This window comes from Rhipicephalus sanguineus, chromosome 1, assembly GCF_013339695.2.
Source record: "Rhipicephalus sanguineus isolate Rsan-2018 chromosome 1, BIME_Rsan_1.4, whole genome shotgun sequence".
Taxonomy (NCBI): domain Eukaryota; kingdom Metazoa; phylum Arthropoda; class Arachnida; order Ixodida; family Ixodidae; genus Rhipicephalus; species Rhipicephalus sanguineus.
Window position 1 is genome coordinate 134,101,702 of NC_051176.1, and position 131,303 is coordinate 134,233,004.

General features: G+C 45.4%; 2 protein-coding genes across 2 annotated transcripts; one reads left to right on the forward strand and one right to left on the reverse strand.

Annotated features, from left to right (window-relative positions):
* The first annotated feature begins 46,556 nt into the window (after nucleotides 1-46,556).
* Nucleotides 46,557-64,490, forward strand: LOC119398558 (troponin T, skeletal muscle). The gene is made up of 9 exons (XM_049412076.1): nucleotides 46,557-46,647; nucleotides 46,950-47,062; nucleotides 50,526-50,624; nucleotides 54,803-54,988; nucleotides 59,656-59,763; nucleotides 60,023-60,292; nucleotides 63,577-63,624; nucleotides 63,742-63,801; nucleotides 64,383-64,490. Exons 1-9 carry the CDS (start codon nucleotides 46,581-46,583, stop codon nucleotides 64,461-64,463), a joined length of 1,032 nt encoding a protein of 343 aa, XP_049268033.1. The 5' UTR covers nucleotides 46,557-46,580; the 3' UTR covers nucleotides 64,464-64,490.
* A 528-nt stretch (nucleotides 64,491-65,018) lies between these two features.
* Nucleotides 65,019-94,781, reverse strand: LOC119379320 (mediator of RNA polymerase II transcription subunit 27). Its single transcript, XM_049412103.1, has 6 exons — nucleotides 94,494-94,781; nucleotides 90,553-90,693; nucleotides 77,210-77,337; nucleotides 73,078-73,171; nucleotides 66,264-66,341; nucleotides 65,019-65,615 (listed from the first exon to the last, which is right to left on the reverse strand). The coding sequence occupies exons 1-6, from the start codon at nucleotides 94,668-94,670 to the stop codon at nucleotides 65,529-65,531; spliced, it is 705 nt and encodes a 234-aa protein (XP_049268060.1). The 5' UTR covers nucleotides 94,671-94,781; the 3' UTR covers nucleotides 65,019-65,528.
* Nucleotides 94,782-131,303: the final 36,522 nt, after the last annotated feature.

Sequence of the window (131,303 nt, forward strand, 5' to 3'; positions counted from 1 at the left end):
TCCTGTCTCTTAAGGTTACACCTATCATTTTCCTTTCCATCGCTCGCTGCGTCGTCCTCAATTTAAGTTGAACCCTCTTTGTAAGTCTCTAGGTTTCTGCTCCGTAGGTAAGTACCGGTAAGATGCAGCTGTTATATACCTTCCTCTTGAGGGATAGTGGTAGATTACCATTCATGATTTGATAATGCTTGCCGAATGAGCCCCAACCCATCCTTATTCTTCTAGTTATTTCACTCTCATGGTTCGGCTCCACGGTTACTACCTGTCCTAAGTAGACGTACTCCTTTACAACTTCCAGTGTCTCGCCACCTATCGCAAAGCGCTGTTCTCTGCCAAGATTGTTCCACATTACTTTAGTTTTATGCATATTAATTTTCAGACCTACTCTTCTACTTTCCCTATCCAGTTCAGTAACCATGAGCTGTAATTCGTCTCCCGCGTTACTCATCAATGCAATGTCATCAGCGAATCGTAGGTTACTGAGATACTCTCCATTAACTCTTATCCCTAACTCTTCCCAATCTAGGGCCCTGAAAACTTCCTGTAAACATGCGGTGAATAACATTGGAGAGATCGTGTCTCCCTGCCGTATGCCCTTCTTTATTGGGATTCTGTCGCTTTCTTTATGGAGGACTATAGTGGCTGTGGATCCGCTGTAGATTTCTTCCATTATGTTTATATAGATGTAGATTTCTTCCATTATGTTTATATTCATACTATCAATCAGGTGATAGAGAAATGCGCGGAATACAACCAACCCCTATACATAGCCTTCATAGATTACGAGAAGGCATTTGATTCGGTGGAGACATCAGCAGTCATGCAGGCACTGCGGAATCAAGGCATCGATGAAAAGTATTGACATCTCTTAAAAATGCAAACAGCGATACGTGTTTAAAAAGCAGTTTACTACCTTAGAACATTGAGGGATGTACTAGTGGAACCTGCTGCTGGTAGGGTAATAGAGAATGAGCACTGAACATTACAACAGGATGTGAAGGACCGTAAGTGGCTCACCACATTTATCAGAGCTGGGTGCGTCACCGCCAGACAAGAGGTGTGCATGTGTACTGTGTGTGTGTCCTATTCAACGTCGACAGAGTGTTACATCTGTACGACGTATGCTTGATGTGGGTGGCCAGTTACCGAGATGTGGCTTGATCACATGTAACTTATTTTGTACTTGTCGGTCCTGTAATCGGTGCCAGTAAGCCCTGAGCATTTTCCTTTAAGAGGGGCTTTAGGTCCATTACAGGGACAGCTACAGATGATGCGCCAGCATTTGCATGGGCCGATGTGGCAAGCTCGTCAGACAGTGCATTGCCCTCGATATCATGATGCCCTAGCACCCTGTATATTACAACATGCTGTTTACCGAGTATATGGTGCACAGGAGCGAGTACAGCGAGACAATGACAGGACTTTTGTCATTTTGTCATCGGCATATATCACTGCATTTCTTATTTTTCATTTCTTTAATGTGTTTTACGGCCACCAGTATTGTGTAGGCCTCTGCTGTGAATATGCTTGTGTTAGGGTGCAGAGTACTAGAGTGCAAATAGGATTGTCTGATGACTGTGTAGGACACGCCCGCATGAGACTTTGACGCATCTGTCAAAATTTCTGCACAAGGGTATTTGTGCTGCGCTTCACAGAAGCACATATGGATGTGTAGAAAGGGGGGGGGGGGTGCTTTGTGACATCTACAAAAGATAAACGAAAGAAGGGGAATTTTAAGGGCTCGTTTTTCTTTGCCAGACACAACATTAGTTAGAACTAACAGACACGAAAGCCAATGAAAGTACAGGGGATGTTATTTGTAGTAATTATGAATGTGAAGAAAGTAAAGTAGACGAAAAGATAACTTGCCGCCGGCAGGGACCGAACCTGCAACCTTCGAATAACGCATCCGATGCTCTACCACTGAGCTACGGCGGTGGTCATCCTTCCGATGTATCACAATCTATAATCAAAAGATGTATCAAGACATATATCACAATCTATAATCTGTCATTCCCACCCTGGGGCCTGTAAAGTAGGAGCCATTAAGCAGTGTTCAAGCAGCGGGACACCTGTTTCCTCAGCCAGCCCCCTCCCCAAGCTACTTTCACGTATCATGATGTACACAAATAGAAATAGAAGTAGTTTGTACTGGATACATAATTCCTGTAGACTAAATTTATGCACACTATCGAGACAAATTACATGTCAGCCTTACAAATAGCAGGGCTCGCACTGAGCCCGATGTCGTAGCAGTGTTCAGTAGTCGCTTCCTTTGTCTCGAAAGTAAATAAATAGTGCGCCGTTAGCAGGCTGAAAGACGGTGCTGTTGTGGCCTATCGTCTAATGCGGCGGGCTGCAAATCGAGAGGTCGCCCGTTCGATCCCGCGCGTCGGAAAGAATTTCTGAATTATTTTTCTTTATGGCTTTTCTATATATATACATACTTATACATATACGGTGAATGACGGCAATGGGGACGGACATTTTCCAGCCGAGACTGTCCATATAATTGCTATCCCAATAAAAAGTTAACTGCACTCGCGTCATTGCGGCAGCTGCAACCAGAAAATAGGCCTAGCCAAAACCACAAGAGCATGTGAAGTCAAATGCACGAAGGCTAGACAAATATCCATGTATACTAGCCATCATTCCCATGGCAGCTGAACCACCGCAGTGTCAGAGTTTTCTCTGGTAATTTTTGTAGGAAATTCTGTAGGGGCTAACTATGAGGCTTGCTTTTTAATGTATCATTCTGAAGGTATAGTGCATTACCAGCACTCGTAATCCCCATCACAAGCAAGTGTTTCAAACTACTCATTTCGAAATCTTGCTATGAAGTTCTGTCTGCCGCTTACAACAAAAGCAGTACACATGCGTAGCCGATTAAGTATGTGCGCTACACTGTCGTTTCCCGACATAACTTTCAATGCATACACTTGACAAAGCATCGCGTGGCTAGTACTAGAATGTAAGCTAATCTGAGAGCCATCATTCCAGTGCAACTTAAAAGAAAATCTTTCTTTACTCAGCCTTGGAAATTGAAGGTTTTTCGACATACACCGCATCATTCCTAAGGTTAAAGGGGCCGTGCAACACTTTTCTGAGTTGTAATGGAGAAGTCTCACTATTAGCGCATGGCGCTTCACAAATCACATGCCACAAAAATGTTTAGACTCCGTCAAGTACGAGTGTAGTTACAGGAATTTGTTGCACGCTTCAAGCGCTTTCTCTCTCCTCTCGTACCAGTGAGCGCACTGAAAGCTACACAGGGAGGGGAATAACAAGTGGGCAAGAAGATGCGGCCCTTCGTCAGCATGCGTCGTGACCTTGAGCACTTTCTTTCCTTTTTTTTTTCTTCGAACACGCGGCTGACTTTCAGTGTGATCGCGAGTGCACACGCGGGAATGTGGCGGCATTCCGCGGTGACCACGGTGACTATTCCACTCACAATGCTCAAATCAGAATGGACGTGACTTTGGGTATATGGCATAGCAATTTGGGTATATCACATCAGTTGTAGAGAGAAGAGGTAGCGATTTTTAGCTGCCTTTGAGAATTAATTGTAAATTCCAAGCCACGTGTTGCGCTATAATGTTTGGCTCGCGTGTTCTCGGGAGCCTCGACTACCAATTGGCAGCGTTTTCTGACCATGCTCAAAAAGTGCTGCAGGGCCCCTTTAAAGGCGGTGACCTCTCAGCTGTCGTGCTCACCTATATCTCATTTGACTGCAGCATAAATGCCACAGTCAGTTTGCGTCTCCCTCAAAATAAATAGTAAAGCCCCTTCGAAGGTGTGCCTGTAATGAAATGCAGCGCCAGTACTAAATTACTGGCACGATTTCGACTCACTGACGAACATCGTAGCGATCATCTGCGAAATGGCGCGTCTGTTTTGCATGTTGCCTCTTTGCTGGCAACAGTGTTGCAACAACCAAAGGCGTTTCCATTAAAGATAGATATTGTGCAAAAGTTCTTTTTTTTTTCACAACTATAAGCGCTTGATAACCTTAATTACGAGCTGTGATGAGATCGCAATTGCCATCAGCCCTGGATCTGGCAGACATCAAGCTCTTCCCAGTGATAGGCTACTGTCATATTTTGTTATTAGAAAAGGTAACCGCAAAAACACACGGGACAGAGTAGACAATACGACATGCTACTACTGCCACTTGTTCATTTAGTTAGATAAACAGCAAAGTTATATGAATCAGATACACGTGTGCACCGAATAAAAAGAAAAACAATTAGAGAGCGTGTGCACATGCATGTGTGTGTGTGTTCGTGCACTTTGTTTTTAATATTGATAGCACGCTATCACCTACACGTGTATTTTATCTGTGCAGGGCACAGTGATCAAAGCAGACCTACTTTGCCCCTTCCGACCCTTGCACTAGTTGGTCAAGGTATGAACTGATGTTGTAACAATTGTGCACATGCAAAAGCGCTTGAGACAATTGTGAGGAATAATGAAGCGGGCTTAGCGTGTGCTGAATACTGATTGCATGCTATCATCTATAACTACACATGTATTTTATCTACACAGGGCTAACTGACCAAAGCAGACCTACTTTGCCCCCTCCGACCCTTACTCCTGATCAAGGTATGGACTGAACTGCATGTCACATAACAATTGTGCACATGCAAAAGCAGTTGAGAAAATTATGGAGAATAATCAAGTGGGCTTAGCATGCACGCTTTGTTTTTAATACTGACTGCACGCTATCACCTACAACTGCAAGTGCATTTTATCTGCACAGAGCACACTGATCAAAGCAGGCCTACTTGCACCCTCCGACCCTTATTCTAATTGGACAAGGTATGAACTCTACTTGGACTAGGCTTGGCATGTTGTAACAAATGTACACATGCAAAAGCGCTTAAGAAAATAAGGGGAAGCATGAAGCAAACTTAAAGTATATTAATTAATTCATCTCGATGATATTTCTCTTTTACCATTTACTGCTCATGACTGGTCAATCATATCGACAGCATACGAGCAGCAAAGACTCATTCATCCACTCAAAAATACCAAAACTAAGGAGAGTTAGAAGAGAATTATTACATGCATGCTCAGTACTGTCGCATAAAAATGGAACTGTAATTGATGCATGCAGGCGAGCCTTCTGAAAGGGGTCCGTGCACGGAAGAGCCTTTGTTTCCTCCTTGGACTCCCACTGGACGTCTACAAGGTATGAATTTAAATGCACGCTTTAGAGAGAAAGAAAGAGCACCGCAGATTACCTGATTAACGTTGCATATCTTGGGAGTAAAATTACGACAATGTTCACAAAGGTTCAGCTATATATACTGCAAGCACATCATTCCCAAGGGCTATGATTTAAAACAGCAAAGGTATATGATGTCAAAGAGACAGAGGCAGCAGGGAAAAAAAAGAAAAAGAAAGAAAAAAAAGTGGCAGCATCATTGCAGCTAAAAGGAAGCTCTTTATAGGAAGGACCAAAACGCATGCACTAAATTAAGCAGGGGAAAATTCAAAGAAATTTCAATGACAAAGTGAAGGTGGCCGAAAATTCTTATCTGAGATGTACAGTTTGCAGATGAAATGAAAGTGCAAAAGGACACTGAAGTTCTATATGTGAAGGCACGTCCAGCGAAAAAGCAGCCGGAGATAACCGTCGATTTGATCAAAAATAAAAGGGATTTCATACTTAAGAAGCTCGCAACACTCTACGCACAATATCTTAAAGGGTCCTGCAACACTTTTTCAGCACGGTCAGAAAATGCTTTTGATTGGTAGTCGAGGCTCCTGAGAGCACCCAAAGCCAAACAATATAGCGCAGCATGTGGCCTGGAATTTGCAATTAATCCTCAAAGTCGGCTAGAAATCGCTCCCTCTTGACAAATGATGCCATAAGCCCAAATGAATGAGCCATAAACCCAAAGTCCTTGGTCATTGGCTGATTTGAGCATCGTCTGCTGCATAGTTACCACGGCCGCCGCGGGATGCTGCCACATGCCCGTGCACGCATGCGCGATCACACTGAAAGTAAGTCGCGTGCTCAAAGAAAAAAAAGAAAAGAAAGAGTAGGAAAACAGAGAGCTGAATTAGTTGGTAAGTATACCCATTCTAAAAGGAAGGGCGTGCAAACACGGACACAAGAAAGAAGGTATGAAGAAGGTGAAAGAAGGTATGAAGAAGGTCAAGACACCACATATATGGTGTCTTGGCTTCTTTCTTGTGTCCGTGTTTGCACGCCCTGTCTTATAAAATGAAAAGAAAGGGCACAAGGTCATCATGCGTGTTGACGAATGGATGTAGCTTCTTGTCCCCTTGTTATCTCCCCCTCCCCCTTGCGTAGCTTTCAGCGCGCTCACTGGTACGAAAGGAGAGAGAAAGCGCTCAAAGGGGCCCTGCAACACTTTCTGAGCATGGTCAGAAAACACTGCCGATCGGTAGTCGAGGCTCCCAAGAACACGCAAGCCAAACATTACAGCGCAGCACGTGGTCTGAAATTTACAATTAATTCTCAAAGTCAGCTAAAAATCGCTCCCTCTTCTCTCTACAAATGATGCCATATACCCAGGAAATAACTGTGCCATATACCCAAAGTCACTGCCATTGAATGGTTTGAGCATTTTGAGCAGAATAGTTACCGTGGTCGTCGCGGGATGCCGCTACGTGCCCACGCACTCGCTCGCAATCACACTGAAAGTCAACCAACGTTCGAAGAAAGAAAAGAAAAGAAAGTGCTCAAGGTCACGACACGTGCTGACGGAGGGCCACATCTTGCCCCCTTGTCGTGCACCTCCTTGTGTAGCTTTCAGTACGCTCACTGGCACGACAGGAGAAAGAAAGCGCTTGGAGCGTGCAACAAATCCCTGTAATTCCGCTCGTACTTGATGGATTCTAAACATTCTTGCGGCATGTGATTCATGAAGTGTCATGCGCTTATAATGAGACTATTCCATTATGACTCAGAAAAGTGTTGCAGGGCCCCTTTAAAGTGTGCAATGAATCCCTGCAACTCTGCTCGTACTTGACAGATTCTAAAAATTTTTGCGGCAGTTGATTCATGAGGCAATAAACTCCGTTAATGAAGCCATTCGATGAGTACTTAGAAGTGTGTTGAAAGGCCCCTTTACGATTTCGATTGTATCAGTGAGTTGGAACAATGCCAGTGTTATATTAATACACAATAAGGGAGACGTAAAAGACCTCAGAAATTATGCTAGACCCGTCAGCTTACTTTCAGTGCTGTACAAAGTATTAAAGAAGCTAATTCCGAACAGGGTGAGGGAAACACTTGCCTTCAATCAACCCAGAAGGCATGCTGGCTTTAGGAAATGTGTACTCTATGATGGATGACAGTCGTGTGATCAATAAGGCTTGCGCAGTCTGCTGAGTATACGAATCTCTTTGTATGACTCTCGCAGGCAATGAAAAGGCAATTGAATTAGTAGCGATACCAGTAGTTTTGGAGGCATTGGGTTGCCATGGAGCACTTTAAACATATGTGAATACCTCAGCCAACATCTGCAGAGACTCCACAACTCCCTTACTTCTACCCCCCCCCCCCCACATGAAAGAAAGCAATCTTTCCAATGTTGTTCGCTGCATGTTAACAAGATAACAATTAAGAATTATTTAAACGACTAGATTGGGAAAAAATAGGAATAAAGATTAAGGGAGATATCTCGGCAACTTGCGGTTTGAAGATGGCATTAAGCTCTTCAGCAATGATGGAGACGAACTGAACTGTAAAATAGAATTAAAGATGTAAACTGAGAAAGTGTTAAACTGGGGTTGACAATATATATGCAAAAGACAATTCTCAGTAACCAGACGAGCGAACGAGAGTTCACTATTGGCAACCGAAATGCAACATTTGCACAAGATTACATACACCTATGTCGATTAATCATGACCAAAAGTGCACAATCACTGCATTCTATGTACCAGTACTAACATATGGGGTACAAACACGGAGGATAACGAAGGAACCAAAAAAAATGTTAAGAACCCCGTAGCATAATAATAACAATAATAATATTTGGGGTTTAACGTCCCAAAACCACGATATGATTATGAGGGACGCCGTAGTGGAGGGCTGCGGAAATTTTGACCACCTGGGGTTCTTTAATGTGCACCTAAATCTAAGTACATGGGCCTCAAACATTTTTGCCTCCATCGAAAATGCAGCCGCGGCGGCCGGGATTCGATTCCGCGACCTTCGGGTCAGCAGTCGAGCGCCATAACCACTATAGCTAGACCACCGTGGCGGGGCAAGAACCACGTAGCATGCAATGGAACAGAAAATGACAGGTGTAATGAGACACGAAGACGGTAGTGGGTCAAAGAACAAACTGGAGTAGCCGATATGCTATAGTTGGCAGTCAGAGAAAGAAAAATGAACCTGTGCAGGTCCCGTAATGCACAGCACAGATATCTGATGGACAGTTAGAGTGACGCGATGGATGCCAAAGGATGAGAAACACAGCTGAGGATAGCAGAGGCTTAGACTAGGTGATGCAATTACGAAATTTGCAGGCATAAAATGATCAGCTCGCACAGGAAAGGCTAAGTTGGAGATCATTGGTAGAGGTTTTCACCCTGCATGTGCCATAAAGACAACGCCGACAATGTTGATGATGGTAATGATGGTAATGATCTTTAGCTCGATGGCCAAGAAAAAACAATGACCACAATGGAATGGCAATATTGCGTGATCTTGTCGTCGGATGAGTGTTACAGCTTTTCTCCAAGCTTTTTATTTGTTTTGCTAACCTTTATTTAGACATGCCTTTCAATATACTATACGTACTGACTTAAAAGAAGAATGTGAAGAAGCAGTAGAGTTGTTGTCCATTGTACCTAAACAATGTACAGATTTTTTTTACCACTTGCGAAGGTTCCGAATACATTTTGGACGTCTTCAAATTAAGGAACAGTTAGTATTTTGTCTTTGAATATCACACCCCTCTCAAGCTGATTTGTGCCCTTGTAGAAATGTCAAACGACCCATTATATAAGACAGCGCTTTGCTGCTTCCTCTTTAGAGCTTTGATAAAGGTTGAATACTTTATGATTTATCAGCGCCCTGAAAGCGCACTACCGAAAGGCACGGTATCCTTGTGCTCCTCTCTGCCCCGAATAAGCTTAAAGGGGCCCTGCAACACTTTTTCAACATGGTCAGAAAACGGTGCCGATTGGTAGTCGAGGCACCTGAGAACACGCGAGCCAAACATTATAGCACAACTAACGGCCTGGAATTTACAATTAATTCACAAAGTCAGCAAGAAATCGTTCCCTCTTCTCTCGACAAATGATGCTATATACCCAAATGGCCGCACCATATACCCAATTTCACAACCATTGGCTGATTCGAGCATCGTGAGCTGCATAGTTACCACGGCTGCCGCAAAAGGCCACCACGCTCGTGATCACACTGAAAGTAAGCCATGCGTTCGAAGAAGAAAGAAAAAGTGCTGAAGGTGATGGCACGCGCGTGACATAGCTTCTTTTCCCCGTGCCATCCCTCCCTGCTTAGCTTCCAGCATGCTCATCGGGACGAGAGAAGAGAGAAAGCAATTACAGCGTGCAACAAATCTCTTAACTCCGCTCGTACTTGATGGATTCTAAAAATTCTTGCGGTGGTCAATTCGTGAGGCAATAAGCTCCTTTAATAAAGCCATTCGATGGTTACTCGGAAAAGTGTTGCAGGGCCCCTTTAAAGGCTTATGCAAGAATTCGGACAATGAGCGCACACGAGAGGAATGGTGGATGTGGGTGTGTATACGCAAGTTTCACGTAAGTTTTATATATACGTAGCGAGAAGGACTAAACGAGAGAGCAATAGTGTTATTAAAAATTTAAATAAAGCATTTCACGCTCATTTTGAGGAAGTAAACTCGCATGCCCAGAGCTCAACAGCCACATTTTCAATGTTGCAAAAAATGCATGTGCGTAATGTAGTGTACGCATGACCTGTCACAAGCGTGAACAGCTTATAAACACAATGAAATAGTTAAGCGTGTTTACATGCACACATTCATGCACGCACGCACACACACAACCTTAAACTTACACATTGTGAATATGTCGCAGGAAAAGCTGCTGTACAGGGTGCTCATCATTTTTATAACAAGTTGGATGCCTTTAACCCATGGAGACATCCAGTTCCTCGACGTAAGTGTTGAAGTTTGTTCAATTTCAGTAATTTCTTTGCTAAAATGCTGAAAGCGTGCACAAATAAACTGTTTTGTGGTGTCTGTTTAAAATGCCTCGCAAGTTGCGGTGTTGCTTGTACTATATATATGCAGCTCTATGCTCATTTTGGCATTGCATTCACTGAAATGTATGTCGCTGTCCGGCAATAGCGACGCAGTGACAGCAGTGTTGCATGAATTGCGCAAATATGCACAATTTCGTTAAACTTGCAGCAGCCGAAATTGCACAATATTTTCGCCCATAAGTGCTGTTCATCAATGTCCGGTCACCTTCACTGTAATGATATGCCTGACGTGACGATGTGCCAGTGTCTGTATTCTTAAGAGTGTATAATTTTAGTGTAACAACTTTCTCTCTTTTTATGAATTCTGCCAGTAATTTATTAAAGCTGCTCAATTATATGAATTTCCCAGCAGCACTGCAGCCTATACTTCTTTAACTCATATGTGAAACAACCAGAAATATAAAAATAAGTTAAATATATTATGGGCTTTTATGCGCTATAACCACAACATGAGGCATGCCATGGCGGGGAGCTGTGCAATAATTTTGACAGCGTGCGGTTTCTTAAAGGGACACTAAAAGCAAATAACAATTTCTGTCAATGTGAAAGGCAAATCTGTGATGTCTAAAACGTCAATAGTATCAACAGTAGCGCTCTAATAATCGAGAAATTAAGGTAAATGTAGGACACGATGTGCGCCACGAGTGGACATTTTGGAAATGACCTCGATGATATCAAGAGTCCTGAGTACAATTAACCACTAGTGATCAAACTAGTTGCAATAAAAAAACAAGCTTCCGTGCATCACAAGGCGTAATAAAATGCTGCTTGTTCATTTCTGTTTGATTCATGGAGAATAGAACCTCTTGGCATTACCAAGGGGAACAAACAGTGCGAGTGGTTCAAAAGTTCTGTTTTTGCCTAGCTGCGCATTTCAGTGGTAGTTTCAGTGTCGCGTACTGTTGCGTGTGCTTGGCTCTGGCTATTTTCGCACTGTTCATACTCTACTGCTGCTGCTGGCCAAGCTAAGCTTCGTTACAGTTAACTATACAGTTTCGGAGTGGCCCATGGCTGCATCTTGGCAAGGTTGATGAACACTGTGGCGCAAGAAACCGAAGCGTTGGCGGCCGGGCAGTAAATGTGGGCAACGTTGGGCACGGCAACTGCTACGCCAGAAGGCCCATTCAGGCAGGTGATTTGAAGTGCACTAATGCCGTGCGGAGCACTAAAACATGATTTTCTTTCAAAATAGGCATTTATTTGGCATGAAACAAGCACTACGAGGTTTCTGGAATGCTATTTCAACAATCAACGTCGACTTAATATTTGCCTTTAGTGTCCCTTTAACACGTTCTCTGCGTCGTGGGTCACTGCGTGGGTCACGGCCTGTGCTTCTCCTATGTGGCTGCGAAGTTAGAAGTATGCATCTACTTGAGGATGCGATAACTTCATCCCCCTAGAACACAGAGGTACGATTCGTGTTACAAGAGGTTATAAATAGCCAGAAGAATACTTTTTTTGGTGTTCGATGGTATGACCCACCGGTGACCCACGACGCACTCAATGAAAACGTTTTCATGCTGCGTGAGGTGTCGCCCACCAATGACCCACGCTCAAGAACTAGCCGTCATGTGCTACGACCTAAGGAGGTTTGAGAATGAAACCAGTGCACATAATTTTAATGCATTCGAAATCGGACGGCAGTGTTGTTATTAAGGAGCGCAGTGGCAGCCTATTTGTCCATTGTATTGCTTGCCACCAATTCGCCGTGGTTTTTGAAGCACATTTCACTCGAATAAGTATACATGCGTTCCTCCTGCTGCTCCCAAACATTTTAGCACGACTCATGGATCATCATGCCTTTTACGGACGCAATGGAAAACACAGCACAGAGGAACCAAACGTGTGTTTGTGTTTTCCGATGCCAGACACTTTAAATCTCAGCATAGCTTTATGCAAAAAAGGCAAAAAATAGCTCTGTGTCTTTCAAATAAATGCTCCAAACGCCGGCCGCAAAGGTAGCAGCGCCGTCTCTTTGGAGCTAATGAAACAGGCACAGGCCCGTGACCCACCGATGGGTCACGGCGCACCTGGAAGATGTGCCGAGTGGCCTACGGGTGGGTCACTCCGCATCTAAAACGAGACCTCAAGAAAGCATTCTGCAGCAAACGTGTTAACACACACCTGATCTTAAGTACGTGAGTGTCACTTTTCATGATATAAACGATTACTATGAAAGGGGAATCAACAATCTTTCTTTTTGCATTGTGCTTCCATCACAATGCGGTCGCTGTGACAGGCAATTGAACCCACACCCTTGTGCTTAGTAGTGCCACACCTTAGCCACTAAGCCACCAGGGCGCATAGCCAAACTTTCAAACGCCAATCGAATCGTTTGAGCATGATCTGCAAATGTGATATGGCAATAATAGTGACAGAGCGTAATTCATCTTAGTTCACTTTATCACTCTTGATTAAGTGAACTTCTGCATTTGCAATATATGTGTATACAGAAGGAGGTCTCGTAGTTAAGAAATGAAATGAGACTGAGCTTGCCGAGAATATATTTGCTTTATTGTACTCACCGACAGCCACTTTCAGATCAGTGGGTAATGCTGCTTCCATCCTATGGATTAAAGAAAAGGTAGGAGATAGTGTCACATTACAACTTGAAGCAAGCACCCCCATCATCCGCAAAAAGTGAGAATCATCCAGGGGGATGCAGGGAGTTCTACGACACACAAGTGATCATGTAAAATGATAGGCAAGCGGAGCGCCGCAAGCCTGGCCTCAGGGCACACTCAGTAATAATAATAAAATAATAATGATGATAACAACAACAATAATAAAATAATAACATCTGTACTTTTATGTCCCAAAACCATGAAATGATTTTGAGGCATACTATGGAGAAGACCTCCAGAAATTTCAACCATCTGGTGTTCTTTAATGTGCACTCACATCGCACAGTACATGGGCCTCTAGCATTTCACCTCCATCAACATGCAAACGCTGCAGCCAGGATCAAACCTGTGAGCTTCTGGCGGGTCCCCTGCACTTATGCGGGTTCCTTTGTTCTATATCTTTATATTAAGTCTCTAAGCAAAATTCTCAATGTGCAACGCACTGAACAACCAATGGGAAAAGAGAAAGGATAGAGCAACTTCGGAGGCGGCTGCCTTGCGAACACTGAGCGTGCTTTCCTACCAATCTTTTTTTCATGACTGCAGATGACAAGTTCGCCTCCAAACTTGCTCTTTAGAACGGTGAAAGCATCCAAGTGCACGCAAAAAGCTCTAAACTGAATGTTCACGACATGGCTCCAGTGTCGCACAGCTAAAGTAACATGCGGCATCATCTGCAATTCGTGGCAACGCATTACGTATAGTGAACATAGCTAATTATGTAAATGGCAATATAGATAAACAATGAATTACACATCTATTTATAGCGATAATTTTTCATGAAAGCGGTTTGGCCAGTTTCTTATACTGCTACGGCTGAAGGACAGAAGATTAAAAAGCAGTAGAATTAAAAGTGTAATACAGCTTTCAATATGCATGAAAGCTCAGCATTTAGGTTGACTCACAATTTCATCTTTCTGCAGCGACAACACAACACTGTGGCTTTCAAGATATTTCGGAGCCCATATGTGACGATGATGAGCCGGAGAGCAATGGGATCATTGACGAAGCCCCAGCAATGGTGCGTGCAACAAAGTTGTGTGAGATGAATCTTTGCATGCAGTGGTTATGAGATTACAAGAGGAGTGCTTGTGCTTTTTTTTTTTTTCTCTTTTTTTTCCCTCCCAAATGAGGTTCATCAGAGTACCGGAGGGGATGGATTTCAATTCTTGCGTTTCACGTTACAAACCCGCAATATGACTCTGAGGCACACTGTAGTGATGGCGTCTCAGATTAGTTTGGAGACCACCTGGGGTTGTTTATGGTGCACGTGAATCTATGTATAGTGCTCGTCAAATGAAACCCGAACAGCGGCAAGCCTTCGCATGGTATAGTGCGCGCCGTCCAGTTATCACCATGGACAGGCGCGCGCGTGTATGCGCAGTGCGGTCAAAGCAGATGCGCGCCCCTGTGAATGGTAATAACTGGACGGCGCGCTCTATAGCATGCGAAGGCTTGGCGTTGTTCAGGTTTCATTTGACGAGCACTGTACATGAGCGCTTTAGTATTTTGCCCCCATCGAAATGTGGTCGGCTCGTTCGGAATCATACCCGCCACCTCAAGCTCAGCAGTACAATGCTGCTAAGCTACCACGGTGCGCAATTGATTCACTGGTGTCAGAGATACGCCCTCTACTTGTATGACTGCATAGATTAAGTAGAGCACGAGCTTGGGCTGAGTGGTATACATGTTAAAGGTAGAGTCTAACAGCATATTGTACAGAACGTAAAGAAGGAACTGTACTAAGTGCTGGCTGTTAATAAATTGTTTAATTGTGCACAGACTCATTTAGTTCATTCTGCAGATTTTTTTAGCTACGGTCAATGGTGCTCCAAGAGATAGATAAAACTGGTGGTTTGATTATTTTCCACAACAGAATTGCAGTTGCTGCAAACAAGAATCAGACCCGTGAACTCGTGCTGATCTTCAAAACAGTCATTAACCATAAAGAGTGCTAGGTTTCTCTAATATTTTTAACATCTGACGTTTAAGCGTTCTCTCTATTGAGTGGTACGCATTCTATAAAGGCGGGTGGAATCGTATGATGTCATAAGCTTTTACTAGATTTTGTAACGCTGTTGTACAAACACCGTAGATGCAAGTAACCATTGTAGCATCCTATTCACGCTTTACTGAATCAATTCGTGTGAACCGTGCGATTTCTGAACCCATCAAATGACTTCATATGTCTCATCAAGGACCACTTTAGCAATTATGATCTAGGATGCAGGTTTCATCATTTGCTTTAAAATAGCAATGCCCACTAGGGAATAAGGTGGTTCGGGCTAGTTAGCAGCATTTCAAAGCATTGAGAGCCATCGCACACTCTAGTTTGAGCGCTACAATGTAGTTTGTGCAATGACCGTAGTTCGTGTGCAAAGAATTACATCATCGATTTCGCTTGCTTTCCATTTTGATCAGAACACGCAAAACATACCTACTATACTCTAATCACTAATGGGCATTCCATTACTATTCCATTGTTGAGGAATGCTCGTTAATAATTGGAACGTCAGTAGGTCCGTTTTGCATGTTGTGATTGAGACAAAAGCAGAGTTCGAATATAATATAGTGGGTTTTATTCTTACGGCTTAATAAGAATTAAAGTAAATGCAGGAAAATGCATCGACCTCAATGCATAGGAAACGCATCTGCTCTCGCGCAAATCCTGTTGACACATTTCGGCCATATGAGGTGAATTCTGTGGTCAGTACAATACAATATTTTTCATCACTACACAAACATAGGACAACCATCAGCCATTTAAATTGCACCTATTTCTCTTTCATAAAATATAAAAGCTCAGGAACTGTTAACATGCTTCAGCGACTCAATAATAATATGGTAAGCGAACCGACTTGTCGATGACAATATAAGAGGGGGAAGAGGGGGAGAAGGGGGTGTCCTTGTCGACTAAAACTGCAAAAGAAATGGAAATTGCAGCAAATGCACTAAATATAAGGTTGATAACACTCGGTCGCTACAAGCTGTGTCTTCCAAATACCATCAGGCGATCAGAAGTTGTCGCTTATGGTGTCGTCTTTCCTTTCCATATCCGTATCATGTTTTGCATTGCAGGGATGTCACCTATAATCGAATTTTTCCCATTTCTAGCAAAAGCTTTGCCGAAAACAATTTCGCAGGGTTCCCCAAGATCAGACGAGACTGACAAGGATGTTCCCGCAGACTCTGGTTCATGTTCGGAGTCATTGGGCATGCAGACGCAAGCATGTTCATTCACTCCGAGTTTAGAAGACTGCCTCCTAAAGAACCAACAATACCAGGCTGAGCTGAATACGGCCATCGAGATGTTAGAGGAGGAGCTCGCCGAGAATCGGGAGAAGCAGGTAAAAAAAAAACGGACATCTCCACCTCGCAGTTGTGTCTTCGCATGAAAGCGACCGCACAGTGACTCGCATATGCATGCTGCAGTGCACCTTATATCTTCTTAATAAAATGGCTATACAATTTCTGCCAAGACTTCCCGCAGTGTTGGCATGCATAGGTTTATCAACTGTGTGCAACAAATTTTGGCCATGTTTACAGCTACGTAGAGCATCATCATCACGCAGGGTTAAAATGAACACCCCCACGCTGACCAGCACTGCGCACATGCTCGTTATTTCAGCTTAACACTGCACGTGCATCAGCGTTTGTATGTGTATGTACTGTGTCGTCTCACAAAAATTAACTGCAGTGCATCGTGCTACGCGTTTACATGTAGATATTCCCCGTCGGGAGCAGTGAGCACCCGGCGCGAGATCCACAAAGGCACATGCTGCAATTTCTGCAGTGCATGCTTTTGAGGAGGCCTCTCAGGTGTTCACAACAGTCTGTAAGATATAACTACAACGTCCAAGGTGCTCTTGTTGTAAAGGATCTATACCATAGAGGTTCCTTGATTACTAGAGGAAACAAGGCGCTGGTGCCTACGGCATTCGCAAGCCTAAACACCGTTGTTCTGGGTTCAAACAGCTTTGTCAATTCGTAAAATTTATCATTACAAACAAAATTAAGCGTTAAAACACAGCAATGACATGGGGATTGTGCATGTGCACAGGGTATTATTGCCTTCTGCATTTAGGAAAGTGTGAGATTACTTTGAAATTTAAACCTGTAAAGGCAGATACAGTGTAACAAATGAGCCCACAAGAACACCTATAGCTCAAAGCTGGCCAAATCCGTACACAAAGTGCGATTCCCTTGGTATATGAATGATTTTATCGATATAGCATCTTGCTATGGAGCCGACGCGCCATTGCCAAGTGAATCCTCCTACATACCACAAATCATATCCATCTCATTCACTTCGCTATCCCCACGGCAGGCGGCGAGTTTACTAAACGAGATTTTCTGCCTAACAAATTTATTTATACCTTAACCTCACAGATTCCAGAGTTTGCAACATTACGTTGGAAGGTGGCAGGGAGGTACATACGTAACAAAATCAAGTAAATGATGCACAGCACAAAGAAATGCTTACTTTGGGAAATGGGCAAATGCACACTACACTCCAAGAGGAAAAAAAAAGGAGTCCTTTCACTCCATTTTGCAATGACTCTTCTTTCAAGAGACACGTGAACTTTCTTTGGAGATCATTATACTCTCTTCAGAGAGTCGTGTGACCCAAAAAAGAGTTGACGTGCCCCTTTAAAGAAAGTCATATACAGTAGACTCTCGTTAAACGGAACCTGAAGGGACCAAGGAAATGTGTTCCGTTTAACAGGAGTTCCATTTACTGAGAGATGAACAGGAGTGCAGAATCCAAATATGAAACCAATTATATTAGATGCAGTTGTTCCGTTTAAGCAGCAGTTCCGTTTAACAGATTTCCGTTTACTGAGAGTCTACTGTACATGGCAAGTCAGGACTCGCCGAAAAGAGCAACACATACTCTTTTTTTTCTTAAAGTGTACTTTAATATTATAGACAGTGGAATAAAAACTTCAGAGAAACGAATAATAAAAAAAAACACAACAGTGGAGAATGTATGCATGTGTGTGTGTGTACGTGCGTGTGTGTTCCTGGTCACCGTGGCCGGCGGCACCTTATGTCAAACGTGTAATAATTTTATGTCTACCGGTTTTCGATAATATCGATACTTTGAGTCTGACGTACAGCTGCATTATTACTAACAATGAAAAAAAGAATGTCTTGAATAAAAAATTTCAAGTGACACAAACTGATGTGGAAATCTAGGAAGGAAACTGAAGGTGCGGGAACTACTACAATGTAATGTTAAGCATTACACTGCAGTTGCCTGCCTTCTGTTGTGTCTGTGTGTCTAAGTGCTTAGAAAAAAAAAAGTATATTTTATATCTCAATGAACTGGAGAAAGTGGTGCTATCCACATATATACAATAAAGGTGCTAGCGCGAGCAAGCGCCTTTGCAAATTTATTAACAAAATACCTTTTTTAGAATCACATACAGACTGGCCAACAGTAATAACTGACTTTAAAAAGTGTTGTCACTACGGTCTCGTTGAGTCTTTGGAGGGTAAATAGAAAAGGCTGCATGTTTATAGTACAACACTAATCCTACCGTGAACCCCGCATTATCCTATCCTTTCACTCAAACTTATGCTCGTGCGAATGAGGAGCAGAAGTGCATAAAGGACGAAAAAGATTTTTGTTCTCACACCTGTACAGTTTCTGCTGCACTGCACTGGGAGTTGGCAAGACAGAGTACATTTTCTGTCTTCGGTTTATCGGAATTGACAACTCTCTTACGCTTTAAAAGAAGCGACCATCAAATCGTTTACCACTGTATCTTCATTCTTTCGGGCCACACGTTGCCATTGCAGGCGACGATGCAGAAACACATCGCAAATTCCAAGAAGCGCCCTTGGCAACTCGCGCCTAGAAAGCGCTCCAAAGTGGTCTTCACGTACCCCTACTTCAAGGACATCAACGGGATGGTGAGCCCCCTGGTGCCAGTTCTGTTTTTCTCTTTTCTAGTGACCACGTGATTTGCAGATGCACAGCATACCGTGCAAATTCACATCACTCTACTGAATATAAGTTTCTTTCATATGAACAACGTGTCGCTTCCGATGTTGAGATAACCAACAGGCGAGACATCCATTTGGCCAAACTGGCTAAAGCGAGTCAACACATTCTTGCCATGGCATTCTTGCCTCAAGTTACCATATTTGTTTTGCTTGGGCTCCCATAGGAAGCCATATGAAGTATGTCAGGATTTTACATTGGGGAAAAGAGTGGGGAGTCGTATGTGCCTGTGTGTGTGTGAGAGAGTAAAAATTTCGATGGTGGCGGTGGGGAAAGCTGAACACCCTTAATGTACACCCTAACCCCCCTCCTTTGCTGTGCCTAAGGTAATTCTAGGCTTAGCCAAGCCATCTCAACATTCCTTCTACACTAGGAAGCGTTGGAACAAAGGAGGAGAAAAACTATTTATCCCAAGAGGGAAGGGTGCGGTGGTGGAGGGAGCAGAGGAGCCTATACCCGGTGTAGGTCTCCGCTATATCCTCTTGGCCCATCCAAGATCTGGTCCTGAACCTCAGGAACTGAGCTGCACATGGCAGCCTCCCACTGCTCCTTACTGCTAATATTAAGAGATTTAGATGGTGGGTTCTTAGTACACTCCCCGCATGACTGGGAATGGCACTTTTATGGCAGAAAATTCATAAGGGGGAGGGATATATTGCAGGGTCACTGGGTGTATAAGATGGCGGAAAGAGGGGGTAGGGTCTGTAACTGGCGCCATAATATTTCGTGGTGGCGAGTAGCTCCCAGGTGTGTCCAGGTGGGGGGGGGGGGGGGGGGGGGGGGGGGGGGGAGTATGGTGCACTGAAGGCGGTAGTGATTTGTTGATTTGTTATGTCGTGGAAGGTCAAAAGACGATTCTTCGCACTGAAGGGTGCCGTGTGGTCTAAGGCATCAGTGGCCTGCGCTCGGCCCATCATTCCTCAAGTACAGGCATGAGCAGCCTCATTGCCACACAGCCTCACATGTGTGGACGTCCATATGAGAGCAATATCTTGCGTGGGGGAATGTTTATTGAGAATTGAAAGGGCAGTTTGTGACATGTAACCTGCACTGAAGTTTCGTATGACAGCTATAGAGTCACTAATGATTATAGTGATATCAGGGATGGATAAACCTAATGTGATGGCAGCCTCTTCTGCTTCCTCCGAAGAGTTGACAGTGATGGATGCAGTTATGATCACCATGCCGTTGGAATCCACAGCAGAAAATGCATAGGACGAGGAAACGGGGTATTCTGCCGCATCAACATGGAGCACGTCATTGGCTCCTTGTCATTTTTTCTGAAGGGCTCTTGTTCTTTGTATTCGACGTTGAGTATGACAAGTGGGATGCATGTTTTTAGGAAGCCGAGGTATGTGCAATTGGTTGTGTATGTGGTGGGGAATGTTATACTTAGCATTGGGGATGGAGATGAAGTTAATGCAGGTAGAAGCTAACATGTGATGGCCTGCACTAGTGGTCGCAAGCCTAGCATATTGAGTTGTTAAATGGACTTCACTGATTTTTGATAGGGTATTTATGGCTCCTGTCTGATGGAGTCGTGCGTCAGGGGCGTTGCATGCAATTCCTAGTGAGTACTTGTAAACTCTGCAAAGAAGGATGTGATGAAGTCCTCGTATGCTGGTTTAAGCTGAAGTTAGGGGAGAGCATATGTGATTTTCCTAATCACGAAAGCCTGTATGAGACTTAAGTAGCTCCGATTCCCGGAGCCCTCCGTTCTTACCCAAGATACTTCCAATCAGTCTTAGGGTGTTTTCAACGGTAGTGCGTAAAGTGTCAAGTGTATTGTATGAAGTCGGTTGTTTTGACCTAACACACGAATGCATGAGACTCTAGGGATCAGGTCACTATTAACGCTTTCGCGACCATTGACTAATATAGTCGTCGTGAGATTTGCTAACAAAATGACCGACGACGACTACACTTGTCATCAACAAAAAATTGGTCCCACAGGAAACCAATGAAGACTATACTCGTCATACTTGTGTTTCTTGACGCTAGATGGCCACACTTGTCCATGTTGGGACGTTTGTGTTTCAGCTTTCATTTTATTGCCATTTTTCATTGTATTGCCATGTGGTGAAGCCACCTTCGAGTTATCTTTTTCTACGCAATTAGTGAAATAAAGGAACTCCATTGAATTTAAAGACTGGTACCGTTTTATTCAGAAAAATAAAGTTCTACAAATTGAGCGAAAACAATTTTCGGTAATTTTGGCACGTTTTTCTCCATTTCTTTCGGCAGCGAAAGGGTTAATGTGAACTTCGCTCATTAGACTTCCTTTGATAATGAAGGAAGTCCAATTCCTTTACTGCGCTGGAAATACAGTAAAATCTCGTTAATTCGACCCCCGTTAATTCGGAATTTCGGTTAATTCGGACGCGCCGTCTGGTCCCGTCCAAAATGTGCATTGTTCTATGGCTGAGAACTCTCATTAATTCGGACAGATTCGACCGCGCTTCGGCTAATTCGAACTTCCGACCGAGGTCGGGTCGAGACGGGGAAGCAGCAGCGGGTACCGCCACGGCCGCGGTTCGGATATAATTCGGATTCGCAGCCGAAATCTACGGCGGCGCATCTGAACAACTTCGAGATCGGATCATGGCCTCCGAGATTTAAAACGAGGTAACGAGATCGGATTATGGCCTTCGAGATTTAAAACGAGCTTTGCATCTCGGAGGCACATACACAATGAAAGGCAGTGCATCGCTACTGTCATCAGCAACAGGCAACATGGCGACGGTCCGTCCACGTTATGAACGCGATCAGCCAGCCACGAGTGGTGGATGATAAGAATAGCATAGAATATGGCATAAGGCATCGTTCCGCGATAGCACCCCTGGTGTTCCGCAACGTGCGCGGTGAAGCGTTGTGCAGGCCTGGCGTTCCGGACTTTCCGCACGCCTTTCTACGTACGAGCCGTGCAACATTTTCAACACTGACGAGACAGCGCTGACAAGACGATCATGTTTAAGGGGGACCCGTGCGTCGGCGGGAAACGGAGTAAAGAGCGGGTGACGGTTCTTCTGGCTACGAACATGACCGGCACAGAGTAGCTGCCGCTGCTGATGATAGGAAAGGCTGCGAAGCCAAGATGTTTTAAGAACATTAATATTTCAAGCCTGGCTGCGTCAGCTAGACCGCCGCTTTGCGGCACAGTGTGCGCGGACAGCCACCTTCAGGAACTTAGCAAAATTGTGATTTCCTTGCACATTGCCTCCGCGAAGCAAACCGCGATCACTGACTTCTTTAAGAAATATAAGTCTGGTGGTGGCGGAAACATTTTTCTAGTGTTTTGATCGTACTCGCGATAATTCGAACCCTCGGTTAATTCGGACATTCTCTCTGGTCCCGTGGAGTCCGAATTAACGGGGTTTTACTGTAAACATTCATTCATTCATTCATAATAATGGAGCACAACGTAGGTATAGTACACGTTGTGCTTTGCTGTGCTCACTCTCTACAACGTTAAGTTAATAGTTTGCACCCAACTGCATGGCAGAATCTTTAGGCTCCGTTGAAATGCGGGGACCCAATTCACATTTTCTTTTATATGTAGTCCAGCACCAGGACAGGCTAGAAATTATGCTTTGATGAGCTACGTCAGAAAATTTTTGTTCCCTTAAGCATGCGCCCAGGAATTGCATTAATTCAAAAAAGAAGTTATCACCTTGGAATTGTTCGTACGTAGAAGCACATAGTATTCTAGCTTATCCTAATGTTGGATCCCGACAACAGAAAAAGAGCACTTACCAAGAAGAACCTTTGAACCTTTCATTTATTTATTTGTTTGTTACTTCACACTTTACAGGGAAGTCCAAAAAGGGCAGACAAAGAAAAGAAAAAGACATTCTTGAAGTTAACTCGATTGCACTAGAGAGCTTGGGGTGAGATAGATAATGGTTAGTCACAATCATCCACTCTTCATTAAATATTTAAAGATGTCCGCTTCTTCAGCTGTAGTTTATATGCGCTTTCATGTTGAACTCCTTTTTATTACAAGGACAGCAACCAATGCGAGTTATCGGTTGTGTTTTTGGTCTTTTTTATTCTATGATACGAGGGTGTACGTTTACAGAAGGCCCGCTGCAGTCGGGGTGAGTTTGCTTGGATTTCAATCGTCGACTCCATGTAAACTCTAGGGGTCAGACGACTGCCAACAGGGGTTTGTTGAGCCCTTCGGCCGCTTAGTGAAATGTGCGTGAACACTGTCGGGTCGGTCTATATCAACCCGACTTCTGATACGCACCGCATTAAGTTATGTATACTATGTGCCTCTCTGCAAGGAAACACAGGAGCTCATTGCTTGTGCTCTGTGGCGGCCAGTTAAAGCACCAGTACATCGAAGTGTGTGTATAAAATCTTGCCAGAGTTGCTACATTGTTACACTCGAAAAAACTCGAAAAAAAACCAGGAGGCAGAAAACAGAGACTGTGCCACTTTCTCCGTTTTTTTTCCTATTTCCACATTTTTGTGGCTTTTTTCGAATGCATAAAATCTGTATAATATTCAAGTTGAACGAAAATGCAACTACATGTAACGCATGAAAGAAGACATTGGCGCAAATTTATGCTAATATTATGCGCATGACTATACCACTTATTTTAACGTACTGCCGATTGTTGAATATGGTGCTGCTCGTTGGACTTGAACCTTAACTCCTATGCAGGTCTTGCTAAAATATCGACAATCTTTAGGCTATGAGATGCATCAGTGCTACGATAGCTGCATGATTTGCATGATTTGATGAGAGCTCCTCGCCATCATCTCGTGGAATAGTCATGTGTAATGAAGTGACAGCCAATGTTAGCCACAGAGGTTAAGGCGGGCGGGAAACAATTGTGGTGCGTATACACAGGAGGCTGTCTAATCTTTTCGCATTTTGTTACCTCTAAGAGACACAAGCTCAAGTTAAGTTTTAACTTACTTGTTCTAAAGACAGATTAACTTAAATATTGCTGCAGCCATGTTACCAAACCATCCTAAGTAATACAATATAGCATATTATACAACATACCGAATCACCGCCACGCGCTTCTACAGGCGACGCCTTGGTTTAAGCAATACACCTGAGCAATGAGTAGTCCAGACGCTCTTAATTATAAACCGAGAAGCCTTCTTGCATCACATTCGCTTCACTTGCAACAAATATGTGTCGAAATGCTTCATGTTCTCAGCTGTATACGGGCTACGTGTCCATCATTGCCTACAATTAAGCTCTGATTATTGCTCTCCAGTCACAGTTTTACCTGTAAGCAACGGGAAATTGAGTTGCGCAGCTGCATATTCAAACATAGTGCCTGTTCAATGACCAGCAAGCATCGCTTACTGTGCACGCCATTTTTATTACTTTTTTTTTATCCAGCCAGCACCGCTAAATGAGGATGCAGTTTCCAGAAGAAGAAACATTCTGCAGGACCCATACCAGCGTATGCCCAAAGCATGTACGTATAGACCAGAATTTTCATCACTTGTAGGGCCAGCCAGCTCTGCCAGGGAGCGGTGGGTCAAGTGTGTGTGTGTTTGTGTGTGTGTGTGCGTGTGCGCGCGTGTGTGCATGCAGTTAGCATCTGGTCTTTCTTTACCTTATGCTTGCCATCAGTGTTGGCTCGCAATCGGCTGTTACATGCATGCACCAGCTGTTGCAGCTGCAGCATGCACACAATCCCTCCTGTGCTGGCTGCGCCGACAAGTGGTCATGAGGTGGTCATCAGTCATGAGACTGCTTATATTAGCTTACATTAAAGAAGACTGCTTAACATTAAAGACCACTCATATTAAAGAAAGAGCTAAAGCCTGCTCTTCTTCTTCTTCTTTTTTTTTTGTCATAACGAAAATAGACGTAGTGCTGCCAAATAAAAAAGGCAGCCATGTGAACAAGACCTAAGATGTCGAACAAAGGGGTAGCTGCCATGCGTGTTCACAATGCACATTTCCATGCTTTTGTCATGGGGCCCTTTAAGCATATGGTGGACATATTGAGAAATCTGCATCTTTGAGCAGCATGCTCGAAGACTGTTCTGCAGTAAACGTCACCAACCACGTGTCCTCTCATTCTGCGCTGAAGATGCTGTAGCGCACGTTATAGCATAGTAGCTTTCGCCTTCACAAAGAGAACATCCTACGACAGATGCAACATGTTTGCACGAACGTATAGTATGCCAGTCGATTACAGTAGAACCCCGCTGATACGTTTTTGAAGGGGCCGTAGGAAATAAACGTAAGAGACGGGAAGCGTAAGAGCCGAAAAACAGGAAAAACGGCAAAATATTTAGTGGTACAGAATTTTATTTCAATTCTTACGAGCAGCACGAAAATTGGCGCGCTCAGCCGCGATCTAGTCGATGGATAGAAACGCGGAGCTTAGGACGGCCTTATCCACAGAAATGTAATCAACGTATGTGATTTTTTTAACACCAACAGCTGTAGACATGAAAGAACTAAGCACACGCAATCACGACCGGCGCGGCGAGTCCAACCGCGAACCGCACGCACGACCATGCGAGCTCCAACCAGCTCGAACTCCTCCCGTTCTCCGACAAATAACGATGATGATGAGTCTACGCCAACGCGATGGCAGAAGTGAATGCCAATCTCGAAGGCCTTGCTTTCGCAAGCAATTACGTCATACACGCCATGTTTGTGCAATGCAAATCTCAGAGGCTATGCTTTTGTCAATAGTAAATGCCAATCTCGAAGGCCTTGCTTTCGCGAGCAGTTACGTCATAGACGCCATCTTTGCAATTTGAATCTCGAAGGCCATGCTTTTGTTTGCATCAATTGAAAGATTCTGTTGCTTGCGCCTCTCATGCGGCTAATATTACGGTCAAACGAGGCCAAGCTGCGTGAAAATGCACCATGGCCGCTCTCTTTGGTAGTCACTCGGTCGGCTCCGGGCGCACTTCGCGACGTATCATACGGGAACGGTCCGATAGTTACGACGTAACAGCGGGGTTCCCAATACATTGTATCCTATGGGAGCTATGCCGGGACCGGCGGAAAACGACGTAACAGCGGGGAAAACGCAGCAGTGAGGAACGTAACAGCGGGGTTCTACTGTATTTGCTTTGGTTCCTTCTGTGCAGGGTATCCTAAAGAGATAGACTGCTTTCGAACAAGCATCCGGAATAACCTCATTAAGACCATCAAGGATTCGTGTCTCCAAAGGTAACGAACTTCCTCCTGCCACCTCCATTTCCGTTTTCATTGTGCGTGCGTGTGCTTATGTGTATGCACACACACACATACAATAGGTGAGACATGTCAGTCATAAACAACAACCTGCAACTATATTTACTTTCTACTTTTCTTTGTTCCTTTCTGTCTTCCTTCAATGCAGACGCGAACATTTAATGAAGTACAAGAAAGGACGCAGCAAGCACAAGGCTCAGGAGGAAGTGAAGGAACTTGATGCGAAAGTGGCCAGCCTTAAGTAAGTTTTCTAAAGTGATCTTCACTGGAATTTAGCGAGTGCACACTACATTGCCATCAGGGGCGCAGCCAGTGCTTTACTTCAAAAGGGTCTGACCGAAATAGCCATGTGGGCTTGTGTGTTCTGCAAAACTGCAACACATTTAGGGGGCCAGGAGCTGCGCCTACGATTACCGTTGCCAATTTTCTAGCTAGCCAACACAAAATATTGAGTAGCTTCAAGCTTTGAAGTGCAATTGTGTCCTTGCACTACATAACTGCCAAACGCAAGAGATTCATTGGAGGAACTGCATGTACAAGACCATTACTTACCTTACGAACATAGACATGGCTTTAATTTTCAAGCAGATGAGATCCTTTGCTGCGCGACATTTTTTGTGCGAGGAAACTTGAAGGCTAACAGCATTAACTATGCTATCTCTACAATGGAAGTAGAAATGCAAGCCATGTAGAAAGCACATTCTTATAGTCTACCTCATTGTGCAGTTTCTATCTGAGAAACGTACTACTATAGTTTTCCAACGATGGCTACGTGCCTCGTTCTCCGAGCGACGATCAATATGCGAAATAAGGCACCAATAACGACTAACTGCACTCTTCGCAGTGAATTGAGCTTGGACCAGCTGTTGAAAATGACTGACCGCAGCATCGACTGGTTTGCCATCTCGATAGACGATGTAAGTGACTGTCTTTTTAATCTATTTGCATGTACGACGATGCCATAAGCATCGATGTACAAGCTCGTCCTCTCTTGGGTAAACACCCAAGCGCTTGGCTTCATTCCACGGAGCGCCAGTGTAGCCAGCGTGACCCCACATCAAAGTAAACCCGCAGAGGTGCAGTAGCACTTAGATGTGCAGTTTGTTTCGTCTGCTACAGTGTTCAGGTGCACCACGCATGGCTGTGTGGCCAATGCATTCCCTACCCTCACCAAAATAATCTGCATTGACAGATGAAAGCTATTGACCTCTGAAAGAGAATGACCTGGCTTCTTAAATGCTTGTGATGGCAATACGAGGTAAATATACTTCTTGCCCATCATGAATGTTTACAGCGTAGATGCACACCCTTTGGGCAAATAATGGTGAAAATGCCTGCCTTTCCACAGGGCAAAGAGATGCGAGGTTGATTTCCCACAATGCCAACATTCAAAGGGGCCCTGCAACACTTATTCAGCATGGTCAGAAAACGCTGCCGATCTGTTGTCGAGGCTCCTGAGAACATGTGAGCCACACATTATAGAGCAGCACGTGCCCTGGAATTTACATTTAATTTCTAAGGCAGCGTGAAATCGCTCGCTCTTCTCTCAACAAATGATGCCATAAACCCAAATGACCATGCCATAAACCCCAATTCACGGCCATTGGTTGATTTGAGCATCGTGAGCTACATAGTTACTGCGGCCGTTGCGGGATGGCACGACGTGCCCGTGCACTTGCTCGCGATCACACTGAAGGTAAGCCGTGCATTCAAGGAAAAAAAAGAAAATAAAGTGCTCAAGGTCATGACGTGCTAACCTCCCCCCCCCTCTTCTGCATAGCTTTCAACACGCTTGCTGGTATGAAAGGAGAGAGAAAGCATGAAAGCATATTAAAGCATGCAACAAATCCCTGTTTGACGGATTCTAAAAATTTTAGCGGCAGTGAGGCAATTCGTGAGGCAATAAATTCCTTGAATGAAGCCATTCGATGATTACTTGTAAAAGTGTTGCAGGGCCCCTTTAATCGAAGCGGAGCTTTATTCATGGCAACGCATGCTTGGTGCACTCAAACAATGCAGCAGAAGACAGAAAGCCACACCTCCAGGTATCAGTGCACTTGCGCAAGCTTCGATGTGCAGCCACAGTGGCTGCACATGATTTTCTGCGGAGCGCGGCCATGTGCTTGCATGTTCACCCGAAGACTGTAAGAACCTATACACTTGTATCTTTCGTTCATGTCACCTACAACCACATCAAACCCACCTTTATTAAAGAATAAGCAGTTCACTCAATGAATGTCTCGGTGCTTAGCAAACAAACTACCTCAAGACAACATTTCTGTTAGTCGCTTAACTGCCCCTTACCATGCCTTTGCTTGCATGAACCAGACAGAACCGTGCTGGTTTCGTGCAAACACCCATAATGTGGCACGTCTTGAGGCAAAACTGCCTGTCGTTGCTCACTGTACGCAGAACGGAGTCTACCACAGTCCGCTGCAATGTGAGCTGATGTGGAAAAACTACTTGAGTGGGGACAACAGCCCATGGACGACGGATGAGGATGCAAAACTTGCGGCACTAGTCAAGAAACTTGGTCTTCACGATTGGGACGAGGTGGCCTCTCAGATGGGCGTACGTATATACTACATCCTCCTACAAATACCCCGGTGTTGTTGCTCGTTCCAGTGCATTTTGCCACGCTAACTATACGACTAAGTTTAGGGAGACATAGCGGGTGACTGATAGAGTTTCAGACACGTATGCTCGAGGAAAAATTATAATTAATAATTGTTGAGGTTTTCCATCCTAAAATCGCTCTGTGATTATGAAAAACGCTGTAGTGGAGTGCTCCAGAAATTTCAACCACCTGGGGTTCCTTAACATGCTACTAAATTTAAGTGCATGGGCCTCAGTATTTTGCCTCGATGGAAATGCGGCCGCAGCGGCTGGGTTTTGATCCTGTGACCTTCGGGTCAGCAGTCTAGCGCCATAACCATTAGACCACAGCGGCGAGTGCTTGAGGGAAAGTGGGGTCTGCATGTGCTGCCATAATGCGGCTTAACTAGCACGGAAGCGACTCAGTGCTTCGTTAGCCTAAAATTGCTCTCATTTGTTATGGCCGCGAACAGCCTCACTATTTCTTTGTAGACTTTTGGAGCTCATTTTTTTATCGCACTGAGAACAGTTAGTCCTGGGGAGTTCTACCTGACCACTCCCCGAAATTTTTTCATTTTGTATGTGTATATATAAGTGCACATATAAAAACACACGCACGAACATACCCAGACGGTGGTTGGACTCCCCCCCCCCCCTCCCACCAAAAAAATTTCTGGCTACGGCCGACAGCAGCCCCGCACTTTGCCGTAATTTAATAGGAAACAGGCGAGGAAAAATGATACAGGGTGCACCAGCTAACTCTACCCAGAGTTAAAAAATATGCACTCTATGACCACGCGACCAAATGCATGTTGCTTACTGTTGATGGAGTGCATCACACTATTTCTTGTGTTCTGCTTAATTGCTTAATTTGGTAAGATTGATTAATTAACTTCTAAAGCAATGAAGCTAGGCGAAAATTTTCAATGAAGAAGTTGTAGATCAGTTTACAAAACGTTCGATTAGAGTTTCCTACTTTCTATCTATGAAAGGCTAGTGTTTTTCTACTGCTTGCAGATGTCTGCGAAATGCACAAAAAAATACCATGTGGCATGCCCGATTGCACGCCGTAATTGCACTGCTCCCTACGTTCCGCCTGCAAACTACAATAGCGCTTGGCCACGTGTGTTGTGGCTTAAAAGGTGACAGGGCAGCGAAGATGGTGGTGGCTGTGCAATGACGAACCTGCTGCTAGCGGCCGCACAAACGATAACTGCTGCATCTTCTTATCGTTGTCATGAACTGCGGCGAGGGAAGCAAATCAGTTGTTTGCGGAACACTAGAGAGGGCTGCAACATGGTGCAAAAGGAAAACGGGCGTGTCATGTGTTTTTGTATTTCGCGGGCATTTGCAGTAAGTGAAAACACACGAATACTTAATAGATACAAAGTTGGAAACTGTCTAATCGGGCGTTTTGCAAACCAATCTACAACTTTCTGATTGGAATTTCAGCCCAGCTTCTTTGCTTTAGAAGTTGATGAATCAATCTTACCTAATTAAGCAATTAAGCAGAACACAAAAAATAGTGGGACATACTCCATGCAATAGTGAGCATCATGCATTTGATAGCGTCGTCATACAGTATGTCGGCGTATTTTTAAACTCTGGCTAGAGTCAGCTGGGGCACCCTGTATACGCGATAAAACCAGTTATCAAAACTTATCAAATTAAGTTCTGGAGTTTTACGTGCCAAAATCACCCTATGAGGCAAGCTCTAGTAGGAGTGACTACAGAGAAACTTTGATCACATGGGGTTGTCTTGGTGCACCTAAACCTAAGTATATGGGTGTTCTTGCATTTCGCCGCCACTGAGATGCGGGGAAATTGAACTCGTACCTTCATCGATAGCGACACCTTAGCTGTTGATTTAAGTACCATATGATGGGCGTTATCAAATTTCACTCACGCTTATATGACTCGTATACGCTAGAGACTGACAGTAGGATTCTGGCGAAAATTCTGCAATCGTGCCACAACGCCGGTGGGTTAGTTCAGGACGTTTTAATACGTTACAACACAACCACTAAGAGTCTCATCGATGGCATCGCAAAATATTCAAATGTCCTTGAAAACTAAGCTCTTTGGAGCACTTTTACCAGAACGTTCCAGAGAGAGAGAGAGATGAAAGCCGGGAGGTTAACCAGATATTACCATCTGGTTTGCTCCCAGTACTGGGGTGGGGAAATAGGGGCAACAGAGAGGGTGTAGAGAGAGAGAGAGAAAAAAAAAACGCATATACACACAGGATAAAAAAAGAAGAAACCACACACACATGAAGGGCATTCTGACTACAGTCGTTCAGAAAGGCCAGTCGATCGCAAGAAGCATAGTCGGTCTTCAGCACATATGGCCCTGAAACAATTTCGATAAGTAGTTTGGTTCATCATGACATAGTTTTTTTTTTTCCCCCACCTATTTCCATTCGATTGTGGCGGGGTGTGCAGCCCCCACCAAGAGAAGGTTATCCCGGGAAATGGTATACAATGACCACGAACGAACCATAAAGATGCCCCAGTGTACTTTCTCTTTGAATCTATGCCAAATCGTAGAAAAAAAGAAACATATAATGTGCTATTCTTAATCGCAATGGTTGCCTGGCGAGTACAACGCCGGTTCCCACATAGTACGAAACTGCGTTATGTGACGTTTATACAAATGCATATAAAGAGACACAAAATGAGACGATGAATCAGCTTAGACTGATAAATTATACTTTGAGACCTCTAATGTCATTAATTTCAGCATCTAATTTCAGCATCATAAGTTTAAGAAGAGAAAATCAGTCAACGTGTCATTATTAAATTCCACGCAAAGATCTCCGCACATGTACAGTCAGTCAAAAGTTTAGAGACCACCAGGTCAGAGAAAAACTTTGAATTTGGCAGCTATTTGTGACTGTATTCGGCTGAACTGTACAGTACATGTTGTTAGTGCATTTTAGAACAGGCCATAAGTCTAAATACAAGGCTGCCTGCCGAAGCAGTGGCAACATTATGCTTCTTCTCGTGTCTCGTCGTCACTAAACTTTTGATGCTGACTGTAATACGTCAGCGTGACGTCACAAATATAAAAGCGTTTTTTTTTTCGTATTTTGGCAGCAATTGGCTCAACACAATTTCCTGAAACTTGGAATGTTAAGTCTCTGGTCCCCTCAGAAGACAGTGTACTTCATTTTGACCGTCAAAATCTGTGACGTTACTGTGAATGGCGTAGCAACTTCATGGTGGTGTCGCCGCCTGCATTTGCTTTTTGAGCGTCTTCTCGCTTACCAGGCGTCTTCTTGCAGTAAGAGTGGACTAATATGAGAAAAATCGTTTTCCTCTTTTAGTGTCACTTATGTAAAATCGACGGCGCAGTCACCTCTTGCAGAAAGCGATTCTTGCTCGCCCTTTGTCTTATTGTGTCACACTTAAAACATACACTATCGTTTCCGCCCGCAGGGAAAGCGGACAGCATTCCAGTGTGCTGAGAGGCACATGCAGAAGTCCAACAACTGCCTCAAAACTGGGTAAGACACGCAGAGCGTTATATTATCAACGGAATAAGGCACACTGCTAGCAGTGACGGCCAGTGTGCAGCAGACTGAGCGTCTTCTGCTACATTGCCATGTGTGTTATATGCAAAACATTTTTCGTTTTTATCCAATACAGATTTTTAAAATAAAAAGCTCTGCCAGTAAGGCACCTGTTGTCCTAGCACACGAACTGACAGTGAGACAGAAATGCTTTGCCGCTGCTAAAGTTATCGTAAAATAATCATTAACATAAAATTGGTACTCAGCTTCATTACTGAATTGAGGGCAATGCTTATGAGGATAAGATGTGGAGTGTCACTGTCTATGGTAACCTTACTTTTTTTATAAATCGAAAAAAATCGCACGTAATTTGACAAATTCATCCTGGTTGTGATATTTGATACAGTAAAACCGCATTAATTTGAACTCGGTTATTTTGAAATCTCTCTTAATTCGAAGGATTTCTGCAGTCCCGTATTTTGGAATGTAAATTTGAGTCAATAACTTGAAGCTGTGATAAGCATCAACTTGGTTAATTAAAAAACTTTGGGTGCCATGTGCCAATTCCCAATCCTGATTTCGCCGCAAATCTGTGGAAACGACGACCCTTAGAAGCCACAATGCAGTGTAGCGGTACTAATTGGTGACATCTAAAGCACCCCAGCCTCGCTGCAGCCAGTGGGGAAAAAAAGAAAAAAAAAGAAGAAAAACTGGTCTAGTAGTCAGCTGACATGTGCATGCAGAAAAGAAGACGTGCTTCACTGCAACACAGCGGGCAGCATGTCGCATGTTTCTCCCAGCGTCAGCACGTCATTATTTACCTATTCTTTCTGGCAAAAAGAAAAAATAATAAAGGACCGTCTGACGGAATTCGCGATGTATGCGAACCTCCGATTGGCGGTTGCTCCGGCAATCTATGTACTTGCACTGCTGGCGGAGTTGTTCTTGCCTGCAACACCTACTTCAAAAAACTCAGTTGAAACTTCAATGATAATGTTTTCCAGCCAGAACACATCGTGAATTCCGTCACACCAGCCTCTTTCTAGTAAAATAAATTCTTTATTTTACCAGAAAGAATGGGCGAATGGTCGCATCATGACGTGCTGACAACTGCGAGGAGCAAGTAACATGCTGCCTGCGTGTCACCACTGTCTTGCAGTGAAGCACCTTTTCTTTTCCGCAAGCACGCATTTTAGGTGACTACAAGACCGGGGTTTCTTTTCTTTTTTTCTTTTTTTTTTTGCGCTGGCAGCAACGAGGCCTGCCATTTCTCCGTGTTTGTGGCGAAATTGGGACCGGGTATTGCTGGATCCCATAACCCTTGGAGCTGCAAACTACCAGGCACAGCGAACGACAATCTCTGATTACTATCAGTAATTCAAATTTCCTTGCATCCCGCTTTTTGTATGTTTCGTTAATTCGAAAACCCACTTAATTCGAGATTTTTCACAGTCCCAGTGACTTTGAATTAATGGGGTTTTACTGTACTTGTTAATTTCATGCCGCATGTGCAAAAAAAAAACGCCCTTTTGATCTGTTCTGTCACTGTGCAGCGTAAAATTCAGTGGCATCCATTGCAGCATTTTCTTCTTGCAGACAGTGCGAAAGGCGAAAGTGTGCTTTGCGCCTACCCTCTAAGGAAAAAAAACAGTCATTTGACTTTTTTTTTTTGCGAGTCCTGACTTGTAAAAAAATATGCGACTCTCTTTAAAGAGACACGTGAAGTCTCTTTGGAGATCAAGATACTCTTAGTATGAATAGTAAACTTGGCACTAAATACACTACCACGCAGGAACACAATGAATATTTAAACAGGACAGGCGCTCGTCGGAGAGTTATGAGACCCAAAAGAAAGTTAACGTGTCTCTTTAAAGAGAGTCATAGACGTGGCAAGTCGGGACTCACCGAAATTAGTAACACATGCTTTCTTTTTTTCTTAAGAGTGTATTTGTATACTTTGAGAAAGAAACAGATAAGCACCACACGTCACACGCAAGTCTACTTGTGTATGTCAGACAACTAGCTCTTATTCCTTGACCGTGTCTTGCTGCGACGTGCCTTCGTTCACATTTTGTCGCCTCATAGTTACGGGGCCTTTCCATATGACGTTGGCTAGCTTTCCTGCACCGCTTTGTTTCAATATTGCCTGTATCGCGGTTTTCATATTCGGTGGTGAATATCTCAAATCATGCGCAATTTTCTTATTTATTTCAAAAAGACTGGCATGCCATAAATTGTGATGCCCTACAAGTTCCCCATAAAAATATCTCCAAATTATTGGTATAAAGTATAATTAAGGATTTTTGTTAATTAATATTTTCAAAGTAACCTTAGCAGCGCCAAAGTTCTGCCTCGCCATAGAGTTCCTCCACGAAGACGACGGATGCCTTACGGCTATAGCCATTTTATCAAATACCTGTATTAACTAAAAAAAAGCACTTTGCATATATATTTAAACATCCTTTTTATGTAACACACAAAAACACAAAACTAATACTTTATTTTTGAAGTGGGTCGGCAGAATCCTTAAATATGACTCAAATCTCCTGTTTTTTTTCTAATCGCTTCTCTGATCAAGTACCAGTACAGCAGATATGAAAAATTTGTTTTCTCCCTTCAAAGGTCATCGTGCCGCATCCCAATATGTCACGACTCTGGGTCCATTGACCAAAGGCAATGCTCCCAGGGTCGTCATACGTGACGCAGTATTCTTGAGTGCTGTAAGCCCAGGGTTTTATTTTAACGTTAACAGAATTTTCTTTAAATGTCACCAGGGGCATATGATATAACACAAATCTACTAGTTCAGCTGGATTATTAGAACTGACAGAAAATTGTACACTTACACTGAAATATTAAAGTAAAAAAGTCATAATCATCTAAATTTTAGTAATAAACTTTTTTCTCACTAATAACCTAAGCGCACATATTACAATGCACATGGTGGTAGAAAAAAAAATAAGGGAGGAGGATTATAAGTGACCGTCGTGCCGACTATCCATGGTAACGTGCGTGACCGCCCTGCATATATTGGACTCTCCCTTTCGCGGTATCCTATATATGCCAGAAATCGTGTGTGTACATAGTGGTTCTGATAATTTTTTATTGTATTATTCTTTTATTCTTTCTTGTTTTTGCATCTTTCATCTATATTAATATTATAACGAGGGTATAGCTAATTCTAACGTGGCCTAAGTTTCCATGTCTTTAATATATAAATTTTTTTAAAAATCATGCCATGATAACAGCCACGCTAGTTATAATCGTGGGATTATTTCTCGTTAAGTCAAGAGGTATAACAGACTGACTGCAATAATACCCACGCGATCGATTTATGGACAACTATGGCGCCAAGCGTGGTATTACGCAGAGAGCCAGAGCGTTAGAGTATGCATGCACATTTCTGCAGGGCATTCTCTAAAGAAGAAGACGCACAGTTACTAAAGCTACTGGAGGAACATGTCGTGGACGGGGAAATACAGTGGAATAAAGGTGAGTTATTTTATAGATAGAATGTATTTTCAGTGTCATGCAATCTCTTTGCAAGACTGCTCTAAGATGCTCGTGTGTGCTTTCATATACAGATGAAAAATTCTTGAACATGGTGTGTCGCTGGAGTGGACATTTCGACAAGCGGACTTGTCTTCTTCCACCTTCCCTTAAACTTCTGCCTTTCATATACAGGGTGTTCCAAGAAATGTGTCCGAAAATCCTCAAAAATAAGAGAAATGGGATGTTTGCTCACGGCCATCATAAGCACCTTATTTTTTTTTGTCGCGGCTGACATCTTAGAATCACTAACTACACAAATTAAGGCAGTAATTAAATAACATATAATATATATATATATATATATAACGGAAAGAGGATGACTTTTAACGGCTCGTTTTTCTGTCAGACATGATAATAATGGGCAGTATTGTCTGTTAGTTCTCATTATATATATATATATATATATATATATATATATATATATATAAAAATAAAGCACGTAGGAAAAATTGTTCTGTAAAGGACTGACGTTTCGGCCGCGAGACCGGCCTTCTCCGACGAAGACCGGTCCCGCAGCCGAAACGTCAGTCCTTTACAGAACAATTTTTCCTACGTGCTTGATTTTTTTTTAACTTTTACTTCCGGGTCCTTTGTTAGCACTTCATTATATATATATATATATATATATATATATATGTGCACATATATATATATATACACGGGGTGTCCCAGCTAACTTGTGCCAAGGAGTTAAAAAGTGCAATATTAGAGGCAGCCGAGTGAAATCAGTTGCGTATTGCTGACAGCCACCTTGCACACAACAGTCAATTTTTTGTTTTGTAATTAATTAATTTGTTAATTAGGATTATTTGACTGAATTATTTGCTAAATATTGACTTTAGGCAAGAAATGGAATTTGCAAAGTTCGAGAGCGTCTTCAAATATCTCCATTGCATTAGTATTTGCGATAAAGTCTCACATGTACCATTTTTTCCAAGCTGCAAAGAAAGCCCGCGAAATACAAAAAAAACCCACGTGACTATTGCCGCGATCGTGCTGCTCTCAGCCGTGGTTTGAGTGAACGAAATCAGCTGCGACCACGACTCGCCGGCTTAGGCCGATAAGTTGGCGGTGGTTTCTTGGCCCGCGCTCACTACAACTTGCACCGTCACGCGTGCCAACCGGCTCACGCGCTACACATACGGAAAGAAATAATGCACATTGTATACACTTTTACCTGTGTACAGCAGCTGTGCTGCTTCCCGGCATCTACTATATTTCCCACTGGGTCCACCAAGCATGCTCACAATGTAACGCGAATTCATTACTTGAAACCCTGACATCAAGGTAACAAGACTTCCGAGCGCTCTCCAGCCGTGGACATCCACTTCGCATCTTTCTGCCGCCTGTGCTGAGTGTCAGCTGCAAGTGTAACGATGTGCTCTGCAGTGTAGTGGTAACAAAAAGAAATGCTGGGTGCGTTCTGAGGGCCAAATTCAAAAATTCTTTTGTTCCTTAAAACAAAAAATGAGTTGATTAAAGTCTCATTACTTAGCAGTGAAGTTTTCTATCAAATGCCACATAACAAGGATTTTTGCTTGGATCCTATCAGTACAAAAAATACAGTAAAAAATGCGACAAACAGCATATTTTCTCTAGTTTCACTCCTAAACATTTTTGTATGAAAATACACTTTCCTGAAAACCACACAGATATTAAGATTGGTCAGGGAGAGTTTTAAAGAAAAAAATAGAGTACTTTGAAGATTTTGTTTGTTTTTGAAATTACGTAGCTGGCAATGAAACACAAAAAATCTGGAATTCTTATAATAGGACATGTAAACAGAACATCTGTAGTAGTGAGAGTGCAGTTTCGAAGGCTAACAAACAAAAATATATTTTATATACCGTATTTACTCGAATCTAGGCCGGCCCCGATTTTAAGCCGACCCCCGAAATTCCCAAGGCCCGAAAAAAGAAAAAACTTAATCATTGTACTCGAATCTAAGCCGCCCCCCCGACTTTCGCACATCATTTTTTCGAAAAAAAAAAACATCGGCTTAGATTCGAATAAATACGGTACATTTTCCTATGATGCACAGTTTAACAAAAGCAAGCAAAATTTGAGGGGGCACCACGCTAGTAAAAATTTTTTTCTAACTAAAATGTTTTGCCAGTATGATCCATATAGTACAAGGAAAAGGCACAAATTTATCAGCAAACTGCAATGTCCGAGTGCCACGGCTGGGACACTTGGCATGGAATGACTCATATATACATACTTGCCACTGCTAATGTTACCCTGAAAATACTAATTAACAAAAGCTTGTTAATGCTTTAATTATTAACTTGAGGGCATTTGCTACTTGGGAAAGTTGTAGGGCATCACAATTTTTATTAGAAATAAAAAAAATGCACGTAATTCGAGATAATGAAGAAACGCCACATCACGTGCGCGCTTCGAGGTAGCTGAGCAGGGGAAAGGAAACACTTGCTGGAGCACCAGGTGCTGCGTGAAGGGTGAGGGCATTGGCACTACGCCACGTGACGCTCGCTTTCGCAAGCCTGTGCTATCTGCGCGTTTCTTGTCTGTGCACACAATCACTTGCATTCTAACTTCACCTAGGTAATTGCTATAAAGGAAATTAATGTATAAAAAAACAATAAATTCAAAATAAAACAGACATAGGCGGTCAGGAGTATCGAACCTTTGACCCCCAGCTCTGAAGCCGAGTGTCTCACCCACTAGGCTTAAGCACCGCCTCTTAGGTATACTCGCGGACAACTTTTCTTGGCAATGAAGGGAAGGCTAGAGAGCCGAACTACGCATGTGCTACCGCTGAAGAATATAGTCCCACAATTACGTCCGTGTTTTCTGCGCGAGAATAAAAACAACAACATTGCTTTATTTTCTACGGGGTGCTGTTTGAAGAGAGGGTCAGCGCGCACCAAGGAGATATTTATATTTGTTTTGATTTATGCAGTGTCATTTCGCGTTTTTGCACCTGTGAAAACGTCGCACCTTTTACGTGCACCTCACAGTCAAAATGGCGCCTTCGTCTTCAGGTGAGCGCTCGTCACCCTCCAGCTTTCCCGACAACTCGTTGAGGGAGCTTGTGACGAATTTCACTAACAAATGGCTGTGTAAGCCTGTGACGGCCGCTCGAATAATGAAGTGGCCGTCACAGGAGGTACGGAAGGTTCACAAACCCAAACTAAATTCGAAACGCGCGCCAAACCGGACTACTTCGCGGAGCAGTACATGTGCAGTAGCTCCGCCCCCGTAGCCTTCCCTTCATTGCCAAGAAAAGTTGTCCGCGAGTATAGTAGTAGGCCTGTGCACTCCACTTTATGACATGGTACTTGGACCTAAAATTTGACGTCATCGTTTTCTTCACACGTAGCTTGGAACTGGAAATTGCGTTCCAAGTAGCATGATGTGATGTAATGAAGTGCATGGGCATGCTATCTAGAAGGCAATTGCGCACAGCCTGTAGATATCGCTCTCACCCCCACTGGGCTTAGCTGTTGCACGTGGCTGTTGCCATTGGTGGCTGTTGCTACTTCCTCGTTACCTCGTCACAAGGACATCGGTAGTATGGGTAGTATGCAGCGTTGACACAGCAGGCTGCTGCTTGCTTGCTCGAGCGTTCTATTCAACATTAATTCTTTCGCATTTGCAACTCATTAGAAATGTGAAATGTGTCCTCGAATTTTTTTTTCCATCATCAAATATCAAGACCCCGATCCAGACAATATCGAAACTGAGCACACTGACAGTGCAAAAAAGTGGCCATAGTGTCTTCATTTAAAGTTCGTCACGGGAAGTTCCGGTCTGACTAAAAGAGCGGCCACCCTTTCCTGCTTGCGGGGCGCGCGTGGTTTCGATATCACCTGCATCGGGTCCTTCCAATTCGACAGTAAATATTACAAATTACGTGCGATTTCTCAGATTTCCAAAATATGAATATGCTGTATAACGTGACACCTTACAAATTTTTCACATAAATGCTCCTGTACTTCGGACCCACTTGGTCGAAAATAAATCCGAAGTAACTCGATCAATATGATGTGCAATATCAGGTCGCGCTTTGTTTGGTACATAAAGCCCTATAAATTAAGTATTCGGATGACAAGCAGTTTACCGTTGTCCTTGAAAATAAAAGTGTACAGTAGCTGCAGTCTACGAGTACTGCTGACCATGCGGCAGAATCTTGTAGAATGACGAACATGCTTGCGAGGAAGCTAAGAAAAAAAATTATGTTGCTGTAGACGTAAACAAAACATGCCAGCAGTTAGTGCCCATTGCAAGCAGCTGTAACAGGCATCTTCGTGATGCAATAGAAGAATTACAGGTCAACTTTCCATTCTGAAATAGATTTGAGCGCAAACGGACGAGACACAAGAAGAGAAAAGGACGACACGAGCGCCGTCTTCTCTTCTTGTGTCTCGTCCGTTTGCGCTCAAATCTATTTCAGAATGAACTAACGCACCCAACAAAGGATTTTATCCAGTGTCCATTTGTGTCCTCTTGCAAGAATGTAATCCTCACAGTGGACCATCACAAACTAGCCCACTTTGTAATAGTCCAGTAGTAAAAGTGTGTGTGTGTGTGTTTTGATCTTGTTTTTCTCTCAGTACGTGCTTAAAATATGTTCCCACATGCTCACATAAGCACTTCTTAACCCAACTGAGCTTTTAGTGAAATGTCCGTATGTAATACAGTTCACTCTTTACCATCGCTACGCAGTGACAACGTCCATGCCAAGCCGCACGAGGACTCAGCTGTCTTACCGATGGGAGCGCGTGCTGAATCCAAAACTTCGCCGCGGCAGGTTTAGCCATGATGAGGACAAGGTGAGCCCATCATTGCATGGTGTTCACCAATCTGGAGATATTTTTAACTGCCAAGTTGTACAAACATTTTGAAAGCAGTGGACAAGACCGAAAACTAAATCCATGGGTCCCTTCAACAGACAGTACACCATGAGTGAGAGGGCGAAAAGTTAACTGTTAGCGTTTGGGCCTCCCAGCTAACACAAAAACCACTGCGCCGTGTAGTGTTCATTTTACGGTAACGCATTCGTTTGTCAAATTAGGAGCCTACTTGAAAAAGTAAATCGCTCACATCCTTCATTTCTGGACTGGTTTTCATATCGAGCTTCCAGAACAGCTTTGTCTGTGAGGCTTTAAAGTTCTTGTAACGGAACATGAAGAGTGGGAGAGAGAGGGCCATATGGGATTGTATAAGCCTCCCTCAATCTGGTCTATTAGAATACAACAGATCTGTTCAGTGCAGTATAAAAACGTCTCAACGGTACTTGTTGTCAAGGCAACTCTATAGTCACCCTATAGCTAGATGCGGTCACATTTGGAAGGGCTACTTCGCTCACCAAGGTGGGAAAGGTGGAGACATTTTAGTATTTACTTTCCTGTGCCAAAGGTGAGGAAGACTGGTGATGATAAAGAGGGAGGTTTAAGGTAAGTGCCAACATTTGAGAGCTGTGGACATAATGAGACTCACGTTTCGGGATGCGTTAAATGCCCTGGACGAACAATTTGTCTTATGTGCTGCCGGGACAGCTCGATAGGTTTCATCGACGATCACGACATGGGTCATGACACGAGGATCACCACATGGGACGTATGGTGAACGTGAAGAGGTATACAGAAATACGCATCTAGTGCTAATAGGGGGGGAAGCCCTTTATTATTTCTTAAAGAACAAGTCTGGCCCACAATATGATTACATAGTATATACAGTGCTTACAGCTCACGTATGCCAGTGAGCAATAGCCAGACTTGCAGAAAAGGATACTTGATGCCCATGCAATGCGGGAAGCGGTGCTAGGATCAGCTTTGGAGAGCAGGGTGGATTGCCCAACCACCTCCTGCTCCCTGGGGGTCCGCTACTGACTTAAAGGGGTCATGAACCACTTTTCCAAGTAATGATCTAATGACCTCAGTATCGGAGTTTACTGCCTCCCGAATTGATTGCCGCAAAAATTTCTCGAATCCGTCAAGAATGAGTGGAGTTACGGGGGTTTGGCGCACGCTTTCAGCGCTTTCTCTCTTTTCTCGTGCCGACGAGCGCACTGGAAGCTACATAGGGAGGGATGGCACGGTGGAAAGAAGTTATGTCAGCGCGCGTCATGAAACGCGATCGCTCTCCCGCTGTGATTCGCGTGCGCGAGTGCGGCTACCATGTACTGAGGAGTGCGGCGCTGGCAAGTGGCGGCACCCCGTGGCAAGAAGCGCATCTGATCCGAACGCCGCTCTCGATTTACGTAGGCTATCGGCCAATAAGCGTGCTATGTCTCTTGCGACGTAAACTGGCAGATCCGCGACGTCAACGTGCAGACGCCCCGCCCACCGACGAGAGTGAGAACCGGCCTCTGTTTGAAAAGAGAGTGCCTGGGGAAACGGCAACTTTGCGCTCCGCTTGTGGCCTTTACGCGGCATGCACGACTGTAATATTTGGCAGAGCAGTTCATAGCCGTGTCAGGTTTCCGCAGGATGTGTTTTTTCAACAAGCCCAAGGGGTGCTTCATGACCCCTTTAAGGTAAAAGATAATTCTACAATAATCAATCCTATATGCTACTGGAAATTAATGTAGAGCTCCGTGCCACGACATCTCAGCTAAGTTAGCTGCCATTCACGCTGAACTGCGCCTATTGAAGCATATGCTCTTTTCTTGTGTGTGGTCCACACAGATGCTGGTGATGGCGGTCGAAGCTTACGGCGAGAACTGGGTAACAATCAAGGACTTCCTGCCAGGCAGAACTCGCCACCAGTGCCGTGAGAGGCAAGTGAATCAATGCAGGACCTCTCTCCAGTGATAACATCTTGTGATGAGTTAACTACACTTTATAAAACGTGGCGTTAACCCATCCATGTGGCTTGTTTCAGGGCATCCTTCGTAATTTTAATTAATCCCAACTGAAACAGCCTTATTATAAAAACGAGACTATAAAAAGTGGAATGAAATGCTTCTGTCAGTTAAGTGCAGCAAGTCGAGTACAGCCCCCACAATCTTGTCCCTAGCTATGCTGTTGTATCCTAATGCATACACTCCATACATATGTCTTTGATACAGAGTCACAGTATAAGGAAGGGGAAACGTTTATAGACCAACGTTTCTAGAACAGCATTTTCAGGACAGTGGCTTCCTATAAACACTGTACGTTTCGTGCCATAGCATGAAATGACTGGATGTGTTTGTGCTCATAGACTAGTGAACCACCTAGAGGCAGTCTAATAATACAGCCAGCAGACAGGTTGCATATATTGAAAATGTAAAAAGGCGCAGCACCCAGAATCTGACTACTTGCAGTGAGGATGCCGTGCTTTTCACGGTCGCGAGGATCGACAGAAATCTGCCAGTATCCCGATCTGAGGTCGATAGATGAGAAGTAAGCGGACCCGTGTAGGCAGTCGAGAGCGTCGTCAATCCGCGGTAGTGGGTAGACGTCCTTGCGAGTCACTTTGTTTAAGTGACGATAGTCTACGCAGAAGCGCCAGCTGCCGTCCTTTTTCTTTACTAACACGACTGGCGACACCCATGGACTGCACGATGGTTCAATTACGTCTTTAGTGAGCATTTTGTCAACTTCACGCTGTATAACTTGGCGCTCAGCATGGGAGACGCAATACGGACGCCGTCGGATTGGGCTGGCGTCTCCAGTGTTGATGTTGTGTGTGACAAGAGCTGTCTGACCCAAGGGGCGGTCATCGAAATCGAAGATGTCGCGGTAAGATTTCAGCACGCGCCGAATATCAGCTCTCTGTGCTGGAAGGAGGTCAGGGGAAATCATCTTGCCAATGTTGTCATCGGCTGTGCTCTGTGGAGAAGAAAACCGAGCAGAGGAGGAAGAAGCATCGGCAGCGAACGCAGAAATAGTAGCAGTTTCGATAGAAGAGACATTGGCCAGAGTCATGCCATGCGAAATCAGTTGCATGCACCAGCTGAAGTTCAGTACCGGGAGGGACACTCGGTTATTCGTAACTGTCAAAAGTGTGTGTGGAACGGCAACGTTTCTGGACAGCAGGACGTCGGCAATAGGTGTTACCATGTAATCACCGTCCGGAACCGGAGGTGAAGACCGTAAGTGCACATACGTAACGGCTTGAGGCACCAGACGAACATAATCTACAGAGCACAAACGCAGTTGAGGTGGCGGGGAAGCGTCATAGTGGCATGGTAAGTCAAGCTGAAGCAAGCCGGTTCCACAGTCAGTCAGGGCGGAGTGGGCAGACAGAAAGTCCATTCCGAGGATAAGGTCATGGGAGCATTTCTCAAGCACGGCAAACAGGGCAATTGTGGAGCGGTCAGCAACACTGATACGCGCAGAGCACATCCCAAGCACGGGGAACGTCCCACCATTGGCGACTTGGACGAGGGGTATCGTGGGGGGCGTTAGAACTTTCCTAAGGCGGCGACGAAGCTCCGCATTCATCACCGATATATGAGCCCCTGTATCGACAAGAGCAATAACGAGTGTGTCGTCCACTTTAACATCAATAAGGTTACGTCTGGTCGGAAGCGTGGTCAGAGGATTTGGTGGGCACAAGGTCGATGCAGCGTCACCTCCGGGAGCTGCATCGGCTAGTTTTCCCGAGGCAGGTGGTCAGTCGGCGACGTTGGACGGCGAGATTGGGGCGAGCGAGACGATGGGCGACGCGACTGCGGTGAATGGGACTGACGGCCATGCGGGGACGGTGAGCGAGGACAATACGGCATGGCAGGGACGTCGTCGCTGGTGGCTTGAGGTGGTTTGCCGTGAGGATGGAAGCTTCCGTGGTCAGTGTTTGGGTGACGGTTGTACCCATAGGATGTTTGATGCCAATACCACGAGTTGTTGCAATGGCGGGCCACGTGACCAACACGATGACAGTTGAAGCAAATAGGACGGTCATCAGGAGTCCTCCACTTGGCGGGATCACGAGGAGGCACTGGACGGCTTTGACCTGGGCATATGGATGTGAGGGGCGACGGCGGTTCGTTGGTTGAGAAGGGACTGGAGTGTATTCCGAATTCAGGCCAGCACTGGAAAGCTGCTGACGAACGAGAGCCTGCACAAGTGGTACCATCTGGGAGCTGAGTCACAGGCACGGGAGCACGGGGAGGTAGGAGCCATAGCTTCAAGTTCGCGGCGGATGATCTTCGTCACATGCTCTGCAGTTAATGGCGCCTGGACGACTGGTACGTCGTCACACGACCACGTTGCGGCGGTGTTCGGAAGTCTAGCGAAATGGTGGGCGATACGTCGACTTTTGGCGGCCTCGAAACGCTGACATTCCTTGACGATGGCATCCACAGTGTCACAGTCCTTGCAGATGAGAAGATTGAACGCATCATCTGCAATGCCTTTGAATATGTGCCCCACTTTCTCGGTTTCGTCCATATCATTGTCTGCTTTGCGGCAAAGGGCAAGAACGTCCTGTATATACGTCAGGTACGACTCGGTCGACGTTTGTGCGCGAGTTTCCAACTCCTTCTTGGCCGCTGCCTTTCTGCCTGCAGACTTGCTGAAAAGGGCCCGCATCTTTTCCTTGCATGCGTCCCAGCTTCCAATTTCTCCTTCATGGTTCTCGAACCATACTTTCGCTGTTCCTTTGAGGTAGAACAAGATGTTCGCCAACTTAAGTGTGTCATCCCAGCGATAGTTTTTGCTTGTACGTTCGTACATCGGCAGCCATTCGTCAATATCGACATTGTCGGTGCCACAGAACGTGCCGGGATCTTTTACCTGAGGCAGGACAACGGTTGTTGTTGTTGCGGTCGCTTCAGCGGGAGCCGAACCCTCTTCTGCCATTGCGGGACAGGCCAAGCGGCGGCCACTGCGGAGTTCCGTTGTATGCGGTTGTCACCCAGCACCTCCACCAAATGTCACGGGTGAGAGTATAAAAAGAAGAAATGTATTTACAAAATATACAGACGGAGATAGAAGCAGCTGCCGCCAAGATGGAGGAACAGCAACAGCATGAGCGCTATATCATTCTTCGTCTTCATCGTCTTGTTGAAGCGTTCTTGTTCCTGATGGCATGTAACAATAGTGTTGTCTTGCACACTGCAGAGTCGCTATCAACTCCTGCTGATGCCACAAGTTCTTTCACAAGCTCAGTGACACGCTTCCCTGCAGCCTGAAACATCCCGTCTCACCACCTCGTGCACTAGCGACACTGTTGCCCAACTTGGCTATTGTTAATTCAAGCTCCATTGAACTGGTAGCCCACATGACATGACCAAAACAAGAAGTATCTAGTTTCAGGACATCTGCTTTGAAAGAACATTCAGGTTTAATCTCACTTTTGAAAAGAAGACTGGTCCGTTTGGCAATCTATGGGATTATCAAAACTCTACCACAGGACCCATAGCTCAAAGGAATCAAGCTTTTTTTTTTCTATCTCTTATTTCCAAAAAGTCCGGAATTCACACCTGCACGTCACTATCCAAAAACTATAATGTTAACCACATGCAATTCGGTCAGCCAAACGTATTTCATCATGTGGTGTAATAAGAAAACATGGCCGCACTAAAGGATAAAATACAGTTAATGATCTGAGTGTTCACAAATTAAGGCTACACAGTGTTATCGAAGAGTAGGCAGCTATCAAATACTAATGCAAAGACAGATAGACAAGCGTACACCTTAGGAAATCCTCTTTAAAAATTTCTTGATCTAGAAGCATCAGCGTTTCTGTGTACTGAGAGCAAAAGGAGTAGGCGTGGATTACTGTTAAGAGCTTGTGTAGGCAAAAGACAAATTAAGTGCAAGAAGAACATTGCCTTATAACGTTACCAAAAGAAGTCAGCAGAGAACAACCCAATACATGCCACTTAATACATGCCATTTACTCTTTTCCACTCAGATACAAGAATTCATTTGCGGGAAATGTCATGCTTGGTGAGTGGAGTCCTGCCGAAGATGTCCACTTGCTTGAGGTGATCAAGAAGCACAACACACGTACGTGAGCTATTATTTTGTTTGCATCATGTGACACTGTGTGAACATGAAAAACTAAAATAAAGAACTTGTGCATATGCCATAAATTGTGAGAAAACAGTTTACTGCTCCCGCTGGTATACATTATTCAAGTTACTGTTTATAGGGAAGCTGAGGACAACAAGCAATATGCTACTGTGTCAGTGATTCACCACCGAGGAGCAACAGGAGATGCATGCAATGAATGTGAAAATTCTGGGTAGTGTTATTTTGCAAACAGCAAAGTTCACTTCATACTATGTTTTTCTACTTTTCATTTTCAGGAAAGTGGGCTTTTATAGCAACTAAAATGACCTCACGCACTGACCACATGATAAAGGAGCGCTACCAGAGGCTCTGTAGAACCTTCGGTACAAGTGACATTGATGAACTAAAGGTGAGCACTGTGAAGGCTGACGCACTGTGGCACACTGAAACAGGCACTAAATTTACAGTGAAGTTCATGAAACCATGTCAATCAATTTGAGCTGGATTATACAGAGAAGGGCACATAACCTGTGGTCCAAGCCACAATTAGTATAATACAGTAAAAGCTCATTAATTCAAACTCGGTTAATTCAAACTTACAGTTAATTCGAACTGAAGCACAGCCCTGTGTATTTCTATGGGGGAAAACTCCCGATAATTCGAACGCGTCGGTATTCACTACGGTTAATTCGAACTGGGAGCCCCTGGTTTTCATTGCTCCTCGCAGAAGTCAGCCCAAAGTGATCCCAATGTGTTGAAAAACCAAAACCAAACCAAGTTTGCTAGAGATGCAAAACAACAAAACAGCAACATTTCTCAGCAGATGAGAATTCGGATGCTGCGCTGGAGCTCTTGGGCAAGCTGAAAACGATGCTCATGGAGTTGCAGTAGAAGAAATGGAAGCAAATTCAAATTACTGATTGCTTTTTATTTTGATTGCGTTAACTCTGCCATGTAAGTAAAGGTGTTTTGGAGCACTGCTCACATAAATGTATTTCAGTGCTTGTTTCTGTCGTATCACTGACTGATCAATTAATTATGTTCGCTGTTAGAGCTCCATGAACTATATTTAAGAAATCACCAGCCACAAACGCGTAGTGGCACCAACTTCGCAATAACGAGTCCAGAGGTGGCTTCTTTGGGTTCCGCCCGCGCCAGTTTCTTACTATAATACCTAGAGGGGAATCTGGCGCTAGTGTCTATGCGGGCTCCTTCAGCGGCGCTTGAGCCACCATGGGAATGATGGGAAGTACAGGCTTCGGATCTGCTTCGGATGGCTTTTGTTATTGAGATTCGCGATGCTTGTTTGCCAAGTGTAAACAAAGTGGTATGAAGTTATTTCCAATTAAAACTTGCTTCATTCTTTTGTACGTAAAACTTAATGCAATAAGTTTGTGCGAACATGAGATGGAAGTGAAACATGGACAAATTCAACCATCAGGGTATGCACTGCTCTACAATTGTGTTCCAGATTTGGCAACACGATATAATGAATTATTTTTTTACAACACTTGAAAACAAACACGCTTGTTTTTCCCTCGAAAGTACGCATTATTTATTTATGGAAATAACAGTACTGTATTGATTGAGAAACACTTAACATATCGTCTGCTGCGATGTCAGGTGCGTCTGTTCAAGTGACCTGGCCCCAACGCATCTCTCGTTTTGTTATGAAGTCGAGTCGCAGGAGCGTGACGGTGCATCTACTTAGCTTCGCCGTTGTTTTGCAGTCGATTGGAAAGAGCTTTGAGAAGTAGCGCTTATCAAAAAACGTGAACTCTATGCAATTTCCTGCACTGGCATGGGACACTACATCTATGCACAGTGGTGAGTGCATGATGCTTTGCTAAAACTGTCAAATACAACCTGTAAAGCTGCAAAGTCGCAGCAAACCAAGAGATGGTGATCTTCAGCCTCTTTGAACAACAAAGGCACTGCTTGAGAGCTTTGCAACGCACCCCCCTACCCACGCTGCACGAAAAACGAAACTGAAACTGTAGAAAAAGATGTGTAGACTGTTCGCTAGCTAACGCTATTCAATCCAAAGCCTATACTTCCCATCATTCCCATGGTGGCTCAACGATCGCAGCGCCAGTTTCCTCGCTAGTTATTGTATGAATCCCCATGGCCCGCGCAGAGTGGTGTGATGTCCGTTCATTCTAGCGCTCGCTCGCTAATTCGAACTCCACTTAATTCGAACAATTTTATAGTCTCTTTCGAGTTCAAATTAACGAGCTTTTACTGTACTGCCAACAAAATGTTGTCAATTTTTTAATTACCAAGTTATAAGTAGATGCGTAGATGCATATTGTATTTCAAGGTTCCTGTCTCTAAAGATCACACTTCATGAGCTTCATTTTAAAATGATGCAATCTCACGCCTTGGCGGGGGCCTGAGGGTACCCGTTTGGGTGGCTGTATGTGGTACAGTTGAATCCGACTGTATTGAACTCGGGTAAATAAAATTATCCTTTATACCGAACTATTTTTGATCACGGCAATGATTTAACGTTATTAACGTCAATCCATAGGGAAGTATATGGCTACAACGAACAAAAATAGCCGGAACACCTGATATATTGAACATCGGGCAGCGGGAATCTCCCCAAGAAGTTCACTCTCCCTCACAAACATTCGGTTTTCTCTCACGAAAGGGGACTTTTCCACATGCATTTGGGAGACTGAGCAGTGTGATTAGAAAGACGCTGCGCAAAGCGAGTAGAAGCTACCGCATATCATCACGTGCGTTACCCCATGATTCCTCGTCGTTGCATCGCCAGCCTGTCATGCGGTGTCGTTCGCTTCTCCGCTCCCTTTGTTAATGTGATGGATGCCGTAAAACAGAACCTGCTGTTTTCACAAGGCTAGCAATAATCAATAGAGTCGAACTTGGGGTAAAGAAGTCTTACGTTGCTGCTCTGCACAGCATCCCAAGAAGCAAGCTGAGTATGATATTGAAAAACAAAACTGACATTAGGGCTGACGCAGACGTGACGCTTCCGGCAACCAACGAGTACGCACAGCTGCGTATAAAGATTTTGAGGCGATATTTTATCGCTTATAACCCGCTCCTGCATATAACTCCGCATCCCCAAGTACAAACCACAGAAAAATCCAAAATTAAAAATAATAATAATAACCGCATGTTGCTGTTAAGGCGCCTTTCTTACATTATCGTAAGGCGATGCAGCGAAGCCAACTTGCACGCCGTAATTCGCGTCACAAGTACAATAATTTCATTAAGAGTTGTATATCAAATTATCCAATATATCGAACTCATTCCTGTTTTTTAAAGTTCAATATATGCGGGTTCGAATGTAATAAAAACAGCTTAACTAAGGGGAGTTACAGGGGAAGCTGGAAACAAACAAACACACTACGCATGTACGCACGCATGCACACACACACACAGCTTAGCACCAGCAATTGCATAGTACATCTAAGTCAAGGCAACATAAGCTTTGCATACCTCTGGTTAGACATTACGTCATCAGATGTTACTATACCAAAGTTGTTGCCACTGTAAAATTATGTGATCTTGATAATCATTAAATGGCAAGAAGTACTTATATGGACAAACTAGGATAGTCTTTCAGGAAGGGCTGAATGAATAACCTAGGAGGTTGCAAATGGCCAGGGGTGTTGCTCCCGACTCCCTTAAATTACGTGTATTTTCTTATTTCCCTCTTTACCACAAGTTCTAGCATACGTCAGTAGCATTTGTTCGGTATTTATGGATTAGGTAGAAGGGGTTAACACCCTACTGAGCAATCATGCTCGTAACTTTTCATCACTCCAGTGTTTCTTCATTGTTTTTATAAAGAATTCATAATGCAACTACATTACACAGTGTTTTTATGTGCCTACATGCAGACGCTGGCAGAATCCAGGAAAAAGACACGATGCAGTCCAAGACAAACCACACAGCAGCGGAGGCTGGCAATCCTCAAAGAGGTGGATGAAATGGCTAAGGTAACGTGCGCACTGAGATAAAACATTAGTATGGACTTCGGTTTGGTGAGACTGTCAAGGCAACGTGATGATGGTGTACGGTGTTTCATGGCGCAAGGGCCATGTCAAGGCAACGTAATGCTGGTTATTTCAGCACTTATTATTTAGCAGTTATTAGATGCGATGAAATTTTAGGGAACCATTTTGTCACCCGTTAGCAGTTACGGTCATTTTGTGTAACCATCACACAATTTGTCTTTATTAAAGGGGTCTTGAACTATCCCCTGGGCTTGGTGAGAACACACATCCTGGAGGAGCAGACACTGCTATGAACAGCTCAGCCAAATCTTGCAGTCATGCAGGGCAAGGAGAGTTGAGAAAAAGAGCGCGAAGTTGCCCTCTTTTCATACAGAGTACTGTTTTCACTCTCTTCAGGGCTGCCAATGCCTGTTGTTTGACATCGAACAACAGATAGCATGCTACTGGCCAATAGCCACATTCAGATCAGATGTGCTTCTTGCCACAGGGTGCTGCCACATGCTGGTGCTGACCTCCATGGTCTCCACAATATACCCACACTCAGGAATCACAATGGGAAAGTCCCATCACATTTCATCATGTGTGCCCAAGGTCATGATGCACGCTGACATAACTTCTTTCCTCCGTGCCATCCCTCCCTGTGTAGCTTCCAGCGTGCTCGTCGGGACGAGAAGAGAGCAAGCGCTTAAAGTGTGCGAAAAATCCTTGAAACACCGCTCGTTTTTGATGGACACAGGAAATTTTTGCGGCAATCGATTCATGAGGCAATAAACTCAGACACTGAGGTCATTAGATGATCACTTGGAAAAGTTATTCAGGACCCCTTTAACATTAACAGACTTGAAGAAAGACTAACAATCTACCTAAAATGCACAGAGAAGTTTCAATTGTAAGCTCAGGATATGGTGTGATGGAAATGATACTGTGTGTGTTAGACATCGCTGGCAAAAAATAACAACGCATTAGTTCACTGGGAAACTAATTATGATAACTAACCTCCCAGTTAAAAGATTTACATATTTACATATTAACACATAGTTGTATTTTGAAAAGTTTTAAAGAACTGTCATGAAAGTATAGTGTTATATCAATACACATAAAAGTGGCAAAGCAGGCTGAATTAACTGGTGTGACAGTATTCAGTCACTTGACCCAATTATGTGCGTGGAACCATGAAGCATGGCAGTCTGTCTAATCTCTCTGTGATATAAGAGCTTGATGAACAATGAAACTACTGCCACACTTTCCCCTTCCCAGTAGATAAGACCATTTTATTGTGTGGTATGGCGAAGCTTTATTTTATGCCGTTTTAAGACATCACATGTGGGTTTTGCAACAAGTCACAATTTATGGTGCCGCACGGGTAGTCACATTGCTGAACAAGTACCTCTGCACCACTTACATCAGTCCACATGGCCATTTCCAAATGCAGAAACATGGAACTGGACTATAATGACAACTTACTTGAACTTTCCGATATAAACATGCACCATGAAACATGCACCAGGGCCAAAATATCTTCGATGTGCCATGGATGTAAAAGTAGCAAGACAGAGAGAGCCCTTTATTGAAAGGCAGAAAATTTAGCCGGCATATAAAGTCGCTGACATGCTACTCTGTGTGGGGAAGAGGAGTGGGGAGAGAATGACAGGTGGAGAGAGGCATGGAAAAATAAAAAGTAAAAAATCATGGAATTCAGATGCTGAGCTTTCTAGCTCTTGAGCGGGGACGTGTGCTGGTAGAGTCCTTCATTGTGTGCATCATCCTACAATGAGGTGACGAATTTTGCTGCATGCAAGGTGAATGACTGTGACAGCAAGGTACAACTAAAGTTTCCCTACCTGACCAATACTGTCCAAATATGTAAACAGAAATTTCATTGCATGCCTCTGTTGCTTGAGGCAGTCTAAAGGGCCTAAAATACAGTCTAATACTAAAACTGTGTTTCGAAAGCATGTAATGTTCATGAGCGCACTCTCGTTGGCATAAGCGCAACACTCAAACAAAATACTATGTTCCACAGTTTCAATTGAGCCACAGTTGTTTCAGTGTGGACTTGCCATTTGACAGAAATGGTACTGTCAGCCATTTTTATAGGCAGTGCTTAGATGAAGCCGATGGTATAGAGTTTTCAGATGTCGAGAAATTCTGAATGGGAGCCTTGAATCGACATGTGGGTCGACTGAGTAAAGGAAAGCATACTGTAATGTTGGAAGGTTCCAAGGCCTCTTCTTTTCTTCAGAAGCAAGTCTTTTAGCCAGTTGCGCAGCATCAGATTTGTTAAATAAATTCGCCTATAATTTTGACATTGAAGATCTCTACATGCCACTTCATCTACTTTTTCGTTGGCCAGATTATCGCAGTGAGCCGGTATCCACTAAAATGCAATGTAGTGATTAGCGGTAACAGTCAAGTGCTTTAAGTACGCTATGTCGAAAGAAATAAGCTGATGATTTGTTTTCTTTAAGAGGTTGAACAATGTTTTTAATGCTCCCTTAGAGTCGGTGAAAATCACCCACTGGCCAGGCGTTCGGTGCAATATACAGAGGACAACTTCTTTTTTGCCATAAACTTCTGCTGCCATGGAGTATGTTCTCCGCTGCAGCTGATAAGAGAGCATTTGTCTTGTCGAGGCCACATAAAAGCCACAGGAGGAAGTCTCCCGAGTGGTTGAGGCATCAGTGTAGATATGGGTGTACTGAGCATATTTCTCAGCTAAGCAGAGGAGAGTAGTCACAAGCCACACTGCAGCAGACTAAAAGTAGTGGAGCAACAAGTATTGTATCAGTGTTCCTTATAGGGTGCTGACAGAATGTTGCCTCTAATTTAGTATTCATTATATTCAAAAGGTTCATTATATTCACTTATACATACTTCATCTTGTATAGCTTACAAACAAAACTGACAAAATTTTTGTCTCATTTTTAGTGCTTTGTTAGATATCCCTGAAATCAGTAACTATGCTACGGAGCATAATAACCCAAAAGCGCTACAAATGATTAATTACTTTGTAGCATTTAAATGCTCAAAGTTTAAAATGGGCAGAAGTGCAGTTTCGTACTTTAAAATCAATGTCTGTTGTGGCAGTCTCACGGCACCAAGCAGCAATGAAGTGTGCACACACACTATAAGTTTATTCAGCAGTCAATCCAGCAATCAAGAGTAGAGGATGTTGCCCTAACGAAAGGACCAATTTGGCAGCTTTTGGTTACATGGTGTATGACCTTTGGCATTTGTGTAATCTAATTCTCTTCTCTTGTGTCCATGTTTTCATGCATTACTTTCCTCCGCAATGAATACCTACCAACTCAACTTTCTGTCATGCTGACATTCAACCGCTGCACTGAACTTGCATGGTGGGCTGTTCAATTGTTTGATACCAATTAAGTGACCAGCATGTCTATTTTTGGCAACATGCCGAGTCTCCTTTTTTTCACTCATGAAGCCTCACTGTGCTTGGTGTGCACTTTTTGTGAATTGCATAATATCCGGAAGAAGTGTTGTGCTAATTACTTATTTGTGACAATCTTGAGAAATTGAGGCATTATACCATGATTATGAAGTTGACAGCTATGTAGAAAACCAAACAGGTGGAACACACAGGTTTAGTATCAGTATGCATTCAAAGCTAGTTTTAAATGACTGATTTTTGTAGAAATACTAAGGGAGATCATATTTACATCATTATTTCTAGTGGTTTATTAGAATAAAAAAGTACTTGTTTAAGTATGCCCGAGTTCGGGTTCTTTCTCTATTATTCTGAAATGAAATACGGACATTCATTTTTAGATCGGCACTTGTTTAAGACAGCCTCTATCCACAAACATATAACCTCACACTTAGAATTTCTCAGCTCACCTAACTAGTAATATTACTACTTCATTGTCATTTCTAGTTGTGCTAAAGCTGTTGAAACCAACAATAGACTAGGCACTGAATAATCCAGCACAACAGGTCTGTTGTTTTCAGTTAAGCTGGATTATTTTTTCACCCAAAGAGCTGGCTGATCAGACCTGCAGATGTGCAATCCTGCTGCAATTGCGAAAGTTGAAACAATACCTCTAAAGCCTACGGAACTGAAGGTGTGGCCAATCAGTGTGACCTGAACAATGTCGCTATACAAAGCAGAAACTAAGTTGTCGCATTTTTTTCTTCAACAGGACAAGGATCCGAATATGACGGCTGCTCAAAAGTGTGACTGGCTTTATGAGCACCTGTTATCACATAATTTGGTTGAAATCAACGACGACGAGATGTCCTCAGAGACTAAGAAGTCCAGAAAGAACAGAAAGCGAGCCAGAGCAAAGAGCCCAAGGCAAGCTGTTAACAAACGGAAAAAATCCATGGTAAATAGGAAAATCAACAGACATAGCTATAGTTTCAACTTTTTATAACCAAGTAATTTTTGTTGCCTTTGGTCAATGTATACACAGCAGAAAACTGACTTGTTCTTCCCAGTGATCATGCACAAAACTTGCCCATTCGAATCCCAGGTAACACAAACCGGCCTTAAAGGGATCCTGAACCACCCTTAGTGCTTAGTGAAAAAACACATGCAGTGGAAAGCAGACACTGTTGTGAACAGCTCAGCCAAACTTTGCAGTCATGTGAGGCAAGGATAGTTCACAAGAGGAGCATAAAGTTGCCACTTTCTCAAGCGCCCTCTCTTCATGCCGAGGTTCGTACTCACTCTATTCGGAGGGCTGTCATACAACAGATTTTTCGTCATGCAAGAGACTGCTGCCATTGGCTGATAGCTGACATAAGCGGCGTTTGGATCAGATGTGCTTCTTACCATGGGGTGCCGCCATGTCCTGGGCATCACGCTCAATGTGTGCTAACATCACACAGTAGCAACACCACTGTGCAACAAAATGACACAGGCAGAGAGCGATCGTGTTTCATGACACACGCTTAAGGTCATGACACTGGCTGATGTAACTGCTTTCCTCCGGGCCGTCCCTCCAGCACACTCATTGGGACGACAGAAAAGAAAAAGTACCTAAAGCTTGCGACAAATCCCTGTAACTCTGCTCGTTGTTGACGGATTCGAAAAATGTTTGCAGCGATCGATTCATGAGGCAATAAACTCCGATACTGAGGTCAATTGATGATTACTTGGAAAAGTGGTTCAGGAATCCTTTTGGGCATCTTTTTCTTAGCTTGCTCAAGTCATCAAAACATCTATAGTTCAGCCTTGCCAAGACACACATACATACCAGAAATACTATAGACCTCGAACAGTGAGCTAATGCTTCCTCCAATACTGTCTCGACAACGTCTTGGGAAGCCACTGGCAAGCTGTGCCATAATTCTCATTTAGGTTGCTTTATGTATGCTAAGCTTCATTCATGTTGAACTTGATATTCTAGACCAGGGGTCGGCAACCTTTTGAGGCGGAGGGTTAAGTTCCATGAAGTCGACATGGCGGGGGCCGCACAGGAAATTGGAGGGACGGGGTTTTGCAGGCATACGGAGAAAAAAATCGGCGAATTGCAATAGATAAAATAATCGTTATCTATAGTCAGCAGAAAAGGTGGATTATCAATAATCGTAAGACATTATCTGGTTAAGTGCGGAGACGGGTTAAAATGCCAGCTCGAAACGATTTTTCTTTGTTCCTGTCTAACCCCATTTGATGTGAAAAGTGCCATGTCGGCCTTCAGATAGGAAGTGCCAAGGGGAGGGAAGTGGTTCTGACATCGTGCTGGGGGTCGCATAATACTGCCCCGCAGGCCGCAGGTTGCCGACCCCTGTCCTAGACAATTAGAGAGCTACTCTCTTGCAGCAAAGCTATGAAAGTGGCATGTCCAACCCAAACTAATGCGCATTGGTGAGCAATGAACTTGCAAACATGTACTACTATCGTGAGCAGTATAAGCGGGGGACATGCAAGTGCATGGCAAATAGTCTCAAACCCCAATTTGATCGACACTCAGATGGCGCTGTTAAAAATAAAGTGGAAAGGGTAATGCTTTTCTATGCACTGTTGTCACTCCCGCCACGCATCTGCTTTTACAACTCGCGGAATGTACAATACAGATAACGGCTTTACGTTGAACATGTAGTGCCTGTTGTGCTCAGGCACAGCAAAGAGAAGTACTCTTCTTTTTTCATATTTCCCATTTTGCCGTATCTTGATTTTGTGTTGTGAAACGCACACACACATTCACACACACAGAAACGAGTGGATGAACAGATGAACAGTGGTATTTTGCGCAGAGCTATAGACAGCACACCACCACACTCTACTTTGTTTTCCTGCTTTATCATTGCAAGCGGCTGGTGACATGCAATCAGGTGCCATTTTGTATCAGTGCTAGTGACGCAGGAGTGGCAACGTGTGGCGGAACTGTGGTGCTCTTACCACTTTTATTTCTGTCAGCCACTGTCGCGAATCACTCATGTTGGGTGCAAAGCTATTTGCCACACACTCACGTGCTCCCGCTCATATTGCTCACAATAGTACACAGGTTCAACGAAAGTGTGCTGTGCTTGGAACACAGCTACAGCACAATTCACAACCCACATTTGTCAAATGGCACAGCTATAGCAACAAAAAATTTCATTCGTTACAAGCTTTGAAAGCTCGCCCCTGCAGGCTCAACAATTTATCTGCACCGGAAAAATATATGTGCACTGCAAATGTCTGCAATCGAAATGTGCAACTGCTAGCACCTTTTACCAGACAGTTGGATGTGCCAGAGGAAATAATTTATTACACAAATGATGGTGAATACAGAGAAATGGCCTTTAGTACTACATTTCATGTCTAGAATGCATGCCTGGCAGAGATCAAGCACAAGTCAGACTGCAGAGATCAAACTATCAATGTCTATGTCATGGCTTGATCTGTTCTGACCAGCTGCCTCAAGCTGAGTCAAGTAAGCAGTTAGCCAATTATAGCTGCCAGGAAGCCTGCACCAACACATTACACAGTGGTTGTGCACCAATGTCATACCATTACTAAAAGTTATAGAGCATAGTACCATAAAAAGGCAGTCAAACTTGCTTTGTCTTGCCAAAAGTTTCACAGAGCAACACCTTGTAGTGCTGAAACATCTTACTGATCCTTGCTAATGGCACCTGCGCCCTTGCACACGCTGAAAATACAGCAAGCTTTTAATGTATCATACACGTCTATTGAGCATTTTTCCAGCAGCTTAGAACAAGCTGACACATTTCGATCACACACAATAACCACTATGCTTTGTGTTGTTGGCATGGTCAGACTGACCAACAGGCACCCTTTATGGTACTGCAACAGTCGTTCTTTCTATATTTTTTGCCCTGTGGTATACCGCCACACAGATTTAGCACTAACCGATAGCAGAAAAGGAAAATGAAGAGCAGATTGTAACGTGAAGATGGGTGGAGACAAGTGGTCTAAGAGTGCATTTCAGAATGCTGAAACATAACGCAATGCCAATATATCAGTTGGCAAGCCAAGTGCATTGCCAGATAGGCATGTCAGCACTCTCGTAGATCCTCCTCGATAATTTTTACTGTATTGCAAATCTCAAGCCAACAATCAACAGGGCACTTCATTGTAATAACATTTTACAACATGTCGGTGACGAGACATTTTTATGGCTCTATACTATAAAACAAAATTTAATAAAAACGCTATGACAGCAAAGCACCTGTCATCATTGCACACAAACTCTACCTTGAGGGTGTCACAATTTATGGCATAGCCATTTAATATTTAGAAATCTTTTAAAAATCGCATGTAGTTTGAGACATTCACCACCGAATTTCAAGGCCACAATTCAGGTTATGTCTAAACTGAGGGTGCTTGGCGTGCATAAAAGGCTGGCCGCCTTTTATGTGCGAGCTCCATGATCACACATGGCTTCCACTAGCCCTGATTTCCACAACTAAACTTTGTTGTCAGATTTGGGGATGATCCCAAGCAAGGAAATATAATTTAATATGGAAATTAGGCAAACTTGAAGCCATGCGCAATCTTTGAGCATGTTAGGCCATCCGCTGCCATGTTGCAAGTCATATTGAGCACAACTATACCATATCAGCAACACTGAATATGTGAACAGAATCCAGCAGAAGTACACGTATCAGTCGGAACAGTTGTTTTGTGGTATACGCCTTGTTTGAAAATGTAATAATTCTTATTGCACTCTTTTGTAAGTGGCTAATAGATTTCAAAAGCGTTTTATATCTGCTGCCCTACGAAGCTATGCAGTAGCTTAGGTGGCTATGCACAAATGTGAAATATAGGATATGCAAAACCGTTGTGCTAAAACATTTGTAGGCTTTTAGTAATGTTCGGCAACCATACGCTAACTTCGAACATGTGTTACCTATATAGGGTATATGCGATTGCCAGTTCATATCTGAATAAAACATGACCCCTAAATACCTAAACGAGGCTAACACATTGCAACAGTGCTGTTATATACCTACCAATATCGAGTTGTTTCTTCATGGAGTGAGAAACCATGTATTTAGTTTTTTTTTCATCTATAGTAATATTTAGGTGGTTCACGAGAAGTTCTAATGGCTCATCAGAACTTCTCGTGAAACTTCTGATGGGGCCTGATGAAAAGCCATTTAACCACACATGAAGCCCTTAATTTTGTGTGAAACAATCAATTTTTATAAACAAATTCGTGCACCTAAAGGGCCCGTCACCAGGTCTGGTCATTGCAAACAAGCAAACACAACATATAAATAGCTTAGGTGGCAATCATGTCTGCAAGGTATGGAACAGCTGTGTCGCACAAAAGCTGTTGGAATTTAATTCCAAACGGAAGGTCGCACTCCCTCTCGTTTGAGGGAGCCACACTTCGAGCAAGAGTGCAAGTTGCATGCATGCATAAACAACAGGCACTACTAGAACGTCACTGACCATGGCATGTGTCTTCAGTTCTTCATTGAATGCAGAGTGCACAGTGCTGCTACTGGAACACGCTGCAAAGCAAAATAGAAAGAGAAGTAAAAAATGATGTCAGATTTGTCACACAAACATGATACGTTCTCTTGGTTCCAGCACGTGGAAGAACATTGGGAAAGTACACCTCCAATGGACACTAGCCGAAGCAAAGCGAGAGAGTGTCTAGCTGTTAACAATGGCTCTTTCCTCCTGGCACCATGTTATGTAAGTCCTTGCAACTCCTCCAGTAACAAACAGATATTACAACTTTTAGTTCATAAGCAAAATGTGCAATAGGGCCTTGTGAGGGAGCCCTTAATGACTGGTCAAGATCCCTTTTATGCAAAGAAAAGAGCCATATGATTAAAGTAATGCATCTCTGATGCATGTTTCTGACTGGGAGGGGCAGAAAAGTGACTTTTTCACAGATTTAACAACTTCATGCTGACAATCGTTCAATGAATGTTAACAAATTCATGTGCAGGAGGCAGCAGAAAAGGCCATCCAATCAAGTCTATGGGTAGAACATGGAGAACTCAATGATGAACAAGAAATAGAAGGTCACAATAGTGGTGATGAGCAGGAAGAAGTCGATGAGGAAACGGATGTATGGGAGGAAATGGAAGTGGAGGAAGAGGAGGTAGAAGAAACTGATGGGAAAGAGGAGGAAGTAGGGGATGAAGAGACAGATGAGGAAGAGGAGGAGGCAGAGGATGAAGACATGGAAGAGGAAAATGAAGGCTGTGAAAAAGAGGTAAGTAAAATAACTGCCTGTGTTAAATATTTCATTACCAATAATTAGGGGTGTGCGAATATTCGAAATTTCGAATATTTTTCGAATAGTGTTTGCTATTCGATTCGATTCGCACTGAAATTTTACTATTCGAACTATTCGAACTTCCCAAAGACAAATGCAGTCAACGTCCGGTTGAAAGTGACCCCTTCAGATTTTCAATATGCTTCACCTCATTACACTCGTATTGTGGCAAAGCTGCCTTTCAAGCTCCGTTACGGTCGAACTTAGCCAAGAGACAAAGTCCGGTTAGAAGTGGTTCCTAGATTTTCAATATGCTTCACCTCATCACACCCCCGTATTGCGGCAAACCTGCCTTTCAAGCTCCGTTACGGTCGAACTTAGGCAAGAGACAGTCAACGTCCGATTGGAAGTGGTCCCTAGAGTTTCAATATGCTTCACCTCCTCACACCCCCGTGTTGCGGCAAAGCTGCCTTTCAAGGTCCGTTACGATCGAACTTAGACAAGAGACAGTCAACGTCCGTTTGGAAGTGGTCCCTAGATTTTCAATATGCTTCACCTCATCACACCCCAATATTGCGGCAAAGCTGCCTTTCAAGCTCCGTTACGGTCGAACTTAGCCAAGAGACAGTCGTCGTCCGATAGGAAATGGTCCCTAAAATTTCAATATGCTTCACCTCATCACACCCCCGTACTGCAGCAAAGCTGCCTTTCAAGCTCCGCTACGGTCGCAAATGTATTAACTCAAGAAAACGCTGGTTCCAATATGGAGATGAAAGATGTGGCAGAGTTGGGGGCTCATTTAATGCTGTTTTGGACCTGAAATTTGGGCAGGAAGTCCGAAAAATCGGACGCCGAAGCTTTTTAGCATCCAAAATTTCAGATGTTCTTATATATCGACGTCTACGAGGCAGATTTGGAACTCCGGACTTGAAGGGAGCACACCCTTGTCCGCCACATCAGTTGGCCTTCCACAGCAGGTGAAAGAGGAGGAGAGGCTGAGGAAATGGCATATCTGCCTATCATGCGTAAAGTGTTGTCAGCAACACTTTGGTTGCACCAAATCATGTACATTAATACAATTCGGCCTCTACATTGCCTCGCTCTTGATACGAAAGACAACTATGAAATATGACCCCACCAGCGCTTCATCAACCTAGCGAAAAGAAACACTTTCATGTTGCTATCTCATAAGAACATACTTAGGGATTCTCTGCAACTTTTTCTGTAATTTCACTTCAAATTATTCGAAAAATGTTTGAGAAATATTCGAAAATTATTCGAAATTATTCGATTCGATTCGCACTCAATCTTTATTATTCGAAGCATCAAACTTGCTTTTTCACACATTAATCAAGCAAATTCTGACAGATGCCTAATTTTTTGTTCACAAATACATGCAGGAGAGGCAAGTGTATACAAGCATCCAAAAAATGTTACCCTTGAGACAAGAAAGTGAAAAGATCGCACATTTTATGCTTCGATGGACAAAGTTGCAGGACAGACTAAAGTTGTATTTTCACACTGTGGGATTGAGGTTGCTTGCTCTAAGCAACAGAGGGACAAAAAGCCTCGTTTTTCCTCCTATTGTTACTTATGCTCTAAAAATTGGAAGATTTATGCTGTAGTGGGCACTTCACAACTGTACTTGCACTAGGCATTCTATGATAGTCTGAAATGGCCAATTTTATGCGCACAGATGTTCCTTTCCTTGTAGCATGATTGAGGTGTCCCCCGAGAAGCGAAGCCAGGCTAGCGATAGAGAAGGTGATCTGAGCTGTGCCCGATTACGCTATTACATTCTACTCTTGAAGGTGAAGCTCAAGCGTTCTTTAAGTTTTTTGCACCCCCTACTTATTGGAGTAAAAGGTAATTCATGTTTTTGCTAATTAGGGACACATGATTATGTAACGTATCATCACTGACAGCAAGATTGCAAAGGAACCACCCTTTAATTTTAAAATGTATATTTCAAAATACTTCTTGGTTACTTAAAAGCCTTGGTAGAAACACCCATTACGTACTACATGGCTGGATGCCCTATCAAACTGTCCCGAGGTGCAAAGTCCCCTTTCAATGTTTGCAGGCCAAGGTGCAAAGTTCCACTTTCAATGTTATGTTCTTTTAAATAGCTGTTTCGCAGCTGTTGAATACTCGCACTGCATGTAATTTGAAATATCTTGATTTCACAAGGGTAGATTCACCTCTCAACAGAACAGCACACAAGAGGTCTCTGGCAGTTTCTTTATTAAAATCTTTGCACAGACTATGTATCAAATAACCATAAAAACTATGAGATGCACCAAGAGGGCTTACAATGTTACAGTTCACTCAGTTAATTCAACCTTGAAGAGGCCAACGAAGTTAGTCAGATTGTCTGGTGAGTCGAATTAAGCAAGTGGGAGAAGAAACAACAAAATACACCACTCACTCACCTGACCGTATATGTGACATAAATTATAATACATGCACCCACATTTTATGGATACAAGGTGGAAAATTAATGTCAAAATGGTATCGGAGCACCTAAGCTATGTACAAATTGAATACACTCCCCAGTTCTAAGAAAACAAAAAAAAAACAGCATATGATGATTCTGGCAATAAGAAATGAATAACCTATGATACACTCCTCGGAAATGAAACTATCCAACCTGCCTTTTTATGCACTGGAACAGCTTGGAATGGTTAAATTAAAAATAGGAAAATTGCCGTCCACCTGACTGTTACAATGAAACAAAACCCTTACAATCTCCTCAGAAAGAAAAGTTAATACAGAATTTCATTCTCGTCTAGGAGTTGAATTCAGGATCACCATTATGTTCAGGTTGATGGTAGTCTTTCCCTTAATACCTATATGACATATTTCTGCTAAATTCATTACAAGTAACTAATTTTCATTTGGTAAATCTGTGTGGAGGTAAATGATTGAAGAGTGTTTCCATTGCTTGATGTAGGAAAAGATATTAATGTGAGCAGATAACACACTTTTAATCTCTCATGCATTGAGACAAATGTGAAAGTTGAGTTTTCGTGCAACAAGGAACACAGTCTTTGCAGACTTAATTTTGAGCAACCATTTTTGTTTGACAGGCAGCAAATCTCCGATGGTACTTTCCATGACTTCATAGTGAGGTGGAAAAAAGTGAGAGTAAATAACACATCTTTAATCTCCGATGCTATGGCAGAAATGTGGATGTGGCATTAATTGCATAACAAACGACACAATCACTGCAAAATTCTTTTTGAGCAACCATTCCTTTTTTTTTACTAAAATATGTGCAGGAGCACGACCAGTGGAGGTGTGCGGTTCTAGAAGCGATAAAGAAAAAAGTGAGTAAATAACACAGTTTTAATCTCTGATGCTTTGATTAGAATATGAAAGTTGCATTCTCGTGCAACAAACAGTGCTCGCAGACACTCAACTTTTGATGAGACGTCTATGTGCAGGGGACAGAGCCAATGTACTACTGGTCGGGGGCGGTCCTCCGGAACGACGACGGGGCCTGTGTAAGTTAAACATGTTCTTATCTCTAATGCATTCAGATGTGTCCAAGTTCTGATGCATTAAAAGGATACTAAAGAGAAAGAGAAGTTCAGCTGTAACTAGTCATGCCTTGCTAGAATACCCACGGAACCACTGCTAGTGCGAGAAGAAGCTTGAGAAGCCAGAAGAGATGCAGAAGCAAAAACCGAATGCATTGCCTTTGAGCTCCTGCGCCAACCAGTGCTAATGAGTTTTCTACAGTGTGTGTTGGGGCCTAGTTAGCAATTTCTTTTACTGAAAAAGATTTCATACGTTGCATTTGAACGGAGCCATAGACTGGACATGCCAAGTTTCAAGAATGTTTACTGCACCACATGGACCTAAATATGATACTACATAGAAATCCACATCATCACATTGGCCTGCTGCTGCTGTGGTTTACTCCAAAAAAATTGGCTTTTTTATGCTTCTTTTAAACGCAATCTCGCTGCGAATTTAATGAAAATGTCATTTTTTTAGATGAGCATTTAATCAATGCTCAGTGTTTCTTTTTGGTGCCCTTTCAAACAAGTTCATACCTTAAAGTTCAATTTTCTCCATGCAGGAGCCAGGGCACATGGAAGATGATCGGCAGAGATTGCTGCTCTTTCTTCAGCAAAATGAGAAGGAACGGGGTGAAAGTTAAATATTTCGATCGAGAATAGATTCGCAAAAGTTTCTAAGTTGCCTCCTTTGTATATCACTTCTGTGTTGGCAGACACTCAGTTTAATGTATGAAAATATACATGCAAGAGAAGGCACCACAGCATGCTGGATTGCCAGATTCAGTACTTCACAGATTGAACACAGCCCACATTGTGAGTGAAATTTCACATCCAAACCTTTTAATATTTGTTCTCTAATACAGTAGTTCTCAAATGGGGGTCCGCGGACCCTAAGGGGTCCGCGAAGCCGCCTTTGGAGGCACACAATGTCCTGTGACAGCGGCCCCCTCTGATATTTGGTATACTTTACCGCATAATACATCTGCTTTGCGGCGGAGCTGACTAAAGTTTCCACCTTGTTCATTAGATGGCTGTAAAGCTTTTGTTGCAGTTTTCTACAATATATGCACGCGTGCATACTTTTTGTAGGCTTCCATATTTAAAGAGAAAACATAACTAGACACAGGTTGAATATTTTTTATTTATTTATTATATTTATTTCACAATACTGCAGGCCACATGGCCCACATGGCCCAGGCAGGAGTGGAATTACAGAGAAAGAACAATACAAAATAATTCATAACAACACTGGCAGCACAAGCAATATGTCGCTGTCGCTTGGACGATTTATAAGAAAGGAATGAAGAAAAAAAAATCACGAACAATTTATAACAACACTCGCAGCATAATAGTTTAACAGCAATATAAGAGCAATATAACAGCAATGTAACAGTTTATAACGCAGCATAACAGCAATATAAGTTTCAACGATTCAATATTCATTACGAAAAATGTTGGTCAAGGACTTCGTCAAAATTGTCTGCCTCGCAAACGAACTTAGACTGTTCCAATCCGAAACAGTGCGGGGAAAGAAACTCTGTTTGAATGCCTCCGTTTTGGCAAAAATGTGTTGTAGGGTGTGTTTGTGAGTGTTGCGCGTAGTTCTCGCTGTAGTGGTCTTTAAATAGTGGTCTTTAAATGGAATGGGACGGTGTCCAAGAGGGTACCACTGTCTTCATCAGAAGCTAGGTCAGGGAAATGCTGACCTAGCTTGGCGGCATGTTGTGCTGTAGTCGCGTGCCACACCTCCGGCATGGCACTGAGAACAGGTGCAGGTAACTGTGGAGCCACGTCTGTTGAAACAGAAGAAAATGAAATGCTGACATCATGCAATCTTGCACCTATGAAGTGTTATTCAAGTGGAAAATACACTTCATTATAACTTATGTAAACCATTAGAGGCCCAGACAGGTGACGCAAGTCTACATAGCCTGTTTCACATGAAATAAGCAAATGCTTCATTCAATGGTTAAAAGAATTGGAGAAAGGTGCTTCTATTGTATAGGATCGGCACCTCTGGTTACAATTCACAGACCTGGACAGTGTAGGCTTGGCCTACTACCATGATAAACACGAACTTCCACAGAAGTGCAAAGAATATTTCGAACAATGTGCCAAATAGAGCCAGCACATCTATACTTGGATACAGCTTAAGAAGTCCGGAAAGGCCCTGCCCAGATGGCCAAAGCGCGGCAACCGATCGCCTCCGCAACTAAAGAAATAGTCCCACTCATGCACACAGCAATATTCTCTGAAGGCGGGGTCACCAGCCGTCGCACTCATGACATCATTCTGGAGTGCGCGCCTGTTGGTGCTCGCTTGTGTGCATCCTCTGCCTTTGAGGAGGAAATGCTGCAGACTTCTAAAGTTGTATCCGACTATAGAAGGCCATCACAGCCCCTGCATACTGAACTAAACTCTAGTAGTTTCAGCCAACTCACCAAGAAAGATTTGACGGCTAAGTCGGGCAGTTGCGGAGAAAAAAAATGAAGCACTGCTGCATTGGCATATTCCGCCACCTGCAAAAAGAGCAAAAAAAAAAAAAAAAAACATCACAAAGGTGGTGATGCAAGGCACCATAGTAACCCAGCCAGCAAAAAGGCATCTATGTCAAAATTAGTCAATATAACCAGTAAAGCATGTCCATGAATGTTCCGAATACAAAAGGGGAACATTAGCCCTCTCTAAATTGATACATCTCCAATACAATAATAACAGAGCACAGGGGTGTAGCCAGAAAATTTTTTTGGAAGGGAGGGAGTCCGACCGCCTTCCTATATGTAGGTTTGTGTGTATTTGTATGTGCATGCATATATATACACATACAAAATGTTCAAATTTTAAGGGGGGGGGGGTGGACCCTCCTTCCACCTTCCTGGATACGCCGCTGAAGTACAAACAAATGCTCCACTTAAGTATGTGTGTTTCACAACACAGTTGGAACTGTTCAAGCTGCTTTCAACATCGCTATGTAAAAGACCAAAGGTTATGCCCAACACAGACATTTTTATTTTCATCTTACTGTTTGTCTGAACATTTCACCAGATTCTTTTTTTTTTTTTTTGTCTTAGTACCACTGCATGCTTATCATCCTTTTCATAATAGATCATACATATCAGCACTGTGTATAGACCAGTATGGTTTACTCTCAGACTTGGGCCCCCCACAGTGGTCCAGTGGTTATGGTGCTCGACTGCTGACTTGAAGGTGGCGGGATCGCATCCCGGCCGTGGCGGCCCATTTTCGATGGAGGCAAAAATGCTTGAGGCCCGTGCGCTTAGAGTTAAGTGCACGTTAAAGAACCCCAGGTGGTCGAAATTTCCAGAGCCTTCCACTACAGCATCCCTCATAATCATATTGTGGTTCTGAAAAGTTAAACCCCAACAATTATTATTATTATTACTCTCAGACTTGCGTTTGGAGCAACAATACGTAATCTTGGCCCCAGTTATCACCAGTCGGTGCAGCCACAACAGAGACTGTAGGTTTTGTGACGTCACAGCAGGTGGCGAGCGAACATTGGGGGCAAACATGCGATTAGGACAGGCCAGACACAGTCATAATCGTTCGTGACGCCTGATCCACAGCCCCCAGAGAAGGCTGCCCCCTATAATATATACGAAGAAGGCTGCCCACTATAATATATACGAAGCCCCTAGCCATAATTCAGAAGGGGAGGGCTGTGATAAGTAGAGGGGCAGGTGATGACACGTAATTAGCTCTTGCCTTCTCTAACAAAGCTAAAGTATAAGTGCTATGAACAGGAGAGACAAAATGGTCTGGTAGGGCTAAGTGCCATAACTACAAACATAAATGTACTGATCTTGAATAATATCATTGTTTTTCATCAATGAGAATAGAGGAAATAAATTTTTGTTCGTCACGACTACATAAAGCGAAGAGAAATCGATGCCAAGGAAAGCAAGCGGAACTATTTTTAGTCGTAAGAGTAGAAAAAGCAACTTACTGCCAGCGAGAGCCAAACCCAGACTCTACACATTACACATGCCTTGCTCTGCAAGCTGACATATGGCGACAGCTGTTCCCACGTCCATATCCTTGGGTGTTTATATATATGTGTACAAAATTTGATCCTGCAAATGTCAAAGGGCCCCTCACCAAGTTCCACTGAAAATTTCGATTAATCACTGCAAGCTGTAAGGTGCCACCTGGGAACCATTTTACTGAAATAATTTTGCAAATTAGTTTACAAATGGACATGTTAGAAAAAACTAAACTGTCCTATTTCTATGCCTCCAGAACGTCAACTTTGCCGTTAAGAGCCGACACTCTTCCCCTCTGCTTCAGCTAGCATCCAGTTGCAGTAAAGCTCCCTTGTGTTCTCTGAAGTGCCGAAGGAGTGAGCACATCACGTTGAAGCACACAATTTCCTACAGTGTCCTGCAGTGTCCTACAGTGTCGCCTGGCACATTTTCTCACACCTGATCAGTACAAGGAGTCTCTCAAGCCCCTTCAGTGCCATGTGGCTTTTGACTTCCGCTTTCTTGGTGCAATCCTGTTTGTCTATTCGGAGCGTTGGAAGCGTGGAAGCAATAAGACGACACTGCACGAACACACGGCCAACATGACAGCCCACAAGAGAGACGGGAAACGCAAGAAGACCACGAAGAGCATTTCCTACAATAATAGCGATGAGTCCCCCCCAGCACCCAGTCCATGCAAACAGGATAACTCCGGGCAACAAAAACTGATCTCGAAGTCTGTACTTTTGTTGAATGCATCAAAACCAATTTTTAGCCCCCAAACACCTCACAGAAGCCATGCTTAGATGAAAAATACAAATCTCAAAGGTCGTGTTTCTGGTGGCGGGACATAAAAATGCATCATAGATGTCACCTTCGCCACTTCTGGCAGCCAATTCCATCCTGAAGCCACTAAGTGGACCAAGCCAAGCCACGTGAAAAGTCAACATAGCCCCCTGGGCCGTCTCGGAGGGCCAGTTCGCAACGTACAATGCGGGAATAGTCCCACAGTTGCGAGGTAGTAGCAGGGTTCCCAACGCATTGGATCCTATGGGAGCTATGCTGGGGCCGGCCGAAAACGAGGTAACAGTCAGGGAAATGCAGCACCCGGGAATGTAACAGCAGTATTCTATCGTAACTTTTTAAGTGAAAAAAATTAAGTAAAAATAATGGAAATATTATTAAATAATAATTACTTATTAAATTAATTTGGACATTAATTACTTTTTATTGAAAGGTGTAAGCAAAGATTTGTTCATTGTTTTGGCCTACCATGATCATGTGCATCTCAAAATCTATGGCATTTTTTTTTCTAAAAGAGCCAAATCCGCTTTAAATGAAACTGAGAAAAACGCAGTTTTCTGCTGCTGACAATATGGTCGGGCCTGCTCCAACAATTTTTTGCCAGTGTGCTCATGTCACCAAAATAACTCAAATCTATATTTCAGCTAAAATCTATATAGCCCACTATCCTTGGTATTCAGGAGTGAAATTTGCATTTGGCTCTTATAAATTGGAACATTTCATTCGGGCTTGAATTAGCTCATAAAAGAAGTCTAAATCGCAGCGAATGAACGATATAGCAATATTTTGCAAAATATTAACACCATCCCTGTGCTTCCGTCGGTGCCGTCCTTTGTTGCAATGGCAATGACTAGACCTGTGGAGCAAGTGGCCCTTCCAGGCAAAAGGCGCACCATTCTGGACTCACGGCAGCGTTTTCTCGTTCTTGGAATCCAGTGAAGGCCTTCAAAAAATGTTTCAGCTCTTCTCCTTCTTAGCTCGTTTTATGCTGCGCCGTTTCGGATCACTTCTTCTTTTTCAAGGAATAAATCAGTGCCCAATATCTTCATTTCAACTGTCTTCTGTATCAAATAAACCATCTTGGAGAGAAAGAACAACATGATACTGTAGCTCAAAACTCGAAAAGAAACACTAAAAGGCAGAAAGAAGCAGGAAAGTCGGCCTCTTACTCTATATTCTAGTCTTGCCCTACAGCATCACGTCTTTCAGCATGAACCAACTCACCCAAGAAAAACTAGTTGTGGAACGAAAGCATGATAGGAAAGCAACTAGGACACAAATAAACAGATTGGATGCAGCCGCATCAAATCTCCTAAACAAGCATGAGTGAGTGTTCATGAGCTGATCAGAATTCATCAACCAGGAAGAAGCCAAGCAAGCAGTGCACTACGAAGTATTTCAAGATCCCCCATACAATCATGAGGAAAGGGTTCTGCTATGTGCAAGTGACACCACCAACGCAAACGGATCTATTATTGCAATAGCCACACTGACACTGGCAACCTCACTGCCTTCAGTGAGACCACCAACTTTAAAGCAAAACTGCGATAAGGAACAGTGCGAAAAAGAAAAAAAAAACGCTTCATGAATTCTGCTCCATACATGGTAGGTATTTTTGGCTGCTTACTGTTGCTGATACAATCACGTTGAAGATTGCTTAATGTAACACCAGATGCATTAGTGTCTAAGGCAGGAGGCCTTTTTAAATAATAATAACAATTGTTGGGGTTAACGTCCCAAAAGCACGATATGATTATGAGGGACGCCATAATCATATCGAATTAAACTCAGCCCCTATTTAATCAAGAATAGGAAAAACCTAACTGACCCAGCATGTATCACAACAGTGTCAGAAAGCACCACTGCAATGAAGATAGCACATGCCCACTGCAAAGAAGGGGAAATAATGCCCAGTGCACAACGTTACAATATCACCACACAAATTTAATAATTCGTTGCAAGGGGCAGTTAATAAGGCCAAAGAGGGTGAGACACAAGGTACGTGATATATGGGCGTAACATAGCTGTACACAGGCCTAAAATCAGTGTCTGTATAGTTGCATAAAATATAATGCAACAAAAACATGACAATTACAATTAAAATGTGTTATGTACAGTTCTGAGTGATTGAAGCATGATAATCGCCTCGCATGGTGGTTGGCACTTTTTTGCACTACTGCTGGTCACTTGGTGATCACATAGCGTCCAAATGCTGTCACAATGTAGGAATCGTACACCATAATTAGCCAGCTCAACGTTGCCGGCGCTCACTGGGGGCACAAGAAGTGCTGGCCGCCATGCGGGCTGACTATCGCGTTTCAATTGCTGAACGCTGTACGTAAAGATGCGCCACCAGTCGGCCATAAGCTTTTTTTTTTTAATTTTTAAACAAGGAGGCTGCAGTAGCTTGCAAGTGGCACTAATGCCTATTTAAGGTTCAGGCATGAATGGCACTCTCTAGAAATGCTCCAGTAGCTCGAGTTACTTAGGCTGCCTTGTACTGCCATACGCTTGGAGCTACATCATCCACCAAGGCTAATTAAAGAAAGAAGATGCCAGTTGGCAAGCGGACTTGTGATTCGTCACAGCCGTCTGCGGCAGCCCTGGTACCTACACTACTTAGGCAATGCACAGCTGTTGCGCGAGCTTGCACTAAGTGTGCTCTAGTCTGGATGAGCTCTGCGAGTATGTGTTACGGACCAACTTTGTATTATAGCCAGCTTGACTGACAGATATTAGCCAAACCCAGATTATGCACTTTAAAGGCACTTTCACTTAGCTCAATATTGTCCCAACTAAACGCTGGCAGGTTGACAGAGGACAATGAAGTGAGGAGCACGAGCAGCAACCACCGTTTGTGTCGCAACGCGGAAAGAACAGGACACAGGACCACGGTGCGACAAGGAAAAACGAGGTCTGTATTGACAGGTCAAAAAGGCAGACGCCTCAAAGTCGTCTTCGAATGCAATGCAACACAATGCAACGTCAACGACTCAACGCACTGACATTGCGAGAAGCAAGCGTCATGCTGCCCGCGCGTCACCGCTGTGCTGCAGTGAACCACGTCTTCTTTTCCAGAGGCACACATTTTCAGCTCACCACGAGACCGCTTCTTTTTTTTTTTCTTGTGCTGGCAGCAGCAAAGCTGGGATGCTTCACTTGTCACTCATTAGAATCGCTACATTGCATTGCCTTGTGGCTCTTAAAGGCCATCGTTTCTGTGGATTTGCAGCTAAATCGGGAATTGGCACATGGCACCCAAGGTTTCGAATTAACCGGGTTGGTACTAATCGTGCTTCAAATGATCCACTTAAATTTACATTGCAAAATAAGGGGCCACAGAAATCCTTCGAATTATGCGGGATTTCAAAATAACCGAGTTCGTATGAATGAAGTTTTACTGTATCCAATTAGATCGGTCGCTGGTGCTACGTATAATGGAACAGTGCTATGTAGAATGGAAGTGGAAAGTTGACAACTTGTTCGGCTGCGCCACTGCGATCTTCAGTGATTTGCATGTTTAAAGTCTTGTAATAAATTACACACCTGACGCAGAGAGCTTAAATCGGTCAGGAAATGACTCTTAGGACATGCTTTACTGGCTCAATGCGTTTGCACAAAATCGTCAACGTTTCAGGGCTCCCTTTAAAGGTCCAATCACGTAGCACAACTCAACCCCCAGGATCCCCTTTTTCTTCAGACACAGCTCAGCCATGCATGGCCATGCATGGCAATGCATGAAAGGGGGGTATGCTGCACACATCGGAAGCTGCCATTCGCAGTGCTGTCTTTGTGAATGCTGTCATCACAGCCCTCATCATATGAGCTTTCTTCTTTGTCAAATGGAGGAACGTAATTTTTCTCTTCTCTAAAGCCATTGTCACTTTCTGCAAAGCCAGGGTGATCGATCCCACAGTATGCATGCTGTGTGAACATCACCATGCTCAAACACAGAAAAAGAAGAGCAGCTGATGATATATTTACGACCATTTTTTTGCTTTGCATGGAGCTGCCACTTATAGGGAATGCAATGAGATAACTGCTGTAAGCAAGTGTGCCACTGGCGGTGGTCACATTTCAATGGAGGTGAAATGCTAGAGGCCCGTGTAATGTGTGATGTGAGTGTGTGTTAAAGAACACCAGATGGTAGAAATTTCCGGAACCTTCATAATCATATCATGGTATTGGCATGTAAAACCCCAGAAATTATATTACTTGAGCTCCCTATCCACAAGATGGCGCTACAGATATTACCTAAACAAAAATGCACGCAGTTTAAAACGCCTTGGCAGCTGCCTCCCAACATCAAACCGAACGAGCCACCCCATGATGGCAGCTGCTGCCCGACAGCAGACCGCAAAGGGTTAAGCTCTCTTCCACTGCTTTCACATAGAAGCACAACATAAAACTGAACTCCAAGAGAAGCACCAAAAAAATCTGTCAACAATGCCAATGCTGACATGCTCACCTTTAGAACAGCAGAATTGTCACATGGCCTGACAATCACAATTGGCATGTCAACAAATTGCCTTTGTACGCTGCTGATGAATGCATCCACATTTCTGCAAGGAACCAGTAGGATTCAATACAAACTCCGCTACCATGCATACAATTTCCACATAAAATTTGCAAGCTTTTGTGAAATTCCATGCAGTAAGATTTCATGACTATCTGCCAAGCGGCTTTACTATGAGTAAGTTTTTTTTTTTTTGAGCCTCAGAATAGGTTTACACTAGGGCTCAAAGCAGGCAGACACAGCAAAACTCACTAGAAACCTGCAAAACTTCACTGCCCAAGCAGGCAAAAAACCAGGTGGCGAGCCCAGTGAGCCCAGACAAATTTTATTTCCATGGTAAAAATGGAATGCCTTTCACCTTTACCAGATAATGTATGTAAACATACAATCACAAATTCAAGATGGTGGCAAGAATCAGCAGTGATTCCTGTCGAAGTAATCACATATAGCACCACGCTGCACAATGGATCTCACAGCCTCTAAGAAGACAATTTCCTCAAGAGACAGATATAGATGAAGATTGCCGAGGAGCCTGGGATTAGCAGAAGGCTCTATCAGTAATGGTGTTGCTCCATTCGCCTCACCAATGGCTTCTAAGCGTGGAAAACACAGCAAGGATCTAAAAAACACTGCATATTATCGGTTCCCCCAAAAAAACGTTTCCCCACATTACAGATATGTCCTGTGGTGAAGTATATGCAACACATTACAGTAAAACATATCAAGGGTGCAAAATGGCCACTGTCACATGAGACATAGGAAGTACTAATTAATTATGCATGCGCATTTCAGTGTTGGAGCACTGCCACTCCATATGTGTGCCCCTTTTTTGTGTTTGTGCCATCCATGGGGCTGTGTTCATGTTTCTCATGCGACGTGTCACCGAGATACGAGACATTCGAATTCACGTGTTTTCTACCAGTGTATACTATGAATCCTATCTGTGCGCTGCCTGCAGTGTTGTGATTCCCCATGGGGACTCAAAGCTCATCTCGAATGAGGAGTCAGGCCGTATGCAGGGGTGCAACAGCCAAAATAGGATTTGGAGCAATTTTTGGAGCAGGAAAATGTTGCTTTTGGAGCAGGAAAATCCAAATTTGGAGCAGGTTACGGGAAAAAAACTCAGTTTTGGAGCACAAAATTACAAATTTGGAGCAGCTTCACAAACAAAGTTTGCTTTTGGAACAGTAACAAAAAATATATATGCAAATTTTTCGATGTCACCACAATCATGTTTTCAGCGCATAACATGCTGAATAAGATCAATGAATTCTGCGGAAACCAGTAAGGCCTTGTGTATGCTGAATCTGCACCAAGGTTTTGCAGCAAGGTCCTTTACACCTGGCCTACACCACCGGCTGATCACGTCATTGTTGCAATCCACTTCATTCAGCACTGATGCGCTGAATTTTGTATTCCGCCCTGTTAAGAAGATCTATGAGAAGAAAGTCCATTTTAAAGAGAGGCACCATATGTATATGTATATATAGTTTAATAGGGTGTTATGTCATGCAACGTCTAGGACAAACCAGGAAAAATGTGCAATCGTCGCAAGTGCGCCCTCTCCCCTTGTCTGTGTGTGTGTGTGTCTATATATATATATATATATATATATATATATATATGTAGAGTGAGAGAGAGGAGCGAAAATCGGCATCCTTTCATTGTATGCAGCGCCTGTCGCCGAGTAGAGCCGAACCCTTGTTTGTTTCGTGCAGCGTGTCATCAACCAAGCTGACGCCGTCACTGCCGGGTCGGTCGCGTGCTCTACTGTATGACAGCTTTTCCCGAGGAGTATTCCTACCCGCTCCGGTCGTAACCGCGTGTAGGGATACGGCAAAGATTTCGTTGGGTAAACGCAGCAATGGTGAGCTGCTTTCGTTTCTGCAAGCGACACGTAATCTGTGTCTCCGCTCGGGAGGCAGCAGCCAACGGCATGTTTGGGTCCGTTGCGTAGAAAATGCGTGCAATATATTCACAGTAGTACCAAAAGCACTATGCCACACGCGCTACCGAGCAGATATAAAGATGCTGATCGCGTTAAGGTTGCCAGCGATAACTCGCACTAGCGTACTCGTTAGTACCTTCCATCAAACCTTCGCGCCAGCAAAGCGGTGACTGCACTCGCGTCGAAGTCAAAATGATTAGTAGACCAATGTCCTCATTTCCCAAAAAGCGGAAGGCCTTTTTCGGCACATTATGGTGTCGGCCTCACCGCGAGTTGAAGGGAGCAAGTACCCTGACGAACTCATTCGGCTAAGGCAGTTAAGGTTTTCGGCAGTACATTTCAGTACATTTAAAAAGACTTTGCTGTATATACAACCCAAGAATTCGTGCACGTGAGCACTACTAGTTGAACAAAGGCAGAGTCGAACCGGACTCCACCTAACAATAACGACATCCCCACTAAGATTTGCAGCAAGTGTCAAACGGCCCGTTTGCCAGTTAACTTTCCTTACGCGGTGCTTCCACATTAAATGGCCGCTGACCTTTGCTGATGTTGAATGACCTTGTAGAGCAGCGTTTGAACCAGCAGTAAAAACTTCATTTAGGCCCATCGGCCCACCAGCAAACCCGCCAGGACAGATTAACGTCATGTTTGAGTCAAGCACCACTGCATCGGACTGGATTGGATGAAGGTGCCTCTTCCAACATTAGGTCGCCAATGCAGGCTTCGTTCCGCGCTAAAACCAGGCTAAAACTAGCGCAACCGAAAAAATTTTGCGGTTACCTGGGGCGTTTTGGCGCAGCGTGGCGCAGTTTCAACAAATATCGCGGTTTCGGCGCAGCTTGGCGCAGAAAAACGAAATTGTATCAAAATGGCGCAATTGGCGCAGCTGTTGCATCCCTGCATATGCCGCCTGGAAATGCAGTTAGCTTCGAGGCATGAACTGGGATGAATCGCGAAGCAGCCAGAAGAACGACATGTAGCATTTTTTTTTAACGCAGTTTGCTTTAAATCTTAAAACTGTATCTTTTCTTTCATTATTTCCCTCACATGGCACAGTCAACTAGCTAAAACCAGTTAAATTCACGGCATTCTGCAACCACGTCATTTGCTGCTGCAATCACCATGGCCGAAGCCACAGAAGACCCAGCCCAAGCTTACTCAAAGACCACAACGGAGAACTTTTTTTTTGTCCGTAGACAGACGAGCCCTCAGCACACTCAAGAAGACGGAACTTGCCGACGAACTCAAGCTACGCCACATCTCTCACACGGGCAAAATGGACAAGCTTGTGACGAGACTCATCGAAGACAATAAACGGCAACGAGTCAGCGGCACACAGGAACCTCCAACGATGCAACGAGATAACAGCAACGAAGAGCTGGCAAGCATTCAGTCTCACTGCTGCTAATGCAAGGCTGCAAACCAAAATCGAAGCCCTCAAGAGTCAAGTTCAACTTCTGAGTATGGCCAACGAACAACCAGAGCAACGAGGCAAACCAACATCACGACATCCGTCACGAAGACGGCGAAACGAGTGAGTCACGACTGAACTCATCCGAGCATGCACATAGTGAAGCTGGCAATTCACAACAATTGAATTCAGCAACATCACTCGATTACTGTCAATGATGGCCGAATCCCAAGCGAAATCGACGGAATGTACCGCCCGAGCTCGAGACTCTATTCAAGTTCATTCGACCAACGACATTTCAGCTGCAATTCCACTATACAACGACTCAATTATATCGAACGTTCACACTTGGATAAAAGAGACCGAACGAATCGTATCACTTGCTCACTGGTCACCGTCACTCAGATTTGTCGTTACATGAACAGAAAGGAGGGACTTTGACACATGATGTGCTGTGTGTTTGAGTCTTCTCCTTTTGTCTCATTTTTTTACGCACTATGTATTCGAAATCAAAATGTACCAACTCACCCAAACTGTCACACTTCTCTTACCATGCTAAGCCAATAGCAACCACTCAATTTAGGACCTCCTCTTTCTAAAACACCACAGCATTTGCCTTCAGTGCACCTTTAGCAGCCTTGCAATATGACAATAAACAGTCAGCTGCAATGCCGTGAGATGCCAGTTCATAAATTTAAACATGAAGTACCTTAGATACTTACTGAGAAGAAAAATTGTGGCCGTTGCTATGTGGTCTTCGTAACCGTTTTGTTGGAAGCAATGACCTGTTAGATCTCTTCAGTCCATTATAATTTAAAATCGCTGATGCATGACTTGTGTGCTCATGGACCTGCAGCATAAAAGAAAAAAAACAAACAAGAACATCAAATTTAGCTTAACAATAAAAGAAAAAAAAACTACTGAAAACATTTGTTTGTGTAATTTTTATCTGCACACTTGGAAATGTAGTGTCCCGAGGTCATGCCCTGTTCAGTTTGATCAATCGTGGTAGCGGGTTCACTTTTACACAATTAAATATCTGGTTCAATGCTTCAAAAAAGAATAGTAACTCTGCTCTCTGTAAATGTATCTGAAGACACTGCAACTAGAAAATGGCTTGGAATGGAAATGTTCACAATGTATAAGTAGAGGAAGAAATGCTGCTGTTGCACTTCAAATTTGCCAATAGACTTAATATGTCTTTTGTTCTATGAAGTGTGGGAATCGCGCGCACCACCTGGCTGGTGTGATAATGCCACATGCTGCACTATAGTGGTGCGCATGGTGAACTTGTGGTCCTCAAAAGCAGCAGCCATGGCGCTGCCCAGACAGTTGGCAAAAGACCGGAGGGAAGTATGTGCGCATGCAGTGTGCGCCCGCTGAGGTGAAAGATAGTGGGCCGGTTTTGTACCTGTGAGTGTTGATATATTATTTTAACCCCTTCGCAGTCCTTTCGAAGTTTGATTGTTTCTAGTCTTATTGTTTCTCGAATGTTTCTTGTTTGAGGTGAATTGTTGACCGCATCATATCTTTGGGGCAGACGGCTGAACGAACCTCAACAAATGGCGCCCAACGTGGGGTCCGAACCCACGACCCTGAGATGCTCTACCGACTGAGCTAGCTATAGAATGCCAACTTTATACATAAACCTAATTAATATCTAAGTGGTAATGAATTAAAAATGTACACATACGTGGGCACAAAGCCTTCAAAGGCCCTCCAACACTACACAAGCCCCCATTTTTTACTTGCGGGTTGTGTAGACTGAATCATAAAGATTACTGCAGCAAGAATAGGCAGCGATAGGGGCATGCAGTCTGAAGTTATTCCGCCTAGAAAATTCAAAATATAAGAAAAAAAAATGTCCACCCTCAACTCGATTTTCACAGGGTCACATGACACTTCACTTGCCACTGTCGTTGCAAGGCGTCAGCAATGGAATGAGCCGAAAGGTCCTACATAGGGGAAGCTTGCACACCATTGTTGCCTGTTGCATCCAGCGCAGCGATCACGCCATTACCACAGTAACAAACAGCGTTGCGCTGCACCCCCTCACCCCGAAAAAAGGGTGAGACCAATATTAATGCGTCAAGGTGAAGAACATTCACTTTTTGTATGCCATAACACTCTTGAGTGCACAACACATACAAAACAAGGCTGCTCAGGAGGGCACATAAGCAAGAAGAAAAGCTTTCACATAATGAAAAACTGTGCCCATTTTTCTATCCTCGGAGGTCACAGCGTAAAATGCAGGCAGCAGCCCGACCATGTTTTCAAGTTGCAGTTTATTTTTTTCCTTTTTTTTTTTTGCAACAGCGTCTATTTAACGTTCAATGGAAAAGCACTCAAAATGAAACCCAAAAATATTCTCTTTTTTTAATGCATTGCCTTGATTTCTTATAAGATTAGATTTATCAAGTTAACCACTGACTTTTCTCCATGCGCTTTTCTCTGTCATTTCTGCCCCCAATAGCTATGGTGAGCGCCACTACGCATTGGCGTGGTCAGCAGCGATGTGATTTCATTGCGTGATTAAAATATTACATCTATGGATATCGATGCTTTGACTTATGCTAAAATAATCCCCAGCCATCAGTCTATGCAAACCACAAATGAAACATAGGTGCTTCATAAGTGTTGGAGGGACCCTTTGAAGGATATGAAGACTTTCCGCCCATTTACAATATTCGTTTTTTTAAATTAGATTATACGTGGGCGATACCTCCTTTGTAAATAAAAGAAATAGACAATCTAGATTTGTTAAAGAAACTCCCAATTTCAGATGCACACAGCTGAGACTGCATGTCCATCCTGTGTATTAAAAAAAAAAGCCAGACGCTGAAGGAATCTGTCACGCAACCAATTCCTTGGTCAACCTGCTAGTAAAGTGGAGGTTTCTATCAAAAAATCAAAAGAACTGCTCTCAGTACTTAAAGGGGCCTGCAATACTTTTTGAACATGGTCAGAAAATGCTGCTGATTGGTAGTCGAGGCGCCTGCAAGCATGCAAGCCAAATGTAACAGTGCAGCACGCGGCTGGGAATTTGCAATTAACTTTCGAAGTCGGCTAGAAATCGCTCGCTCTTCTCTTGACGAATGACGGCATAGACTCAATTTCAAATGCGTTATAAGCTAGTGAACATGGCCATTGGCAAATTTTCAGCCTCATGAGCTGCATAGTTACCGCGGCCGCCCCCACGTACCCACGCCGCGCTCTATAGTGCCTAGAATTACATGCTGTTATAGAATTACACCAGCGCGCTCATGATCAAGCTGAAAGTGAGCCGCGCATTCTAAGAAAAAAAAAAGAAGAAAAGAAAGTGCTAAGAGTTACAACGCGCACTGACATACGGACGTGGCTTCTTGCCCTCTTGTCATTCCTCCCTGTGTAGCTTTCAGTGCGCTCGCTGGGACCAAAGGAAAGAGAAAGTGCTGAGAGTGTGCAACAAATCCCTGCAACTCCGCTCTATTCTAAAAACTTTTGCAGCAGTCGATGCATGAGAATATTAACTCCAGTAGTGAGCCTATTCGAACATTACTTGGAAAAATGTTGGAAGGCACCTTTAAGGAAATGTTAGTGGAGTCTACTCATTTGTATAACATGTACCACCTCCTTGCCAAATGAAATACCTGCAGGCACTATTTTATCAAGAAAAAAACATTATTTTGCACACAACTTAAAAGGAAGGTGACAGGACAGTGTCTTGCTTTTCTTGCTCATTTGCGTGCAGAATAAGATTTTCCTCGATGAAAGGCTGTCATCAAAAAGGTCAAGTGGCTCCTGTTACTGCAAGCAATGAAATAATGAATGTGCAAAAAATTCGTGTGGAGATCAGCTAGCTGCTTGGTATCGAAGTTAAGAAGATTCACTATGAAATCATTAATTGCTCAAAAGAATACTAAACTGCTGTTGAAAAAAAAATTGGAGCCACACCCCCATGCAGCGAAACATCCCTTGTAATTACCAGCGAGTCATTTTGGAACAGTGCTATGATTGCCAAGGTGAACATGTAGGTGAATCTGCACATTTTACACTACAAGCAGTTTTCTACTACTTTAAAGGGGTCATGAAGCACCCCTTGGGCTTGTTGAAAAAACACATCCTGTGGAAAGCTGACACGGCTATGAACTGCTCTGCCAAATATTACAGTGCGAGCCGCGTAAAGGCCACAAGCGGAGCGCGAAGTTGCCGTTTCCCCAGGCACCCTCTTTTCAAACAGAGGCCGGTTCTCACTCTCATCGGTGGGCGGGGCGTCTGCACGTTGACGTCGCGGATCTGCCAGTTTACGTCGCAAGAGACATAGCATGCTTATTGGCCAATAGCCGATGTAAATCGAGAGCGGCATTCGGATCAGATGCGCTTCTTGCCACGGGGTGCCGCCACTTGCCGGCGCCGCACTCCTCAGTACATGGTAGCCGCACTCGCGCACGCGAATCACAGCGGGAGAGTGATCGCGTTTCATGACGCGCGCTGACGTAACTTCTTTCCCCCGTGCCATCCCTCCCTATGTAGCTTCCAGTGCACTTATCGGCACGAGAAAAGAGAGAAAGTACTGAGAGCGTGCGCCAAACCCCCGTAACTCCGCTCATTCTTGACGGATTCGAGAAATTTTTGCGGCAATCGATTCGGGAGGCAGTAAACTCCGATACTGAGGTCATTAGATCATTACTTGGAAAAGTGGTTCATGACCCCTTTAACATTGCGTGAATCATGACGCTGCCTTTTTGGCAAAAGAGTTCTCATAATGTAAGGCATTTGCTATTGAAGAAATGAAATTCTTGTCTAATGGTAAGTCCAAAACAAATGCTTACAACAAAGTAGTGTTGACACAGCATAAAATTGCGTAAAAAAATGAACGCTGCACACCCATTGCAGTTTCCCAATGATTCCCTTCTTGACATTCATGGTGCGAAAATATACAAAGTATCCGCACTGCATGTATTCCGTGTCACTTGGTGCAGAGTGATGAAGCACTGAGTGATACAATACTATGCTGCCTACGCATGTGAAATGAACAAAACACTTACACTGAAGCTGAGAGAACTAGTGTCAATATGTAAACTTGACCATGGGTATTACAAATTTTACTATACAATATTTACAATACTGCCTATTAGAGCATCGTATGATTAATTAAGCTGCAGCTAAGGTTTAAATAGAAGAATGCTAGACACTTTCATCACAGTACTATGCAGATGTGAAACAGTGTCCAACAACAGATGGACAAATCTGACTGAATTAGCAGAGCACAAGTGTCTTCATGCAGTGAGTGAAAAACTATACCAGCAAAGAGGTTTTGAATGCTACAGAGAGTGCTGTTTTTGTATTCTAGACAGCTGAAGAAAAGAAGACTTACCAGATATACGGTACTACCGCAGGCACTACTAGTTGCAAATTTAGAGTTGTGTGGCTGCTTACCGTTGAATATACAGGTATGCCAAGTGAAGTGGATTCATACTTGAAATGTGCATGAGAAATGACACCGGCAAAAGGACACAGGAAGAGTGCTGCTTTTGCACCACATCGTTCATTCTGTGTTCTTTTTCTATTGCCATAGGTTTTGTTGTGCATATTTCAAGTACAAATTCAACCCAGCATCCAAATAAGTCACCTTTAAAGGTTAAGTGTTCAAGTTGAGTGAGCCGCCAGGTTTATTAATGAGTGCTCACAGTCCAAATGAGCTAGCACGTCCATCCATTTCGGCAAAGTACAGTGCAGGTAGTGCACATAGCAAAATTTTACAAGATGGCTCAGAAAAATTCAGGATATTCCCGTACAGCAAGCAAAACCAACGAATCAAAACAAAATACCCTCCGACATAAAATAATCAATTCACTGGCTAAAAATTCAGCAGCCATGCAAGACAGACACTTGGCATGTGGTCCAGCTGTTCAGAATATTCAGGTGTTGAAGGTCAGTGAAGTTAGAAAATGCCCTCATCCCCAATAGGAAATTAACATGAAAGGGTGCGCTGAACGTTTCATTCTACAAATGCGAAAGCGCACACTATAATGATCAATTCCAACAATTGCAAGTATGTAGGTATACACAGTCAAAAACAGATATATTGAATATGAAGGTGATAGCCAAATAGCTAGATATGTCGGCAATTCCATATGATATAAAACCCAAAAGTATACATCAATGCACGGCATTTAGTTCGATGTGAGAGTGAGCAACTGGGCGTGTTGGTAATGCATGATTCGAATTTGTAGGCGCAAAGAAGACACGGACGAGAAGGGAGACACACACACAGGGCGCCACTGCCAACAATGTTTATTCCAAGAAAAACAGATGCTATTTATGCACACAGTGTTGTCACGTTTCATTGCTGCGCAGTCGCATTGAGATATTGCAACTCTTTCTGAGATAAAGATACGGAGGCCACACTCATGCAACGATCACCGGCTTCAATAATCTTCTGTGCCTCAATTATCAATCTATTCCACTTGTCTCGACTTTCGGCAATCACGGAACATGCGCGAAAATCTGGTACACACTTGCAATCTCTGCAATGTATAGCCAGGTGACCCTCTCTGCCATTCCTAACATTGTTGCAATGCTGCCTGAGCCTGTCGTTTAAACACTGCTCAGTTTGGCCTACGTACTTTTTGCCACAAGACAGGGGAATATCGTAGACTACGCCAACCTGGCATTCGACATATTTAGTTTCATGGTTTATGGTACAGGCTGGTGCTTTTCGGAGGCAAGGATTTGTCATTTTGCAAAGTTTAGACATTTTCAAAGGTGCAGAGAAGATCACCTTCACATCTGCTCGCTCAGCAATCTTCTTTAAGGGGGGAAGAGGCACTTTGACATGAAGCATCTTTTTATTTAAGTTAGTATGATGAAAACTTCGGTGATCATGTATTTACATGTGTAAATATCAAATATGAACTCAGTTTTTATGTAGCCCTTACGACAATTTTTTAAATTAATCATTCATTAAAATTTCGTTTAATCACCTTTTTAATAAATTGGCTACTCGGATCCTGCTGAATTAAATGTCATTGCATTCTACAGTTATCAAAGAGTGCAAAAAGCAAATTTTATGGTTCCAGCTTTCCTACAACAAAAGTTATGAAGCTTCAAAATCCGCCATTCGATTACCGAGAAAATGCATTTTTGTTATTTTCTCTCTTGTAAAAACTTACGCTTTTCTATAGTAACATATGACACTTTGTTGCACTCACTAAACATCCAGCTTTTCAGTAATACAAAAATGATCAAAATCGAGTGTACCAAAGCTGAGAAACGCTCGCGAAAAGAATGAAAGGTGGCCAAAAAATTGAAACTGAGAAAAAAGCAAAAAACAAAACTCTGTGTCTTCAAGGAGCGCTACACAAGTAAAAATGCTTTACTTTGCAAATAAATGCCTTAGAAGACACCAGGAGAGTAGCTTATCACATTTTCCAACCGAAATGGCCCCAGTGCATGTCATTTCAAGCAGTTTGTTGATTGCGGAGAAGTCGACGATGCCGTAGTTAGCCGCCGACGGGTCAGAGACCTCGCACGCTGTTGCGAGTGTGCGCGGCTTGCGCTCGCTAGCGGAAGTTGCCGATAAGCCGGAGATCTTATCTTCAGTCTTTTCCTGCTGTTGCGCACGATCGGCGCTAGTCAAGAACGTCGTGTCGATCCTTCTACCACGCTTCCTATCACTGACGTCGTCAAGGCGCCCGCCGACACAGGTGAAGTCGGCATTTCGACCGATGAATCGCGTTCCGCCATCACGCCGTCCTCCGCTGGATGCGCTTCTGATGCACCCGAGCCGTGATCTCGCTTTTTTTTTTTCGAATTTATGAGCGCTGCGCAACTTTCGATATGGCTTCGCCACGATCAAAGTTCCAAAACGCGGCCAAGAGCGTGGGCCTAATTCACTCCCGGCGGCTGCGGCGCACTTCGTCTAGCTCGCTTGGCGCCGTGCCAGTAAGCCGCCGCAACGTGCAGTCTTTGTTGAGGATGATAAAAACGCCTGCTCCAGTTTCTTGCCAGCTTGCGCGGGTTGGAACTTTACGGACGTAAATCGACGACATCAACTTGCCGCTTTGCGTGCACTGTAGCAGACAGCGCGGGAGGCCCGACGAATCGGAAGGCGTTATTTAGTCACGTGGGCTCACTGTGCCAATAGGCTCACGCGGAGGGACCTTTTTTTGGCGCGGATTTTCTACGTGAATTCTGGGTGGATGGAAACAAGGGCGGCGGGATATTCAAGAAAAAGCGCGGCTCTTTCGAATGCGACCAAGATGGCTGCCGTAGGGAACGTAGAACGGCAACAGCGCGGCGCTGAATAAGCCCGTTTTTTACGCGTTAATCGCTAAAAATTTAGCTCGCTGATGGCACATAAAATGCTGTCACGGCTAAAATACTGATCTAAGACGCATGAAAATTGGCGAGGTTATGCATCAGTAGCGGCAGAATCCAAATAAAACATTTTCAAAAATTCGATTTTTTTTTTCTGATTTTCGGTCTCAAAGACCCGCTTCCCCCCTCAAGTTGTGGGACACGCGATGAAGATATGGTATCACAGCCACTTTTTCTTTTTCACAAATGGCTCTTGGGTCACTTGGCGGGTTCGCGATTTCTTCAAAATTGTTTCAGCTACCGAAACCAGTACAACTTGCGGAAAGCCTGCCTCTTCCAGGCGCTTTACCTGCTTGCCGAAACTCTCCGCTACACGATGGGGACAGGATTTCTTGAAAACGTTTAGCAAGCAGAGGTTGGCGATACTACGCTTAACAAGCTTAGAATGACAGGAGCTAAAGGGTAGCAGTGGTTTATTCGCCCGAGGCTCGTACTGCCAGCAGACATGGTTAGTCTCGAAAAATAATCGCATATCTAAAAACCTTATGGATGAATCAACCGAAAGTTCGTGAGTCACTTCAATTGGAGATAAAATGTGCCTAAAAGTTGTCAAAGTCTCGCTAACGACTAGGTCGGCATCAATGGAGGTCTTGTCAATAAAAACTAAGAAGTCATCAACGAACCTAAATACTTTGGTAACGCCACTACCCTCAATAAGACTGGCGATAGATCTGTCTGCCTGAGCTAAAAATAAATCACTTAAAATCGGAGAAACAAGACCCTATGCAAACGCCGCTCTTCTGAAGATAGAGACGGCTATCCCATTCAACATAAGTGGACCTGAGGTACAGTTCTAAGAGTGCCATGAACTTGGCCTCCGGTATTCCTACCTTGTTCTGAAATGACACGGCACCATACCTGTCTATGCATTCTTGGGTGCACTGAAGTAACTTATCTTTGGGTATTGAATAGTACAGGTCCTTTAAATCTAAAGAAAATGCCTCAAAAGTGGACCCTGTCTGGCCTGAAAGGAAGTTAACGACTTCGGTGGAATCGTGAACCAAGTAAGGGTCTTCCACCGCGAGCAGCTTAAGCTTCTCTTGCAGAAGTATTACGCTCCGACACAATAACTCTAAAGGGGCAGTTTAGCTTGTGCGTCTTGGCACTAAAAAACACTTCGAGTGTACTTCCTTTACTCTTAGTAATGTCCCTCACAAGCTTGGAGAGGTTCGAATTTTGGCACAACTTCTTAGCTTCACTTTTCAGCTTTCTGAGAGAAACACCTTCGTGACAATGAAAAACAGAGCTCAGGGCATCAAGCGCCTTCACCTTGTATAAGTCCCGTGGAAAGACGGCAAAGCCACCTTCCTTGTCGGAAGCGAGCACACAAAGGGCGCTCCGTCTCATGTATGACGCCAGACGACCAACCTGGGTCACTGTTGTCTCGTAGCAGGACGTCTACACCGCTCGACACGCACCGGTCCATCTCGCTGGCCGGTGCCAAACTGGAGACCTTGCGCACCAAGGAGAGCCGTTCCGAGGCGGTGGTCTGCGGCTGTACGGCGAATTTCGGCCCCTGGGCGAGACATTTGCTGACCTCCTCAGGCAACATCACGTCTCCCTCAGTGAAGATTCTGTTCCCCGGGACTCCCTTCTTCTTAGGTCGATGATGGGCTCGCAGCTGCAACAGAGCACTCTGCCAAAGGAACTCAGTAGCCTGGCTTGCGAGACGATTGAATTCCTTGTGGACCTGTTTGTTTCCGTGTTCTCCCATTGAGCTGAGCAGTTGGACTTCCAGGTGAATTCTGTAGAGGCGAGCTTGCCTTGACCATTCAGCCTTCAGGATTTTGCACATGCGGTTGCCGTGACCACCTGAGGGGTTGAAGCCACCGAAAAGAATCCTGACGTCTTCCGGTAGCAATTTATGCCGAATGCAATACGAGGGCAGGCGTGCTTTACATGTGGCGACTGCGATCAATGAAACCGTGGCACACGGGTTTGAAGAAACATTAAGTGAAGAGCCCGATGTACTAGAAATATACGATGTGAGAGTGAGCAACTGGGCGTGTTGGTAATGCATGATTCGAATTTGTAGGCGCAAAGAAGACACGGACGAGAAGGGAGACACACACACAGGGCGCCACTGCCAACAATATTTATTCCAAGAAAAACGGATGCTATTTATGCACACAGTGTTGTCACGTTTCATTGCTGCGCAGTCGCATTGAGATATTGCAACTCTTTCTGAGATAAAGATACGGAGGCCACACTCACGCAACGATCACCGGCTTCAATACAAGGTGAAGGCACTTGATGCCCTGAGCTCTGTTTTTCATTGTCACGAAGGTGTTTCTGTCAGAAAGCTGAAAAGTGAAGCTAAGAAGTTGTGCCAAAATTCGAACCTCTCCAAGCTTGTGAGGGACATTACTAAGAGTAAAGGAAGTACACTCGAAGTGTTTTTTAGTGCCAAGACGCACAAGCTAAACTGCCCCTTTAGAGTTATTGCGTCGGAGCGTAATACTTGGCAGAAGTGTCTCGCAGTCTTTCTGCAAGAGAAGCTTAAGCTGCTCGCGGTGGAAGACCCTTACTTGGTTCACGATTCCACCGAAGTCGTTAACTTCCTTTCAGGCCAGACGGGGTCCACTTTTGAGGCATTTTCTTTAGATTTAAAGGACCTGTACTATTCAATACCCAAAGATAAGTTACTTCAGTGCACCCAAGAATGCATAGACAGGTATGGTGCCGTGTCATTTCAGAACAAGATAGGAATACCGGAGGCCAAGTTCATGGCACTCTTAGAACTGTACCTCAGGTCCACTTATGTTGAATGGGATAGCCGTCTCTATCTTCAGAAGAGCAGCGTTTGCATAGGGTCTTGTTTCTCCGATTTTAAGTGATTTATTTTTAGCTCAGGCAGACAGATCTATCGCCAGTCTTATTGAGGGTAGTGGCGTTACCAAAGTATTTAGGTTCGTTGATGACTTCTTAGTTTTTATTGACAAGACCTCCATTGATGCCGACCTAGTCGTTAGCGAGACTTTGACAACTTTTAGGCACATTTTATCTCCAATTGAAGTGACTCACGAACTTTCGGTTGATTCATCCATAAGGTTTTTAGATATGCGATTATTTTTCGAGACTAACCATGTCTGCTGGCAGTACGAGCCTCGGGCGAATAAACCACTGCTACCCTTTAGCTCCTGTCATTCTAAGCTTGTTAAGCGTAGTATCGCCAACCTCTGCTTGCTAAACGTTTTCAAGAAATCCTGTCCCCATCGTGTAGCGGAGAGTTTCGGCAAGCAGGTAAAGCGCCTGGAAGAGGCAGGCTTTCCGCAAGTTGTACTGGTTTCGGTAGCTGAAACAATTTTGAAGAAATCGTGAACCCGCCAAGTGACCCAAGAGCCATTTGTGAAAAAGAAAAAGTGGCTGTGATACCATATCTTCATCGCGTGTCCCACAACTTAAAGAAGATTGCTGAGCGAGCAGATGTAAAGGTGATCTTCTCTGCACCTTTGAAAATGTCTAAACTTTGCAAAATGACAAATCCTTGCCTCCGAAAAGCACCAGCCTGTACCATAAACCATGAAACTAAATATGTCGAATGCCAGGTTGGCGTAGTCTACGATATTCCCCTGTCTTGTGGCAAAAAGTACGTAGGCCAAACTGAGCAGTGTTTAAACGACAGGCTCAGGCAGCATTGCAACAATGTTAGGAATGGCAGAGAGGGTCACCTGGCTATACATTGCAGAGATTGCAAGTGTGTACCAGATTTTCGCGCATGTTCCGTGATTGCCAAAAGTCGAGACAAGTGGAATAGATTGATAATTGAGGCACAGATGATTATTGAAGCCGGTGATCGTTGTGTGAATGTGGCCTCCGTATCTTTATCTCAGAAAGAGTTGCAATATCTTAATGCGACTGCGCAGCAATGAAACGTGACAACACTGTGTGCATAAATAGCATCTGTTTTTCTTGGAATAAACATTATTGGCAGTGGCGCCCTGTGTGTGTGTCTCCCTTCTCGTCCGTGTCTTCTTTGCGCCTACAAATTCGAATCATGCATTTAGTTCTTTTCATGGATGTACTACACTGTATTACACACATGTGCTGCAGTGAAGCTTAATAAAGCAAATCCACCACAATGGAGAGCAAATAAGATATTTGCTGCACAAGCCAAGCATATTTTTGAGACATGAAGCTGCTGATTTTTCCTTCACGAGATGTACTGCCTTTCAGTATCTCACAAACAGCACTGTTTCTTGTCAGTATGCTTATGTATATCCAATGGTGTGAGAATCGATCATGGTACCATAGGGAGAAGCAAACTCGGAAGGGTGCAGCATTTTACCAATAAAAAATGGTGAACATTTTTTATATATGTGTCATACAGTGCCATATTTTTTGCGCGGAATTTTCAAAATGATGTTCCACCTGTAAGGTACTATAGGCCAAAATTTGACTTTAGTAGGTTCGACTGTATTACTCCAAGTTGAAAACGCTACTGCAGTTGCAAATGCTTCCTGCAGTTATAGTAATAAAAGGGAAAGAGCAATATAACAAATACACTGGCACTCAGTGACATGGCCACCAATTCTTTCTCTGACCGCACATTAGCTATAGGAGTTACATTTTTCTGATAAAGGATTACCAACATGAAAATTTTGACAGTTAATTTCCTGCATTTAATGGAAGGCCCGGATGTGATTATTATAAAAGAAACAGTAGCAAGCCTCACAGTCCCCGAGATAACTGAATAAAGTAGCTTTTCCACAACCGGTTTGTTTCGATTCCCAAAGGCTATACTGTGCCACGACATCGCACAGAAGGAGGTCTTGTGAGATCAGCATGATTGCGCCATCTGAACACTCACTCAGTCACATGCTCAACTGTTAATCAGTCCTCGAAATTAGCAGCATCCGAGGTGATTGACAGAGCCGCAGTGAGTACCCAAATATTCTAATGACTTGTACCCCAAGAGCACCTCCTTTGTCATGCCATCATGATACACGAACCTACTTTGAAACAAAACCGAAACTGGACATGTGGAAGCCATTACCGTAAAATCCCGAGCAAGTGCCCCTCCCCCCTACGGTCAAAGATAATCACACAAGATTTGGAGGAGGGCCCTTGCTTGGTCATAGACCAAAATTCAAGATGGTGGCCTAAGAGCCTTTAAGAATGCAGACCTGCGCTTCTGATGAAATGCTTTATTTAATATGCATGCATTTACTGTTTTTACTGAACGGGAGGGAATCCTCATGTGAAATTTGATGTGTTATGACAAGGGGGGAAAGACGTTCTTCAAATGTTCCAACAACTTGTGACAACTCGGAATGCAACCCCCAGGCACCACACTGTAAAAGTACTATGAAATCCTGCACATATCTAATGACTCTCAGAACTTGGGTTCCTAGGAAACACTGCTGCAGGATTCTGTAGCAGAGAACAGGTTGAAAAAAAATGGTGGAAGAGGAGAGGGGGGGGGGGGCACTTGCTCGGGATTTTACAGTATAGTAAACTATTTAACGTCCTATGAGACTTACCAGTATATTTTCCAGATTTCAGAACTCAATGACCTTGATTTAACAGACCAAAAACAGAAAGCTAAAAATATCATTACAGTTCCCCTTTAACACTTTGGCCATAGCACAAAATATTTGCTGATATCTTCTAATGCACATACACACACACAGCACCTTGCTCTTTTTTTTTCCACCTGTATACTCAACAGCATCGGTTGTGAGAACAGTAAGTTGTCACGTACTTTGTCAAACCACCGATATGACTTAATCGTGTCTGCATACAAGGATGTCCTGTCCAAAGTTGGATCTTGACACAGATGGCCAGTGCTTCCCAGGTTGAGAGGTGCAATAGGAGACCCAAGCAATGTAATAGCTGTTTCCAACTACCTGCAACAAATGAAGAATTATGTATTTGCATAAAATTTTATGACATCGTATTTAACCCTTTTAGATGCCACCTCTGAAGAATTGTCTGTAAATGCGCCAGATGTATACAACATTATCTCAAGACATTCAATATTCTTTTGCAACAAAAAGAATGTCATGCTATGTTGATTCATGTGTTTTATAGTTAATTAATTAATCTTATTTAAATTGTAATTAAATATATACTTATTCTGAATACATTTATGCTCTGTTTTTGCATAAATAGAATCAAATCTAAGGCTAGAAATATAGAGCAAATTCATTCTCAGTTATGTTCATTTCTAGAAAAGAAAAATTATACTTTTGATGTGGCTCGTGGAAAGCGGCACTTCAAACAACTCGTTGAGCATGGTAGTGCCGTCAGCAAAGTGATCATATGCAACAGTACACTGCGAAATGAAGTTAAATAAAGACATTTAAAAAGCAGGAGGTTCAATTCATCCAAAGCACAATGTATCATGATCTTTGTTAGTCACTAGTCAACACAACTAGCAAAAACAAGTGGTGTACACAATTGTGCACAAAGCGTCCCAAAGGGTTAAAGATATTAGAGTGTCTAGATTGGAAGAACAAGTGGCAATAATTGAAACACTGCTGTGAACTTGCTGATACCCAGGCTGTTTGCCTGTGCAAACCATAGGCGTGCACCCTGGAATGGGAGGCCACAGCCCTCCCTAATAGGCCACGGGGGATGGGGCTGCTAATTCAGCAGGGTTGCCAGATTTGGTTATAAATAGCCAAACTGGGCTAGGTTATGGCTTTGCTGGCACAAGAAAATCTCATTTGACTACATGGGTATATTTGGTCACCTTTTAAACTGGAATACAGATACTTGTGTTTAGCAGCAATAACAGCACTTTACTGCTGCACAGATGTCAAGATAAGTTTCTATAACCCCATGGCTGCAATGCCTTGACAAATGTATGCTGTTTGTCTGTGGGCCCAACCATAGGCGTGCGCAGGGTTCCCCTTCGGGGAGGGCGAAGGCGAACGAAGGTTCATCGCAGCGACCCCCCTCCCTATTAAGTCAATGTATGGGTCAGACTTTGCACGCCCTCCTCTCAGCTGACTTGCTAAGACAACATGGATTAAAGCCTATTCTGCATAAAGCATAAAGCCTTGGTATGTTTACTCTGGAAGAATTACCTAATCACCTTTTGTTACTTTTGGAGGACATAGCACAGCAAATATGAAACACTGAAGACTAAAGAGTGCTACTCCACAGTGGGACTTGTAAGTGCAGAATTTGCAGGATGCATTAAATAAATTGAATATGTTACAAATGTTTCCATGCCTTTCAGCCTGAAGTCTCGCAAGGCAAAAGAAAAATGCAGTACGAGGTTTTAGCCTTATCCCTCTTGTCCATATTTTGCCCAGCAGGCATTCAAGTAAATGACAAAGGCATCGTATACTTTGGGTTTCTGTATATATAACCACCACCATCTGGCCATGGTAGCAGTTGCTTTTAGGCACACTTCGAAGGCAGGGATGAACAGTCATCCCGGAGTGTTATGTCGGGGGTGGGAGGACAAGGATGGCTCAAAGGCCGCCGGCTTGTGTACTGTAGTGCTGCGTTGCATGTGGTGCCTTGCTTGCCCACCTACACTGGGCTTTTAAAGGATGCCTAAGTTTCCCAACCTGCCTTAAAGAAGGCACCCAGGTGGCACAATTGGCTGCTTATTTTTCAAGGCTAGCTCTGCCTGCAGACAATATCCTCCTTTATTAAGTTCAGTAAATCTCATAGACAAGATTATCCCAGTCAGTTAACACATTTTTTTTTTTACTTCAGAACTGCAAATTCGTACAATACAGTCAAACTACTTCCATAACAAAGTGCCCATAGCCTTCAAAATACTCCATTGCACGGTTCACATAATTGTATGTAATGCTCAAGATTCAGCCGGGATGTAAGAAGTCCTTTGTTATACAGTTAATTTCGTTGTAGAGGCGTTCAGTTGTACTTATGTGCATAACTGAAGGAACGATTGCACCTTGACTAATTCAGCTGCTCGTCGATTGTAGCTGCCGTGGTAGCTTAGCAGGTAGAGTGTAGCGTTGCGAAGCTCAAAAACACGGGTTCGATTCCCAACCACGGTGGCCGCGTTTTGGTGGCGGCAAAATCCAAGAACACCCATGTACTTAGACCTAGGTGCACATCAAGAACCCCAGGCGGACAAAATTGATACAGAGTCCCCCACTATGACATTCCTCATAATCATATTGTTTTTGGCACATAAAGTGCTATAAAGTGTTACTATTGCTCGTCACCCGTCATTTCTTTAACAGTGTTTATTTACATCTTTATGCTTCTAATGAGCTATAGGTTTCAACATCTCAAATCTACACAGTTGGACAGTAAGAGATTTGCATATGAGACTTCCAGATTAATTCTTACCCACCTGAACCTCTTATACCTTAATTCACAAATATTTTTGCATCGCTTAAAATGTACTTGTGGGCTAGTCAGTTGATCATTACGGCTTATGACAGTGCACACCAGGTGTGTTGTCCTTTTGTATTCATCTGTTCACCCGGCATGCACTGCCATGCGCTGCAATTTTTGCATTGCACTCCCACCAAAAACATAGTCAAGGCAGGTGGCAATTGAACTGGAGACCTTGTGCACAACAGCAGATCATGGCAGCCACTGACAATTCAACTTTCTTTCCTGCATCAGTTTTGCGTTGCACTTCCATAATTTACACATAAAATACACAATTGTCATGAACATTTCATTTTGTCACTGACACCTGCCGATTTTGCTCTGTTTAGAATTATATAAATGGCACCTTGTGTAGTCGGAAGAGCTGGCTGCTCCATGAAATTACAGTCACTAAACACGCCTTACATTGTGTGCGTGGATTTAAAAGGGTAGGAAGCTCGACTTTCTACTATAATTCCCCAAGAAATTAACAGCACTGAACACATTAAACATTAATGAAATCTTGGTGTTTTACGCTCCAAAACCACATTATGATTATGAGGCACGTTGCAGTGGAGGACTCCTGATTAATTGACCATCTAGGGTTCTTTGGCGTGCACTTAAATCTACGTACACGGGCGTTTCAGCATTTCGACCCCATCGAAATGCGGTAGCCGTGCCCGGGAATAAGTTCCTCATGCTTAGCACCGCCTTGGCCGCTAAGCCATAGATTATTTCACGGCAGCTAAACTTCAGGCTGAACAGTTGACGCATCACTTCTGTACACAACACCATGAAATGCACTACACGCAATAAAAACCATAAGAAATCCAAGCTAACATGACCGTAAGGATTCAAAGTAACATGGACCCTTCCGCGTGCTTCAATTATCATAAAGGTAACCGCCAAATGGAAACGGGATGAATTACGGATGTAGGTGTCAAGAGGGCGATACTATAAAGCACACTGGCACATGCGGCGTAATGCTACGCTAATAGTGTTGTACGTGCACGGTTCTTGATCTGACTAAGCGCATTATGATTCCTAACACAAACCACAGCGTATGAATACACGGGTTCACACTTGGCACCACGCAGTAATGCACCGCCATCTGATATAATGGACAAGTTATGGGACATTCATAGCGTTGCAAGTAAAACATAGCCTCAATGCGTGGAATCCAGTTGGTTCCACCTTTTCAATATGTTTATTAAGCTTGTAAAGTGACGACAGCGTACGCGGCGAAGTACTTCGATTGCCCACATCATGTTCATCTTCGATTTCCCCCGTCATGTTCATAACAGTGCGAAATCAAAGGTACAACATACCTTATACGAGAGGTGATTCCAGAATAAAATTCTTCTCTTTCTTTTCATCGCCCTGCGAACACGGAACACAATCCGTCAAAGTACGAAACACTTCACCGACAGCGCATCGAAGGGCCTTCACGGCTCTCAGGCCCGAGTTCACAGCATCCAAATTGATCTCGATATCTGCAATGTACGGATTCATGATTCTTGCCGACAGCTTTTACGAAACATAACTACACAACACACTGCTCGCACTAAAGTACTACCACACGTAGTACAATGGTACAACCATACCGTGAATCCCGTGAATCATACAACGCGCCCATGCATTGGCTCGGCTAGGCTATGGTGGCTAGGCTGGCTCGGCGGGCTAGGCTCTGGCTCCATCCCAAAACACAAAACCAAAACCAACACCGAGGTCGCCGGGGTTGCCAGGTCAAAAAAGCAAAAAAAAAAAAGCCACGATATGGGGGAAAAGCTAGCCAACAAAAGGTAACCACGCGTGCACGGAAACAGCTGCGACGTTTTTACTCAAATGACCAAATGTAAGAGCCTTTTCGTGGAAATGTAACTGAGTGCAGCAAGAACCCTTCCGTATCATAATGACTTTTACAATAATTTTGTGCAGGATGAAGTAGTAATTTCTTGCACCTTGCGAGGTAGCAGTATATTTCTAATTTTCCACATTTATAATCAGTGTTGCATGATTTGCAGGGGCCTTTTTTTACTGACTGATAACCATCCTTTGTACTTTAGATCAGCTTCCCATTTGGCCAGATATTTTTGTCACTACTTTCGCTCTGAAAGACTGAATTAAAGCACGCAATCTTTTCGTCTAATGAATCCGTACCAACTATTCGTCCAACTGTAAGTCCTGCTTACGCTCTCTTGCTATCAATGTCTCCTGGTCCATAAGTATATTTTACATATATTTGATATGGAGCAACTTTGCGCGGTCAAGGCACGCGGCGAGCGTTGATTTGGCTCGTTTTCCTGTGTACTACAAGACAAAATTGTTTGTTTCACAGAGCAGCAATCACGCAGTGCGCTCATGAATACATTAGTAACGCCTGTCATTAGGCCGCGTAATCTAACATTTCCAGCCGTACAAAAATCCCTAGATCAGTGATGTGATCGGCCGCGTCTGTGCGGAAGGCAGCTTGCAAATTAGCCTTTTGGAGCAGTTGCCTGTCACACATTTTATAGCATTACTTTTTAAGTTGCTAAGCGGGAGTAGTTTTATCATGTTTAACAAAATAAATGTATGCACACATGTATAAACTGGCACGAGGGATTGCTGACCGGCGGTTTGCGACCGTCTCGTGTTTTTCTCCAGCTTCTACTTCGCATTGTAAATAAACCCATCACATCCGGCCGTAACAATATAATGTCCCAAAAGGTCACGTTAATTCACTGATCTTCGCTTTCCTGCGGACAGCCCTAAACTTCCATACATCCGTGACATATCAGGCCGCCCAACGTTTCCTCCCGATACGATATTTATCTGTTATTCCAGGAACAGTGCGGAAGGCAGGACCGGGAGGGGGTGGGGGGTTGGTTTGTACAAAATGTCAGCTAAAAAACAGTGCCATTTGAAGTAAGACCTTTCCCCTATTATATAGGTCATTTCTGAAGGAGATTTGGCGCCAGGATTTTAATAACATATGAATACTATACTCATCTCCAAAACGACTAAAATCTTGCCGCCGGTTCTGAGATAGGGTTCTTGTTTCTCGTTTATATATCAACACATGGTGACTGCAGGGGGTACCTCGAAAACAATGCTTTAGATAATAATAATATCTGTGGTTTAACGTCCCGATACCACGATATGACTATGAGGGACGCCGTGGCTAGTAGAGGGCTCTGGAAATTTCGACCACCTGGGGTTCTTTAACGTACGTGCTCCTAAACCTAAGTCCGCGGGCCTCAGACATTTTCGCCTCCACCGAAAATGCAGCCGCCGAGGCCGTAATTCGATCCCAACAGCGCTTTAGACCAGTCATGCCTGTGCAGCTCATATGATACTTCTTAATAAGGGTGGATACGTGGGCTTGTTGGTAGTGGGTAATTTTCTTAAATTTCGTTGTAGCGCGGCAGAGGGCACGGACACCAGAAAGAAACGTGCGACGACACGCATCCATGTCCTTTGCCGCGCTACAACGAAAAATATATATATGGGACGAAAGCAGTCATGTGGGGGCCGGGCGCGCTAGCGAGAAGTCCGCGGGCCGCGTGTTTGAGACCCGTATGTTATTCAGTCGGGATTTCCCAGAAGCTTCAGGCAGCAAAAATTTTCCATGCATACTTTTTTTATTATTGACAATAACTATTGTGGTGACGTCTGTGCTTTCAGTACAACCTAGGCGTTCGAGTTGTGTGAAATACATGCTGTCGCGCTTTATGGACAGACTCGTGAGGCTTTTCGAATTCATTGGGGGTTAATAACACAGAAGGTTTAATAAACAATTCATATATTGTATTTGAATTCCAACGCGGCGCTCAACGAAATTTGTGATTATGAAATGCTTCGTATTTTATTTAGAAAGGTTCTCTAACTTGAACTTTTGCGGAAGTCGAGAAGCAGCCCAGATACACCGGCATAGTGCGTCACTGTGCTTTCCCAACAGGCCACTGCAGTGGCTGGAACTGTTGATTAATCCGGGCCGTTGTATGCAATATAAAAACTTGAGTGCCATGTATGAAATGTTTTGGAAGTCAGCACGAATAGCACTACATTTTTTGGTAAAATTACCGAACTATTTAGAAGTTCTAATTGCATGTAATGCTTACTGTAATTAATGCAATCAATCTTATAGAGACTGGTGTCTCACAAAAACTTGCAATTTTACAAATTAGTAGGTTTTTTCTGACTCCACGGCATTCAGTAACTATTTGTACCTGACTTGACGATGTGATTTCATAGTATGGGTATTTGGCACTGTTTGGTAGGGGGTCTCCACCCCTCCCCGCTTTCCCGACCGGCGAACTCAGCATGCAGATTCATCGGTGTTGAATTGAATCGAGACATGTAATAGAATGCTGAAATGAACTTTGCGTATGTAAACTTCGCATCTTGATCAACAAAATTGTTTATAGTGTGTGCGTGCCACAATACATGACAACTTTGGCTTCCACCTCCTCCTCTCCCCCCCCCCCCCCCCCCCCCCCCCCCTCCCCGGCGTCGCTGTCTGGGTCAGTACATAAAACTCTCGTACAACCTGCCAGCTTGCATTATTTTGCGTGCCGCCGTCTATTTTCACCAAGCAAAGGTTACGGTAGGGCACGTGCTTCGGTGCAGAAGTCACCATTTACGAGACACTGTGTGTATGTCTTTGCATAATAATAATAATAATAATAATAATAATAATAATAATAATATAATAATAATAATAATAATAATAATAATAATAATAATAATAATAATAATAATAATAATATCTGGGGTTTAGCGCGACCACGCCACATGAGATCTACGGATGGACGACAAGCCGGGCCCCTAAAGTGCTTTAACCGTCGAATGGCTTCATTAACGGAGTTTATTGCCTCACGAATCGACCGATGCAAAAATTTTTGGAATCCGTCAGGTACGACCGGAGTTACAGAGATTTGTCGCACGCTGTAATTGCTTTCTCTCTTCGCTCGTCCCGACGTGCGCGCTGGAAGCTAAGCAGGGAGGGATGGCACGGGGGAAGAAGTTACGTCAAGCGCGTCATGACCTTGAGCACTTTTTCTTTTTTTTTTCTCTCCTTCGAACGCGCGGCTTGCTTTCAATGTGATCGTGAGCGAGCGCACGGGTACGTGGCGGCGGCCACGGCAACTAGCCAGCTCACGATGCTGAAATCAGAAAATGGCATTGAATTTGGGTACATGGCGCGGTCATTTGGGTATATGGCATCATTTGTAGAAAGAGGAGGGAACGATTTCTATGGCCACAACACAAACTGACGCCCATTATGTAATCAGCGATACAAACGGCAGTTCGCAACTTTGCCAATGGCAGAGCCTCCCCTGCGGCACTGCGTATTCTTAGAACAGGCAAAATAACCCAGTACGACAGATGTGTCTACATTCTATGGTTCCCAGCCCACACACACCTGACCCGACGGGAGTGGTCAACCCTAACGAAGCTGCACACAACGTAGCTCGATGACTCAATTTCCGGCCGGCTATGACAGATCTCGGTCCCTTATCAAAGCCTTCTGATGTGTGGGAGTGGGAGGACCGAATGACTACATTCAGTGACATTACTAAACATTATAAACTGCAGAGGCGCGTTCACCCACCACCTCACCTTAAGCTCAATAGGTCCCAGTCTCTCCAATGGCGACAGTTATAAAACAGGTCATATTAGAATCCCACGCTACTACATGTTACATATCCAGATATATGCACGACCGATCAATGCAAAGATTGTGAAGCACGAGCTACCTTAGAATATATCCTATGGGAATGCCAGGGATTAATACAGTGATGAGAACGCGGCCTCCACCGACAGCCTCCGCGCGCGTGGCGGGCCGCGCTGCTCGGCTCAGCTGGACATCAGCTCTGGGTGGTGGTGGTGGTAAACATTTTATTCAAGAAATTCACAAGAGAACTGCTGTGTGCCTGAGTGGCAGTCCCTAGTCCGGGACGCCATTGGAGATGGCCGCTGCCCGGGCGCGCGCCACCAAGGAGCGTTGCGCATCCAAGGTGGAGCAGCCGAGCAGGTATACTCCTCCCAAGCCTCTCTAGTTGGGATGGGGAAGGGGGATGAGAAAGAAAGTGGAGTTGCAGGACACGAAGCCACAACGTGAAAGGTGTCGGCGAGGACCTGACAAGTCGGGCACGTGCCAGAGATTTCCGGGATGAAGTGCCGGGCGACCGCCGGACTAAGGAAAGTATTAGTCTGAAGGCGGCGTAGTATTCGTTCGTCTGTTTTCGCCAGACCGCGAGCAGGGCCAGGGTAAAGTCGACGCGAAGTGCGATAATAATCCAGGATATCACGGTAGCGTGTGAGGCTAGAGTTTCCAGGATCCGACTCAGGAAATGGAAGGGCAGCGGCCCGGAAGAGAGAAGCGCGGGCAGCGGCATTCGCCGCCTCGTTGCCGGGAAGTCCTGTGTGGCCTGGAGTCCAGACTATTCTTACGGAGTGAGGGCTAAAGCGCCAGGAGGCGGCTTGAAGGAGACGAGCAGCCAATGGGGTGATGGAACCCTGGATATATCGAGAACAGGCTGAGCGCGAGTCTGTCAAGATAGTGTGAGTGGTGGGGTGGGAGGCGGCCAAAGCGATGGCAACCTCGTCTGCATGAGTTGCACTATCGGCTCTAAATGAGAGGCCGTCGACGTGGTGACCTTCTGTGATCACAGCGGCCGTGTAGTGACCCGAGGGGGAAGGGCCCGAGACGTCTACATAAAATACGCCGGGGCGATCGGAGTGACGCGCCTCAAGGGCAGCAGTGCGCGCGTGCCTTCGACCGGAGTGTTGTTCGGGGTCCATGTTGCGGGGGAGTATCTAGTTGGTGTTCGTGGTGACGACGCAGGCGAAGGTAGGGTGGCGCATAGAGGACCCGACTGGTCACAAACGCTTGGGCCAACCGGAGGGACTGGCTCCCTCGGAGGCCGCCACGCTTGGTAGAGACCCGCCGGATCATACGACTCACTTGTTCGCTGGTGCGTCGGAGAGAGGATATGGTGCCCTGAGGGTCCAGTGAGGACAAGAGGTGCAGCATGAGAATCCGAAGGTCTTGGACTACTGGAACAGGTCCGGAAGGGAGGAATATCTGGGGTGATGGTAGGCGGGAAACCGAGAAAAGAGCCGATTTTGTTGGGGAACACTCCAGGCCGCAAGAGGCGGCGTAAGTGTCCACCAGAAGGGCAGCCTGTTGTAGGCGTTCCTCGATTTGAGCCGGAGAGCCGGTGTTGGTCCAAATTGTTATATCATCGGCATAGAGCGCATGGTGTACCCCCTCGACCTCGTGCAAGAGAGAAGGGAGGTTCATCATGGCCAAGTTAAACAGGAGGGGTGACAAGACCGCTCCTTGAGGCGTACCCCGTGTGCCTAGTGGGAACGGGCCGTGTTCAGCAGTGTCGATGCGGAGGAAGACCACACGATCAGAAAGAAAGGCGCGGATGTATTCGAAGGTCTTCTGTCCGCAATCTGTGGTGGAAAGATTGACGAGAATGCTACTATGTGTGACATTGTCGAACGCGCCTCGAAGATCGAGAGCTAGTACGGCTTTGTCATGGTAACTAGTCGGCTCTATGATATCGTGCTGGAGCTGGAGCAGGACGTCCTGTGCCGACAGATGCGGGCGAAAGCCAAACATCGTGTCGGCAAAGGTCCCCCTAGCCTCCAGGTAAGCGGAAAGGCGTTCGCGGACCATAGTTTCCATAAGTTTGCCGGCGCAAGAGGTGAGAGAAATGGGTCTCAGGGACTCAATGCTAACTGGCTTGCCCGATTTGAGGATGAATGTGACCAGCGAAGTGATCCATTCTGATGGAAGCGGTGAGCCATCCCATATGGAGTTGATGAGGTGGAGCAGTGATAAGAGGGCCTGGTCGGGGAGATTCGCCAGGAGCGATACTGTGATGCCATCCCGGCCAGGAGCCGTGCCCCGTCGCATTTTCGCCAGCGCTGCCCGCAGGTCGGGGAGCGTGTATGGAGCGTCAAGCTTGGAGTTGGGGGAACCAGAATACGTGTATTCTGGGCCAACGGGGTCGACCGTGCGACAAAGGTATCGGTCGCAAAGGTCCCGCGCGAGTTGGTCCGTCGTGCCCTGATAGGCATGCCAAGCACGACGGAGTTGACGCTGTGTTTCTCCACGAGTGGTGGATGGATCCAGAAGGCTCCGGAAAAGTTGCCACGTGCTCTTGGAGCTCATCTGGCCTGCTGCCTTCGTGCAGGTGTCGATCCATTTTGAGTCAGCAAGCTGCACAGAATATGCAGCCGCTTCTGCGGTGAGGGCCTCGATGCAGGAGCGGAGTTTACGGTTCAGCTCGTTTCGCCGCCAACGGCGTATTATTCCGCGGCGGGCATCCCAGAGATGCCGGAGGTGTGGGTCGATAGCGGGAGTCACATTAGTGGTAGCAAGTGTCTGAGTATGCGCTCGTTGCGTATGAAGGGCATGAGATGCCCACGCCGCGTATTCGCCTGAATTAGGGATCAGGGGGAAGGGTTGCGATCTTAATTTAGTCCAGTCGGTAAGACGGGCCTGGCCCCAGTGGTGGCGCATTTTCTGACGCGGTGTGAAGGCAATACGGAGCAGAAAATGATCGCTACCTAGAGTTTCATCGAGATTCTCCCACGTAGCATCGCGTATGTTACGGGTGAGGGAAAGGTCGGGACAAGTGTCACGCGACACTGAATTACCGGAACGTGTGGGATGTGCCGGATCAGTGAGCAACGTGAGACTGAGCGAGGAGATGAGCTCCTTAAGCTGTCGGCCCCGGGTATTCTCATAGTGGTAGCCCCAGTGAGGGCTGGGTGCATTGAAGTCTCCAACTATCACAAGGGGTTGACGGGCCGCCGTACACAGGGCCTGATGGAAGAGTTGCGTGAAAGACACCCTCGAGAGATGAGGGGGGCAGTACACGTTCAGAATATGGATCGATGGTTGCCCCCTCCGCTGAGGGAGCACTGAGACCATGCAGTAGTCGTACGGGAGGTGCAGATCGAGATCGATCTGAATCGCCGTGTACGCCTTATGCACGAGGAGGGAAGTGGTGGTGCCACCTACGTAGGGGCAGTATCCGGGAAGGGTCGGGGTTGGGCCAGATTCCTGGAGTGCCAAGACGGCCGGTTGAGAGCAAAGGGATTGGAGAAATAGGGAAAGGTGTGAGCGCTTTCGCCTGTTCCCGAAACCTCTGGAATTCCACTGTATGAGTTCGAATTGTGACGGGGGAATTGAATGGGGTGTACGTTTGGTAGCCATCATGAATGTCTTAAATTTTAGATGCCCTCCGCCATGTCCTGTTCGGAGCTTTGGGAGACAGGAAGGGGGATGGAAACCGAGTTACCTGGGGTCGAGGTGCCTGTGGCCACCTTGCGGCGCCGGGGAGCGGAACCGATACTACTTTCAGAAAGGGAACGGGACCGTGAAGTTTTGGGTTTAAACTGAGTGATAGCTCAGGCCTGGATGGCCTGCACTACCTCAGCTACAATGCGTTGCACGGAAAAAGTGGAGATGTGGTGGAGGAGTAGATTTTCAAGGCGGGGGACGCGCTCCTCAATTGACAGAGTTGGATCAATGGGCACTGGAGCCTGAGGTGCCCCAGGAGCCAACGATGCTACCGGAAAGGGATCGAGCAGTAGCTACGGAAGGCGTGGGGGTGTTCGATGTGGGCGCAGCCTGAGGGCTAAGCTGGGGGAGTTCAGGGGAGGGAGGGGCAGCAGGAGGGGGAAAGAGAGGCCCGGGAGCAGCAACCCCTGCCCAACCACTCACCTGTGGTGGCGCCGTCGAGGCAGCGAGTGGCGGAAATTCTTGAGTGTCGGCCGGGCGCGGTGAGCCAGGCTGTTTTGGGCGGGCGCCCTTGTTGTGGAGTGGTGATGGCGTGGGCCCCGGAGAAGGTGTCGAGGTCGGCGTGAACGTCCGGTATTTACCCGTGCAGCATCTGGCCCCGGTCTCGTGAGCACCTTGGCAGAGGAGGCACTTGGGGTGGCAGTCGTGGTCGGTGAGGCCCTCGGCAGCGAGGGTCCCACACTTGGCACAGCGGTCTGGGTTGGGGTGGGGGCACACAGACGGCCGATGGCCGATGGTGCCGCATCTAGTACATGCCGGAACTGTCTTCTTATATGGTCGAACGTACGTCGCCACGCAGTGGTAGAAAAGGAAGCGGGGGAGCTTCGTGCCCTCGAAGGTCACCACCGCCGCCGTGGAGTCACCGAGTTTACGAGCCGCAAGGATAGTTCCTTGGGGCCAGTGAAGTTCCGACTTAATCTTTTGAGAGGTCTCGGCAGGGTTGATGGTGATGACCCCCCTGCACGTTTCCCCAGAAGGCTTGGCGTGACCTCGGACGGGTAGCTGCTGGTCCCCCACCGGCAGCTGGAAATCTCCGAGGAGTTTTTGATCCTTGGGCAGCTCGGTGGTGCTGCAGACGATGATGTTCTGGTCCCAGATCGGCCACACTTGGACTTGTGCGGTGGTCTGGTCTCCCAGGTAGGCCCGGATAGCGTCACCCACACGGCCAGCCGGGACGGAGGTTCGGAGCTCGCAAGGAACGCGAGGCTTGAGGACCACAATGTAATCGTCTCGAGAGAGGCGAGGAGTCTGACGCGGACGCCACTTGGGTTGCTTCGCCGGCGGCGAAGGAGCAGAGGTGCACGCGGCGTCTGTGGGACGGCGCGCAGTTGCAGCGTCTCGCGGCAGGGACGCGGGCTTGAATTTCGCTTTCTTGCGTTTCCAGGTGTTCACCATGTCCTCGAGATATTCGTTCACCGAGGGCATAAGGTGGTCGGCGGAGGATGTCTCCATGGTAAGCACTTGCATTGAGGTAGGGTCGTAACCTGTAACCACGGTGGCTGTCGCCATCGCCGGGCTCAGAGCCGCGACGAGGCGCGCTGGGCCTAATGAGACGCGGCCTAGCGAGGCGGCGTGGTAGCCGGGGCTGAAAACAGTCTCTCAAGTATCGAAAAGGGGCCCACCGGGACAAAAGTGGTATCCGGGTGAAGCACAGAACTTGGCGACAACGATAGACCTGGTCGTAGCGGAGATGGTGGTGATGACCCGCAGAAATTCGAGAACATCCGCGGAGCCGATGCGAAGAGCGTCCGTCGCCGATGCAGTCCAGCGGGCCGAGGAAGCCGCTAGGAGGCAAGAGCTTCTAGCCGACACCTAGGCGGAAGCCCAGCCCACAAACACGCCGGATACGAAATAAAGTTTTTTTATCCACCCATTTATACAGGCCGGGGGCTGCGCTATGATGTTTGGCTCACGTGCTCTCAGGAGCCTCGACTACCGATCGGCAGTGTTTTCTGACCATGCTGAAAAAGTGGTTCATGACCCCTTTAAAAGCAACGGCTAGAATGGTTGGAGAGGAACACGCTTGGATTCTAATCAAGCTGTGGGAAGATAACCTACCCGCGCTGCGCCCCCAGAAGGACAACGGCGAAGTCTAAGCCGACATCACGTTACTTTATATATCGAGATACATAATTTTATTTTGACTGGTTCTGCTGTGAAAGCTAACGCCACGCTTCCGGTAGCGCGTTCGGAAGAAAACACTAAAGAGAGATCGTCGATGCCGTGCGTCTGCGAGGCAACGCCTCTTCATTAAAAAGTCTTTCAACTTTGTCAAAGACCGCGTTTACATAAAATAGTGTTTGCGCGCTCATCTGACGAGGGCATAAACCTATACAGCTTGCCTATCACGTGACTAGGGCCTCATTACCGGAACGGGACGTGAGCCGCGAACGCGCTGCCCTTCCATTGCCTGTTATCTCTTCCTTTGGATGGATGGATGATATGAGCGTCCCCTTTATAACGGGGCGGTGACATGTCTGCCACCAGGCTCTAAGGATAAAAAAAGAAAAAAAAAAGAAAAAAAACTTCCTTGTTTCATGTTGTCCTAATGCCTTGGTACAATGGCCAGCGCCTCTGGCGGCGTTGCACTGTAAACACGCATAACCCTCGCAGCTGCGAACGTCATGTCACGTGACTAAGTGGTACGGCTATGCCTTTAAAGTCATGCTTAGAAGCGTCGTATTTTGAAATGACTGCTGCTCAGTTATTACACTAAGATTGCAGCGGCGAAAGAAAAAACTAGCCAGAAATATATTTTCTCTTTATTTTTTCACTCTGCCTCGTAATTAAAACACAATGAAGCAAACACACAAGCATTATTCGATTTCCAAGATCAATATAGACCAAGATCAACATAGTCGACATGGAGCTAGGTTCCCATAGATCTGACATTGATCGAGCTTGGTGGTAGTTGGAATATCAAAAACCATCATTGGACAGGAGGCGATAAAAAAAATCCCAGTAATGTATCCGATACTTTTGTCGTACGGAAATTGCCATAATTACTTCTAGGTATCGGCAATAAATGTACCAGTTAATGGAAGCTAAGTTTGTGGAACTACTGTGGGGTAAATTGGTTGTTAGAAACGGGAGCCTTCTTTTGTTGAAACTTTGTATGCAAGTCTTCCAAGTGAATACTTCCTTAATTTCGGAACAAACAAAATAGCGCGAGGGCTAAGATGCTGTGGTGGCTGCCAACAAATCAAGCAAACAAGAAGCGGCAGTTCTCCTCTCCTAACCGGTTCTCCCCTCTCCTCCTCAACTCCCTCCCCACGCAGGGAAGGGGAGGGCGAGGAGAGCGAAGAGACAAGAATAAAGTCAGTTGAGAGTTGGGATTCACGCGGTCGGGACGACTTTCTTTACCGCGCGTACACGCTTCCCAACACTGCCTTCGATGTGCAGCTGCTGTACACGACACTATAGTCGGGTACAACTTTAGAAAAAAGGAGAGGCCCCGCCCATATGACCGAAGCGCGGCAGCCGATTGCCTCCGCGGCAAAGAAATAGTCCCGCTTCTTCTCCTTGAGCGGAGGCACCGGCCGTCCGGCTCGTGACGTCAGTCTAGAGCGCGCGCCCATTGGTGGAAGCGCGTGTGCATCCGCCTTTGAGGTGCAAATGCCGCTTTTTTCTAAAGTTGTACCCGACTATAGAATCAGAGCCCGTTGCAGTGGGCATGGTATGCTGTAATAATGAACCGTCAGCGACACAACCTCAATAATAATATCAGGGGTTTTACGTCCCAAAACCAAGATATGATTATGAGAGACGCCGTAGTGGAGGGCTCCGGAAATTTCGACCATCTGGTGTTCTTTAACGTGCACCTAAATCTAAGTACACGGGCCTCTACCATTTCGCCTCCATCGAAATGCGACCGCCGCGGCCGGGATCGAACCCGCGACCTTCGGGTCAGCAGCCGAGCACCGTAACCGCTATACCACCGCGGCGGACGAGCGACACAACCTCAAATATGAGTTTGCTGCTCGGACGAGAAAATAACGTGCTAATTTTACTATTAATGGCCCAAAGTCTGTTATATGGCACGTCAATGATCCTAATACAGCATCGAAATTATCGCGCGGGTTTTCTGCCAATGCGACTCATATATACAACGTGAAAATGGCGATGGTAGGAGTTTAGCAGAACTCTGCTGCGGGTTAGCTTGTTCATGATACTGAAGCAATTTTTCCCAGCGCGCAACAAACGAGACGAGAGACAAACGAAGAAACAGCGCTCATATGTGTCTCTTCGTTTCTTGGTCTTTCGGCTCATTTGATTCGCGCTGCAAAAACTTGCTTCAAGGAGATAGAAGATAGCAGGAATTCCGGATCGCAGTGGAGGAAATAAAAGTACGCTGCGTTATCTTGTGTACTGACGTAGGCGATCTTGCGCAGTCACTAATGTGACGCCGCAAGCGCTGTCCTCCACGAGTGCACCAGCGCTAAGGTTACTTTGTGTGACCAGGCGAACGCCTTGAAGCCTGGTTATTCCGCGCGTACACTGATTATTCCGCGCTTACACCCAGAAAACCAGACTTCCGCACTTCGACGGCTCAGACACGTTGCTTTCCGAAACGTGAGTTTCCCTACGAGTGGTGTCTCTCACACGTACAGAGCACGACGCCAAAGCCTCGTCAACGGCCTATTGAACGCAGTCGTGTCGGCCCTGTTATCAGCGTTTTCTTTTTTTTTTTTTTTGGGGGGGGGGGGGGTACTGAGCTCAATTGCGCAGCTCCCCCGTTGTACCACTCACTTCTGCTGGATGTGGCCTGCGTATATGTATACACACTCTGATACTTTCTGTTCAAAGTTGCTGCCAGCGAGCACGGGAAACTATATATATACGCCGATGTTTGGAACACAACGATGGATGCAGAGGAGAAGACGATTACGCACAAGGAATGTATTCCCTGAACCAGGAGCCCATATTGGGACAAGTAATAGGCTAACGAAAACGCAGGTTTGTTAGTCACGAGAAACGCCTACTTATGAGCAGAAGCAAACATTTCGCACCCTTGTGATTAAACAGAAGGTGAAAAAAAAGTCAGTTTCACCGCAAGGACGAAGCATGAATGCGATAGCAACAAATTGTAATGTCATACGAAGTAAGGCTGGCAGCTAACTCTTTTGGATCCGGTCTAAGGTAACTCTGCAAAATGTCAGTGTAAGATAATACGGCCTCGCACAATCTCTTCGCGTTGAGAGTACAGCACGTAGAAATGCATACGAGCCATGTGCTGATTCCCGGCGTAATAGCGCGCTTCAGCGATCGCGACCACGCCTTTATAATCAAAGCTCACAGTCGCTTCTCGAGCGACCCCCCCTCCCCCCATCGTCCCCTCATTCTCCTTCAAGACCTGATCAATGTTTCTTGCGCAAACTTTACAAAAAAGAAACTGAAGACAGCGACAGAAGACGTACAAAACACATCAGCGCAAAACACACTGCGCTGATGCGTTTTGTACGTCTTTTGTCGCTGTATTCAGTTTCTTTTGGTAAAGTTTGCGCAAGAAACGTTGATCATGCTTAACCAACTAGCTCATTGTCAAGTTTTCCTTCAAGACGGTCGGGGCGTTTCCTCTCTGCTTGAGCAGCAATCGACGGCATGCCTCGAACGCGAATGATGTTATTGCATGCGCCCTCCGTGCGACGGAGATGGGCCGGCTCGTTTCATGTCTGCTTCAGCCACGCACGTCTCGCCCGCTCGCGCGCTTTTACCCGCGGGTAGAATATACGATGTGGGGCGGGGGGAGGGGGTTATCGATTTGGACTTTATACGGAACATGACGGCAACGGCAAAAACCCGTCGAGAGTGTCGATATAATTGCAATAAAAGAAAATCAGGCACCCGATGACATCCGGTCGGCCGCGCGAAGTGGGTGTTTTGCTCTGTAAAGAACGCTGTAAGGCATTAGTTACAGAAAGATTTACCTCTCAAGAAGAAAAGAAACCAACCGACTTCTGATTTCTCTCAACAACTTTGGCTGCTGTTGCTACGTTAGGGTCGCGTCGCACCCGGACTCCATTTGTTAGCGTGTCCGAGTCGTCGGGTTGAGGAACTGATGCTCAGAAGTTGGGAAAACGAAAACAAACAGGTTTAATGGCACTTTTTACAAACTTATTTGCGTAGTGAAAAGGCAAGAGTTCAGCGACGAGCGAACTGGCTGAGGCATTAACCCAGGGCCCAGAGCGTCTTGTCTCACTCAGCACCGTCATTATAACACCTCAGGCTGGCTCCTCCTTGATAGTTTCCAATCACACACACGACGCCACCCACCAAGACGCCAGCCAATTAATTACACTGTCGCAGACGGGTCGTTGCACTCGTTGATGCAGCAAAGTTCCTGCGGTCAATAACACTCACGTGGGGTCAGCCAGGAGAACAGGATGTCGGGCGAGTTGCTCCGCCCCTCTCCAAAAGGGTAGGAAACGCGAAGCGGTAACTCCAGGAGGGTGATCCTCGCTCTCATTGGCTAGTTCGATGCAGACGTCACCGCTCCGTATAACATCGCTTTCTGGGGAATTCTAGGGACGGTGCAGCGTCAACCACGAGAGAAATCAAGAGCTCGATTATTCCCTATGAGGCGATGCCAAGTTTTCCCAGTTTACCTAGAGTTCCTGCCGATCCCGCAACAAGTGAGCCGCTCTCGATGGACGGCAGCGAAAGCGCCGGGGCGCGCGCTAGCACCTCCACGAGACTTGACAAGATCTGCACTTTCTGCGACAAGGCTTTTTCAAATGCGAGCAATTTAAAAAGGCACATAAAAAATGTCCATGGAGAAGAGGCCTTGGCAACAGCAAAAACAAAGGAGTAAACAACCGGAGTAAACAACCAGTTAAACTGTGTCGGGAGCAAGGCGTAACGTATGAAGTCCTTCAAAGTAAACTGGTCATGAAGCACTTGTTATGTCTGTGCATCATCAGATGCACTACCTTAGACATTTTCTATTGCACTGCGCTACTAGTACTCACGTCTGCAAAATACATATATCGCACATGTCCGCATCTGCCAATAACTTAGACCTAGCACGAGCAAGCGGAATAGCACATACTGAGACAGCTATAGCAAGCAAGACAACACATGCTCTCGTGTCGACTTGCTTACACCGTCCCTGCCTCGGTGTGAGCTATTCCGCTTGCGTTATGTATGTACTACACGAACAAGCCCAAGCTACTCTTCTTGCGTACAAGCATTTCTACGGGACACTTAAAATGTGTGCAGCTTCATGCAATACATGAAGGAAAAAAAAAACGCAAAACACTTCTCAAACCATTCACGGAAACTACGTAGAGTCAGCACACATGACACCAATGAAAATGCCTCAACCTAGCTGTTGCCAGTACATTTGGTTCATAGGAGCTTTCTCAACATTTAGCACTTCACATTGCGTTTTCACACCTCACTTGCCTGTATTTCTTTTCCCAAGAGTCGGTTTCAGTGCTAATGAAGACGTGCTTGAAACGGCCTGCCACGTTTTAAGTGGTAACGAATTAACGCAACTTTACTAGCTCGGAAGCTGTGGACACACGCCCACCCCGTTCATGCCTCTCACACACACCCATCACGCACCACGCGATTGTACTACGTGTTCCGCGTGTTCGGTGGTTGTACTTAAACCGTCCCTAGACACACTCTCTGCTCCTAGGTGAAGATGTACCTAGATGAGCTATCGCTTTGATCACGTGACTTTATGCCCACGTGACCTGAGGATCGTTCTCCTGCATTTACCGCCTCGCGTAGGAAACGGTTTACGGCGACCTATAATTGCTCTGGTCAAAATAGACGAGTCCGGTCGGCACCGTAGCATCCCAAACATGCCAAAGCGGCCCACTGTGAAGGCGGCGCCAGCTTTGACGTCTCTCTGCTGCCCACCAAAGCTCGAACGATTTTCTTCCCTTTGTGGGGCGCTTCCCGCCGCGGAGAGCCCGTTTCTACGCATCGCCAGTCCACTCTCAGAAACAACGCGTTGCCGCTGTGTCATAACACTGCATCCTTGTGTTTCTTCGTATTCAAGTGAACCAGGGATATTGCGGGCGACCGGCATGGGAAGAATTAACGCTTCGATCGAAACGCAGTGATACCACCACACACATTGAGCGACAGGGGCGTAGCCAAGGGGGGGGGGGGGGGGTTGGAGGGGTTCAACCCCCCCCCCCCCCCCGAAATTTTTCAGTTTTGCTTGCATATATAGGCACGCACACATACAAACGCACGCACGAACATACATAAAGTATGGTTGAACCCCCCCCCCGAAAAAAATTTCTGGCTACGCCCCTGTTGAGCGACTTCTATAGTAATGACTTCTGAGGTTCTGCGAGCCAAAGGATGTGATTATGAGGCACGCCGTATAGTGGAGGGCACCGGAAATTTTGATCGCCTGGGGTTCTTCAACGTGCGCTGACACTGCACAGTACACGTGGGCCTCAAGCATTTCGCCTCCATCGAAATACGACCGCCGCGGCCGGGATCGAACCAGCGTGTCTCGCGTAAGCAGTCGAGCATCGTAATCACTGTACCTGAACGACGGCTCTTGAGCGACTTCTAAATGTACAGGAAACCTACAGTGTAACTTAGAATGTATAAACATTTGAAAGCACCTATTTTCTGACATCGTGCAAAGTCATGCGAGCGTCACCACCACGCAGAACACTATATAAAGCTTATCACTTTCCTCAGGGACAATGACCCACAACACTTAAACTCATACATTGATCGTGAAGATCACCGTACGAAACCGTCAAAACACAGACATGACTTCACCCATGCCGGTACGAAGTCTGGAAGCGAAAACCGGCTTGCTTGCATGGCACTAAAATGTAAGGGCACTAAATTAATAAAAAGCTAACATTTGTGTTATTAATGTTAAGCTTTATCTGAAGCGGCCGGACAAAAATCGTGATTCGTCTGATCGCGACAATCGTAAAGAAGCGCTAAATGTGAGGCATTTTATGATAAATCCGTGAACGTTGGCAGATACGCACGGTCAGTTATGGTTCAGGAATGCAGTAGCTGCGCGCACGTAGAACACACTTACCACGAAGTCGCTCTGTTTGAACACACAGAAACATAACATAACATATGACAACATGTAATAAATAATGCATAAGATATGTATATATGTAATCCGATAAGTGCGGTATGGTGTCATGATTCGTTGGAATGCGGGTTTTTAACACGTGCGCCCGCGGATACAAGAAATAGAAGAAATTTTAGTATGCTGTAATTAACTACCCCCCAAAAATGTGCCTAACATGTGGCTACCTCGCAAGCTTCTCTGCCCGAGCATATAGGACATCGAGATTTCAAAACAGTGACGATTAATTTTTCGAAAGGGTGGCCTAGCACGCCTTGATGTTCGGGGAGCGGGAGCTGCTGCAAGATGGCAACCAACAGCAAGTTGTCTATTTGGGCACATACCCAATAGCCCAAGATGTTTTTCACTTGCAGGAGGGCAGTAGCCACAAAGCGGGGGAAGAGGCTCACTTAAAATAGACAAATCATATATTCATTGATCCTATAGTGCAGTGGTTCTCAGCCATCGATGTGTCGGGGAACCCTTGCGGACTGGTCGAAGTGATGGCGGACCCCTTCATGTGACGAACAATGGGGGTGGAGGGCCGATGTAGCAGGCTTGGTTTTTAACTGAGGCGTTGGGGCGGCTGAAGCGATCTTGTTCAGAATGCTGCTGCATTTCCTGGAGCAGGACCTGGAACTAGGAATAGGTCAAAACTCGCCTCCAAAAACTTGTTTTTTCGCGGGCGATGGCGTCGCAGAACCCCTAAGACGGCTCCGCGGAACCCCATTTGAGAACCACTGTTATAGTGATATATGTGGTTGCAAAACAATACTTTATTTCACAGTACATCTGTTGTAAGTTCCTTGCAATTTCCAGATCATTATACATACAAAAAAATGAATTTGCCAGTCATATTCACATGGTTTGGAAAACATGAGTAAGAACTGATAAAAACAATGTGTTATCCCGACGAGATCCCCTTGTGTATGTAGTGCCTCTAAAGCGTCTACTAATTCGTCGCCTTTGAACGCATTTTATTCATTAGCTCACCTCACTTATGTTTAGTACATTTAATATGTGTACCAGGCAACTGAGTAACTCTTAATGAAGTCGCTGACCTCATTAAGATGAACAGCTGGAAGTCTTAGCACCATAAGTCGCCAGCAACTAGTCAGCGACCCGAGTTTGGCCAATAGCCTTTAGTGGGTAAGGGTCTTGAGTTGTTGAAAACGAAAAAAAAATGCGCGCTCTTAGCGCGAGCTGCGCGTTCTCCTTGTGGTTGACATGTTCGAGATTGACTGCCGGAATCGGGCTGCCGCAACCAGCGCCCCAGGTGCTTCGCCTACTCCATCAGAGCCTGGCCAGCTTCAAGACATGTCAACTGTAGCAGTTCCAAAGCGCAGCAGAAGGAGGAAGCGAAAGTCGAAGCTGGCTGATGACTTCGGCTCGACGAGCAGCGGACCCAGTCACCTACAGTCCGACGGGGATGTCATCTTTCAGCGACTCCTTGCCTTTTTCACGATGCATCAGAACGTTAATCAAGACGACGAGCGTCAATATGCCGTTGGCGGCGACCATTCAAAGAGTGAAACTGCTTCCAAGTGCGGCTCGAAAGGTGAAAATTTCCTGGCTCCATCGACGATGCCCAGCGATCTGTGCAAACCTAATATAAGGTCGCACATCATCACGCATTGGAACAGGACGCAGTGCAATATAAACGCGTCCAAATTTGCTGAAAACAAAGCCAGTTCCGTCGCAGAAGAACCCATCGTGCATCGCAAACAAGAACTAACGCCTCTCACCGAATTCGACGTGGTAGACATAGTGAGGCGGCTACGAGATGTCTTGCGGAAGAATGGTCCTTCCCAGGAGGACGACCTGCTGGAAGCGCTGAGTACTTCGCAGGCCCAGATTATTATCAACGTATACGGCACTATCACTGCCTTCCTAGACCGGCGGCCAGGATTTGAGGTGATCTATGAAAACTTGTACACCTTCGTTTACTACAAGTACACCGACGACGAAGACGACGTCCTGGACGAGGGTACTGACGTGTCACGTACCCATTGCTCCAACGAAAGTGGTTGCCAGTACTCGGTTGCTGGTGGTGATGGAAGTAGGCGAACAAGGCTAATTTCTTCGGCCAATGCCTCTTACCAGTCTACCGTGGATGGAGGAGGTGATAAAAAAGAAAAGGGCCGAATGAAGGATGACTGGAGCCAAGTCCCTTGGCTTCCTCGTGACAACTCACGGGCCCTGCAGGCTGTTAAGGAAGCGCGCGAAGCCGAGGACCAGACCGAAGGATGTTACACTGCCCGGGTTGCCCGGGTAACAGAGATTAAGTCCAGGCTGCACAAGTGCGACTTACAAATTTCGGAGCTCAATGAGAAGCTCAATACCACCCGACAGAGCCAAGCTCGCGAGGCGCAGCAGCTTTGCGAAAAGATCGAGCTGCTGAAGACGCTGTCATCACCACCACCAGCACCACCGCGAGGTGCGGTAGAAGCCAAGGATAACTGCTCATCCAAGAATGAGCAGAGACGCACTAAATCGAATGGGACACGATCCAAGGCAAGCTCGCGGCCGCCACACCCACACCTAGCGCCATCGCTGCGTCAACAGTCACCGCTACGTCGATATAAGGCCGAGGAAAACACGCGTGCGTTTCCCGTTGCCCCAAAGCCGTCGCAAGTGTCCCCGCAGCGTCGGAGAGCAACGTCACCTCGCCCCAAAGCCAAGTCGAAGCCTCGAGTTCATCTTGGACCAATGCCCCGGCCAGTGCGCCCGCCTCGCCGAAGGGCACCATCGCCGCAACCAAAGTCAGAGGGAAAGCCACGTGCACATGCTACTCGACCAATGGCCTGCCCAGCGCCCCGACAGCGTCAGAGAGCATCACATCAACACAAGGTGGAAAAAAAGTCACTTGCGCTACATCTTGAACCAATGGCCCAACTAGCGCCCCGGCAGCGTCGGAGACCATCGCCTCAACCCAAGATAGAAGAAAAGTCACTTGCGCTTCCTCTTGAACCAATGGCCCAACCAGCGCTCCCACAGCGTCGAAGAGCATCACCTCAACCCAAGATAGAAGAAAAATCACGTGCACTTTCTCTTGAACTGATGGCCCGACCAGCGACCCGGCAACGTCGGAGACCATCGCCTCAACCCAAGGTGGAAGAAAAGTCACGTGTGCTTCCTCTTGAACCAATGGCCCGACCATCACCCCGGCAGCGTCGGGGACCATCACCTCAACCCAAGGTGGAAGAAAAATCACATCATCTTCCTCTTGAACCAATGGCCCGACCAGCGCCCCGGCAACGTCGGAGACTATCACGTCAACCCAAGGTGGAAGAAAAATCACGTGATCTTCCTTTTGAACTAATGGCCCGACCAGCGCCCCGGCAGCGTCGGGGACCATCACCTCAACCCAAGGTGGAAGAAAAGTCGCGTGCGCTTTCTGTTGAACCAATGGCCCGACCAGCGCCCCGGCAGCGTCGGGAACCATCCCCTCAACCCAAGATGGAAGAAAAGTCACGTGCGCTTTCTCTTGGACCAATGGCTCGACCAGAGCCCCGGCAGCGTTGGGGACCATCGCCTCAACCCAAGGTGGAAGAAAAGTCATGTGCGTTTCCTCTTGAACCAATGGCACTACCAGCACCCCGGCAGCGTCGGAGGCCATCACCTCAACCCAAGGTGGAAGAAAAGTCACGTGCGCTTCCTCTTGAACCAATGGCCCGACCAGAGCCCCGGCAGCGTCGGAAAGCGTCACCGCATCCCACGGTGGAAGAAAAGTCACTTGCGCTTCCTCTTGAACTAATGGCCCGACCATCGCCCCCGCAGCGTTGGAGAGCATCACCCCAACCCAAGGTGGAAGAAAGTTCACGTGCGCTTCCTCTTGAACCAATGGCCCGACCAGCGCCCCGGCAGCGTCAGGAACCATCACCTCAACCCAAGGTGGAAAAAAAGTCACGCGCGCTTCCTCTTGAACCAATGGCCCGGCCAGCGCCTCCGCAGCGTCGGAGAGCTTCACCCCAACCCAAGGTGGAAGAAAGTTCACGTGCGCTTCCTCTTGAACCAATGGCCCGACCAGTCCCCGCGAAGCTCTGGAGTGCACCGTCGTTCCCCCGACCTAAGTCCGAGGAGAACCAAAGTCCGTTTCCCAATGTCCGAACGTCCCGACCAACGCCAACGACTGACGAGAAGTTCAGAAAGCCTGCAAAGCAGCCGGCGGTGACAGTGTGCCATGAAGTTCCCGGCCAACGGAAGCAGGTTGCCGCTGCATGCTGGGACGTCGAGTCCATGAAGTCCGGTCAAGTAACATCGCCTGCTAAAAGCACGGCCGAGCAACAGATGACAAAGTTAGTACAGATGGTAAAAAAGAACAAGCCAGAATATACGGAACAGGAGATCCGCTTGCGCTTGGGCGACTTACGCCGCTCACAAGGCGGCTTCTCACGTATGACGTTGAAAGCAATCGTCGCCCTGGTGCTTGACCGGCTTGAAGCAGAAGAAAATCAGTGAAGACATATGGAGGATGGTGTGTCCAGCAAAGAAAAAGGCGGCAACGTTTTCTTTCCCTCGTGTTTCTTCATTTTGTCGCTATTTAAAAGCAGATCTACTTCTTCTCTCGCTAACTTTTCATTTTTTGTAATAAAGCTTTCTTCTGGTTTCTGGTGTACTATGTAACTGCTGCCATCGCACTGCTACATAAGTATGCATGGACTTCAGGTACGATATTGGAATTGCGAATGTTTAGTCAACCGTGAGAAAGCACTGGCGGGAAACGCCATACTGCGCAAAATGCGAGGGAAGGACCGGGCGTAAGGCGGAGCTGCCCGTGAGCACGCAATAAAAAGGGAAAAGTGTTAGATCAGGGGAACGCGGGTGTCTCTCTCCTCTGTCTCTACAGTGAAGTTGAAGCCGATCAGGACCGCAAGTTACGTCCCGTAGAGGCCAGCGCCGTTTTCGAGATATGCGCTTTTAAATTGTGCAGCCAAACGCATTCGTGTTCCAAGTAAAAGTGTCCAACATTATATAGTCATTTTTATATGATTTCATAGGTATTGTTATAAAAGTAGGGTATAGGCCCTCGGGTGCGCAGCTCGAGATACGGGGTCGTTGTATCCCACCGCTGCCACCACTGTTACGAATGGGGGTTTCGTAACGATGAAAGTCGGGAGGCTGGCGAGCCGATGTAGCCGAAGATCGGACTTATCGCTGAGGAGCAGAGCAGGGAGGCAAAACGCTTACAAAATAGTAACAACGTTTATAGCAGAAATAGCAGGTAATAGCAGGTTATAGCAGGTTATAGCAGGACAGAGCCTGCCAGCACGACCAAGTCGGCTGGGGCGTCTCTCTAACAACGGACCAGGCCGGTCTTAAATAGGGGACCAGTCCATTGTTGACAGGGTGGCTCTTTAGGTAGCAGGTGTTGACGTCTCCCCTTATGGTGCTGACCAGCCTTTTAGGTAGCAGGTGTTGACGTCTCCCCTTATGGTGCTGACCAGCCTTTTAGGTAGCAGGTGTTGACGTCTCCCCTTATGGTGCTGAACAGCCTTTTAGGTAGCAGGTGTTGATCAGCCTTTCCATCGTCCTCAGGAATGCTGCTTTCCGTAGCTGAGTAGCTTGGAAAAACGACTGGCGTCGGTTGACGGGACCGGCTGGGCGAAGACGCCGTTTTCCGGGATTGCAGACAAAGCATGCAGGGGTTGATCCCTGCTTCCAGGTGGCAGGTGCTGGCCCTTTTCTTGGACTCAGGGCAGACGCTGACCGCGATGCCGTGAACTTCCAACGAAGTGCACGTGTTTATTCGTTTCCCCGTTCGGTCAGGTGCTCTGGCACAACAGTATACACCGGTGGACGTTTTCCTAATTTTGATGCAGATACATCGGTAGGGGCACAAGTGATTTTTGCTGAGCACGCATGATTTCATTACTTCTCAATTCCACATTTGCTACATGTGCTCTAATATGAATAATTAAAGCAAAGCCACCCACTCATTACGCAATTTACGTTGTGTGTCACCTGGTGTAATTCTACACATCTATGACGCAATATCACATATCTAAACGTGATTACTTGCCCGACATGACGAGTGTATGGGGTCTTCCAAGGCAGTTTCAAGCACTGGCGTGGCTCCGTGGTTTGACTGCCACGCAGAATGCCTCGGTTGGATTCTGGCTCTAAACATGGTTTTAAGGTGAGAGCCTTAAAAGTGTATGTTTCAAGGTCCTTCGAAGTCCAAAACAAATGGTCCAAAGAAAGAAGTGAGCGCACCGGCTACCCGTGTACTTCGGTTATTTCGTCTTTGCGGCGTTCGCGTGAGTAAAAAAAAAATATCAAAAAAAGCGCGAGCTTCATGTCTGCTTCGCCAGCTTCGGCTCCGCTGCGTTCGCGTGCGCAAAGAGAGAGAGATAGAATTAAACTTTATTGTCTGACTAGGCGCGCGTTGTCTTCGCCCAGAGGTGGGTGACTTCCTTATTCCAGGTAGCCATGGCTTGCAGCTGATGGCAGAGCCCTGTCCACCAGTCGGAGCTGGTCCTCAGGGTTTAGTGACGTCAGCAACGCCTCCCACTGGTCTTCCGGATTTTCTGGGATGCTCTGTTCGTCTGTGGGCGGGATACTTGGGTTGTTTCGGCATCCCCATACCATGTGGTAAAGGGTGTTAGCACTCTCCGGGCAGTATCTACAGTTCCTACTGAAGTTGCCGGAGTACATTGCGTGGAGTATAGTGCACCGTGCGGATAGGTGCCTGCCTGGAGCCTTCTCCAAGTCACTGCTTGCTCTCTAGTCAGCCTTTTCTGAGCAGGTGGATAGTGGCGTCGTTGCTTCCTGTAGTGCGCGAGTATTTCTGAATATTTCCTCGGTATTCGCTACTCTGCGTTTCCGGAGTCCGAATATCGCTGCGGGGTAGCCCGGTGTGTGTGCTCTCGGGCTGCGGCATGCGCCGCTCGGTTCCCCGCTAGAGATTCATGCCCCAGTGTCCAGAGGATACTTGCGTTTTCGAAGTCGCACTTGAGGAGAACTTGAAGGGCTGATCTGCTAATTGTTCCTTTTAGGAATCTTCGACACGCTTCTTGTGAATCTGTCACGAAGAGAAAAGAAAATAAAGTTTGGGGGATCCTTCGAACTTTCTATGAAATTGAAGGCGAAAGCTTGCTTGGACCTTCTGTTAATCAACTTTCTGCTGATGTGCTGAACTTTATGACGAACGGCAACTACTAATAGCGGCACGTGTATCGATTTGGCTTTTCACAACCGTGAGTGTGTAAAAGCGATGCAGTATGCATCATGCTACCTCACAAACCATAAGGTAATAATAATAATTGTTGGGTTTTACGTCCCAAAACCACCGATATGATTATGAGGAACGCCGTATTGCAGGGCTCCGGAAATTTCGACCACCTGGAGTACTTTAACGCGCAACCCAAATCTAAGCACACGGGCCTCTGGCATTTTGCCTCCATTGAAATGTGCCTGCCTCGGCCGGGATTCGATTCCGCGACCTTCGGGTCAGCAGACGAGCGCCGTGACCACCACCGCGGTGGGTCATAAGGTAATGCTTGGATACCGAGCGTCCGCTTAGAGTTGCTGGTATGGTGTGTGCACTTGTGCTGTGAATCAAGTGGAGAATGATATATCGTTGAACGTGGATGGGGAAGATGTGCGCTGTGGTTATTAAGTGTGTACTGGGGGAGTTGGATCTCATCGAGTGTGAATAAAAGATGCAATTAAGCCGCGCACTTGGCGTGGTCTGAATTCATTGAAACTTTTACATAGAGAAAGTGGTTTGAGAGACTAGGTACACGCTTTAATGTACGCGATCGTAGTACATCATCGGTTCCACACAACTCTGGCAGAACGTAAACGAAACTTGAAAGGTGTACAGACGTCACCATAACACTTCATAAATGTCAGCAGCAGTTTATATGATGGTCAACTGGAAGGTCTTCGGAAGCCTAACCGAAAGTTTAACCAAATTTCAATATAACATCTGACAGAAATACTTCCACAAAGTTCGACCGGACATCTGTACTAAGATGAACATAAACTTCAGCACATCATGAGTGTTCAAGAGAAAGTCCAAGAGAAGTTCCAACAGAAGGTCCAAGTAGGCTTTTGCCTTCACATTCTTAGAGATAAGCGTCCCTGAATTTTTTTCATTCTTTGCATCCATCGGAATTTTTCGCTCTCTAACAACGCCGTTTTCTTTTTGTTTTTTTTTTCTGTCACAACCAACGCCGACGACACCATCTCCGCATTTTCTGGTTTCGACGCCGATATTGGTGATGATGTTGTCCGCCGCCTCTACCAGAGATGGCAAAATTACTTCTGAAAGGTAATTAAATTATATTACTGGTGACTCTTCTAGAATTTTTATAATGTAAGTAAATTATGGCGTAGTGGGCACTTCGCAACTGGCGGAAAGCAATGACATTACATTGCTATTACTTATTAAAAGTAATAAATCAACTTTGAAATTACTTTAAAGGGGGTCTGCAACACTTTTCCAAGTAATCATTGAATGGCTTCGTCAAAAGAGTTTATTGCCTCATGAATCGACTGCCGCAAAAAATTTTTATTAGAACCCAGCAAGTATGAGCGGAGTAGAGCAGGGATTTGTGGCACACTCTAAGCGCTTTCTCTCTCCTTTCGCCCCAGTGAGCGCGCTGAAAGCTACGCAGGGCGGGTGGGGGATGACAAGGGGGCAATAAGATGCGTCCGTTCGTCAGCGCGCGTCATGACCTGGAGCACTTCCTTTTCTTTTTTTTTTTTAGATGCGAAGCACCTTAGGGGCTCGGATTGTCGGCGTCTAATGTCGTCACGGTGTGTCACGTAGTCATGGTTCATCATAAAACGGGTATGCGCCACAAAAGTTGGGTAAATCCCACTGCTCGCCACCGGTCCACTAAAAATGAAGAAGGTAGCAGTTAGCCCAACAAATAGTCGACGACGTTAGTGGAACTGAAACACCCTTCCCTACATGCCGTAGGGAACTGAAACCGAGCATGTAGGGAAGAACAAGAAAATAAGGAGGAGGAGGAGAAGAAGAGGAAGGAGAAAAAAAAGAAGACGAACCTTAGGGTAAGCTGCATTCCGACGCAGTTTTCCGACGACGTTAGTGGAGCTGAAACAGCCTTCCCTACATGCCCGGTTTCAGGCTTGGCACCACTAGTATTAAACTGCTCAGCGCAAAAACTAGAAAAAGCATACATATAGAATTGAGGAGAACCAGCTCAGACTTCCAAGTGAATTTTATTAGAAAAGCATACAAATATATAGTCAATTCTATGTGTGCTTTGTGTTCTTTTTGCGCTGAGCAGTTTAATAATGGAATACGCACTAGGTCGATCCCACACTTTACTTTGGCACCACTAGTGCCTCATGAAAGAAATCTCTCTCAAAACACTGCATGCCTCAGGTTTCACGTTATGGAGCTGAAACACCCGTCTGTATATTTCGCACCTCCCCAGTTTTTTTTTTCTTCGAACACGAGGCTTACTTTCAGTGTGATCGTGATCGCGCGAGCACGGGCACGTGGCGGCATCCCGCGGCGGCCGCGGTAACTATATGCAGCTGACGATGCTCAAATCATCTAATGGTCGTGGACTTAGGGTTTGTGGCATCATTTGACTAGAAAAGAGGGAGCAATTTCTAGCTGATTTTAAGAATTATATGTAAATTACAGGCCGCATGCAGCGCTATAATGTTTGGCTTAGGGTAGTTTGGCTCGCGTGTTCTCGGGAGCCTCGACTACCGATCGGCAGCGTTTTCTGACCATGCTCGCAAACTTTATTTTTTTATCTCTAAATCTTAGAGATCTCTTCAACTTCCCATGCTCGAGGTTTGGCACTCAAGTTAACTCGTGTTTGTTATTTTTCTTTCCCTTTTTATGGCCCAATTTTTATTCCATAGGAAAAGCGCACATACTGTACTTTAGTCGAAAGTAACGAGTAATATTGTTGAAATTACTCGCTTGAAGTATTTCATTACATCTTTAAATTACCAGCCCACAAAAGTAATTCATATATACATTACTCATTACAGAAAAAATCAATTTAATTACTGTGATTTCAATACTATCACCCAGCTATCACCCATAATGAGAAAAAAAGAAATAACAAACGTAAAAAATTGAGGGTGCTTGAGCTTAGCCTTCTAGACTAGAACGCGATAGTGGGATCGGACCCCGTCCGCAATGTGTTCTCATTCGCTTGCCTGCCTTCGCTTCTCAGTGGTCACCTTAACCATGCCGCGAGGAAAGGAACGTCTATGCGCTTAACACTGGCCGTTTGAAGCTCTCCTATCCGCGATGCGCAGCGCCTATAGGGGCGCCACTGAAAGCCGCGTAGCGGCGGCCGTTGGAACCGCTGGTCGGTCGTGTAGCAGACGCTTCATTTGCGCGCGTGCGATTTGCCGCTTGTGCGCGTCCCAGATAATTACTTTTGCGGCGATAGTGTGCGCAAAGGAGCCGCACTTTATAATAGTGGACATGTGTCCGATGTCAAAGCTGTGTGGGACGACAATGTACGTCACCATACGCGCCAAGTGTTTGCCACAGACAAGCGTCAACAAGCGTCCCTACAAAGTGGAGCTCATCGTAAGTACACCGCCTTCGTTATAACGTCGCGAGCAATAATGCCTGCATGCGTTGACGCGTGAACCAACGTTTTTTCTCGACACAGTAGCTTCGTTTACGTGCCATGTGTTTATATAGCAGATTTTGAGGGAGCGCTGTCGCACCGGCGTATAGATTTCACAGGTGCGGCCACGCGAAGGGTCAGCGTTGGTAAAACTTTGAAACCAGCACGATAAACTTGTGAAAAAATAAACGATACACTTGTCATCATCGGTGCAGAAGCGCATGCACAGCGAACATTCTGCACCGATGATCGCATTCCAGTGCCATCAATAGGTAGAATGCAGCCGATTTCGTACAGCACACGTGTGATTCCACGGCGCTTTTGGAAAGAAGCAGCAGGGGCGTAGCCAGAAATTTTTTTCGGGGGGGGGGGGGGGGGGGGGGGTCAGCCATACTTTCTGTATGTTAGTGCGTACGTTTGTATGTGTGCATGTGTATATAGGCAAGAAAAACTGAACAATTTTGGGGGGGAGGGGGTTGCACCCCCAACCGCCCCCCCCCCCCCCGTCTACGCCCCTGAGAAGCAGTCACCTTCCCCACATTCTCTGGCATTGCACTTCGCGCCACTCGTTTTTCAAGAGAGCCTAGGCATCGCGTCTTATCACTAATAACAACCTCATGTGCATTGTAGCGTCTACAATGCAGGCGAGGCGACCAAGTGTAAACGTAGTAGCGTTCGCTGAATACGTAGCGACATAAATGGAGAAATAAAAACACGGCAATCGTTCTAACACTGCCGTAAACAAAGCTCGATTGCTTACTTTCTACGTCGTACAGCCGCAATCCACCGCCGCCGTCGCTCTCGCTCATGAAATAGCCCCGGAAACCTGTAGAAGTGCGTTCCTGCGATTTTTTTGTGTGTGTTTGAGCAGCCGACAACGCAGCAGTTATTTTTCGACATCGCTGAGGCCCGGCAGAGTCGTTAAATCGCGACGAAAACACATCCATCCGTGCACTCGCGTAGACGCTCGTGGGAACACTGCTCGCCGGGACCCGTCAGCGCTTCCGAGCCGTGGCGGCAGATGGCGTCGTCGGCGCTTTGCGCATCGCCTATTTCTCGCACCGACGCCGACACCGGAATTTCTGCGAAATGATCTCGATCTTTCTTTCGGGCTGTACCCATCAAAACCGCCATTTTGACCTTTTCTTTCACTGTATAGCCTGAAACTAGGCGGCTGCCACTGCGGCGCTACTTTTTGCAGACAAGCGAACGAGTTCTTTGCACTTCTTCAGAGTTTAACAAAGAAACCGATAATCACTAGACATCAAACGCGAAGATTAAGCGGTCCTATTGGCTACTCGAGACGGCTTGCCGTTTTTCCTGACCATATTCTTCTGCGACGCGCCTTTTTTTCAAAGTTCGTCGAGTGAACTTCCGGCCTAACGTAACACAGCTGACAGTTTTCCTGCGCTCCCGGCGCGCTCAATTTCGATATCGCCTGGACCGCGGCCTTGAATCGACGTTTAATATCTTAAGTTACGTGCGTTTTTTGGGATTTAAAAAAAATGGACATGCCATAAATTGTCACGTCCTACAACTTTTCCATACAAACAACAGCTTTCAAGTGAATAATTAAAAATTTAATGAACGACTTTTTGTTATTTATTCATTTGAACGTAACTTTAAGTGCGGCGACGTTTCTCTGCCTCGGCGTAGAGTTTGCGAAGACAACAGGGGCTGTCATGTCGTAGCATTTTTATTAAAAATCTTTATTGTCTAGGAGAAAAAAAAACGCCCTGCATAGATATTGTGGTGAAGTGGGCGGATTTTAAAGTGCGCGCCGTGAAATGATGGTGGACGATAAAGAAGAAGAAACTAGCACGTGCGTGAAAAAGCAAAATGACAAATAAATGAAACACCAATTGGAGGAAACCACGGCGACAGTTCGGAAGCACGAGGAGAGAGAGGACAGAAGCGAGCTGGAAGAGGAAGAAGCAGTAGCTGGGTATTACAACATAATGCCTACTTTAAGAAATACTAGAAAACAGACTCGTGCAATAATTATAAATTGTGAGTAAAAGCACGACATACAGTCGAATTTGATCGGGTCTGGTAAACTCAGCTGTCTGGTCGGATAAAAATTTCAGTCTTCCGTTATTGTGAAAGAACTTTTCCCCTTCCTTTTTTTTCTTTTTCCTCTCTCACTTTATTGCTCTTTATCTTAGTTATTTTTTTTCTACTTCAATGATAGGGAGGTAAACATTAATATAATTATCATTAATAGGCCATAATACGTCTTCTTGGCCAATCCCCCCGAGTGGGTATGTGCCATTATGCATAGGCTACAAACAAACAAACAAACAAACAAGAAGCAGCGAGGTAGACGGGCCACGCGTCACAGCCGTCGGGTTTCGGACCCGAGCCAAGACTTCCACCCTCTCGACCGGTGACCTGAGGGTACTCATGGCTACCTGCTGTTCTTGGCTGTGGGTCGCTCGTGTGCTGCTCCTGGGCCAACGTTCCTGTGCCCGTGGACAGGTCCAAGCAGTCGGGCTTCGGGCTCGAGCTCGGACGCGGCTGTCCGGCCGGAACTCATCTCCAGAGTCGGCGCTTCGACTTTAACGTCAACTGGTGGCCTAGGAAGACTGCCGATACAGCACACCATCGAGCTGCTCAACTCCGACGGCAACGGCGTCCCTCATTTGCTGCCGTACTTCGCTTCAAGGCATCTTCATCACTGACCTTGGTGAGATCAGCACCGTGCCTTCATTTCTCCCCGCGACCAACTACAGTCTAGGAACTGGGCAATTCGGAACTGAATGATCAGGAACGAAGCATGTAGCTTTTGCCTTCCTTAGTAATTTTGCCTCAGTGGTAGTTGATTATTTCCGTAATGCAGTCTTGGGTTTGTGTTGGTGTTATCTGTTCTGGTATTCGTGTGTATATTAAAGGTTGTGTTCAAGCGGTCTCGTCCTCCAGGAAGTGTCTTGAGGCAACGCCTCAGACATTTCAAAAGTAAAAGAACCTGCACGTTGTGCGAAAACCAAAAACCACAACGTAACAGATATGGCGCCTTTTTCCAGATTAAATATTTATGTGCTAAGCTACCGCGGCGGGTATCAAGGCGTCAAGTCGCGCGAGGAGTCGCGTGTGCGGCTATGCAAATATTGCGTAGTAGGTGCGTAGAATCGCACGAGGCGTCACACCATATAAATTGCGTAACGAGGGTATGGTTTAAAGCTGCTCGCCAAATACAAAGGTCTCGGACATAATTCATCATTCGCATCAGCATACACCTCAAAACGAAAGCAGGCATAGCGTTCGTGTGTCCATCATGAATATACTCCGTGCTTCACTACTACACTGTATGCGAACGATAGTACGTCAGCGAGAATATTCCTGCCGATTAGTTCGAGCATCAGTAACACAAGGCTGGCGCGGAAAGGATGGCCAAGTTTCACGTACGCGCCTAATGACTTTTCCGTAAATCGGAGCGCCGCGCCCTCTCCTGGTGGGCGCGCAGGGGACTGTGGGAAAAAAGAGCGCGGGAGAAGATCGAGCTGCCCTCCGTTCAACTTTATTCCTACGTCTGCTCGCGTAATTTTGCTCGTGTGTTTTGATTAACTTATGTACCGCGTGATGACTACTTGCTTGTCCTAGTGACGTAATTCCCTCAAGACAAGGAGGCGGGCTGACATATGTGTTCCAGGTTGTGATAACAACACGATCAAGCATGCACACACTTCGTTCCACTATTTCCCTAAAAACAAGGAGCGGAGGAGGGGTTGAGTGCGCCAATAAACCGGCAAGGACGCGGAGGACGGTTTACACTCTGACAACCCGGTGCGCAGGATATCAAGCTTGCCTGATTTGCCTGAAATGGCATGCTTGCTTGTACCATGCCTGGCTTCGTGGGTCGTAACACTGATCTCGCAAAATGACAACGGAAAATCTCCCAACTGCTTTCTTCAGGCATATTTAGGCACCCCTTGAAACAAAAGAGTCGTGACACTTGCCGAGATATCACACCTGCAAAATAGTTATGAAATGCATGGCGAAATAAATGGAAGCTTCGCTGAGCTATACTTTGTACTCGGTGGTATGCTTAGGCATAACTATCAAATGAGAGTGTGAAACGAAAGGCGGAGATGAGGCAAGAGCATACGCCCTAGCAATTTCTTTTATAGTAGAGTTTTAGTGATAGGGCCCCCAAGCGGCTTGTGTACGGAAGCTCTTGCGTTCTTCTACTGTACTCTCCTTGGGTGCGGCTAGCGAACAGAAGAAAGCGGATAGAGCGCGAAAGAACGAAAGAACCCGCGGACCCAACGGCTAGGGGGTCTCCGGCACTAAAGTTCTTTAATATCGCGCGGGTGCTGGGCGCGAGAGGTGGTAGTGCCTAATATCTGCGAGAAGTAAAGAATGCACGCTTGGATGGAGGTGCCCGCGGATCATAATCAAAACTGGCACACCGACTACCGAAATGAAAACTCCGCTTTCGGTGGTCACGTATCCGAGAAAACAAGGATCATTGTAGGTACCGCATTTTGTACAGAAAGGCGTGGTATATATGTGACTTGTGTGAATGCGTTACATCAAAATGGGAGCCGCGTGGGCGCACCGCAACACATCTCGTATACAGACACGTACCAATGGCCAAGAAATGCTGCGAGAAGTTATAACCACCGTAATGCATTCCGTTTAATGCATTCTGATTAGAAAATTGCCATACGAAGTACAAAGGGAAAAACGTGTCTCGTTTTTTTTTTTTTTTTTTTCATTGTTCCAATGCAACGTATACAGTCGAAGTCCGACAATGAAGGTTTAGAGAAAACGTGCGCTATCAAAAACACGCGCACTGCAGAGTTCTATGCGGTTGGAAGGAACGTGCGTGCGTGATACTTTTTCCCATATAAGCAGCGAATCGTTCGGATAAGCCCGCTCTGCACGAACGCAGAACGAGCAAGCGATTTTCCGAAGCTACGGATTCGCGCCACACAATGAAAGGCTTGAGCTGTCAGCGAAGTGATTATTTACATTGTTGCTGCTAATTTCAGTTGCGCCGCACGACACGCCTTGACAAATACAACATGGTTTATTACATAGCCTACGACGGCCAGCACGATGTAAAAACGAGTGATAACCGCATGATGGTGTCCGGAGACGGCGTGTGACGCGACGAAACACATGCATTACCACAAGCCTGAGCGCGCGGCTGAAGCAGACGACGGAGTTCGGAGCTCTTTTTTTTTTTTTCCATGATGCACTGCGCCTCCAGATGGTGCCGCGCGATCTTTAGGAAAGGTCCATTTATTAAAGCCCCTGCCTCAACTCCATTTTTGAAAAAGGCCGCGTGATATAAACACAGTAATAGTCTACTCACCAGGAAGAAAGAATTCGTCGCGAGTAAAGTGTTTCAAAAACAACAACAACAAAAAAAAAACAGCATAGTGTCCGTCACTTTCGTCCCGATGTAGCATTGCGCACTTGACGGGATTGTATATGCTCACCTCCCTAACCTACCATCGTCATTGATTACTCTTTTTCTTCCCCGTTCCCCTCCCACGGTGCACAGTAGCAGGCTAGAGCATACTTTCGCTCAGGCCAACCTCTTTGCCTTTCTGTAAATAAACCCCTCTCTCTTCATACCGATGCACAAGTTTGTAATCCACGTCGTTCTCTTGCGCGTCGTTTGCGTGTTTCGGGATAAAATGAAACGCATATTGCTGTCTTTGCACCAAGATGATACGCATTTCGGAGCACAACCAAAGTATTTCGACATCACTTTTCTTTTTCGGGCTTGTGCGCAGCAGGATGGCAATAAGTTGCGAACTATACAGCAACGTCTCAGCGCACGCCTTAAATGCGAGACGTGATGTGAGAACTTGCGGCTTGTTTCGCTTCAAGGCGGAGCTGTATATGCTGCTTCCAGGCGCGCCCACAAGATGGCGAACGCTAAGGTGCAGTCGCGAATACGTTCAGAGAAGAGAACATGCTCAAGGTCATGGGTGTGCTCCAATACTAAACATAGGTGGCTAAATAGACAGCTAAGTGGACAGTGGCCATCTTAAGTCCCATTCCAATTCTCACGCAGCCGGCACAACAGGCGTCTTCGCGAATACAGCATCGGAGACAAATACGATGAAGGCTACTTTGCTGTCCAAACAAGATGACGGCGGAGCAGAATACTCGGATAGCTCGGATCTCACCGGTATGGTCGCCTGCCCACAAGTAAGCCCACTCCTTTCTCGCTCGTTGTGTTCTATCCGCTCCTAAAGACTCTCGAAGAGAAAAAAAATCTAGGGACTTTAGCCGCTCCCAGTTTCAGTGACAGTGCGCCCCCGAACGATAGTTTCCTCGTTAACATTGCCTAGACTGAGAGGCAACAATGAGGCATGACAACCCCATAGTACTTTTTGAAAAAGCATTTGTGATGTTGGGGTGCCTTCCCTGGAATTAGGAGGGGCGAAATCACAACAAGCGAGAGAGGAGGAGCGGTAAGGTAATACCATACCATATTTCGGTCCCGTCTGTTTCCGTAACTTGCTAAAATACTTATTACGACCAAGGACCCCTGATGCTGCGTTCAAAAATCTATTTACTTCCCTGTTTTACCCCGGAGAGCCGGGAGCCAATGGCAGACCTTTGTGAGAAGCACGTCATCGCTTCATTTGCATCTTTGCATCAATTGCGGTACTCGTTTTTTTTCGGACTCGACCAGGGGGGGGGGTGCAGCTCCTAATGGAGGTTCACGCCTATGGGCAATAAGCTAGTGCGATAACCCCGTTTGTACTCGATGCATTAAAAAAAATGCGGCAAAAGAATCGTGAGGTGACAAAGTCCAGTGGTATAAATTAAGGCCATTCTATGGTAACTTAAATGTTGAAGGACCTCTTTAAGTTCACTTCCGGTTCCCGCGGCCTGGCTTAGTTGCCTATGTTGGACTACTTAGGGTCACGATTTCCTTGTGGTAGTTATTCTACGTATCTATCTATCTATCTATCTAGCCGCCTACGTCTGGGCGCTCTCCTGGTCGTCTCCATAAGCTTTAATATACCAAAATTCGCATAGCAGAGGATCAGTGCATAAAGAACATGAATGACTGGTCATGACATGAATAACGCAAAATACCTGTTGCGTACGTCATGAAACCCTTTCTCTCAGTCACGTGTGGCACATACCCGCATACCAGTGTCCATGTTATGCGGGTATGTGCCACAGGTGATACAGTGTCTCAGTCAACGCAGTAACGGCGAACATACACTTTGACACGCAAGGAAAGTGATAACAAGAATTGTAGGGGTTTTACATCCCAAAACCAAGATATCATTATGAGAGACGCCGTAGTGGAGGGCTCCGGAAATTTTTACCATTGTTCCAGTCGTCTTTGTTTAACCAGTGTTCACCAGTGTTCTTTAGCGTGCACTGACACCGCACCTGTACGCATGCCTTTATCATTTAGCCTCCATCGAAATGCAACCGCCGCGGCGCCGAGATCGAACCCGCGACCTTTGGCTCAGCAGCCGAGCACCGTAACCGCTACACCACCGCGGCGGACGCAAAGAAAGTGACGGAGCTGAAGGCAGAACACGCAAAAACAGGGGTCAGTGCTACATGTACTCTGCCGAGAGGACCACGCCCCTCATCATTACCGGTGACTTCAACATTGATTTATCAAAACCCAACTACGCCTGTTTCTTACACAGCATGAAAGACAGCTTGGACGGCTTGGATGTGAACAGGGCATCACAAGACCTCGTTGCTACGTCCAGGACAGGAGGCATCACAGATTTCTTCGTAAGAGGCATCCAGGATTTCCACCAGCTGTACTCTACCTTGCACTTCACTACACTTTATACCCCTCGTAGCCGCGATCACGAACAGATTCGATAACAAGTCCTGTCCAGCTGCTGGTGCTCACTGGTCACGGTGATTATGACCTTGTTCAAGAACTGTCAAGAACCCCTTCCACCCATGCACAAGAGTTCGTGAAACGTGCGTGCGTTGTCCGTCATAACGGACAAGTACAAGCATAACAACTGCAACAACTGTAACAACTGCAACTGTGACTGTAACGTACGTGCAGTGCGCCTGTGCGTGCCACTCGGCTGTATATATATCTAGAGAAATTTTTTCTGAATAAAGCTTAGTTGGGAAAAGTGCCTGTTCTGTGCATCTGTGTTCCTTCTTTTTCCTGTTCGAATTCGTGCTATCCAGTATCGAAGAATATAGTAACTATATCAGCTTACTGCGTCTGGTGTTAATAACACCCATGTTGCTGTTGGCATCGTTGCGCAACTGTAAACAACTGGTTATATAACACATGTGCGACTGTTCAACATGTGTGTGCACATACCGTTTGCACATTTGTCGAACGTCATTCTGTCATGTTTCGCTCAATGTGAAAAATTACGCCACGGATACATTCCCGCCAATGCTTCGCATAACATGGATTCTCACGGTACGTGGGATGTGCCTAATTTTTTTTCCCACTTCGGCCCTCCTAACGCTAACACATTAAAAAAGCGATTGCGGTCTATGGGTTAGAACACCGAACTGCTGTGTCGGGATGGAGGTTGGATCCTACCGCAGGTCACGCATTTCTGTTTATTACGAGCTAAGAGAGACTTGTGACGAAGTGCCGGGAGTGAAGAAGCAATGAAATTAATTATGAGTTTCGACAACTTTGGCGCGCTGCTTAATTAGGTCGTGGAGATACGCAAAAAACATTGAACAGGCGCATTCGCGCAAACTAGCGCTTTGTGACGCTGACGCTTCTCTAGCTTGGCGAGGGAACTACGTCGCTTCGAAAGTTTGCTCGAGAATGAGCGCGTGCGCTCTGCTAGCCTACAGTGATAATACAATGACTGTTGGGGGTTTAACGTCCCAAAACCACAATATGATTATGAGGGACGCCGTATAGTGGAGGGCTCCCGAAATTTCGACCACCTGGGGTTCTTTGACGTGCACCTACATCTACGTCTAGCATTTTCGCCTCCATCGAAAATGTGGCCGCCGCGGCCGTGGCCGACAGTGAAGACAGTGTTAAGTCTGCATAGGAAGCCCATAAATGGCAGCCACGGTTTCAGTGGGACAACATATGCCCGGTTCGGAGGCAGTGCTTACAGTAACTCTTTCGTCGAGTAGCCTCACGTGGTTTATATGCAGGGTTTGTGGCTGGCGCTGTGTCACGTTTCTGTCGATGTGACCGAGACATCGAGAATGCCATTTTGGAACGGCCAAAA

Bases quoted from the DNA above. Each gene is read 5' to 3' on its own strand.
- LOC119379320 (XM_049412103.1), bottom strand. From the start codon at position 94,670: ATGAATCCGTACATTGCAGATATCGAGATCAATTTGGATGCTGTGAAC. The intron at 77,338-90,552 runs GTACGTGACAAC...TTTATGCTGCAG, and splicing joins CATATCGGTGGTTTGACAAA to GTCCATGAGCACACAAGTCA. The intron at 66,342-73,077 runs GTGAGCATGTCA...CTCTTTTTGCAG, and splicing joins ACAATTCTGCTGTTCTAAAG to GTGGCGGAATATGCCAATGC.
- LOC119398558 (XM_049412076.1), top strand. From the start codon at position 46,581: ATGCTTGGTGAGTGGAGTCCTGCCGAAGATGTCCACTTGCTTGAGGTG. The intron at 63,625-63,741 runs GTGAGTAAATAA...GTCTATGTGCAG, and splicing joins TAGAAGCGATAAAGAAAAAA to GGGACAGAGCCAATGTACTA. The intron at 63,802-64,382 runs GTAAGTTAAACA...TTCTCCATGCAG, and splicing joins GGAACGACGACGGGGCCTGT to GAGCCAGGGCACATGGAAGA.